At 36.2% G+C, this 144179-nt stretch overlaps 1 protein-coding gene across 9 annotated transcripts; it reads left to right on the forward strand.

Moving 5' to 3' along the window:
* The first annotated feature begins 46609 nt into the window (after nucleotides 1–46609).
* Nucleotides 46610–112786, forward strand: LOC131053336 (protein SHORT HYPOCOTYL IN WHITE LIGHT 1). Of its 9 annotated transcripts, none has more exons than XM_057987928.2 (4): nucleotides 46610–46997; nucleotides 47669–47860; nucleotides 76550–76615; nucleotides 91764–92326. In XM_057987928.2, the coding sequence occupies exons 1-4, from the start codon at nucleotides 46797–46799 to the stop codon at nucleotides 91926–91928; spliced, it is 624 nt and encodes a 207-aa protein (XP_057843911.1). In that variant the 5' UTR covers nucleotides 46610–46796; the 3' UTR covers nucleotides 91929–92326. The 9 variants fall into 9 exon arrangements, with proteins under 9 accessions (XP_057843911.1, XP_057843913.1, XP_057843908.1 ...); XM_057987930.2 differs by lacking the exon at nucleotides 91764–92326 and adding an exon at nucleotides 88025–88212 and having other exon boundaries at nucleotides 46611–46997; nucleotides 76547–76615; XM_057987925.2 differs by having other exon boundaries at nucleotides 46612–46997; nucleotides 76547–76615.
* Nucleotides 112787–144179: the final 31393 nt, after the last annotated feature.

A 144179-nucleotide genomic window follows, 5' to 3' on the forward strand; every position in this document is an offset into this window, starting at 1 on the left:
TATGGTTTTGAGTTGTCATCATGTCGTAATGGTTGTTACACCCTATCGATCAGGTGTTGTTTGTGTAACCCTGTTGATGTGAACCGTTGTGTGTTTTGTCCCAAATGATCAATCCTGGGTTATTGATTTGTGTATCCTTCGCTTGTATGTTGTCAGGATTAGATATGGCTATCAATTTCGCCATAGGGTTCTCGTAGAGAGACCATACCTGTTAGTATCCTATGAGAGAGTGGCTTTCGAGTGGGGGCCACACCTGAAGTGGTTGGCAGGATAACCCCTCGAAAGTCAGTTAATAAGTGATAATCTAATAATTGATTAGGGGTGGGTAGTTGTAATGCTAATTAAGATATTGCACCCCACACATGGTTGAGTGCTCGTATAGGCTCAAGGTGTAGTGGGAAGGCCTGGAATGGCAAACCTACCACCTTGTCTTCACAAGGGGTTGGTAGGGTCCACATGATGCTTAGATGGAGCCGGGGGTTCGAGAAAGGTTACCAGGATAACCCAGGATGGGGGCCGAGACCTATGGAGGCCTACCTAGGGTAACCATCTTAAGCCATGCGATGACACTCTCTCTTTAGGGTCACTAGTGTTTTGTGAGTCGAGTCACATGAGTATTGTGGATTCATGTTGTATTGTTGTACTTGTCTTGTTTATGCTTGCTTGAGGGTCTCTACTATCTCCTAGCACGGTGGGGTGGTTCCATTTTGGGATCACATGGTCAGGTGGTAGTGCCACTTCCCATCGGATATTCTTGTTCGTACCTTCATGTGAGGATTGGCTTCGCTAGTGTACCTTTGGTTCGTGGTTCGTGCATCAGCTCATGTTTGTGATTATTGTACATTTGAGACCCATGTGGTCATTGTATCAATAAACTATGTAACCTTGGCATTGTAATTTACGTATTTCATTTGTACTAATTGAAAGCCATGTAAATGTTGAATAGTATAATCTTAATTCAGTTGAATGTATGTTATTTCAATTATCTTTATCCTTATGTGTAAATGCTTCATTTCAAGTAAATATATTGTATCACTTTAAATCTTTCTATGTGGAATTCAGTTTATGAATATGATTTAATAAAATGTAATTGAGTTCCCTAATTAGATGGATAATTGGATTAACCTTATGATGTTGTTTTAGTTAAGAAGTAATCTTTGTTGGTAACCCTTTAGGATTTCATTTGTTAGACTTCCACTTGTGTTATTAAACGCGCAATGTGATAATAATGCACTTAATCTTTTTAAGAAAATTATTTCACCCTTTTGTTGCCTAGTAGTGTTGTTTTCATTTAGGGTTCATGGCGGGGCATTACAAGTGGAAGAGAATGGAAGCTCTCATGCACCTCCCCAAACAACTTTATGGAAAGAGTTAGAGTTAGGGTATAATTAGGTATATAATTTAATCAATAGTAAAATCTAATAAATAATAAAAATATAATATTATAATTATAGATATAATAATATTTATAATATTATATTTTAAATAAATCGATTAAATATATATGGTGTTTTTGTATTTGAGAAGTTTTTTTTATGTTTTTATATTTTAATTATAAAAATATATATAATTGTGGAGATATTATATTTAAATTAAATTAAATAATTATTATTAAAATTATATGGCTATAATAATTAAAATTATAAGGCATGCAATATAGTTTCTAAATAAATAACAGGTTGTTTTTTCCCCACAAGAAGTACTAATACTATCGCAATGGAGATGAAAGAACAAGATCTCACTTATCTTTAATATTTAGTTTGTTGTAGCACATGAAATTAATTAATACATGATAATTATTATATATTTATTAAATTCCTAAACCACATTGAACTCAAACCTTAAACCTACACCAAATTGAATTCAAACTTAACCCTAGATACAAAATTCACCCCAAAGCAAAATCAAATTTAACCCTTACCTTAAATAAATGTGAACCTTAACCCTTTAAACCTAATTAAACATTAAAAAAAAATCCCAATCATAAATAACTGAACTCTAACCCTATACCAAATTCACCTCTAACTCTACACTAACTTTAACTCAAATCTTAAACCAAATTGAACCCTAACCATAATAGTAAACCCAATTGAACACTAATACTAAACCAAAAGGAAATCTAACTCTAAACAAATTGAACTCTAATCCTAAACCAAATTAAATCCTAACCTTAACTCTAAAAAAATTAACCCTAACCCTAAACAAATTGAACCCAAATCCTAAACCAAATTCAGTCTTAACTATAAAATAAACCAACTTAAACTCTAACCCTTAACCAAATTGAACCATAACCCTAACCTTGACTGAACCTAAATCTAATCTTAATTAAATATTAAACCAGATCAAGCCATATTCCATACTTTAATAATTTAGAATATATTCTTTAACATTCAAATAAGATAGAAGCTTGCACACATATTTACATATATTATTGTTAAGGTTGAATGTTCTACCTTAAAAAATACAAACATTGTTGAAAACATTCATTTTAATTATATACTCAATTATAGTTGAGGATGGGTTCAGTTAGAGTTAGCATTATAATTATATTTAAATTAAGGTTAGAGTTAAGGTTCAATCATATTAGGGTTATCATTTTATTAAATCTATCCAAATAAATCTTTGAGTTAGGGTTCAATTATGATTATAGTTTAAATATGGTTAGGGTAAGGGTTCAAATAGGGATAATCTTTGAGTTAAGGTTAGAGTTATGATTAAATTAGGTTTAGGGTATAATTAGTATTAGTTAGGGTGTAATTAGGTATATAATTTAAGTTGGTGTTTCCATTACAATAAGGGTGGCTATTAGAAATAGGATTACAGTTAGGGTTCAATTAAATTTAAGAATATTGTTCATTTAGGGTAATGATTAGGACTAGGGTTTAGCTAAGGTTGGGATTAGGGTTCTAGTATAGTTATAGAAGAAATATTTGATTTAGGGATAGGGTTAAAATATGGTTAGTTTAAGATAGGGTTAGGGTTATAATTTGATTAAGGTTAAGGTTAAGGTTAAGGTTAGGTTAGGATTAGAATTTAATTAGCAAGAAACTTTGAGTTAAGGTTAAGAATACAATTCAAATAGGGTTACAGTTAGGTTTCAACAAGGTTTATATTCAAAGAGTGTTCAATTTCAGTTAGGGTTTAATAATAATCGAGGTGGCCAAGGTTTAACTAAATTTAAGAATAGAGTTCAATTAGGGTTAGAGTTCAATTATAGTTACAAAGGAAATATTTGATTCACCATTAGGGTTACAATTTAATTAAAGTTAGGGTTAAGGTTAGGTTAGGATTAGGAATCAAGGGGGATATTAGAGTTGAGGTTGAGGTTTAAGGCTAAATTAGAATTTGAGTTCAATTATTGTTATAGTTAGCTCGAGTTAGCTTGATTTCCATTAGAATAAAGGTTAAATTTAGGTTAGGGTTTAGGTTTAATTAATGTTAGGCTTTAGGTTTACTTAATTTTAGGGTTAGAATTCAATTAGGGATAGAGTTCACTTAAGGTTAATATTTAATTAGGGTTAGGGTTTAATTAGGATTAATATTAGCATAAATTTTAAGGTTAGACTTCAATTTGAATTCATCTAGGCCTTTAATTATGGTTAGAGTTAAACTTAATGTTCAAGTTCTATGATAAATCTTAAGGTTATGGTTAGTCAGAGAGTTAGGGTGTCCATAAGAATAAGGTTTACGTTAAGGTTAGGGTTAGAATGTAATCATGGATAGAATTCAATCAAGGTTACTATTTAATTAGGATTATTATTAGCATTAATGTTAAGGTTAGGCTTCAATTTAAATTCATCTAGGTGTTTAATTATGGTTAGACTTAAACTTAAGGTTCAAGTTCTATGATAAATCATAAGGTTATAGTTAGGGTTAGGGTTTGAATGAGATTAGTATTAAGGTATAATTAAGATTAAGGTTAGGATTAAAATTTAATTAATATTAGGGTTTAATTAGGTTTAGGGTTCAATAGATTTCATGGTTAGTATTTAATCAGGATTAGGGTTTAATTAGGTTTAGGGTTCATGCTTATAATTAGAGTTTAATTAGGATTAGACTTCAATCAAGGTTTAATTAGGGTGATGGGATTTAATTTAAGTTAGGGCTAAATTATGGTTAGGGTAGATAAGGTTTTAGCATCCTAAATTGTACTCCCTTACAATTTTGTCAGCATTTGGGCCCTCACCTTGGCATTCGTATCGTGAGGCATGATGGAGACCTTATTCTACTCACTCTATGTAATTTTTCCACCATTTTTACCTCACACTTCATCCTGCCCTCAAATTTTGGTTCTTGATTAGGCGGGACTTGGGTGTGGTGCCCTAGTCCTCAAGGGATGAGAGCACCTAGCACTCTGGTCCTCCCAATTAGGACCCAATTTTGGGCCCCTTAACAGTCATGAGATTTGAGCAGGAATTCTAGCTCAGTGTCGGCTCATGTCAGAAAATTAAGTTTTTTTTATGGGCGAGTATAAAAGGAGGTCTACACCTCCCATTTTTATATCCATCAATTACATTTGACAATCATTCATTTAAGAAGTCAAGCATTCATGTTCAAGTGAGCAAGCAATCAGTCTTTTTTCAAGCATTCTAGAGTAGCGATAAGGTCAAGATTCAAGCATTGGAGTTGAAATTCATGTTTTATGTTGCTGAAGACTTCATGAAACCCTAATTATATGTAGAGACAAACAAAATTCATAAGGAAGTATAGCATTTGTGTTTCAATCATTATTAAACATCTCCCTCAAAATGAGAACCTTTCCATTACCGCAATTCAATCATATTCCATTTCTATTTCATGGTTAATTCCAAAACCAAGGTTTGACCCAAGGCAACCCCCTATCCCCAACCTATTTCCCCTTCTTTTTGTGTGTAGGAAGTAGGTACGGAGCTGCAATCTTCAAAATTGGCCTTATTTATAGTGATGAAGAGATCCCCCATTGGAGTGCGAAAAGTGTGGAGGACTAGGGCGACCGCCATCACAATCCCAAAAAATCAAGAGCTCCTTCTGGGAATAGATCCAAACATATTTGTGTTCCTCAAATCCAATTTTGTGGCTCGATCATTGACTATAGCTTATTTTTCATGCATTTTTACTTCAATTTCTAGCACACTTACCCTAATTTCAACAATTCAATTCAAAAAGAGGTTTAATATTTCCCTCCCAAAAAGTAAATCCAATAAGAATTCTCATCTCTATCCTTACTGATTTGTAGGTAGATCTATTGGGTTTATGCCTCTTTTAATGTAATTGGTCCCCAAGTAAAAAATAGCAGTTTTCATACATCTAATGGTGGAAACCCTAATTTTTCACCACATTACATTTTGGTGAACCCAACATCTTACACCTTAGTTTTTTATTTATGTTCTCGAATCTGAGTGTTTGTGCATTTCAAATTCAAATTTATATTTACAAGTTTAATTTCATAGAGTGTTAATGTTTGATCCAAGACTCTTGCTTTGAAGAGCTCATCATATAGAGTATCCTCATTCAATAAGATCTCTAGTTGATTTTAGGTGGGATTTTCTTCTACTTTGTCTTCTTCCTCTAGGGGGTTTCTTTGCATGCCTTTTATTTTGATTTCTTTTGTTTCCTTTTCACACTCATTTGAAGGAGTGCTTAAGATACTTCCTATATCAAAGATTATTTTTATGAGGGTGTAGTAGTCACTTTTCTTTTTGTTATTCCTTTGTTGTTTTTGAATTGAGTAGATGCAATCAAAGATGTCCTCACTTGTAGTCTTTTGAATCTGCATAGAGTGGAACTGATATGTTTCTCTAGTTCTTGTTTAGCTAACCCTCATTTCTCCCTCAATTTATCTTTGTTCTTGTTTGTATGCTCCTCAAATTTGTTTTTGGCCATATCATCCATATATTCCCAATAACTGGTGAATTTCTCTATTAGGATTTTTTCGTAATTGAAGTAGAGTTCATGCATATGAATCAAACTCTGCATCATTGATCTGATAAGGTAGCTAAAATTTGATGGATTCAATCAATGTATAATATTTATCCACCAAAAAGACATTGTCTTTCATGAATGTCCTTACTATATCATATGATTTCTATTCTATGTCTTACATTTTTTGTTGTAAGGATTTGAAAAACCCCCAATAGGTTTTTGTAAACGATGTGGCATCTTGGAAGTGCTTCTAATGGTCACTGATTTATGTTGCTAAATGTCTACTATCGTTCCATACTTTTTCTTGTGAAAGATGAAAAATCATTAAGAAAATAAAATGTAAAGAAAATAATTAAAGTTTCATAGAGGAGAGGACCCTCAGCATATTCCAATGGTTGTGATAGTTGTTGATTTAATATCCACACTTGTTGATTTAATGTTCAATTTTTTTTAACAACATTACACCAATACTTTGACTTTAAAGTTATTGTTGTTGATGATGACTAGCCATAATTGAATGAAATGTATCTCTTAGTTGTAAAAAGCAACTAGTCATGTGATGCCACATCAGTTGCAACCCTTTTGCATGACCATTGGTCTCACATATTTTTGGGGGTTTTTTGGACACCTTGGCAAAAAGCTTGTTTATGTGGCATCATCTTTGATGATGTGACCTTGATACCTTAGTTATAAGCAAGACTTTCCAAGTAAGATGTTGCTAAAAATTGAAAATGATTTAAAATTTTCATGTAAGATTTTAAGAAGTGCAAAGTTAGGGTTCTCAACCATTGAATCCTCTCGCTCTCTCTCTCTTCCCCCTCTTCTCTCTATTGCCCTCCCATGCTCCCTCTCTACATATCTCACTTAAACTTTCCATATGTAATTACCTCTAGATCTTCCCTCTCCCTCTCTCTACATATCTCTCCCTCTCATAAAGGAGGGAGAAAAATAGAGGGAAATGGAAGTTAGAGGTAAGTACAGGGGAAATTTTGAGAGTGAGGTCAGTAGAGAGGGAGCATGGAAGGATGGGTGAGAGAGAGAGAGAGGTATGTAGAGAAGTAGAGATAGGGGAAGTATGTAGGGTGAGTGAGAGATGATATAGAGTTAAGTAGAGAGAGAGAGAGAGAGAGAGAGAGAGATGAGAAAATGTTTATGAGGTAGGTAGAGAAGAGAGGGGAGATACAAAATAAGAGTGAGAGATATAGGTTTAGAGCTTGGGGAGAGAAGAAAGAATGAGATAGTTAGATGGGGGAGAGGGAGAATGATAGGAAAATAGATAGGTCTAGAGATCAAGGTAGATAAAGAGAGTGAAATAGAGATAGAGAAAGAATAATACTAGGAGCTTATTGATTATTGGAATTTTAATATCTAATAAATTAGAAGATCTAGACCTTGCAAAGATAGGAAAGTGTGAGATAGAGAGGTGGACAGGAGGAAAAGAAGAGAGATAGGAAAATAGATAAGCATAAAGCTTGGGGAGGCATAGAGTGTGAGATAGAGAGATAACAAGAGAATGATGATAGGAACTTTTTACGCCGAGAGGCGTAACACTACAATGGCACCCACCTAGCTTTTTTATCTATGTAATTTTAATGACAAATAGGGGATAATTTAAAAATAAATTATAGACTAAAATCTAAATTAAAAAGTGTAGTGTCATAAAATTGCAACCCTTGAAATTTTGACCGCTTTTTAGGTCCTCACCTTTGCGACTAAATCTCCTTAATTGATTAGGACCCCTCTCTACACCTTCATTCCGAACTTACTCCTGTATCAACCCACATACCACCTTGTGACCCTATCTGAGCCCCAAAATAGGGCAGGACAGGGGCGTGGTGTCCATATTCCCCTCAGAACAGGGGCGTGGAGCCCTTGTCCTTCCCCTTAAGGTGACCCTAAGATGGGTCTATCCGGCTCTTGAACATAATTTACTCTTCGGAGACTTAAACTCTCCTTTGTTGGCCTTCGATGGGATGCAAATTAATCCTCTTAGGCATGTATAAAAGGAGACATAGTTCCCCTATTTGATACATAGAAGATATACAAAATTTCAAGCGGAAGGTCTTCATTATTGCCATAGAGCATTCAAGTCTTCAAGCATCCATCTAGTTCTCTTATTCATGTGTCTTCTTCGTTCATCCATCGAAGCAACATTACAACATTCATTTGCAAGCATGTGTGTGTGTGTTAGGGTTTTGTCATGTTACATGTCATTTCATGCAACATTTGTGATTACATTCAAGAAGCAAAGCAACCATCATCAATCAATTGCAGATCTACAAGGTATACATTTCCATCATTTACATTTAAGAATTTGCAATTACTTTCTTTCAAGGTTGATTCCTCAACTGGGGTTTGACTAAGGCAAACCCCTATCCACAACCCTTCTTCCCTTCTTTTATGTGTGTCAGTTGCAAGTGCGCAGTTGTAATTGTAGGTTTGGACTCCATTTGCAGAGACGGAAAAACCCTTTTTAGCGTGTGGATTTTTCGAAGGACCAAGTACACTTTCAACCTGGTCCCAATGACTTTTCTCCAAATTTGCAGGGCAGATCCATATCAGTCTAGACATCTCAGATCTAAAGTTACAGGGCAATCCTGAACCGATAGCTCCATATTTCATCCATTTTGTCTCCCTTTTCTACATAGTCAACAAGACAACATATCTATTTACAAAATAGGGCAAATTGCAATCCAATCATTGCAATCCACTTGGTATTCACATCCTTATTTCCTTTGGACTTGGATCTAGTGGATTCGAGCCCCTCTTTTGAATGAAGAGTATCTCCCAAGTGAAAATCATCCTAGTGGTTTCCTTTCTCTCTCCTAGGTGGGGAACCACTAGGGTTCAATTTTCCACTTCACAAAAAGCAACTTTCTAATATTTATATTTATTATGACTAGACAACAGATAATTTACAAATAAGTTAAAGACCATAATCTAAGTTAAAAAGAAACTTTCTATTATTATTATTTATTAAATACAAAAAGAAATATTTTGAAATCTACATTTAAAAGAAACAAATATAAATAAAAAACAACTTTCTATTATTATTATTATTTATTAAATGTAAAAATTATATTTTTATATCTAGATTTAAAAAGCTTCTAATTTAAAAAATTACATTTTTAATGCATGCATGTTATTTGATTGTCTACTTAAAAGGCCATATATATAAATCAAACAGTATTTCTTTAGTAGTGAAAATATTAAAAATAAAAATATATATAAAATGAATTATTTCTCCTAATTACACAAAATTATATCTAAACCCATACTTATACATATATATACACATTTACATATATTTAAAGTTTCATTTATATTAATCGGGGTATCTACACATAGATATATACCAAGATATAGATATATTCAGATATATAATCAAATATATTGATCATCATAGAATTTTTCATTACTAACAATCTTTATTTATATGACAAACATATCAATGTTAATATATATATATATATATATATATATATATATATATATATATATATATATATACTTTATATAGAATTTTTTAATAGTCATTCATATTCACTTAGAAATACAGACTTATATATATATAAATAAATTCTTACATAAATTAATTCATTCCCTCACCCCGAAACCAATAACAATAATTAGTATTCATTTTCATATTTAAAGCCTACACTGCCAAATCCATAGCATACCTATAGTACATTTTACCTTAAACTGGAAATTAATTAAATCTTCATCAAGACTTGAGGAGCAACTTGCCCTTAGGCTTATATGTCCTTCATCTCTCGAATCAGAGGACGATTAGTAACTCAGCAGGCGGTGGCACTCATATCTAAACACAGCAACTCCATAATAATGAACCCCGGATAAGCACTTGATTATCAAAGCATATAGGATCCCCACGTAATCCTGATCATTATGACAAGTCAGGGTTGTGGTGTGTGGTGTACCCGCTTGATCATCTGCCAAAATTAATCATGGCTCCTCAATGGGATTTCCTACAAACGACGCATCATTAAAAGATATGCACTATTTCTTTGCCAATTAGATTTATCCAAAGTGGGTTAGGGCACATGTGTATCTTGAAAGAACAAGCAAACTCAATTCTTTCACATCAATAACCCATTCGGCTATTAACCAAGCTTCAGCTAATTCTTAGATGTCCTGTAATCCATTAGAGAGCTAGAATTAAAGAAAACTAGTGATGGACACTCCGATCAAACTACACAGTACAAAGAGGCAAATGGCTTTTGAAGGGGCTATTACCAGAGATCACCTAAAGCGTATCATGTGACTTCCCCATACCTTAGTGATTGATGTGGTTGAGAGCATCTTGGGCCCGGACTTTCTCACAAACTCCGACAGAACCAGGGAAAACATGGATGTGGCCACCATGTTTCTCACTGTGACGGTTACTTCGTCCAAAAATCCCGAGGATACAAGTGCTCTATGTAAAGAGGTCTTTATTGCCTCTATATTGGGTGATCTGGAACAGGTCTTATTCAACATTGACAACGAATGGACTATCCCTTGGTTGCGGCACTATGACATTCTCATTTGAAACAACAGGCCGGTCCCTAGATTCCCTATCATCTCCACAGATGGTGAGCCTTTCACCAGGGAAAGGCTTGAGACAATCAATAGAAATGTCAACTTTCTGCTCTACTTGTTTCATGTGCGACACCCTCCAATTTCCTCCTGGTTCGAGGACTTCCTCAAGGTTGAAGGCCTAGTTCTGGACGAAGAGAAAGCTTCTTCCTCGCCTTCGGGGTCGGAGTGAGTAGGCTCAGCCCTCGGTGTATGCATGGGACCATTTTGATAGGAAATCAGTGTTATTTGCAGGGGATAATCTTGTCACTAAATATTAGGATTATACTGGTAACTCAAGTAGATTACTATATCTAGTAAAATAGGGTTTTATCTTTAGTTAACAAAGATCGGGGTAAAGATAGTGACTAGTATTGAATCTTAAAGACAAACTTAAGCGACCTACAGGACACTATATTAGTCAGTTTTAACGGTCAATCTTAAAAAGTCTCGAAGATTAAATAGGCATGATGGATTATCTATTTATATAGACATATACTAGCTTTCTGTTTTGGATACCTAGCAATTTGAATATATACTCTAGATTACAAGCATTTGGATGCATGCATTTACTGGTATTTATTCATATTGAGGGTAATTATTTTAGGATGGGTAATATTGGCTTATTTAGAATACTAATCATCGGTTGAGGTACCCTAATGCCATTTGCTAAATTCTTCTATATTTGATACCTGTTTGTCATATCTGAAGACTTTGGATTAAATGTGGTTGACATGCAAAATTTTGGGGCCTGGACAGAGATTATATCCAGCCTTGATTACTCATAGATTTTGTCATCCTCTCTGCTATAAATCTACAAGGAAGGGGAGGAGGAATGACTGAATCTCATTCACCTACTCTTGTTAGTGCAACCTGGATCACATCCTTCACTAAGGACTGCATCCAGGAGCATAAACAAGAGTTGGTAAACTGGAGATTTTTTGTTTTGAGGTGTCATGGGTCGATCATGTTTGGGCTTAAGATAAATGAATCGGGAAACCCAATTTAGTTTAAAGTTTTAAATCTCTATATTCATGGTCTGCGAGGATAGGTTTCACAGGATATTTTATTATGGTTACTTTCGAGCTTTATAGATAAAATCTCATTGAGGATATTTTATGAACTGTATGATACTAACAAATTTGCCAAGTGTTTGAGAAACTAACCATGCAAGCCAAACAGGTATATCTTGGGCAATTAAGGGATACTATATACAACAAAGAACAACTTCAGAACCATGCCACCGGGAGTTGAGGGACAAATGATTATTGAAATTTGTAAATAAGGGCTTGTAAGGGAGGGGTAAAACAAAAATACCCTCCCTCCTGATCACCCTGGCCCGGGGTGTTGTTGTATTAAAATCTAAAACTATTGTATATTGAGATAAGACTAGCTGGACTATGGTCTCGGGCAAGGCCGGAGGTTTTCTCGCCTCCACTCTTTCCTACTGGCACCCGCACGAGTGGAGTAATGTAAAATTTCAAAATAATTAATAAAATTCTTGGCCTCGGCCTCTTACCGAACAAAAAAAAAAAAAGTGACTACAAAATTGCTTACATTGCTTTTTACCTTTGCAAAAAAAAATCCCAAAAAAGCATAAATTAAAAAAGATTGTCAAATTGCTTGCATTGCTTTTTACTCTTCTACACCAAAAAAGAGAAACCATTGCTTTGCATTGGTTTTCTCATTCCTTAAAATATAATTATAATGCTAACTATAACTGAATCCATCCCCAATTATAATTGAGTATATAATTAAAACGATTGCATTTAACAATGTTTGTATAGCAGAATGAATTAAAAAGCAACTTGATATTATTAATATTTATTATGATTAGAAAATGGATAATTTAAAAATAAGTTAAAACTATAACCTAAGTTAAAAAGAAACTTTCTATTATTATTATCTATTAAATACAACAACAAAAAAAATATCTACATTTACAAGAAACAAATCTAAATTAAAAAACAACTTTAATAATATAAAAATTATATTTTTAAATCTAGATTTAAAAAACTATATTTTTAATGCACTCCATGTTATTTGATTGTCTACTAAATAATTCATTAATAGGCCATATATATTTAGTAAAATCACATAGTATTTCTTTAGTAGTGAAAATATTAAAATAAAAAAACATATAAAGTGAATTATTTCTCTTGATTACACAAAATTAAAAGTCTCCTAAAATCTATAGTCTACATTATGGCTTCTAGAGATCTAAAACCATTCTCTTGAACATATCACCAATATATACATAAAATATAAGAAAGATAAAAAAACACGCACCTATTATAATGTGTGCATGTTTTGCTCCCATAAAAGCATGTACCTATTTTTAATCCAAACAAGGACCATGCTTTAATGATGAGTCACTTTGTCTGTTACTAGGAGCTAGGGTTAATGCTTGTAAATTTGTTTTAGATAAATCATTGTCAACATCAACATATTCATATTCATCATTTAAATCATTAGCATCAACATTGTTAGCATGAACATCGTTTCATCCATCCCTTCATCAAGATTTATAAAAATAGGATCTTTAATAGGAATAGAACATGAGCCATCATTTTTCTTAAGCATTTTACATTTTGGAGATTTAGGTTGAACTTCCTGCCTAGGGTTAGGCGAAGGTTGGACTCTCCATCAGCGTTCTCTCACACAATGATTTATTTTAGTCCTAGACAAGAGTTGTGAAGGTTTAGGATCAATAGGCATAGGTTTCTTCTCTACCTTTAAAGGAGGATGCATAGGAGAAGGTCTTTTAGGTTGAAAGATAGGAGATGTTGGGCACTTCCCTTTGTAAGATGTAGGAGGTAGAACCACAGCATATAAAGGAGGAATAGAAGGTGTAGGAAGAAGACTGGGTCCATCATGAGGCAGAGGAATAGGTCTGTCCTTAGGCAGAGGAATGAGTTTATCATGAGGAGGAGGAATGGGTCTAGGGTTTCTAGGCTTACTCAAGGATAGGATCATCTCGTTTTTCCACCTTTGATAAGATTGAAAAATAGCATCACTACGAGGCTTAAGAGGTTCAAATTGTTTGGACCAAAATTAATTAAGATAATTAACATCTCCACGCCTCATCGTGGGCTGGTACACGCTATGATTAATTGTTATGACCTTGTCATTATGAGGGAATTTTAAACATTTATGAACAATAGAAGGAATCATTTTAATGGAAGAGATCCAAGGATGTCTCAACTTCACATGACATTGATCCAATGTAGGGATGATAGCAAAAATGGCATCTAAGCACTTAGTACCAACCTCAACGGGAAGAGTGATAGAACCGATAGCAGGCAAGAGAAACCATCAAAGATCTTAACCACCACATTAGATTTAGTATATGTTACTTGATGTAATTGTAAAGAATAAATATATTCTTCAGTTATCAAATTCACCATACATGTTGGATCAATGGGCACCCCTCGTGAGAGTATGTATTTGATCTTCACAGTGACATATAGTGGGCCATCAAGTGCTTCAATATTCTCACTAGGATCAAAGGTAATGTGTGAGTCCTTAGGAGGTGTAGGTTTGTCAATCAGATTCACCATATTATTAGACTGAAGGCCAACGTCATTAGAAAAAAAAGGCAAGATGCTCATACTCAATGACATTAATGTAGAATGGGAAGGCAAAGGATTGGTAAATATTTGAAGGTTTTGGTTTGGAGGAGCTACGTATTTTTTTCCTATGTCATTCACACCAGCTATAGATATGGTATTGTTATCAATCAAGTCTTGAATCCTACTTCTTAAGGAATAATACTTTTCAGTGTCATGGTCAGGTTGATGATGATATTTGCAAAAGGCTTTGGGATCATGATAAGGTGGAAAAGGTTTGGATATATCAATAGGTTTAATGGGAGGAAGATTCAACACATCTTTTTGTAATAATTGTGTCATAACGTTATGCAAAGATTTAGGAAGAGGAGTAAATTATTTTCTAAAATTATTGGATAAAGGAGGCACACCCATTGTTGTAGTTGCTACTCAAGTGTGTTGGTGTTGTCATTGAACTTGATGAATCCCTTGTTTGGTTTAAAATTTGCAAAAGGTTGTTGAGCACTTTCATTTTTATCATCCAGAGCCATTGAAGGAGATTGTTCAAATTGACTCAATTGAAGCTAGTAGTTATGAATATTGTTCACAACTGCATAAAGGAAGTAAACTCATAAAAGAGAAGCTTATCCCTAATGTCTTTTTTCAAATTAGAAATAAAAATTCTTTGAACATCTTGATCAAGAATAGGATAAGAAATTTGAGAATACAAATGTTTATATCTACCAATAAAATCAGGCACTTTTTCTTTAACATGTTACTTACAATGGATCAAACTAGTCAAAGTAATCATAGGACCAATACTATTGTGAAATTGTTGAATGAAAGCATTAGCCAATTGTTGAAATCGTGTGATAGAATAATGAGGAAAGGAACAATATCATTGCAAGGCTTTATCCATAAATGTTTTTGTAAACAATTTAGCCAAAAGTCTTTGATCACGAGCAAAATCACTACACAAAGTTTGAAATGTTTTCGCATGAGTCAAGGGATCACCTTTTCCATTATAAAGCTTCAACTGAAGGACTTAAACATGTTTAGGAGGGACAACACAAACAATTTTATTAGATAATGGGTTTGCTACATCAAATGTGGCCACATTAAACTTTGATTGGTTTGTGGAAGCTATTTGTTGTTGTAAGGATGAGAAATTTTGGGCAAGGCTATTGATGATTGTTTGGGTGGATGGATCAAAATTGGACATATTAGATTGAGATGGAGGAGCAACATTGTTGTATGAGGGAGAAGCTTGAGAATAAGGAGGTGGAACACTATCAAAGGTAGGTATGGGAGATGATTGGGTAACAAATGGAAGACTTATGGAAGGAGGTATGAAGGAGTTTTGATTAGCAAAGTTTCATCCTTGACTAACATGTGTAGGAATAACATTTTGTGTGGAAGTAGTCATGATTTCAAATGTGAATGTAGGCACACTAAGCATAGAAGTAGTCATAGGAATGGAATGATTAAATTGATGAGGTGCTTGGGTGTAACCAAGGACTTCAACACAACTCTTCATGGACATGATATAAGTGTCAACTATATGAGAAAGGTTCGACAACAAATCAATACCAACTTTAGCATTTTGAACCATCCTTTTTAATCCTTCACTTAATGGGATTGCCTCACTTTTTGGGTATTGTTGACTCATCTATTGTTGAAGATTTTTGTGCAATGAAAAATGTGTGTGCAAATACTAAGGACTAAAAAGAAAAGATAATTAATCAAACAAACACAATACATCATACACCTCAAGATTAGAATGATAAAACCAAAACAAGCATAAAAAAGATAATATAAAATGCAAACCAAATGCCCGCTTCGATTTGATTATTCTGTGATTTGATGTGTGCTCATGACATAGCTTTGAATGCTCGATGTTGGTGCAATGATAAATGGATTGATGGATGAAAATGATGGAGTGTGGGTTGAGTAATGATTTTTGCAGAGTAATGGTATGGTTGAATGAAAATTGGATCATTATTTCGGAATTATGACAATATGATTATGAAAAGTGGATTATTTTGGCATTATGATGAAAAAGTGGATCATTATTTTGGCATTATGATGATATGATAAAAAAAAGTGGATGAAGTGGGTAGAAATAGGAGGGATTAAATAGGAGATGAGAGGAAGGATAGGGGATGAGAGAATGCAACACTTGTCCTCAAGGAAGACAAGTGGCACTCCAAAGGGACCTAGGTGGAAGAAGATTCCACACTTGTACTCAAAAGGACAAGTAGCTCCAAGGAAAAAGACAATTGTCCCAAAAGAGGGATACATGTCTTGGGGAGGAATGACTTGTGTCCCCAAGGACACATGTCTATTTGGGGAATAACCACCCAAATAAAAGGAATATTTTCTCAATTATTAGGAAAATTAGTTGGAATATGCATACATGTGGGAGGAGGGTAGAAGGGATAGGATAAGGTTGGTTAGGGAGGATGGCTAGGATATGGTAGTTAGAACCCTAGGGTAAGGATAAGGGGATGGTTAGACGGGGGTCAAGTTAGTTGGTTAGAATGTAGGAGACATGTGACTAATTTAAATAATTAATTAATTATTTAAATGGGGAGTGCAATTAATTAATTTAGGATTAATTAATTAAGGGGATGGGAATGGGATCGTTAATTAATTAGAAATTAATTAATGGGATAGGATGAAAGGGGGATTAAATAATTAATTATAAATTTAATTAATGGGATAGGATGAAAGGGGGATTAATTAATTCAAAGGGATTGGAAGGGGGAATTAATTAACTAGATTAATTAATTCAAGAGATTGGAAGAGGGGGATTAATTAATTAGATTAATTAATTCAAGGAATTGGAAGAGAAGAATTAATTAATTAAATTAATTAATTCAAGTAATGGGATAATTAATTAAGATATTTAATCAATTAAATGGCTAAGGGAAATAACTTTGATTAAATTGATTAACCAAATTTAGTTGTCTATATTTTGCACCTTTTCATGGTGGCACTAGAATAGCATCGGTGCAAAGATAATAAGATACTTGCGAGGGAAGAAAAAAAAGGGAGCGAGAAAATGCCCCAGGCAGACGAAGGAATGATTAGGGCTGCCCCCTTGAGAGGGTGTATGGGAAAAAGTGCCTAGGCGGCATCTCGAAAGAAACATTGCCCTAGTGGACTGGACAAAAGAAAAGAAGTAGAACAGGAAGGGGAGAAAAATGCAAATGCTATGGATGATATTGATGAAATGATAATGGAACATGAGCACTCGCAAAATAGGACACCCTGTAGTGAGCACTTATTTTGATTTAGCAGTGTATGTGAGTCACCAAGGTATAAGGAACCAGTGTGGAATTTCACAACCAATGCATGGACTAACACAAAAACGGACACATAAGCTAATCTAGCACCACACAAAGTTACAAAAACCCTACAGGCAACAATGATAGAAGAACCACAAGCAGAAGATATGCCTCAATGTAACATGAGATAACAAAGACCTCATGATGGAACAACAAAGGGACACATAAAAAAGACATGCCAAATAAAACTAAAAGCAACAAGATCCCATCCCGAGCCTTGTTATTCCTAGCACACCACAATATAAAGAATCATGGCAACCAAGAGGGAGCAGGACCCAAAGAGCTCAAAAAGATAAATAAAGATAAAAAAGAATCAAAGCTAACATGAGGGCCTCAAATATCTTTTGCCAAAAGGATAATTGATTGGATGAGGATTTGATGATGTCTGAATTGAGGAAGGATACATCCTACGCAAACTAACGATGAGTGTTATTGATGAGAAAATGATATATCTCGAAACAACACTAGGATAAAAGATTGATGATGAGATAGGATGAAAAAAGGTACCTGATACGATCATGATGACAAAGATGCTCAAAGATGATTGTTGAAGAACAAGCTGATAGGATATGATCTCAAAGGACACCACCGATGCAAAGAATGAGACCTAAGGATACATATACAAGTGAACCTAGATGGAGAGACACGACCAACACTATGTACAAGATACTATTTACAATATGTACAAGAGCTATGGATGATGGAGGAAGACCTAAGGATAGGCATGATGTTTCCCCAGTCAAGATGAAAAGCCATGTGAGATTGATGATTGATGAGGTGTTGTTGATGTGGGAACAATATATCCTGAAACAACACAAGGATTGGGAAGGATGCATCCCGATGATGATGATTGGATTATGATCAAGGCTTGCAGTAAGGTTGGGAACAAGACCATGGATGTGATTGGATGATTTGATTGGTGCCTGACCTTGGATAGTGGAGGAAAATTGATAAGATTTGGATTGCATGGGGGTACCCTAGAGCTAGATACCAATGACAAGGGCTATAAGAGGTGATGAAATGATATGAGAGGAGGGATGAAAGGATAGAATATTGGGAGAGGAATCGATCTGGAAATAGAAGCATTATAGATATGGATGGGAGATGAAATGATGGGGGACGAAGGGACAAAGGTAGATGAGGATTGAGAGAGGAACCCATTATGGATCAAGGGATGGAGGAACTAGGAGATATGGATTAGTGGATGGATTAGGTTATGGATGAAGAGATGGAGGAACTGGGAGATAAGGATTGGTGGATGGATCAAGTTATGGATGAAGAGATGGAGAAACTGGGAGATAAGGATTGGTAGATGGATCAAGTTATAGATGAAGAGATGGAGGAACTGGGAGATAAGGATTGGTAGATGGTTCGAGTTACAGATGAAGTGATGGAGGAACTAGGACATAAGAATTAGTGGATGAATTAGGTTATGAATGAAGGGATGGAGGAACCAAGAGATGGGGTCTAGTGGATGGATGAATATGATAAGATGATTGACAGGAGGATAGGAATTTGAGGAAAGTGGATGGAAGACAGGGTGATAGGTGGATGGGGATCACGAAGATAGGTGAAAGGATTACATGGAATGAAGGATGGGTGGATATGAAGGCGAATAGAGGAAAAGTGTGATGGGGAAATGAAGGCCAAGAGGTGTTCAAAGCATGTATACATAGTGGCCTTTTCTTTTTATCAAGATCCCAAGGAGGATATAAGATGAAGTGAACTGGATAGGATATGATGGGTATAGTAGATAGATGGAGATGGAGGACAAAATGGCGAGTTGGCTAGAAGAACTTGCCCCCAAGTGCAGAGAGCAAAAGGATGAGGGGAATTACACATGACGCCTATTTTCCAAGTTTTCATCAGGGTACTTGTCCAAGGCGCCTATTTGCCAAGTTTTTAGCATTAAACAAATTTTTCTTTTTCTTTTTTTTTTCCTTTTTTTCTTTTTCTTATTTTTTCAATTTGTTTGGAATTTTCTGATTTTTTGGAGGAAATTCACAGATGGAGATGGATGAGGAAAAAAGGATTTGGAGGATAGAGGGATGGAGGACTTAGGCATAAAGTTCCATATCAAGATAATAGGAGCCCATTTGGAGTGATCACTAGATGTTGATACAACTTTATTAGGAAGGAGTGACTTATGCAAAGGCTTGGATTAGATGGTTTTGATGGGATTTATGTATGTGGTCTAAGGGATATGGTAGTGGCAAGTGTGTGAATGAAATGAGAGAAAATGAGCATGATGGGGGGATGTTGTCAGGACCAACATTGGCACATGTTGTGGAGGATGTGGGATGAGTGCGGGGAAAATTGATGCAGCATGTGGATATGATGGAGGAATTATGATAGTTAGCTTTGGGACATAGAGACCCAAAATTGACTTAGGAGATGGAGGTAGAGAATGTTTTGCTGATGGACTAGCAACTTTGGATGTCATTAGGGATTTTTCTTTTGGATGCACTGCTTCTTTTTGCTTTTGGATCCACATGGTTTTTGCTTTTTCTTTGGTGGGCCATTTTGGCCATTGAGATTCATTGCATTTTTGTATCAGATTTTGCTCTATTGGAACATGTATTTTTTAGTGGACATGATCATCTTTATATTGATGTGGATGTTTATCTTTGTGTGTTTTTTATTTGGCATCCAAATTTATGCTAGTAGCTTCGGAAGGAGTGTGTGAACATGGAGGAGATGGAGGGAATATGGGTGAAGTGATTGAGGTAGGATGTTGGATGGAATGTGAGGACATGTGCCTTTGTTGATCCTAACTAGGAATTAAAGGAATATTATGTTTATGATGGGTGATGTAGATAGTGGATTTGTGTATGGAGGGACGAGTAGGAAAAGACGAAGGATGGGATTTTGGGATATAATGGCCCAAAATGGTTTTTCATGTGGGGAATGTATGAAGGTGGATTTTGGGATATAGGGACCCAAAATAGATTTAGAGGATGAAGGAGGAATATGGATAGTTTTTTTAGCTTTATATGATGGAGGAGGGGGATGGCGTTGATAAATGATTTGGAGGAATGATGGGGAGATGCAATGGTGTGTTTGGAACTATACTTAGATTTTGTATTAGTTGTACCAACATTTTTGGATGAAGTGCCTTCGGATATGTAACTGAGACCATGAGATCCTGGATGTGCTTTGATATGGATGGGCTCCAAAGTACCTTGCTCATGTAGGCCTAATCCTTTTCCTTTATAATTCATTTTTTTGAGCATTTTATTTAAAGTAGGATACGTGTTCTCTGGGTAACAAGATGTGAGTCCTTTATCACATGGAGGAGAATGGGTGATGTATATGAGATGTTCTTTTGCTGCAAGGAAACTGCCATGGATGAATGTAAGATAACCAAGGGAATAGAGTGATGGTGGTGGGATGGTTTGGATAAGAGGAAGTGGAGGATCAAGAGGTGGAGTACATGGGACAGGAGGATCTTGACTTGGAAGAGGAAATGGTAGGGGATCTTGAGATGGAAGAGATAACATGGTAGGATCTTGATTTGGATTAATAATTCTATGAACATGCTCTGGAACAAGATCTTGGAATGAGGGGATTGGTATGGATGGTGTCACGAGGGGTGAGTGGGTAGAATCTTCAGATTGGATGGAAGGAATGACGAAAGGTTCAATGACTTGGGAGGATGGAATCGATGGAAAGATGAGAAGTTCTTCAATTGGGATAGCTGGAGTGGATGGAAGGGCGAGAGGTTCCTCAGCCGGGAGAGATGGAGTGGATGGAAGAATGAGAGGTTCCTCAGCTGGGGGATATGGAGTGGATGGAAGGATGAGAGGTTATTTAGCTGAGGGATATGGAGAGGATGGAAGGATGGGAGATTCATTTTATTGAGTTTAAATGATGGTAGAAGTAGGTGAGGGGGATTGGGGTTGGATGGTCTCAATGGAGGAGAGTTTTTTTATGGTGTTAGGAGGTGGGAGAGGAATGATAGGTGTGGGAATTGGAAATAAAGTGGGTGGATTGGGATAATATGGGGTGGACAAAGGTGAATTAAGGTAAGATGGTGCAGATGAATATCTTTTGGTGCACAATGGAATGGAAGATGGTGGATTGAGATAGGATGAAGTGGATGGTGGGTTGGGATAGGATGAGGTGGATGAAGGTGGACTAAGGTAGGATGAAGTGGATGGTAATTTGAGATACTATCGAGGAGTGTGACTGGTGCCACTTGCTAATTCATGAATGTTCATCACAATAATGGATGAAGGCAGCACCTGTAGATAACTAAATCGTGGTTGTGAAACAACAGGTTGTGATGCTACTTGAGTTTGATGTTGTGGAGAATTGACAACTTGTGGTATTGATTGGATGGGTGGGGACACAAATGATAATGGCATTGTGTAATTCATGCCCCCAGTCATATCTTGAGTGACAAATGATGGTGGATTAGTATTAGATGAAGGATTGAGTTAGGACGAAAGATTAGAATAGGATGGAGAATTTAGATAAGATTAAAGATAAGATGGAGGATTAAAATTGGATGGAGAATTTAGATAAGATGGAAGATTAGAACTAGATGGAGAAGTGAGATAAGATGGGAGATTAGAACTACATGGAGAAGTGAGATAAGATGGGAGATTAGAACCAAATGGAGAATTTAGATAAGATGAAGGACTATGATTAGGGATTGTGTAATGAATTGATGGATTTGGATTAGGGATGTAAGAGGAAGCCAATGAAGGATGACCAAACCCATCATAATAAGATTACGACATGACTTGGACATCTATCTCATTAGGCTGATCAACCATACCCTTGTCATCATCGACATAGGGTGAGGTAGAAAATAATGAGGGATGACCACACTCATCATAGTAGAATTGAGACATGACTTGGGCATCCGTCTCATAAGGTTGATCCACCATACCCTCATCATCATTGACATAGGGTGAAGTAGAAGAAAATAAAGGAAGACCAAACTCATCATAATAAAATTGAGACATGACAATTAGTAGATGAGATGGAGAGAGATGAAAGATGAGAATGGACGATAGATCAAAGCTCAGAATGAGATGAGGACTAACTTGGAGGAGGTTGGGAAGAGGATGAAGGTTTGATGTTTGATTTTGGAGGTTTGATGTTTGGATTCATGGCCTAGGAAGAAGGCAATGATGATGCAAACTAGGAGACGAGAGGTAATAATGGACGATAGTGACGACACAAGAACTAATATGATGATAACTACAGTGACGACTACCAACCAAGATGATAAAAGTGACCATGCAAGTCGAGACCTTAGCAGATGATAATAACGATGTAAGCTGGAAGTGATGACAACAATGCAACCATGCAAGCAATGAGGATACTAGAAAATGCAAACACAAACTGAGATGGATGACAATGACAACTCAAGCGAAGGAAAATTGGATTGTGGGAATAAGGAAAGCACACTCGACTATGAAGAAAACTCGTTTGGACAAATTTTGGCAGCATTACAAGACAAAAAAGATCAAACCCGTTGAAGGAAGATGCGAATCTGTTGGACAATGGTGCAAACCCTCTAGACCTAGGTACAAACCCGCTATAGTATCAATGACTGAGAGAACCAGAAAAACTGACAACAAACCCGCCAGAGTAAAGAGCGAACCCACGAGTTTTAAAAACAAACCCACAAGAGTTCAAATGACAGTGACTAGGCTATGTATGTCAATCTATCTCAAGATAGAGGCATTCCGGCTATACTAGGAAGTGAACCCACTACAGGACAACAACAACTAGGACTACATGAAATGTGATGTGTTTGATGACTTAGACTGATTTTGGCAAAAGATTGTTGTGACACAAACACATCAAACACACGAATATGATAAAAGCATGATCAATCATGTACTTCATAGGATATTCAAATGATAGTACTTGTTGCATCTCCTAACCATAAAATACCACATCCTATCAGATAAATAGAAGCTTGTCAGTATTGGCTCAACTCCACGACACACACTTCTCAGGCATGTCAAGCTTCAAATTTCTAAAGACCCGAAGATCTCGAGAAATTTTCTCTCTCAAATTGGGGATAATATGAGGGGTGTCTTCGGCATGCATGTATCGCAATACCTAAGTCAACAAGTAGAAGGATTGGGTCCACTATAACAATGGTTCGTAGTACTCCAATCCAACAATGGATTCTCGAAGAAAGCCACTTAATAATTTAATTGAGCTTATCGGAGCAAAGAAAGCCTCCACGTACGACAAATTCACTCAACACTTCAGCCATTTGACTAGATTTTTTATATAGCGGCTCGATAAACACTACTCGAGGTCGCACTGGGAGAGATGTTATCCCCAACATGCCCCTATTTTGAAACACTCCCTTGAGGTGATGAGGCCCCCAAGATGTGATTCGCTAATAAAAATAAAAATGATTGTCGCTAACACTTTTCTCTTGCACCTAGGACCATGAGAGCCATGGGAGAGGATAGTGTGTGCTAGCAGTAGGACCACTCTACATGCACACAAGTGTGCCAATCACGAAAGACATGGGATTCATTTTATTTAATCAAATTGAAGTGTGCCTAATTAACATAAGACACAAATGCAATAATTGAAAACCAACAAAAGGAAATAAAATTATTTCAGTTGAAACCCCTCTTTGGTGGTCCTTCAACAAATTGTTAGCGTTTTAAAAGCATGGAGTCTTCAATTTGCATGATTAGTTGCACAAACGTTAGTGGGATCATCCAACAACATACAAGTTAGTTGATTAGTAGAAAAATAGCATTTTAGAAAATCATGCAAATGATAATGAGTGAACCCGCTACAATAGAGTGCAAACCCGCTATTTCAAGTAGCAAACCTACTATTTTAGGGTGCAAACCCGCTATCTCATGTTGCAAACTTGTTGTTTCATGAAAAAAGCACAACTTGAAAATTTTAAACATACAAAACTATGAATCTCACTAAAAAGGCCTAAATCCAAACCCATTGTTTTAAAATGTTAAATCGTTATTTCATGTTGCAAATCCATTATTTCAAGGAAAAAGCACAACTTGCAAATTTTAAGCATACAGAATTGTGAATTTCACGAAAAAGGCCTAAATAAAAACCCATTGTTTCAGGTTGCATTCCCGCCATTTCATGTTGCAAATCCACTATTTCATGAAAAAGTACAACTTGCAAATTTTAAGCATACAAAATTGTGAATTTCACTAAAAAAAAGGCCTAAATGCAAACCCGATGTTTCAGGTTGTGTTCCTGTTGTTTCATGTTGCAAACCCACTATTTCATGAAAAAAGTACAACTTGCAAATTTTAAGCATACAAAACTATGAATTTCACTAAAAAGGCCTAAATGCAAGCCTGTTGTTTCAGGTTGCGTTCTCACCATTTCACGTTGCAAACCCACTATTTCATGAAAAAAACACAACTTGCAAATTTTAAGCATACAAAATTATGAATTTCACTAAAAAGGGTTAAATGCAAACCCATTGTTTTAAAATACAAACCTGCTATTTCATGTTGCAAACCCGCTATTTCAAGAAAAAAGCACAACTTGCAAATTTTAAGCATACAAAACTGTAAATTTCACTAAAAAAGGCCTAAATGCAAACTCGTTTCAGGTTGTGTTCCCTACTGAACCTACTACTGTGCAGGAATTTGCGAAAAGCATTTACAAAATCCTGAAACTAAATAAAGGAATTTCACCTTCCGTATGAAAATGATAAAAGCGGTCATGCTGGTTCAGGTAGCGTTCTCGTCATTTCGTAAAATGTCGAGATTGACAAAATAGACTTCCGTCGAGGCGTAAATCTGCGAGTAGATTTTTATTTTTTCCTACAAGTGCTCAATATCTATCAAAAAACACACTTAAACAACAAAACCGTTAGAATGACCCGTGAAGTGGGTCCCACCAAGTGTGCTAGAAAATGTGCGATGAAAAATGTGTGTGCAAATAATAAGGACTAAAACTCAAAGCTAATTAATCAAGAAAACATAATACATCATACACCTCAAGATTAGAATGATAAAACCAAAACAAGCATAAAAATGATAACATAAAATGCAAACCAAATGCCCGCTTCAATTTGATTATTCTGCAATTTGATGTGTGCTCATGACATAGCTTTGAATGCTCGATGTTGCTCCATGATGTTTATGCAATGATAAACGGACTGATGGATGAAAATGATGGATTGTGGGTTGAGTAATGAATTCTGCAGAGTAACAGTATAGTTGAATGAAAAGCAGAACATTATGTTGGCATCAATGATGATATGATTATGAAAAGTGGATCATTTTGGCATTATGATGATATGATTATGAAAAAATGGATCATTATTTTGGTATTATGATGATATGATTAAAAAAAAGTGGATGAAGTGGGTAGAAAAAGGAGGGATTAAATAGGAGATGAGAGGAAGGATAGGGGATGAGAGAATGCAACACTTGTCCTCGAGGAGGACAAGTGACACTCCAAAGGGAGCCAAGTGGAAAAAGATTCCACACAAGTAGCTCCAAGGAAAAGGACAAGTGTCCCAAAGGAGGGACACATGTCTTGGGGAGGAATGACATGTGTCCTCAAGGACACATGTCTATTTGGGGAATAACCACCCAAATAAAAGGAATATTTTCCCAATAATTAGGAAAATTAGTTGGAATGTGCACACATGTGGGAGGAGGTTAGAAGGGATAGGATAAGGTTGGTTAGGGAGGATGACTAGGATAGGGTAGCTAGAACCCTAGGGTAAGGATAAGGGGATGGTTAGATGGGGGTTAGGTTAGTTGGTTAGAATGTAGGAGACATGTGACTAATTTAAATAATTGATTAATTATTTAAATGGGGAGAGGGTAATTAATTTAGGATTAAATAATTAAGGGGGTGGGAAAGGGATCATAAATTAATTAGAAATAAATTAATTAATGGGATAGGATGAAAGGGGGATTAAATAATTAAGTAATGGGATAGGATGAGAGGGGGATTGATTAATTAGAAATTAATTAATTCAAAGGGATTGGAAGGGGAGAATTGATTAACTGGATTAATTAATTCAAGAGATCGAAAGAGGATAATTAATTAATTAGATTAATTAATTCAAGGAATTGGAAGAGGAGAATTAATTAATTAGATTAATTAATTCAAGGAATAGGATAATTAATTAAGATAATTAATTAAATGGCTAAGGGAAATAACTTTGATTAAATTGATTAACCAAATTTAGGTGTCTACAATTTTCAAATTCATTGTCAATCTTCTCTAGTTGGTCAACGAAAACCCTAGTTAGTGATTCACCCACATCATGAGAATTAAGGGAAGAATAAGGATAAATGACATCATTTGTTGGATTAGAAGAACCTCTAGCATCCTTGTGAAACAAATTATCCAAATTAGGCTCCATGTCCTCAGTAACTAAATCTTGGGAAGCCTTAATTCTACAACGTTTTCTCATGGGAATATTATAGGTAGGACTAATGGTAGTAAAACTCATGCACAAAGGAGGTAAATTTGAATTTGAATTTAAAAGTTTTGATTAAATAATACATTTTTTTTGTGAAAATGATTGATTAACCAATTAAAAGAGCAATTTGATTTGTGAATTTGAAGCATAAAAATCAAATCTGAAAATTAATTTAAAAACTATGCAACCCACAAGTGAATTTTAGAATTATAAATTAGTGTTTTTGTAAATTCAACCACTGAATTTATGTAATACAATTTGAAATTAGATCTATGATACAAGCGTAATTGAATTTGAATTTGCTTGAAATTACTCAGATCTAAAATAATTAATCCAAATTAGGCAACCCACAAGCTCAATTTGAAATTACTATAATATGGTACATGGTGGCCTCTGGCAAAACACTAAAGAGCCTTATAGACAGATTTCTATCATCAATAGCCACCACATTTTCATGGGAAAAAGAACGAGTTGCATAAGAGGAAGAGCAACTAAAAGAGGCAACAATCACAAATTATCTACTTCACCACCACTACTCAAAAATTAAAAAATGGTCTAGATAAAAGTAAGGGAGATGAGGTCCAAACAATAGGTGGATGAGCTTATGATCACCAAGTAGATTCAAGAATAAATCAAGATGATCATTAAAAAGGCCTACACATAAGTCTGTGGGGAAGAAGCAAAATATCAAGAAGTTCCATCTTCCCCCTTCAAAGAGAAAAATTCTTTTGTAGAGCAATATCCACCATCTCTAGAGAAATTTTCACCATCCACCACCATCTCCCCTATGTTGTCCATCATGACTTTTTGGACAAACAAAAGTGAATCCAACCAGTGGCCACCCCACAACTACTACAACTTTTATTTGAAGGAAATTTACAAATTTGTTATTCCAAAAAATTAAAACTAAAGATGTCTTGAGTACAAGACAATTTTGAAAGGGGGGATGATGTTAGTAGGGATAATGATAGAGTACATGATAGAGAAAAGGAACATACCACAATCCACCATAAGAGTGTTGTAGAGTTCCTCAACAATAAGACACCCTGTAGTTCAGAGACATAAATTGTAAGGGACATGTTGCCTCAGAAGATTATATTTATAGAATAGAAATCAATGTAATAATAGGATAAGGATGACAAGAATAATTACATAAGAGAAATATATACAAGACAATATATGTAAAATGGAATGATAGAAATTTAAAGCATATTATATAAATATATGAGGGATTTACCAGTGTGTGAGGCATAATATTATGGTTATTCTTTAAATTCTATTTATAAGTTACTTTTTCACCTTGTTTGATTATATATTATAGATTAATCTCCATTCCCTCTTCTAGTATTGAGTCTAGGGGATAAATACAATTAACAGAGAATACTTGGAGCATAGAACTTTGGTCTATGATCCCTCATTTTTCTTGCTAACATAGACCGCTATTGACCTTCCAAAGTTCTTCACGGACTTTTTTAAACCAATATCTTGTTAAGACATAGGAGATGCAAACTCATCTTTGGAAACCACTGCTCACAAGTAGGAGGATGAAGTAAAACATCCTCCAACCCTCCTTTTTCCCATCCATCACTATTTTCTCCATGCATACTTGCTTGGTCCCAATTAGCCACTCTAGAAAACTTATTAAGAGCACAAAATAAAGAACATCCCATAGCCTCATGTTCAGGATTAACAATTAACTAGCACGTTATTTATCTAGTTTTCTTTTTGTTTTTGTGCATGCTTTTAAACTAATACTCCACTCCAAAATCAATTTTTTTACACGTTTGACATCTTACATTAGGAATTGTTTTTTTTAATGTGTTCAATAAAATATATTAATGTGTCCAATCCTAAAATGATACAAGGACTGAATACTAAGTAGATTGATTGTGTTTGGAATGTGAGTGACCCTCTTTTGTAAGTTGACTAGTTGAAATAAGACCAAGTGCTAGAAATGAAGACAAATATGAGAAAACAGTGAACTGCAGATTCGGTATTTCATCGTGCACCTGGATCTGAGAAGTTTGAGATTATTTGAAGATGCTCTACGAAATCTGCCAAAAGTTGCAGGGATCGTGTGTTCGAACCAAGTCGCCCTCCTATCGATCTCCGAACTTTCCGCGCATCGAAAAGGGGTTTTTCGTCTCTACAAATAAAGCTTAACTCCAGAAGAATAGTTGTGCACCTGCTTTCTGCACACAGAAGAAAAGGGAAATGTGTTGGGAATAGGGGTTTGCCTTTAGGTCAAGCCCCGGTTTTGGAATTAACCAAGTGGTTGAAATAATGAAATTGAAATGACTGAAAATAGAAATCCTCCTCTTTGAGGGGATGTTAAGTTGATTGAAAATGAAATGCTTATACCTCATTGTGAAGTTTTGCTTGCCTCCTCGTGGATTTATGATTTCATGAATTAGAATTGATGGTCTCCTCTTCAATGCTTGAAATCTTGACTCTATTGTTGCTCCAAAGCTTGAAGGAAGACTGAAAATGCTCAATGGCTCTTGAAAGCTTGATCTCTTGAATGCTTGGATGCTTGATTGGATTTCATGTTGTTGTGGATCATCAAATGAGAGGGGAAATCCCTCTTATATACTTGCCCATAGGATTAATTGACTAATTTTCCGACATGAACCGACATAGAAGGGATTTTCCCACTTCAAATTTGAGATAGGTCAGGGGGAGGAGCCCAAGATAGGTCCCCATTAAGGGGGACCAGGGCACCACGCCCTGGTCCTGCCCTAATTTGGGGTAGGATCAAGGTGTAGGCAGGGTGCATCATTGAGTTGCATGAAGTTTTTGACATGCGTGAGCATAATCAGGTCTCCGATCAAGTCGAGGGCAACAAACACTAAGGCGAAGACCGAAATGCAGTTGAAAATTGCAAGGGGTGCAATTTTAGGACATTACATATACATACATACATACATACATATATATATATATATATATATATATATATATATATACATACATATGTATATATATATTTACACACACACAGATCTATGCATATACATATACACACATGTATACATACATACATGCATGTATGTGTGTGTGTGTGTATATGTAGATGTATATGTATGTGTGTATATATATAGATACATATACATATATACACATAGAGATATACATATACATAAGGTATATACAGTATTAACCAGTACTATATAATCTTGTCATAATAAAGTACGTACTCTGGAATTTGCAAGCTCGTGTAGGCCCCTTACCTTTTATTTAATAATTTCTAAGACTTTTCTATAGACTCGCTATTTACTAATTTATTTACTATCACTTTTTATATCAAACTCTCAATATTTGTCAAAATGACACAATGGCAAGAGACAATGCTGGAATACCCACTGCAAAATATTTTTTATTATGCTTGAAAGATGATACAATGATGATAAGGTATTACAGTATTGACCAGGATCTGATACCAATTTACAAGTAGAACAATAACAATGCAAACTAGAGCCAATATTACATAAAAGCTTGATAATAATAGATAGACTTGATAACCTATACAAGTCAGTTTCTCATCATCCCCAGATTGCATGAAGTGCAAGGGTAGAGGATACTTCCAACTTGCTCCTAAAAGACTCTTCACACTAGACTTTTTGGATACAAGACTTTACAAGACCACATAGGATAAGATGTCCTCCATGAGCTCACAAGGCCTCTATTTATAGTAGTTGGAGGCCAAGGGGTAGATGGATTTTACTAGTAGATGTGAGTGACAAGTTTTGAATTATGAGTAGGTGTGAGTGGTAGATTGAGAAAGTGGTAGATAGTAGTACTAGTAGATGTGAGTGGTAGATAAAAAAAAGTACATTGAAAAGTAGGAGGAACTTTTGGAAGGTAGTGGAAGTGGAGTGATAAGTGGTAGTACGTACTATGGAACCTTGTCATAATAAAGCACATACTCTAGAGTTTGCAAGCTCGTGTAGGCCCCTTACCTTTTATTTAATAATTTCTAAAACTTTTCTATAGACTCACTATTTACTAATTTATTTACTATCACTTTTTATATACCCAAAAAGTGAGAACGGACCACTTAACACCCGTAAGTGGCTATAGGGACCTTTCTTTTTACACAGGTTTTGCATCTTGTTGTCAAAGCTTCACATGGCTGACATCATGGCTTTTTTAGACAGGGTTGCATTCTACTGTCACATCTTAACATGGTTGACTTCATAACATAGACAAACCCTTATGCTAGTTAAGATTAGTTCTAGGTGGTAAAAGATCATCTGGAAGAGGTTCAAAAATATCATCCCAATCTCGTAGCCTTTGATGGAATACATTGACAATTCTAATTTGTTCTTCGCCTCTTATAAAGTCCCATTCTGTGTGAACAACTAGTTTGGCAGGGAATAAGCTTGGCCTTACGTCTTCAATTACAACTTTCGGAAACCATGGATATGTGAGAGGATAGAATTCAATTCTTGGGAGACAATATCCTCCTCCTGGTTCAACTAAATCATCAACCATTCCTTCAAAAATGACATGAAACAAATTTCCATGTACGAGATTAAAGAATTGCCTCATATCAGGTGGAAAGTCTGGATTAAATATATCTGCATAATCTTCAAATTCACTTTGCAAGAAAGTGATATTGTTAATAAGTCCAAACTTACAACATTTAAAGAAATTCATTTTTGTTGGATCGGTCGAACATAAAGATTGAAACCTTGTAATTTGTATATCCATTACACAATGGTTCCTGCAAGTAAAGGCGATTAGAGCATATGACAACCAGAAAGTTTCTAAGAACTTTTCCTCTTCTTTTGAAGAATGAATCCTTTGGTCATGATATTCTCATATGAGTCTTCTAAGATCTCGCAACCATTTATCCAAAATCCATACTTCAACAAATGAAGTGATCATTTGTATTGGAAGTTGTGGAAGTTCTATAATATTACCATCTGATAATTCACATTGGGGTATTGAATCACCAACTTGGATTTGGATGGTTGCAGCTAGTTCTCTAGTTAATTAATCTGCAAGTGGGTTATTTTCCCCTTTGATCCATTCAATATCAAAATCATATCTGATAAATTCAAAATACCATCGAGCAATTCTCCCTTGTGCTATATCTTTATTGGGTTTTTTCTTCATGAGGCTCCTCTTTGCTTGATTGTCTGTTCTAACCATAAAGTGTTCTGGCTTTAGAATTTTTTTGAATTTTTGAATTCCCTTTTTAACAACAAGAATCTATTTCTCATAGATGTGATATCGAGATTATGTATCTGTATATATTCTAGATCGGTATCCACAAATTTCCATCCTTTTATCTAGAAATTCCTGTATCAACATTGTTGGGAAAAATGGTGTCTCAACCTCTATGGTAATGTAGCATCGTAAATTGTATGCACTTGCTAGGGTGGTACAATTTCACACCTAGTTTAGCACCCGCCTTGGCGCATTTTGCATTTTGCATTGCTTTTTCCCTTTAGCACTTAATTAATTAAATTAATTAGGTCTAAGGTCCTATTTCATCATCTTCCACATTATAAAGTTAGGCCCTTTCATTAAAGTGTGCCCCTTTCATTTTATTCTTCCAATACATCATCTAATCAAAAACCCTAATTAGGTCCTATTTTGAACTTGGGGGCTTGATTTCGGGGGTCAAAACATCTCGAAATCACCTGTAACTTCGGGATTCTGTCTAAAATCATCATATCTGACAGCCTTGAAAATTTGGTGAAAAGTTGTCGGGACCATGGCGCCCGGCGTGCACATGGTCTCGGACATTTTTCCCGAAATTTTAGGAGCGCAATCCAATCATAAAATAAAGCTTAACCCCAAGAAATTGGCTAGAGATTCAATCTCTAGGTCGGCCAAAAGTTGAAATTAAGACCTAGGGTTTCATATATAAGAGCTCTCTTTCTTCATTTGAAGGGATGGGAATTTTGGCTTTCAAGGACCTTTTATGCAGCGAAAGAGCAGATCTTTGAAGACTTCAACAACATTCAACATCCTTCTATCAAGCATTTATCAATTTCATTCATCCATTTAGGGCTTGGAAGACATTGAAGAACAATAGGAGATTACCGACTGAAGATTGGCTTGTACTCCTCCCTTGAGGGTTGGGTATGATTTCATGTTGTTTTCATGTCTTTGCATAAGCCTCACTATATCATTTGTATTCATGGTTTAGATCACTTTGCATCTTGATTTAGAGCATTTACATTGTCATTTACAAGCAATTAGGGTTTACTTTCTAGGTTGCTCTAGTTTGCTTTCTTGCATTTTAGGACCTTGCACACACACAAGGTCTGCACACACATTACTTTTACAATACAACTTGGCTATTCGTGGAGGTGGAAATCACCGAAGCGGGGGTTTGACTAAGGCAAAACCCTATATAGCCGCCCACCATACCCTTTTCAGATATAAGTGTAGGTTTCAGGACTCGGACAACGCCGCAAGTTGCAGATCCGAAAGAAGCAGACGGAGACCGAACCATACACCAAATTGCAGAGCAAAAGACTAGGACAGGGGCGTGGGGCGCCCTGGTCCTACCAGGACAGGGGCACTGGGCGCCCTGGTCCTCCTGACAGACAACAGTTTTCAGCATTTTTGACAGCTTTCCAGGTTGCAAAACAACAGTTTCTGGAGCAGTTTCAGGGGTAGAATCAGGACAGTGGCTCCCGCGCCCCCGTCCCGAACATTTTCATTCATATTTTAACACCAGGTACGCATTTACATTCTTGTCTTGTCCTTGTGTTTACAGCTTTCCATTGTTTAAGTTCAATTCTGCAATCTTGGGAGTAGTTCATACTTGCACTTTGGGGTTAGGAGTTGAACTTGCATCATTCTATCTATCATTTGCAACAAAGGAATAGAAATCCTAATAGGTAGCCCGTGGCTCTCTCTTCCACAAAAAGAAGTAGCCAATTGTGTGATACCTCTAGGCTCTTTCGTAGTCCACAAGTGTGTGATTGAAAGTGAGATTAGGGCATGTTTGCTTAGTGTCACTTTTTCCCCCACACAGGTAAGTTTTTATTTGAGCATGAAATGGTGCAAAATTCTTGCTGAAGCTTATAGTTGGCTAGATATGCATTTTGGTTAAGTTACGTTGCAAGATCACAGCTAGTTTTGAAGATATTAAAGTTTTTCATTTTGGAGGGGTCCAATGAAAGGTTTAAATTTTATTTTGATTTGGAGGGGTCTCAAGTTATGGCCTCCAGAAGTTTGTACTCCTGAAATAGGAAATATAAAATGTATCAGACACATATATGAGCTATAAGAGGGAGGGACACATGTTGGTGTGTGTTTTAACACATCATAGGGCATCTAGAAGGAAGATAAGGTTAGCTACACCTTATTGGGTAGTTTTAGCCTATGGTTTTGTAATATAGTTTGACAATTTCTTGTACTGTATCTCCTATATATAAGGTGCATGAGATAGAGGTTGTGTGTAGAGTTTTATGGTAATTGTATTACCTCTAAGTCTCTGATTAATGGTACTCCTGCAAAGAGCTTTCTCTACAAGAATATTGTAATATGTTATTGATTACTGAATAGTATATTGAGCTACTTTTGGAGTGTGGAGTTTTTCTCCCGAAAGGGTTTTCCCAATGTAAATCATCGTGTTATGGTATGCATGTTATTGTGTCTATTTCTATTAAATTTATGTAACTATTGTAACAATTTGTAAAAGTTTGTGCATTATCCTCCTCTTAAGGTTAGTGTAGGGATTTTTTCTTCTACTTAACTTCCTTACAAACACAACAAACCATGTTGTGTCAGAAGCATCAATATATAAAATTAGTGGATTACCAGGGGCTAGAATTTGAAGACTGGGTAGGCTTTGACATTTATTCTCGATTTGTTGTACTATTTTTGTAGTTTGAGGATCCCATCTAGAAGATGATTCCTTGAGTTGATCATGAACCTTTTGCTTGTCTTTTTCCAAATCTTTATAAAATGGTGCCACATAATTCAAACACCCAAGAAATCTTTGATTTTTTTTAATCTATCAATACATCTGGAAATTCTTGGATTCTTTTGAGCAGATGGGGCTGGAGTTTTATCTTTCCCAAATCTATTTTTGTCTAACCAATCACCATTTTCTTTGTTGATAGGAAAATTCCTTTTTTTTTATGGCTATATACAATTTCTTCAAATGCTTGATATGGCCAAAAACATTGTTAGAAAAAACAATTATATCATCAATATAGACAACAGAAAAATCTTTCAAATTCTTGAGAGCCTGATCCATTCTTCTTTGAAAATATATTGGTGTAGTACACAAACCAAATGGCATAACATTCCATTCAAATAAGCCTTGTTGTACTGAGAATGTTGTTTTATACCTATCCTCTTCTTTAACCTTGATTTTCCATAATCCTGATTTGCAATCGAACTTTGAAAAAATCAGTTTATTTGCTACTATTCTAATGAAATCTAAGATGATGGTATGAGATAATTGAATGGAAATATAATGGCATTAAGAGATTTATAGTTTATGCAAAATCTCTTTTTACCTCTTTCTTGTTCAACTCTATTATTTACTAAAAATGTAGGACATGCAAATGGACTTTTACTTTCTCTTATAAAATTTCCTTCTAGCAACTCATTCAAATGTTCATCCATTTCTTTGACTTCAATGGGGCTTAGTAAATATGCAAATTCATGGGGTATAATGGACATGAATTTTGGTCTTATCTTAACTTCACATTCTTCTTGTTCTACAGACCAAAATTCTAGAGGATTCATGCTACAACAGTCTTTATCAAATCTTTCTCTAATTTGACCTAATTATTTTTCATTCTTATCTTCTAAAACCTCTTTTGCCCATTCTTTTGTATATTTTTTTCCTAATCCTTCCAATCTATAAGTGACTACCTTCAAAATTGGAATTTTAACTTCTTCATCTTTATGATATAAATAAATTTGTATTCTTCTAAGAATGAAAGGTTCATATTTGACCAGGAACAAATATCCTAGAAAAATACCACTATCCATATCATTGAATTTTACAAAATCTGTAATAAATTCTTTACCATGAATTTTGATATGAACATCTTTTGCATACCTGCTCCATTTCAATTTTTCTTCTGTGATAGAGTGTCACTTTGGTAATTATGGTTTCGACTTCCAATTTTTTTGGGGGATTGCTTTTGTTTTGGGAAAAGATCATGTTGATCCTGAGTCAATGAATGCATCAAATTCAATGGGCTTGTATCCCTCGAAACATAAATTTTTTTTAATATATATATATATATATATATATATATATATTATTTGCTAATAGCGTGACATCAGAAGATTTTTCTTTTTCCTGTTCTTCAGGTTCAATGTAGGTTTTATTTATTTCAATCTTGAATAAAACATATTTATTTCAGCCTTGAATAAAAGATCTCTGATTTCTCCCATGGATTGATTTAGTGTTCTTATTTGTTTTTTTGGTTCCTTAACCATCCTGGTTAATTCTTCCACATCATTTCTTATCACATATAGTTTTTTGAGGAAAACAATTTGGTCACTATCCTAGGTTAATGCCATTCTCTTCTTTGGGTCGAATTCTATTTCTGAATCTGATTCTTCATGTCCTTCAGATCTCTTGGTACTATTCTTTGGCTTATTCTGGCATTCTCGTTGCCATGGTGGAATCTTGTAAGCAACCATTTTCTTTCCATATGTTGATAATTCCTCATTTATATGTTTCATTTCTTCTTTGAGATCATTTAATTTCTTTAAATGTCTTCTTCATGTAGATCTTCTTTCTTCTCTAGATTCATTTTCTCTATAGGGATCTCTACTTTTTTCTGTATCATACCTCTTCGGAGTTTCACTCAATTTTTCTCTTAGGAGGCTAACCACATAATCTTGCTTTTCTTCATCAAAAGGGATTTCTTTAGAATATACCAATTTTTGTTTTCCTTGTTCTTTTACCATATTATAAGTTTTTAATCTAATAGGAAGGAGTTCAAAATAATCATCTTCCTCAAGAAATCCCTAATATCTTGGAATGACACCCTACTCTATGTTTTGTTGTTGAAATGCTACATATACTTTAGCTACTACACTCATTTTCCTTTTGCAATCTGTTGCATAATGAGGCTCGTTACGAATGAAACACTTGACCTATTTTGGAGCCCTTTTAGAGGCAATTTTCTTCCTCAATATATATGGTGGGGGTCTAAACCTTTCCTTTTAAACTATTTTCTTTTGATTGGAGAAACTCTGAACCTTCTTCGGTGGCAAGGAAAATATTTCATTGCATCGGTATAGTGTGAGTCAGGAGCAAAATAAGATTTCTTCTTAGGTTTTTTGCGGGCTCATTTATTTTTAAATTCTTTGACTAAAGCAAATCCTTGAAATCCTTATTTGGGGGTTTACTATAGAATTCCTTAAGATTACATGTAGAATTAAACTCATTATCATTCTGGCTAATTCCTTTTAAGAGATAATTTTTTTGGAGCTTATTTGCTATAACATTTTTGAGCTCAGCAAATGTGCAATTTTGGACTTGAAAACCCTTCTTGTTCATCACATAATCTTCTACCCAGCTTCCTAGCTGACAAGGCAAAGAGTTTAGATAATGTCTTTTGGATAACTCATTATTTTGTAGGTGAGCTTGAAACAAATACTTTTCAAAAACCAAATTATATCTATGTACCAAGCTTAAATTTCTTAAGTTTAAAGTATATAAAATTCTTGTAGCTTGCCTAGCCTTATTTTTAGTGGCTATACAATATTCATCTATCATTTTAAATTTTAATAATGTAAATCCGACAGTCATTATGTCTTGTTTTCCAAGATTTAAATCTTTAACAAGAGCTTCCTCAAAATATTCAGTTTGATCAACTACATCATTTGTAGGACCTTCGTCTGACACACCTTCCCACCAATCTCTTAATTTCCCTAAGAATAGTCTGGCCGCATATGCTACTTTTTGTGATTTTTTCCAAGATGTTCTAGTATTAAAGAAATTTTCTAAAGAATAACACCATACAACAATTGCATCTTAAGGGTCAATCATTTCATCAACATTTAAGATATACCCATTTGTAGCTTGTGTCCTTAATTGCTCAGGGTGAGTATTCTGGGTGAGAGGATTGAGCGAACTATTTTCTCCCATGCTTTCATCAAAACCATCGTCAATTTTGGTGAATTGTTCTCATTCTTCTTCTTCTTCTAATGGGAGTTCTATGATTGATTCTTTTGCTGATGCTAGATTTGAAGTATCTTCATCAACAATGTCCATTTCTACTATTGTTTCTTGAATAGATTCTATTTCAGAATCTTTATCTTGTTCAACGTACACATGTTCACTATTTTGCTCAATTATCCCATTTTCTTGTAACCAATCTATTTCTACCACATCACTAGTATGTTCCTTTGTGCTTTGAGATCTAGGAACCTTTTTAGGTTCATCATCATCAGAAAGCCCTTTTATTCTCTGTATGATAACTTTTCTTGTAGGTTTCGTTTGAGGTTTCTTTTTATCTTCTTCTTTAGAACTATCATATTTGGCTTGGGTTACTCTAATCTTTTTGACATAAGCTCTAATCTTATCTAGCTTTTTAGAGACTAAATCAACTAGTGCTTTATTTTTTTATATATCTTGTTCAGTTCTTTGCTGGTTATAGGTTATTGAAGAAAAATTTGTATACATAGTATTTATTTGAACATGGTTGCTTTCAAGGATTTGTGAATTCCTAGAGACATCGAGAGCTATATCATCAATATTTTCTTGAGCTGATATATTTGATTGAGCAAGACAATTTCTTTGAGCCTCAAAGTTTTTTTGTGGTTGACCAATCTTTGTATGCAACCTAGACTCATATCTACCCCAAAGTTTGGAGTCCTCATTAATTATGGTGAATGACTCAGGGGTTGGCCATCTACCTGCTTCATAGCTATAAATCTCTTCTTTGTTCTCTTTAATATTTATTTGAAATCTTGTTCTCCTCTCTTATTGTGCTCTTCGGAGAGATTCCCTAATCATGGTTGCTCTTTCTGGCATCTTACTTATCTTAATCCCTTTTCCCTTATTGTCTTCCTCAAGTTCCTCTTTCTCTTTTGGGGTCAATGCAAGCTTTAGACTTGCTTGCCTTGCCAAAGCATCCATGAGCTTAGGATTACTACTTAGGTTAGAGAGTGTTTCCATAGAAGATCTAGAAGGATAAGGATTTAAAGATTTTCTAGACGATAGTTGTCGTTTGAGGGGATATTCTATACATGAGGTAGATGCTTCTTCAAGATTATAATTAATATATGGTTTTTTTATGGAACTTGGAATATTACCCAATTTTCTAGCCTCAGAATGACTTCTTCTAAGAATAATTTTACAAGAATCACTATTTACTGGTTGTTCAAGAATGAACACCATTGGATCTGTAACAAGGTTTACCATGGATAGCTTTCTTCTCTATACCCTGGGAGTTAAAGACAACACATGATGAGGAGGTGTTTCTAAATCTTGAAATCTTGGCCCTATATTATCTTGAATAAGCTTTTCTATAATAGGGAAACCAATATGAAAACCTTCAAAATCAATGTGTCTACCATAATCTAACAACTTATTATTGCCTTCCAGGTAAGACACTCCTAATGGGAAATTTGATGGAGGGAAAATGGTATTTAGTAAATGATATATGCATCTTCCTCCAATAGTGGTATAAATTGATTCAGGCTGTAAATCTATACCTTTGACTTCAAGTAGCAAATAAAAGACAGAGAAAATATATTTATCATCAAGAGAAATGGTAAAATTTGGTCTAACAACCAATTTCCCATCACCTCTTTTGAGATCTAAGACTCCTCTAAATTGTGAAACTACTGCTTGGTCCCAAATTTGACATCTTGTGTCTATCAGAGAAGCAAAATATTCAGCACCAATGTCATAATTAAATTATGGATGAACAATAATACCCATGTAAGAAAAGTGCAAATGAGAGTATCCCTTTTCTTTCCACCTTTTATCATCTTTGGGATCAATAAAGGGTAAATAAACTGGATGAATGCCTTGATCTTGGACTTGCAAGTTTAACTCAATATGTCTCACAGAAGTCATTAGCCTAGCTTTTATCCCTTTTTCAGGATAAAGATCAGTAATTTGGACCTTGGGAAATTTAAAGTTTCCTTTTTCATCTACTATAACATCCTTTTCTTCAATGATATCAAGCAAGGGTGCAATTCCAGACATGTCAGTATTTAAACTCTTACAACTTTCCATCTCTTAAAATATAAGAAAGTTTTTAGATCTTACTCAGAATTTTGGTCCTCATTCATTGCTACAATTTCTCGGCTTACAACTGCCCTGCACAACGTTTCCCTGGCTTCAACAATGGGTCTTACTTTTGTGGGGTCCATAGCTATTTGCAAGACTTACCCTCAACCTAGAGCCAATATATATACATGTATTATTAACTAGGATCTTGCTTTTTACACAAGTTTTGCATCCTATTGTCAGAGCTTCACATGGCTGACATCATGGCTTTTTTAGACAAGGTTGCATCCTGTTGTCAAATCTTAACATGGTTGACTTCATGGCACATACAAACCCTTGTGCTAGTTAAGATTAGTTCCAGGTGGTAAAAGATCATCTGGAAGAGGTTCAAAAATATCATCCCAATCTTATAGTCTTTGATGGAATACATGGACGATTCTGATTTAGCTTACTTTGTTGTACTGAATGGGTTAAATAAGGGTAGATGCCAAATCTTTTTATAAGGGTATCTTTGCCCTATTTTTGGGTAATTGGATTTATTTTTTTCATTGATTGGTCTTGTCTCTCCTCTTTCATATACTTGTATCCACTTCTTTAGCTTGTTATTTATTCATGTTATTATAAGCTCTCATAGCACTATTTTGCTTCTTAAACATTTGCATTTTTTTTTGGGTGAGAACTAAGTTTATCCTGTTATTTTGATTTCATGTCATTACTAGAAGAATTTTATTTGATCTAGTTCTTGCATTAGATTTTGGGTAGCTTTAATTTATTTCCTTATTTAACAAATATTAGGCTTGAAATTGAATGTTGTGTATGTAATTTGAATAGTATATAGAAATGCATGCTAAATTGATAAGATTTACTATACATCACAAAATTTAAAAAGTTTTTCAAGATTACATCAAGAAGCCTATGAGGAAGATTTTTTATATGTGCAACAACATAAAAAAAGCAGCACATATAAAAAATGTCTACTCAATTAAGAATAATTACAAACACATGTTATATTTTTAATGATTATATACATTACCTTCAATAGAATCATATTATATCCCTTTACCCATGTTAATAGTAAATATGAGTTCCCATGGTAGTGTTCAAATAACGTAATTAGGAATTTAGTTCATAAAAAAGGCACATAGAAAGTATTTCTCACTTGAGATGTTAATAAAAGTTTAGTGTACAGTTTAATTGTTGTCTTCATCATGTTCATGATGCCTTGATGCTAAATTACCAATTTCAATGTCTTGAAATAGTATTATACCAATTCATAAAATTATAACCTTGAATTCAATTCCTCTTTTTTCAAAATGCTTATATGTAGCTTAACTAAGTAGAAAATACTATTAATATGATCTTCCATAAAGTATGGTCACAATATAAATGTATTTTATGATATTAAAATACATGTTTTGTTATTTATTTGAATGTCTTGATCAACCTTTATGTATACACAACACATTGTCAATTTATAAAAATTATTGAATTTTGCAACACAAGCACCTATAAGATCAACAAAAAATGAAGAACACCTTCCACAAACAAGAGAAACAAAAGAAAGATATATTCCTTGAAAGCAAATTTTACATAACAAATTTATGATGCATAATGATGTGCTTGTATAGAGAGCACATAGATTCCCTAAGTTAAATTTAGGACAACTAAAGCGACATCATTAGGAGCTAAAAAAAGGTCAACTCCAACTAAAATAGGAGCACAACAAGTGAACTTAAGCAAAAAAACATAACTAACTAGTAGTCAAATGCTCTAATACTCTCCCTCTTCCCCCCTCCGCCCCCCCTTTAGTGAAACTTAGGGAGAAGTAAAAAACCTCAAAATGCATGAATGCAACATGGGTCTTGACAACTAAAAGCTTGATCAAGTAACCAAGTACAAAAAGGTCTCTTTAAGCAGAGAAAAGGAGAAAAACTACATGGGAAAAAGCCCCTCTCCAAAAGTGAGAGATACAATGCATGGAAAAACATGAAATGCTACCTCATAAAGTGACACAGTCAAGATAGGGAGATACAATCAAGGGCAACCCAACCTTGCAGCCTAACAAATAAACCATGCAAGATATGCTGGTAACTGGTAACAAGATGCTAGAAACAACAAAAAGAACAACCAATAACAACACATAATACATAATCGGTAAGCAGTATGAACAATTCTTATTACAGTCTGAAGAATTACATATGCCACATGTTGGACTACATCCCAAGATTACAAATCAACTCTTACTACTTAGATCTATTATACACAGATCATCCTCTCAACAATTCATCATCCGGTAGCAACTTCTACTATTCTGCACTGATCTGGACCTCAACCATCCCTATTTCAGTCTCCCGGGACCAGAATCTCTCCAGAATCAATATACAAATCTAAGATCCGCAAATCTTCTACTCGACGAATAGGTCTCTGGTAACAGTCTGCACTGATCCGTACTTTAGCTATCCCGACTTTCGTCTCCCCAAATCATAATCTCTCCCAAAAAACTACATCTTCGCTCGATCTGGAACTCTGTCTTCCATCTGCCAACTTTCGTCTCTTAAATGATTCACAAACCACCCTTTATACCATCCACAAATAATAATAACTCGATCAAGTCGACCCAAAGACCAACCAGTTCATGAAACATGCAACGGTAACATGTCGGCTCAAATCATTAAGAATAACTTCCAAAGCATGAAACGATGCACAAACCTCCAAAAATATCGACGAAGGCCCTAAAAAACATCTCCAACAATCTGAAAGTCACGAAAATCAATCGCAACCCAATCCAGCTTCACTCAACACACTACTAGACTAAACGGTAAGAGCATATCAATCGGGCCAATACTGAAATCCATATCTCACCGGAAACAAAGACAAATGCTATGAAAATCGAACACAATAAAGATCGCGAACACAAGGGAATAAACCCAAAACCACAATGCTAAACTCTCAAACAAGAAGAAATGCCACGCTCTCAAGCAACTCCACTGAAAACTGCCTCAACCGGTAAGAACTAAACCGGTGCTCCTGCATCAGACTCTCGGGGTTAAATGAAAAGTGAGTCCCATCACTTGATCTGGATTAGTGGTCTACCTACAAACCTTGCTCTACCTCATGTTAGACGATTTGAACAAGTCCACAAATTGCCTCAACTTTCTCGCCAACCAACCGATGTACAATCAACACTTTGTCCAACAATAGGTTCACAAACCAGCTCTGATACCACTTGACATAGTAAAGGTAGGGAGATCCAATGAAGGACAACCCAACCTTGCAGCCTAACACACAAACCATGCAAGATATACCGATAATCGGTAACAAGATGCCAGAAACAACAAAAAGAACAACCATTAACAACACATAATACATAACCAGTAAGCAGTATGAAAAATTCTTATTACAGTCTGAAGAATTACATATGCCACATGCTGGACCGCAGCCCAGGATTAAAAATCAACTCTTACTACTTAGATCTATGATTTGTAGATCATCCTCTCAACAATTCATCATTCGGTAACAACTTCCACTATTCTGCACTGATCCAGATCTCAACCATCCCGACTTCAGTCTCCCCAGACTAGAATCTCTCCGGAATCAATATACAAATCTAAGATCCACAGATCTTCTACTCAACGAATAGGTCTTCGGTAATAGTCTGCACTGATCCAGACTTCAGCCATCCTGACTTCTGTCTCCTCGAATCAGAATCTCTTTGGAAACTACATCTTCGCTCGATCTCAAACTCTGTCTTTCATTCGCTAGCTTCCGTCTCTCAAATGATTCACAAACCACCCTTTATACCATCTAAAAATAATAATAACTCGATCAAGCCGACCCAAAGACCAACCAGCTCATGAAACGTGCAACGGTAACATGTCAGCTCAAATCATTAAGAACAACTTCCAAAGCATGAAATGATGCGCGCACCTTTGGAAATATTGGCCAAGGCCCTAAACAACATCTCCAATGATTCACAAGTCACAGAAATCAACCGCAACCCGATCCAACTTCGCTCAACACATTACTAGACTAATCGGTAAGAACATATCAATCGGGCCAATACTAGAATCCATATCTCACCGGAAACAAAGCCAAATGCTATGAAACTCAAACATGATAAAGATCACGAACACAAGGGAATAAACCCAAAACCACAATGCTAAACTCTTAAACAAGAAGAAATGCCACGCTCTCAAGCAACTCCACTGAAAACTGCCTCAACCGATAAGAACTAGACCGGTGCTCCTGCATCATAAAGACCCCCCAACGACAACTTCCTTCACCCCAAGCATTGACCACAACTGAAGATAACATGGGGATACCAATGACTTAGCGAAGATGTCAACAACCTGCACCTATGTAGGTATGTAATCCATGGTGAGAAGACCATCTTGAGTCAAATGCCGAATGAAGTGCATGTGGATCTCAATGTGATTAGTTCGTTGATGCTCCATTGGGTTGTAAGAAATATGAATGGCACTTTGATTGTCACACCAAAAATTAGTGGGACCATTAGGAGGAAAACCAAACTCTATCAACAACTGAAAAAGCCATAGAATGTCTTGACCAACAAGAACAATTGCTTGATACTCAACTTTAGTAGATGATAATGTAATAGCCTATTGCTTCTTGCAAGACCATGCAATAGGGTTGGAACTAAGACAAAAAACAAAGCCAAAAGTAGACTTTTGATTATCAACATCACCAGCCCAATTTGAGTCAATGAAGCCAACAATCCTAGAGTCTTTTAATGTATAATGAATGCCAGAGTATATTGTGCCTTGAATATATCTCAAGATACATTTAGTAGCCTTTCAATGACTCTAATGTGGATCTTGAGAGAAACGAGAGACTAGACCAACCACAAAGAAAATATTATGACGAGTGTGTGTCAGGTACAAAAGACTACCAAGCAACTGCTCGTACAATGTAGCATCAACTAAAGGAGTAGAACAATTGGAAGACAACACAACATCTGACTAAAATGGTGTGGGGGTAGGTTTGCAATTAGCCATGCCAAATGTATGAAGCATATCAAGAGCATACTTTTGCTGACAAATGAAAATCCCATTTGAAGACTAAATAACTTGAAGACCAAGGAAGTAATGTAGAAGATCAAGATCTATCATGTCGAACTGCTCGATAAATGCTCGTTAAACACTTTGAATCATGGAAGAAGAATTGCTAGTGATAATCAAATCATACACATACAAGACCAATATCAAAGGATCTCCCTCTTGTCTTTGAGTATAAACTATGGGATCAAAATGGCAATGTGAAAAATTGATAGATAACAAAAATGTGTCCATCTGCTCATACCAAGCCTAAGGGGCCTATTTGAGACCATGCAATGAACACCAAAGCCTACAAATGAGTGAAGAGTCTTGCACAAATCCATGTGGTTGCTTCATATAAATTTTCTCATGAAGATCACCATGCAAGAAAAGTTCATATAATATACTGACTATCCTTGTGAAGCTACACGAGAAAGTACAAGGTGAATAGAATCCATCTTAGCAATGGGAGCAAAGGTCTCATAATAATCAATACCCTCAAATTGTGAAAATCCCTTAGCAACAAGACAAGCATTGTACTTATAATCAATGGAACAATCTACAACATACTTGGTACAATACACCCACTTGCACCACACCAAATTTCTTCCCTTGGGAAGAGGAACTAGATCCCAAGTGTGATTCTTCATCGGTGAAGAATACACCTCTGCCATAGCTATATCCCAATCATGGATACTTGATATATCTGAAAACTTCTAAGGATTGGGAGAAATAGCTTGACTCACAATAGAAACCACAAAACATTGCGAACAAGTGTGATGAGAACTTGAAGGACATTTGACTAATCTCCAACTGCATCAACAATATTGCAGACCCTCTTAGGAAGTGGTGGTGGAGGTGGCAGGGGCTCAATTGGAACAACTTCCTCATCCTCAAAAGACAAAGTATCCTTAAGAGATGAAGGAGTAGGAAGTGACAGAGTAGCTGGTAACATGGATAGTCCATCAAAGGATAACGCTCATCAAACTAGACATCTTGCTGAAACAAGAGCTCTCTAGAAATATGATCAAACAACTCGTATGCCTTAGAATCCTCATAGTAACCAACAAAGATCAGAGGTTGGCTCTTCCTTGCCAAATCTAAACATTCAAATACATTTAATAAATGATTCAATGCATCAAACAATATCTCTTATCTATTTTTTACATTATGCACATTATTTGATATATTGAATCAATTATAAAATACATTAGAGTTTCTTTTTAATACAATTACTATTTATTGTGTGCAATATTGAAGCCATCTATTCTCAAAAACATAAAATCTGCAAATCACTATAGATTTTTACTGGTTTGATCCTCTTAATTTAATTATGTTATGCAAATTTGTATTTTTGATCAGATGTCCTTTTGTATGGAACAGCTACCGCTGTGCAATATATACTTAAAAAATTAACTTAATCACATTTATAAATATTTTAATCTAAATATACTATTTTCTATTTAAAATAAAATAAAATAAAATTTTAATTTAGAAGTGGGTTTCCCAAATAACTGATTTTGAGCACTATCCTCCCTTTTCTAAGTTACGTACTTCTTATTCTCTGAATAGAAGTCTGAGCGGCAAGTAATTCCCAACTTTAAAAAACCCCAAAAAAAGCACCATGTCAGCTAAAGAAATGTCGTACGTGGCAAGGAAATCTATATTATTCTACACATCAAATTGTTCTCTGCTGTTTAAGCCACTCAAATCTGTCAAACATTCATCTCTGTAAAACAACTGTACAAGGAAAAGGAAATGTCCGTGTTTTTAATGAGGCCGATGCCATTAACTTGGCAAAGGTTGAAGCCCATCACAGAAGTTTCTTCTAATTGGCGGACAAATGATTTTTGCGCACCGCCATTTGATTATTCTACCTGCAAAACTCCGCTTACATTGTCTTACCCGCGTTTAGGGTTTCATCCTCAGGCAATCTGGAAAGTTCCAAATTATCGTGGAGTAAGTTTTCTGTATTTTCTTTAAACATGTCGTTTTTTTGTCTTTTGTCTTTGGGGTTACAAGCTTGGAGATTAGTTCATTGTAAAGCCCAATTTCTTGGTATATCTGGAACCTGTGAAAGAAATAGCTGATCACACAAACTTGGTAAGACATATATTCATGATGGTTGATGGTCTTCCCCTTGGTTCGAAGAAACAGTCCATGCCACTTGATCTTGATGATCACATTCCTAAGATATCAATTCTGCATTGGGCTAGAGTGTAAATTGTTGAACTTAAGGCTACATTCCTAAGATTTTACTACCACGCTTGTATTCCCCATTAAACATAGGTGTACATTCCTAATATTTGATACCTTCGTCGTGGTGGAATTCTCCTTACTAAACTTATGGTCGCATTGCTGAGGTTTTAATTCCTAATTTATAACTTTTAATTCTTAAAATTAGAATTTGCTTAAAAATTCATATATAATACATATATTTATTATTTTTGAAATGGGATGTGGAAAAATATTCTGCCTTTAATGTTCTTCCCAATGTGAATTTAAAAGATGATTGTGTAACTCAGATGCTAGGAATGAGAAACAATTATCAATGTTATTTTAGGATTTTGGGACTACAACACTCAAGACTTGGAGGTGATTGTTTGTATAATTTCCTTTCAAATAAGCAGGGAAGAGACATTTTTGGTGAGAGAAAAGCAGGCGCCTCTGGGTATGAAGAGGATTATGATTCTGATACAGAGGATGAAGATAGGAGCCTTGATTTGTTTGTCAGATTTGTTCACACTATATTCAAAAAGGTATCTAGGAGAGCAAGAAAAGCAGCCAAATCAATATTGCCACCTACAATATCACCACAATTGGTTTGTATCTAACTTTTAAAACTTCTGCAGGATTGGTCTTTGCATAAGTCGTGGCACTGTAGAGGGCCTTGTGTCTAGTAGTTGAAATGGAAGGATTTGATTTTTGAGTCTATCATGTTATTTCTTGTCAAGTGTCCTTACTCAATTTAAGAGATGATGCTACATACAAATTCCACTTATCTCAGGACTATATGGAAGAATATCTCAACTCTTGGTTTGCTACTGTTATAATTTCTTTTTTATATATGCAAGCACACATGGGATGATTATGGACTGAAACTTATAACCATATTTTATGCCAGCATTAGCAGAACCACACAGTAATCCAATCAAATAATGGCTATAGTGCAGGGAATTTTTTAGGAAACATAAAAATTTGGAAAAAAAATCTAAACAGTTTTCATTTTCTGTAAGATCTTTTATGTTTTATGTAACGAATACTCAAAGAAAAATAAATTAAGAGGCAAATCGGCATTCTTATTGGTGACTATTTTTCGAAACATTTGAAAAACAGGCGATTCCAAACACTAGCCCCTAACATATTTTCTATTGTAGTGACTATTCTTGCACCCAAGAAGCATCCTTGCTAATAAAATTAAATGTTTGGTTAACCCCAAATTTAGAGAGAGTATGTCCAAATATTACTTGATCTAGTGTTGGGATCATTAATGCCATTGGCCTAGGTTTCTCCAAGAACCAAATGCAACCAAAGCAAGAGTGATTGCTTTCTTAATTATTAAATCTCATCCCTATCTTAAGTACTTTGGAACAAGTTAACAATTCTGTACAACAAGTGGGATGATATGGTGATGCCTTATAATATCAGTGCGAAGAATTTTTTTAATACCCGGTGATTATGTTGTAATGCTAAATAACATTGCATAAAACACACAATAATGAAAACTTAAAAATGTGGAAACATACATAGATAATTACACCTTAAAATCTATTTTTCATTCCTTAAAAAAAACTCACAAGGCAACCTCCACAATTGTTGTTAACTCACAGCTGCATGGAAATTCACTATACTCAGTATATTACAATTTCTTGATTTTGCTCCTATCTTTATACTAATTTAGCTACGAATCTTGTCTTCCAAAAGAATCATCTTTACTTACAAAAGCATCTTTATCACTTATAAGGATGAGATGGAAGACAAGTCTAAATCATTGAAGAATAATTACACATTACACTTATTTAGCTAAATAAAAGACTTTTAGTTTAATTGCTAAAGTGAAATACAAGATAGACTAAGTGAAGCTGCTTGAACTTGTTAAAGTAGAACCAGAAACGTAAGACACAGAAATCTGAAACAATAAACTTTCACAAGAACAAGATACACAAGAATTTATCCTGGGAAAACCCTCCACCTGAGGGTGAAAACCCAGCCACACCAAAAATCAAACTTTTATTGAAGGCACAAATTTGAATACAAAGCTCTCAAGCTTAATCAAGCAAGGATCTAAACATGATTGTTTGCACTTAACAATCAACAAAATAAGTCAATAACATCTCAGGAAAACTGATGGTTTCTACCATACAGCTAGCACATAAGCTCTCTGCAATATGAAATACTCTTACATCAATCATATATGAAGAGAAGATACAGAAGCGCAGATGAAGATCCAAAGCTTCTCACACGGATGATCTCATAAGCAAATATATATATCTCGACTCCCTTATTAATATCTTGCACACACCCGACAACCTGCTAATGCTACGATATAAAAGAACAAGGCTCGAAGATATCTCTTGACGGAGGAAGACGGAAAGCTGAAGCGCCATAAGCTATCGGCAGTTACAAAGTGAGCCTTTATATAAACCGGTTTTCAAAAGAGCCACATAGGCGATGAAACAATTTGAACCTCTCAACAGATGAAATAAGAGGAGGAAAGAAACCGCTACCAGCACACACGAGGCTCCCACGAAGCTGCAAGTCATACACACAGGTCGGTGACGGTTATCAAGGAAGCAGTTACCCTTCCAGCTATGAAGAAACCCAAAGAATCAAACGCAAAACTCAAAATTGTCGAACAATATAGATTCACAACCATCGCAGGAATAATGAAGTCTCCTGCAGGTACGAATATTAACAGAACTTTCTAACACATTCACACTAAAAATATGTAGAAGTTCCTATCCTAGCTAAAAATTCAACTCCCCCTCTTAGTGAGGAGGAATTCTACACCAATCTATTAGCTACCTGTTGATCTAGGCTCTATGATGCTGCTCATCAATGCTATGTATTTAGAAAACTTTTTCAGATGCTTACTCTCCTTGAATGTGCTCCTAGGAGTCTCAACATGCTCCTGAGCATCCTTCAATTTCTGTGTGAATCATTGAGTTCTTTGGATAGAACTGGAAGGGGTTGAAGTTTCTCCCTTCTCAATTAAAGATTGTTGTCTTGAACTGAAAGCTACTAGCGTCTTCAGAGACCCAGACTGAATCTTCAGAATTTCCTACTCTTCATCCTTTGTCACTAGAAAGATCCCATGAATCTTCTTGTATGCAAAATCTTCCTCAAACTTTACATCCATATTGACTACTACTTTCCTCTGCTCCGGAACAAAAACTTTGCAAGCCTTTGAAGTCTCACTATAATTTACAAATAAAGTTTAAACTCTTCCTGTTGGAAGCTTCCAATTTGATCCTTTCCTCTATAGGTATATGGATATAAATTGGGTAACCAAAGATGTGGAAATGATTCTCACCTCTGGGTTCACAACATTGAATGCCTCTTTTGGTGTCTTGTCCTCCAAAATCCTGTGAGAGCACTTGTTCTTGATATAGACTGTTGTAAGACAAGCATTTGGCCAAAGAAACATTAGTGAGTCCAGGTCATGAATCATGGCCTTAGCAGCTCCTATTATGGCTTGATTTTTCTGCTTTGCAACCCCATTCCGCTGTGGGTTGTACGGAATTGTCAATTCCCTCTTTATCCTTGCTTTCTTGCAAAAACTGTCAAACTCCTTGGACGTATACTCTCATCCATTGTCTGTTCTCAAGACCTTGGTCGTCTTGTCTATTTGAATTTCAAGTAGAGTTTTAAACTCTTGAAACCTATTAAATACCTTAGCCTTGGTCTTTGAAAATCAGATCCATATCTTAAGGAAACATAATACATGCTTCCCACAATTGATCCTACTGACATCAGTCCACACATATTTGAATGCACAAGTCTAGAATTTCTTTAGACCTATGCTCGTTGCTTGGGAAAGCAACCGTGAAATGCTTGCCAAGCATGCATCCTCTACATACTCTCAGTTGTTCAATACTAAAATTTTGAAGTCCTATGACAATCTCCCTTAGAATAGGCCACTTTGTGGTGCAAATGCCCCATCTTGTGCCATAACTCACACAAATTGTCACTGTTGTAAACTATAGCTTGAATTGGCTCACCCTGTAACTTGTATGGATTTCCTTCTCTAACACATATTACCTGTCCAATATCTAACTTGATCCCTTCAGACTGATAAGAACTCACTGATTCTTGGATTCTACAACATAGCTCTTATCCACCAGCATGGAAATTTATAAAGTAAATTTCTCTTGAAACTGGGAACAAACAATTTATCATCAAACTCCAAAAAGTTACCTGATTGCAGCTGAAAGGGGATTGTACCAACTCCTATGATTGGATCCTTGGCATCATTACCAAGCTCTACTTGAACTCTAGAGTTATGTACTTTTAAGTTGGTAAGATATTTCTTGGCCGATGTCATATGCCTAGAAACCCCATTGTCAATATACCAAGCATTCATCGGAAATGTGCTGGCAGAAAGACAAAATACCTTTGAGAAATCTTTCTTAAATTTAGCAGCAAATTCATTCACTTGAATACCTATATAGGCTGCCACTTCCTCCTATTGTTACTTCCCTTGGTTGTTCTTCTTGTTTGGACACTTGTAATGTCCCCTTTTCTTCAAGTGATAATTAATTAAATGTTAAATAGTCCTTAAGTCCTATGGGATTATTTAAATTTAATTAATTAGCAACTGGACATACTTTATTTTGTAAAGTGACTTTATAATAATGTCAGTGACAAATTATAAAGTCAAGTCACTTTTGAGAGGAAAAGTAAATTAAAAGAGAAATAAAATAAAGTATTACTTTCGAAAAGGAAAAGTATTCAACCTTTTCCTATCACCGTTCCTCCTCATCTTAACCACCTTCTCTCTTAAGCCCAAGAGCAGATGCTTCACCCCTCTTGGCTCCATATGACAGGTGTTAGGCATCCACTATGGAGTGGCGTACTTGAGAGAGAGTCCCTCTTTACAATGAACCATTTATTATATTTATTCAATCCATCACATTATGATAATCAATTACATCTGACATAATTATCATTTTATATTACATTTCAACAGTGCTGTGTATCGGATTATCATCAAAGTTTCCTGTTAGTGTTACTTTGTATCAGCATTTACCACTTATTGTCATTATTTCATTATAATCAGTTTGTTATTCCTTATATTATAAGAATTTATAGTATTACCGTAATTTGTGTAACCTGAATCTGATTGTATTATGTATTCCTGAGATTATGTGCAGATATATATATTTATATGTTATGTCTGGCAGTACTGTTATTTTAATGCTGTTGGAATAAATAGTTAAATTTACCTTCCCAACTTAATATGATATTAACTGTCATTGACTTGATTAAGAAAATCTTAATTTATATCCATTGATGCACAGATCTGAAGTTGATTATGTATATCATACTGGCTGATATATTCCCTAATGCTAACTCAGAAAATTCATGCTTATACGTACCCGACACTGGACTTACCCCTGTCTTTATCCCTGCTGGCAGACATTACCATTCTTTGCTTGCATATTCCTCAAATTGGTATGGGGGGGAGGTATTTATCCTACCCCCATCATGGTGGAAAGCCACGATTATTCTATTCAGTAGTGCCCCTCTTTGAAGAGTCGCTACCCTCTTATCTGACGGGTCCCTCCATGAACCGATGTGGAGGCCCATCCTTTTCAAACCACCGGTTAAGAAAGGTTATCGGGTCTTTAGGGAAATTGGTCAACAAGTATAATAAATGTTTTAATATCATTCAGCATTGTTAATGCAAATAATATAATGTCTATTATTAATATATATATTATTACACCATTTTAATAAAATGTACATTGTTAATATAATAATATTGTTCAATATATAAAAATGTAAACTAATGTACATTGTTAATATAAAATGTAAATTGATAATATGATATCATTTTTTAACATCAATGTATATAATATAATTTCAATATGATCTTAACATATTTTATGGCAAAAATTATATTGATTATTTCTACTATAAATGGAGGGACATGACACCAAGGTTACTAGGTTGTACATGGAGGGTGAGGCAAGAAATAAAGGAATGCCAATAGAGACTATGCAACCTAGTATGGCATTGCTTGTCCAAATTATAGATGTTGAGATTGAAAATGGAGAGGTATTTGTAGCTAGTGTACGATGTTTGTTATTATGTTTCAATAATATTGGCTATCCAACTATGTAATATATTTTTTGTATTAAATGTTTGTCGGCTTCGGGTAGTTATAAGCATTAGTTGGTTGATGGTTTTGTTCCTCTTGGCAATCGTCGGGGCTTTTAAATAGATTGTGTATCATCAAGAAAAGTAGTAGGATCTAGTTGAATAAATTCCGATCCCTGGCTGACCATCTTTGGTCTTCTTCTGTAATAATTTCATGTGTGAATAAAGATATATTTTACTCCTGTATTTGGTATGCATTGTCATTTCTATTATTAATTTATGTATTTATTTTATCACATAGAGTAATAAACATTTGGCATTGTTATCTTAAAAGAAATCAGGTAAGATTTGAGTGATTTGTGCCCTTAGATCCCAATAAAGGTGAGAAAAAGCCAAAAGGTGGGCAAGACCAAGAGATTAGGCAATCTTTAAGGATCATCAAGCAAAGGGAATGAAGGAGAAGTTTATGAGAAACAATTAAGGAAAATACAGCTGTATGATTCTTCCCAAGTCGGAGCCCTTCTTGTGAACGTAGTCAAGTTGAAAAGTCAAGATAACCTTCTCTAGACGAGAGAAGTTGGGAGACAATGTCACGTTCTTTCATAGAAATGTACGAGAGTAGCCTTCAGGGCATTGAAAGGTTTTCAATTGAAGGAGGAGTTGATCCAGGGGTGTATAAAAGAAAATTTGAAGGCAAAACAAGTGTAGGAAAGGCTGAAGTTGAGGGAAGAGTTTAGGATTCCTACGTGACCAAGAGTGTGAGAGAAGCACCTAAATGTCCGAATCAAAACTCCCTAGCAAGCAAAATTTTAGGTGCTAGGTTTTCATCAAAATAAAATCATGGTAAGCCCTACTGTGAAAACCAAAAGTTGCCAAGTTTGCAGGCAATGGATTGTAGGATCTCGTTAGGCACTGTAAGACTTGTGAAACAATTTGGAGAGAAAATGGGCAAGATGATAAAGCAATCTAGCTATGATATTTTCCAGCCATCTTGCAAGGTGTAATGATTGATTGGTATATAGAAGTTGACCAAGCCTTTATAAATAAATAGGAGAGATCAAAGAAGGCCTTCAAAGAAGAGTTTAAATTGCTCTGTGATGATATTGAAGTAGAAGCATAAATGTACAATACAAGACAAGGTAAGCACAAAAATGGATGAGCTTATAATTGTAGACTTATAGAATTGTTGGTAAAATTGGAAAGAGAACCGACTGATGGTCTATAAAAGTAGTGGTTCATTGAAGGTTTACTTCCGTCATTAAGAAAAAAATGAAGGTAGTGTTGATGCGGGAAATGTACACGCTAATCTCTCTTGTCAACACAGATAGAATACTGAGATAATCCCATTCTCTCTTGCGTAAGGAAGTTTATAGTGCTACTAAGGATGATCACAAGAAAACAACCTCGAGGTTTATAATGTCAGGTCTCGAGTGCTTAGGATACCTCAACGGTAATGTGTTTTGCTGGTAAACATGAGGGGACTTACAAATATTGCAATTAGCTGGTCTGCATCTGTTGATGCTTTGATTCTCAGACTGGGAAAATAAAAGCAAAAGGAATAGGGTTTAGGAATCCTATGGACAATAACAGTTACAGTTAGTGCTGCGGGTAGACAAATTTCACATAAACTAGTTCTTGTTTAGCCAGAGATATGCTCACAACTCCATCGGAATAGTGCAAGCTCCAAGGGATAAAAGGATTTTCAGACTATGGATATTCATTCGAACACCCAATTCTGGTGCAGCCTGAAATAAACACCCATAGTTGAACTAAGAACAATATTGGGTTCAGACTAACCATACATGGAGACCTACAATCTGCAAGCCCCCAATGGTATGAACCTGAAATCAAATCGGATACCTTCACACTTCACCATTAAAATCATTAAACACTAACTAGCTAAATTGATGAAAAGAAACCATGCAAACAAAAGAAAACAAAATGACAAACACCATACTTCAATGTTTATTTATTTGTTTCAATTGCCATTACAACAATTTGTGTCTAGCAGTCCTATTCTACTTCTACTTCTAATCTGTTAACTTCACAAAAAAAAAAACTCTTAACTATCTAACCCTTTACAAAGAGAGGGGCATTGGCCTTTTATAGATTTTACATTTTGGATCAATGGCCAGGATTGAGACCATCTAGTGGCTCATATCTGCCTTCTAGAAGCCTGACAGCTTTAGCCCATGTCTAGTAATTCTCATAACTTCCCAGCTGTCCCTTTTCAACCACTTCTTTAGCTACGTGCAACTATTCTCAATCTGCAAATAACTAACCTATGTCCCCCTTGTTTTGAATTACATTAATGGGGCCCACAAGTAGTCATTTTTACAAAAAGCAATTCTGTTTTACAAACAAGTTCAATTTTTGCTATTTCCAGCTATGTATTTCTTCTGATTCTGGATATTTCTATAGCATTCTGAGTGTTTTGTTGTCTTTCAACTTGTTGCCAGTGGTGGTATCTCCTCCTGTCTCCCCACGGGTGGTTTTGCCTCCCTGATCCTCACATGACGCCAATCATCCTGCATAGACAAGCAATTGAAGGATCAATCACTCGTTCATTGAATTGATTTTTTTAAATGTTTGCCTTTTGATATCATACTAAGGGCGAGAAAATAAAAACGGACAACGTTTTATTTCTTCAGGCTTGATTTCTTTGATTTGGTCATTTGAAACAAACGAACCTTACTAATAAAGACCTATAGCATATGTGGTGCTTTCTTTGGCTTGCATAGGAGCGATGATTAAACAAGAACAACCTTGCTCTCTTTTCATATCAAAACACTGATCTTCCTTGAGGACTCCGTTTGCGTTTTAGGGATTTAGGTGGACTTCTCGAGGTTTGGCTCAGTGTTTGAAGGCATAAAAAAATGCTGTGAATTTTGGTCTTGCAAGGCCACTTCTTATTTTGATGCCTAAGACTTATTTCATGCCTTTCACTTGCTAGAGGCTTTTCGGTATTTTTCTTGGCATATGTAAGGTGTGATAAAAAAAATGCTTTGGCTTTTAAGTCATTCAAACCCTCATTTTAAACAAACTCCCTTTCTCGTCATTTTCATTGACACTATGGCAATATTTTTGGTGCATGACTGAGGTGATTTTTAAAAAAGAAGTCTTGGCTCTATAGAAGGCATGTGATCTTTATTTCATGCGCTTGAACTTAAATCCCGACTCTTTTCGGCATATTCGTCGGTCTTTGAAGGGCGGTTTTATTCTAAAACGATGGTAAAACCTTCGATTCATGAAAGATTTCATCATATTGCAATGTATAACTGCGCCTTAGCCATTGCGAGATGATCTTTGGTGTTTATTTTGGTATTTTAGGAGGCTTGCGGTGACTGAAAGTGATTTCTTTTTGCTTTGCGTGCTTTAAGCAGCTTGAACTACATTTTGATCTGGCAAATGTTTATGAACCAAGCCCTTTCGGCATATTTCACGGGGTTAGCAAGACAAACAAAAACCTAGACAAAACCCTATTTTGCATGCCTACAAAAAAAAACGTGACTTAAATTGGATTACTTGCCTCCTCTATTTCGGTATATTTTTCGGCGATGTGAGGCACGATGGGGAAAGCGCTTTGAAAGGCGATGTTAAAAAAAATGCTTTGGCTTTCATGTAGGCATATGAACTTTATTCTAAACGCCCAAACTCAGGTTTTGGTATTTTGTTCGGCCTTTTGGCAAGAGGGAAGGCAAAAACCAAAAGCTCTTCGTTTTGAAGAATTCAAACTTCATTTGCCTCAACCCACTAATACTAAACACGGCTTTTGCTCGGGTTTCTTTTCGGCGATGACTCTCCACTATGCTTTCCCACGCCAACATGTTAGAGGGAAGGGAGGGGGTTCCTGTCTTTGAGATGGGGGTGATGTGCATAGCACAACAGGTAGTACCACCCTTGTCCTATTTGAAGCCTACAATTGGGCGATGGACATAGAAAGTGAAGATAAAATGTCCTCACATAGTAAAAGGAAAACAAAGATAGAAGGTCGGATGACAACAATGATAGTGAATCAAGAACAATGCAAATACTTTGGAGGGACATGCTCCTAATGATGAAAGAATTGAAGGTGGAGAAAGAAATCAACAAAGAAACTAACAAACTATGGTGTACTGAATGCAAAATTGAGGGGCACACAAAAGGTAATTGCCCTAGAAAGATGTTTTGTGAGATTTGTCAAGTTATGGGTCATTCAATAAAGGAGTGTCCATACAATTTGAAGGCTAGAAGTACACAAGAACTCTTTATGTAGGGAGAGCAATCCACTCTTTCAAAGACACAATGCATCTCTAGAGAGTTATTGAAATTAAAGAGGAGATCGAAGGAAAATACAATATGACCCCAAAGGATGTCCAATTCATGACTTCGGAGAAGAATGGATGGAGAGTCAAAGTTTAATGAAACCAAAAGACGAAAGAACTTTGGAGTTAGTCATGTTTGGAGGATGAAACAAGTTCTCTCCGTGACCTATTTCATTGGCAAATGGAGGATTATGAGGTATTTCCATTAAATTGTAATTTTCTTGAAGCTACAACTCTTAGTGAAGAGCAACTAATGAAAGAATGCAAAGTTATGCATAGTATATCTTAGATTACCAAGAGCAAAATATTTAATGTCGAGTGTGCAAATATTGGTCAAGTCAAATCAATTTCACAAAAAAATTATAGAAAAAGAAAAGAAAATTAGAAAATAAAGAAACAGTGGAAAAGAAGAGGTGAAGATATTGTTCGGCAAGTGAAGGAGAAAATAATAAAATGCTTGATTAAATAATTACATAAAAAGCCTGATTACATAGCTTGACTATACTAAATGGTTAGATTATGTTGTATGACCAAGCTACAAAGCGCAATGGGCTCCTAAATCTCTTTACATCGTACAATGACATTTGGTTTCTCTCAAATATAAAGTACGACATCATTCCAATGTACGACTCCACCCTCTTTCCATCACTCTTCAAGTTGATACAACAAAGGTATATCGTATGACAATTTCAAGGAGTAAAGATTGATATCATATTGCAGGTTTTTTACAAGGTACGACAACACCATCTTCATACCATATGACATCTTGTTCAAATTGTACACCTTACTATCCCACTCGGCATACCGTACAACAACATTCTATTCACATTGTATGAAATATAGGGAAGGCTCACATTGTATGTCCTAAACACCACTTATCATTTAGGGCAACTTGGATGATACTGTACAACATCATTCTCATGGTGTAAGGCATTAGGCATTTTATTTCACCGTACAACCAACATTTCTTCTCATTTTACGACGATGTCATTACTATATTGTATGACCTAGTTACATCATCTAGCTTGGTCAAAGTGTACAATGTTGGGTATCCCTTTTACGACATCATTTCCTCATTGTACGATGGTTTGGTTGCATTGTCATACAAACACAATTCGCCATCACATGTCAATCAACCATTGTACAACAACGTTCTTCCTTGGTTGACATCATATGTCAGTTAAACACTCCAAATTCTCTACTTTTTGGCTTTGTCAGCACTATTTTTTCCCTTGACTCGATTGGGGGGCGTTTCCCCTTGACCCCCATCAAATTCATTTGATTTGCCAAGTACTCTCATGGTTTGAGTTTGCACAGTACACTTCCAAGTCTGTCTACAAGTCTTCATCTACAATATCATTATCAATCTTTCCTAATATAACTTTATGTTTACTTTTTGTCTAGAAGACGACTTTTCTTCTGGGGCGGATGATGTAGTTAGTGTACAATGTTTGTTATTATGTTTTGATTATATTAGTTTTTTGATTGTATTAATTGTTTGTCAGCTTCAAGCAGTTGTAAGAATCCATTGGTTGACAGTTGTGTTTGTCTTGGCAATTGTCGGGTCTTTTAAATAGATTGTGTATCGTCAAGGAAAGTAGTATGATCTAGTCAGAGCCACTTTGATCCTTGGCTGACCATCTCTAGTCTTCCTTTGTAATAATTTTATGTGCGAATAAAGATATATTTTCTCTTGTATTTGGTATGCATTGTCATCTCTATTATTAATTCGTGTATTTTATTAGATAGAGCAGTAAACATAATCTACCAAGGGAAAGAAAAGTGCTATTGGTGTTGTAGGGATGTGTAATATGCAATTAGGGGAAACGTTCGAGTCTTCTATTGCTAAATTTTTCTTTGGGCATGCCATGCCATTTCATGCAGAATGTTTTTCTTCTTTTAAACAAATGTTCAAAGATACAATTATTATCAGTTCCTTATTTGCTCCGTTAGAAAACATAAGCTATGAACTGCCCTCCTTGATAAAGAGTATTCTAAGGTGAGTTTAGTGATGAAAGATATGAGACAAACTCTAGATAAAGGATGGTTGCTCTATCATCATGGATCGGTGGACTAATCTAAGACATAGGCTACTCATCAATATCATTGTCGAATGTTCTGGTGGCTCTTATTTTTTAGGGCTATCGATTGTTCAAGGAAGAGGAAGGATGCAAATTTGCAATTTCAAAACTTGAAGGATGCCATAGAATAGGTTGGGCTCTCTAATCTTGTACAAGTGGTGCCTAATTTAACTTGTGTATGAAAGTTGGCTTGATGGTGGATGGTGTTTACAAATACATTTTTTGGACCCCATGTGTTCATATGTTGAACAATGCATTGAAAGACATTGGGAAGGCAAATTGAATGAAGGGGTTGGTTGCATAAACGAGAGACATGCAGACGTTCATTTGCAATCATTACATCTCATTTGCTTTGTTGAAGATTTTTTCAAGGAAATAATTTCTTAACCGTGTGGATACTAGACGTGTTAGCTATTTTATTTTCTTAGAGAGGATGCTTGAGGGTAAGAGACTCTATACTTAATGATGGTTAATTTAGAGAGGAGTAGATGGTTAGAGGCGAGCATGGTTGAAATAAAAAGTGTGAAACAAAAAATCCTTGATGATTGGTGGTCCACAGTGAAGTGAGAAATCATTGATTTTATTATTATATTGTTAAATTGTCAATTATATGATTGTTTCTAACTTGTAGATTTTTTGCATTCTTTGTAATATCATTCACTCTATGTGTGCCATTTGAGTCTTAAATCTTTTTTGAAATATTAATATTTGTAACTTTTTTGCAGTCTTGCAGATATGTTTGCTTCTTCATCTAACTTGTTGTGTGGGTCATAACAGATGGTGATATAGATTCTCTTAGTGTTGGAGAGATATATGACATTTAACAACATGCTTGGGTAGATGAAGCAAGCAATTCATTATAGGGATCCCAATTGGGGATTTTATGAGGAATATATTAGGTCTACTGTGACATGGTAGTATAAAACTATGAATGCCTCGCTTTTATATGGTAGCCTATGCTATAAATCCCACATGGTATGTAGCAAGGCTTGGGGGAGTACCTTCATATCATGGTGAAGAGTTGAAAGATGGGTTCATAAAAGCCCTTTGAAAAATGTATAGTGATAATGAGTCTACTTTATTTCACACATAGTGGCTATTCTGTGTCAATCTCCATGGTTCAACATTCAACAAACCAAAGACAAGGACGGATAGAGCTACATTGGCTCAAACCAACCCTATTTGATGGTGATATATGTGGCATGGAAAGGATTCACCAAAGGTGATACTTGCCACTCCCCTCCTTTCATAGGTTCGTAATTCCTTTTCTGCAAAGAGGAGTTGGTCTACTTACAACTTAATCTAGTTAGTTGAGGAATAGGCTCACCTCTTAACATGTGGAGACATTGGTAGCCATGCATAGTGCCTCGTGGGTTTAGGATCAATAGAGTCCTAAGTATTGCCAAACTCCAACCACATGTTGGGATGTTGATCCTAAAGATGTCATACAAGTTGAGGAGGCATAGGGGGGATTGGTTGGCGTCCCATTGGAAGAGGGAGCTCCTTGTATTGGCAGTGACTTAGATTTAAATTCTGATTTTGATGTAGTGCTTATTAGTAGATGCTGATTAGGGGTAGCAGCAAATTTTCTCTGTTTTGTTCTTTGTAGTTGAAACTTGCAGCCTTTAGGCATTTTGTTGTAATTTTTATATAACATACATGCACATTGACAATGAAAGCAATTAAATTTTGTTAATTTGTTTGTCGACTCAAGTGAAATCTCAACTCAACTCTAATGTTATGTATTAAGGTTCTCTAATGTATATGACGAATGCCTTATCAATGTTATAATATTAGTATTGGAAATTTTCTATATTATAAAAAAAATTCATATTTATTTTAATAGCCATCCTTGAAAAATTGGCCTGCCAAAAAATTCATCTTAGAAATGCATCCCCTTGTACACTGCCATCCCCATTCTAAAAATTTGGTGTAACATAGAATATAGCTTGTAATGATATTGCTAGGAGTTCCCATATTCAGATTTGTTGCATTTATGAAATACAAAATTTGCAATACTGGTTATAATATAACATGTAATGATACTGTTGGGATTCCCTTGTCGCCAGTTTTTCTTCACTGGTAAGTACCTTCCTCATTGTGTATTTATCATCACTTTAATCTGCATATATCCTCTCTTCAGCAGATTTTTCAAGATCCTTTTGCAGAAACTGATATTTAAAAATAGGAGGGGATTTTCCCCATTTTTAGCCATCTGGTTGCTGGTTTTCCATCATCAGCTAGATTCTAAATGAAAAAATTGCTTGAGTCACATTGGCTAGCTAGAGGAAGATATCTGTCTTTTGAAAATACATAAAGATTTAATAATTTATGGACTTTGATTTGACCACACATTTTCCCACATGTGAATACAAATTATCTTTTTTGTATGCTTTTCTCTAATAGAAACTCAGTAGTCATTCAGAGATTGCTCTTTGACGCCTATTTTTTTAATAGAAGTTATAGGCAAAATTGGAAATTCTTTAGTTTTGAAGCTTGCTATGAACCATTCTTATAAAGTGTTTTAGGAAAGGAAAGGGTCTTTTATAGTCCACGATGCCAGCAATCTGTATATGGGTCTACAGATGGGCTAGAGCAATATGGGACTACCTCATACTCCTTGCGGGAGGTACCTAACTGCACTACAAATGGAGTGTACATACCTTACTCCCTTGTGGGATTTGAACTTATGAACTCTCTTTTGTTTTGGTAAAATATTGAATGAATTAAAATGAAATGATCAAACGATCATTTAAAGAATACAAAGACAATGTTTCCATAATGAAACAAACGTCCAAAATAGAAACAAGCTAATTACATTAAATTACATTATTGACCTTTAATAAGAAATAATAAAGATATTATTCTAATACCCTCCCTTAATGGTCAATTTGTCAACTACACCAATGTATGTCTTCAACACAAGCCAACACTGACTTGTGCCAGTGATCATCATAACATATCGGTCACCAGTGTATGTCTTCAACACAAGCCAACACTGACTTCTGTACTAGTGATCATCAATAACATCATATTAACTATTCTCCCATATCCGTTATCCTTCTCTATCGGTAACATGCAATACCGGTGTCAGTTAGATCTGTTGTCAGTTAGATCTCTGTGTTGGCATGCAGTATAATTGTTACAAAGCCCTAGTTGAAGGAGGGTTTAACAAAATAATGCATTGTTTGAGTTGTTTGATGTAATAATGATTTGTATGCCATCAAAATGCATGGTGAGGGGCCATAATCAAGCCAAGAATGTATGTTTTGGATTGGGTTTGAATCATGTGTACTCACCAAGGCCTAAAAGCAATATGCCTAGGATGAAATGTGTCAAGTTAAGTTAGAATAAGTCCTTCCTCTGCATCATTGGAGAAAGCAGTAGAACAAAACTCCCCCCATTGTCGGACCTAAGAGTGACTATGAGACAACTAGACTCTTTCTCTACTAAGGCCTTCAACTTCTGAAATACAGTAAACACTTCTGAAATTATCTACAAAAAGCAAGAAATACCTGGAACTAGTAATAGAAGGTGTATTCATTGGTCCACATACATCAACGTGAACCAATTGTAGTACCTTGGAGGCTCGCCATGAGTCACCATCCTTGAATGGTGTCCTACGCTGCTTCACAACCTGACAAGCTCCGCAAACTCTTTGATTTTGAGTTTGAATCTCAAGTAAGCCACAAACTAATTTTTCCCGAACAAGCTGAGCAAGATAATGAATGTTTAGGTGGTCGTACCACTGATGCCAGAGACTGCTAATAGAAGATGATTGAGCTGCAAAGGCATGCTCTAGAGAATCACCCATATCCACAAGTCTGTATAAACCAGGATCCTCGATGCCAACAGCCATAGTAGTGCAAGTCGCACGATCAACAATCGAACACTTGTGTGAACTGAATACCACATCAAGCTGAGGAGAGTGCAACATAATCTAGCTCATGGAGAGAAGGTTCAGTTCCATGCCAGGAACGTGTTGATGTGTATTTTGTACACGACCAAACACAGAATAAAATACCCAGAGGTATCTTATCCTCTCTTGAGTAAAGTCTCCGAATGCTGAAGATATCGCAAAAAGGATCAATCAGAAGGACTTCAAGGTTTTGCTTTGTAGGATCTCTACTCGCGGATAAGCACCAGTGGTCGTTGTGTTTGTTGTTTCTTCAAGGGGCCTTACGTACTTTCAAAGAAAGCTTGTCCGTGTTACTATCTTTCCAAATGAGGAAACAGGATTTTCCTAATACTAACAGATTTTCAAAAAAGATCAAAAGATAAGGGTTTCAAGGAAGAGATACTTAAACTAATCCTAAGAATGACTTGATGAAGACTGGTCTTGATAAGATTCTACCAATTTCAGTATTGCCAAAGGATTACAACTCCACTGGAATTGGTGCGATCTTCTAAGGGTATTCAATAATTTTCAAATCACCAAGGAGATAGATACTATCAGGGAGATACGTACCAATACTTCCAATGATAATTGAACTCTTAATCAATTTCAATGTTTCCAGTTGACCACACAAGGCGTTCTTACAATCAGTAAGAAGCTAGTGGTTTAGAATGTGAGTCTTATCAAAGATCAGGCACAACATTCGTCTTTCAAACTTAAAATCTAATGATATTTCTACTAAGAGTGATTCAAGAAGATAAACAACCATGAAGATAGCCACAAGGATTGCAACAAAACACCATAACTTCAATATTTCATTGATCTCATAGCCAAATAAACAACAATTGTTCAACTTTCTCTCTTCACTACTCAAATTTGCTATTAACAAAATTAAACTTATTTCTTTCCAACTTTCTAACTTTTTTTTTCTCTCTGTCTCTAACTCTTTAAAATGAAATGAGTGAGGGCTTATATAGCATCCTCAAATACAGTGAATGGCCCGGATCAAAAGAAGATCAACGACTGAGATTTTGACACCTAAACCCTAATTAGGGTTTGTTACAAAAAAGTCCCCATTTAGATAAACATTATTAATCCATAGCCAATAAAAATTGGCACAAATAACGAGGAGACATAGACCAATAGGAATTAAGCCGCCACATCATCTTATAACAACTTTTCTTCTAGAACTTTGTTCCCTTTCCTGTGCTCTTTTCTAGCATATTCAATGAATCTGGACACAATTCCCTCAATCTCAGCAATGGGAATCTCAGGAAGATTCTTCATTCGTTCTTCCAAGTGAAGGACTTGATCAAAAGCAGTGAGAAGAGTCGTCTCCCACCCAGGCTCAAGTTCTTTGGTCTTCTCAATCAGGAACATAGTAGCATACATTTGATCTCGTTGCCTCTCTGTGACGATGTTCTCTCCTTACAAAAGATGACCTTGATTTTGTCCTCCAACTCCTGGATGTCCACATCTGTCTTGATCTCAATCCGCTTGTCAAGGATGGTATACAACACCTCAAACACCTTGTCTTGAATTGGATGGATGATGCCTTCAACTTGGCTGCATCTGGTGTTGACGTCTTCAAAAAGGACTTCTTTCATCTGGAGCAAAGCTGACCACTGCAGGAGGCTATGGGTTCCTCCATCCATTATATTTTCTTGCGTTAGAATCCGTCTTGGTGTTCCTCTTATCGCTTGTAAGACTGGGATGATAACATCTCTAGTGTGAGTGAATGCAGCCACAATTATCATTAGATTATGGATAATCTCAAGGACCTGGATAGCTCGATGAACTGTCTTCATCATTCTTGTTGCAAATTCAACGACTACCTTGTGAGATTCATCAATCCAAGAACTCATGAGTTGAACTAGGCTCTTCACCCTTTCTGCCTCACTTATTGATTCAAGAGGAAGTGCATGTAAAGGAGATATTGCTGGATCCTGTCGTCTCAAAGGCTGGTTAAGATGGCTAAAATAATTCCTCCAAGCACTGACCTCCTTTTCAAGCTTCTTATTCTTTTCCACTTCCTCTTTGAGTTTGTCTTTGAGTGTTTTCAGTGAATCAGTTGCTTCTTCCATAGCCTACTTGGTGGTAAGTGGACCAAGATCAAATGTTTCTAGATCATATTCTTCTGCTAGAATCTCATCCTCATATTTGTCCACCACTGGTGTAGCTATCTGCACTTTTCTGGATCCTGTCTCATCTCTAATTACCTTTGACATCTTTGTGGCCTTCTTCTTCTCTATTACTTCATGAGAATTTCCTATAAGGCTTTCCAAGTCAAATACATGTTCTTCCTCTTCAACCACAACTACCCTTGTCAGCCTCTCTTTTAGCCAATCCGGAATGGGAGATCTTGTTTCCCTCACTTGTATTTCTTTGGGTAGAGGTCTATCTTCCCAGAAAGGAGATGTTGCTTCATCATCATTCTTTTCTTCTTGTTGCTCATTAGCACCAACTTGGGGAGATTGACTTGATGAATGCTGAGGCGTCTGTCCTTTTCCTTGTTTATCATTTTGTACCATGGATTCCATAGACTCATCAATTTCATATACTATCTGCCTCTGATCTTCTCCTTGACTTGCTTCCTTTTCATGCCTAGAAGATGTGCTTGGTGGGCGATCAGGATTTATTTTCTGCTTCTTCTTGGAAGGTTCTCTCTTCTCAGGTCCTTCTTTCCTCTTCGAGCCTTTGGAATGAGAAGTATTCTCACTCACACTTGCCTCTCCTTCTTCTGGCCTCTACATCATCTTGGACATTCATCCAAAAGTCCTCCACTTGAGACTCATGCTTGTACTTCTTCCCGACTGTTTCTTCTATATGACCATGAGGATCAAAATTCAGGATCAAAATTCTCTCTCGAGGCAAAGGATGTGAATGAGTATAGAGATAATTCCTTCTCTGCATCTTCCGCGGCTTGAGTATTAGGACACACTTCAACTAAGTTCCCTAGTATGATGGGCACGGAAATTCCATTTCCATGCTTGTGTCTTGATGCCTTCGCATAAGCTACCAACTGTCTAGTCACCTCAAGTAGTACTATCCTGTCTGTAGGATATCTTGGCAACATGTAGGGAGGTGAAGGACACCCATGAACTCTGATGTATGTGAATTTTGGAAACTGAATGAACCATGCACCATGCTTCTTCACAAGCTCTTGTGCGTCCAGAGACAGTCGATTGTGAATCCCACCTTGCAATATCCTGGTAATATTCATCGTGAAGGTGTCATTGACTAACTTGTAGTCACTTCTAGGCGGATGATGCAGTTGAACATAAGAATCACAAACTCTTATTTCTCTGGGTCCTCTTCCAACAACTCCTCTGTGAGGTAGTCCTGCATACTCAAAACCTCTGATCAAGGCATATACAACATATGAACTCATGTGAAATGACTTGGTAGGCCTTAGTCTTCTCAACTGCACATCCAGGCTGTTGCTAATGATTCTAGCCCAATTGAGCATTCCCTTTCCTTGGACAATTAGTTGTTTGAAGAAGAACATCCATTTGTCAAAGAAGAAAGCTTGAGAGGCACTCGTGACCCGATTGAGTAAGGTTATCAAATCCTTGAACTCTTCTTGGAAGTCAATTCTGTGCGGTGTATTGGGAGTCTTGTTCAGGCGAGGTCTGCTCTTGAGTAGCCAATTCTTGTTGATGAAGTTCAGGCAGGAATCAGGATCATCCTCATAGATAGACCTAGCTCCTTCTAGACTTTTGTAGATCATGTCTCTATGTTCCGGGAGATGAAAAATCTCACTTATAGCTTCCTCTGAAAGATAGGCTAAGATAGTTCCATCCTCGGCCACGATTGTCCTTGAGTGTGAATCATAGTGCCGGGCACACTCAATCATCAACTCATGACACTTGATTGCGGGAGGGAAACTTGCAGCTTTGATGATGCCACTCTCAATTATCTTCTTTGCAACAGGTGACGGCTTGCCGATGTAGGGTGCTTCCCGAAACTTCTTCATATTGAAGTTTCCTAGGTTGGTGTCTCCGATATTGCTCCACTTGGACACGATCCTGGTCTCCAATTCGTCATTCCTCTGATCCTCCTTGATGAGAGCCTGTCGAGTAGTGGATCCTCCGGCCTTGGGGGTCGTCATTTGACACCTACACAAAAGCTTAAAGTTAGGATTTGAGCATAATATCTTCATTATAGGAGATTTGAGACCTTTCAAGGAAATAACTAACTATTAATTTGAAAATAATGATAAATCTAAGAATTATGGATTTTCAAATTAAATAAAAATCAGATTGTACAAGACTTAGATTTTCAAAATGATTACTATGGAAAATCAAACTAAATCTTGAATAAAAAACTTCAAAAATCTGATTCTTCATACCTCTTCCTTGAATTTTAGCTATCAACCTTGAAAAATTAAAGAAGGAATATGATGAATTTGCTGGGCAAGGATGTTTGATCTGAATTTCTGGTCTTCCTTTGGATGAATTATGCTTCAATCAGCCTTCAAAAGAATTTCGCCTTCTACTAGCCTTCAAATACTTGGCAAATTCTGGAAATTAACCTCCAATCTAGCAAGAAATTCGCCTCCAACTTAGCTAGAATTCGCTTCTCTAGATCTGCTCTTCAAGTTCGCATGAGAACAATGAGTGAATGATTTGAATTTGTCATAATACACCTCCCTTATATAGGGCGCTCACCTTGATTCTCCTTGAGGCCGACTTGACAAATAGGAAATAAAATGAAATAAAACCCCTCTTAAAGGATGGCCGACTTGGCAAATAAAGGGAAAATAATGAGTATTGAGCGCTCAATCATAATTTTTTATTTTTAAAATTAATTCCAAAGCTTCAAGGTGAATTTTTTTTCATTTATTTCAAGGCTTAGAAATTAATTAAATAAATTATAAATGCCTTAATTCATGTGAACTTGTTTCAGCCTCCCAAATGTCTTGTAATAGGCTAATTTAGTGAAAAATTATGGGCTAGCTTAGGAATGCCAAAGCTTGATTAAGGCTTGACGAATTTTTTATTCTCCTTAGGCATTAAAAATATCCAAAGTGATGTAGGTCTAAATCCTTTCAAGGCTTATTTGGACCCCTTTTCTAGGCTTGTTCACTTCATGAATCAAAATCTTTACAACCTAGATTTTCAATCTCCCATGTCCTTGTCTTCACAATTTTGCAACTTGCCCTTGACTCAATCTAACAAAGATGAAAAATAGGTGTTTTTGAGGATTTTGCCCTGGACCCTTTGGAAGGGTCAGGAGCGATTTTCTCTTTTTAGGTCAAAATTCATCTTTGCTTGATCATTAACCTTCTCCAAGGCAATCTCCAAGGTCTATTCATCTCAACCATTGAGTTGGCTCAACAGGATTTTGAAGGAAACACTGCTTTTTAGGAATTTCGCTCTGGACCCTTTGGAAGGGTCAGGAGCGAAATTCATCTCTCAGGTCAATTTTCTAATCTCCTTCACTTCAATTCATCAAAATTCGCTCAGTTTGAACCCACTTCTCAACTTACTAGCATTGGTTTGATCTTCACAAGGCAAAAAAGGTTAATTTTGCTCAATAACCTAGCCAGGGACAGGACCTATCCAGAATTTCGCTCTGGACCCTTTGGAAGGGTCAAGAGCGAAATTCTCTCTTGAGCTTAAAATTCTCATTTTTTGAAGGTCCAAATTTCTCTAAGGCATTCTAAATAGCTTCTTTCACTGTAATCCAGGCCTAGTCTTACTCAAATCTTGAAGAAAAAGGTGACTTTAGTGGTTTTCGCTCTGGACCCTTTGGAAGGGTCAGGAGCGAATTTCTTTGCTTGTAGCCCATTTTTCATCATTCCAACTTCAATCCACCTCACAAGGCTAGGAAATAGTTTTCTTCTTTCACCCAATCCAAGTTTGATTTGTTTTTGCAAGGCAAAATAGGAGATTTTAGGATTTTCGCCCTGAACCCTTTAGAAGGGTCAGGAGCAAATTTCCTCCTTTAGCCTAAAATCATCACTTTTGGAAACCAATATCAACTCAAAGGTAGTCTCAAGGGCATTTCTTACCTTAGTCTAGTCTTGTCTTAGCATAAATTTGAAAGGAATAAATAGGTTTTAGGATTTTCGCTCTGGACCCTTTGGAAGGGTCAGGAGCAAAAATCTTGTTTTAGGGCTATTTTGCCATCCTTTCAACTTCAAATCACCTCCAAGGCATATAACATCTTGTCTCTCTCTCCTTTCCAGGGTATCAAAACCAAAATCTTGTCTTGAATTGCAAGGAAAAAGGGGAATTTTAGAAATTTCGCTCTAGACCCTTTGGAAGGGTCAGGAGCGAAATTTTCATTAGGCTTCAAAATTTGCATTCTTGGCAACCGAAATCCATTATAAGGCAATCCAAATGCCTTCTCACACCCTTGTCCAAGCTTGGTTTTGCTCAAAATTTGGAAAAAAAGATGTTTTTAAGGATTTTCGCTCTGGACCCTTTGGAAGGGTCATGAGCGAAAATCACTTCTAGGCTCAATTCCTTCATCTTTCATGGTCTCTAGCAACTTAAAGTCACTCTTAAGGGCAACTTCCTTTTGATTTTGCCTTATCCCACACTTGACCTAGCAAAAACATAATAGCAAAAAGAAGTTTTGAGAAAATTCGCTCTGGACCCTTTGGAAGGGTCAGGAGCGAAATTTTCATTTTTGACCCAAAATCATCATTTTTTAAACTTGAAACTTCTTTGCAAGGTAAGATTTCATCCTTCATTACCCTAGGAATAAGATTCCATGTCCAAGAAAGGTCAAAAGATAGGTTTATAAGGAATTTCGCCCTGGACCCTTTGGAAGGGTCAGGAGTGAAATTTCCTTTCCTAGCTAGAATCCTTCATTTTCACAACTTCTAAACATCCCCAAGGATTTCAACATGTTCATTCTTCTTTTCATCATGTCTTGGACGCCAAAACTAGGCCAAATAAGGCAAGAAATGTCTCTTAGAGAGATTTTCGCTCTGGACCCTTTGGAAGGGTCAGGAGCGAAAATCACTTCTTGGGCTAAATCCTTCATTTCTCCTTTTCAAAACGACCTCAAGAGGCAAAAGCAAGTCATTTTTCTTCCATCCATGCCATAACAAATCAAAAACTTGACTTCCTTTATTGCAAAAGTAAGAGCTTTTAGGAATTTCGCTCTGGACCCTTTGGAAGGGTCAGGAGCGAAATTTCCTTTTTGGTCCAAAATCTTTCATTTTCAACACTTTCAAACCTGTCCAAGGCAATAAGAATGTCCAAGCTTCCTTCCAAGATACCCTGCAAATCAAAAATTAGCCAAACTTAGGATGAAATGAGCTTTAGGAAGATTTTCGCTCTGGACCCTTTGGAAGGGTCAGGAGCAAAAATCTCATTCCAGGCTAGATTGCTCATTTTTCAAGCTTCAAACCATCTCACAGGGCAAAATTAGATCATTCTCCACATTAGGAACAAGGTTTGTAACCCATTCAAGGCAAGAAACAAGGTTTATGATGAATTTCGCTCTGGACCCTTTGGAAAATCTCATTCCAGGCTAGATTGCTCATTTTTCAAGCTTCAAACCATCTCACAGGGCAAAATTAGATCATTCTCCACATTAGGAACAAGGTTTGTAACCCATTCAAGGCAAGAAACAAGGTTTATGATGAATTTCGCTCTGGACCCTTTGGAAGGGTCAGGAGCGAAATTCTCCTTTAGGTCGAAATCTTGTCCTTAAAAAATCCACTAACTCCATCTCAAGGCAAGATCAAATCAATTCACCCTCAAACATGCCCTAGAAAGCAACACTTAGCCAAAACTGAGAAGAAAAGGTGGTCTAGAAGGATTTTCGCTTTGGACCCTTTGGAAGGGTCAGGAGCGAAAATCAAGATTTTAGCTTGATTCTTGACCTTTTGAACTCTAATCCTCCTTGATAGGCGAACACAAACCTTTCTTCACGCATCCCCATCAAGATCCTGTCTTTAGCCAAGTAAAAATGAGAGCTTTCAAGAATTTCGCTCTGGACTCTTTGGAAGGGTCAGGAGCGAAATTCATCCTCTTGACTAGTTCCTCACCTTGGTTCATTTCATTCTCCATCAAATTTGCTCAAATCAACTCCCTTGCTTCACAATCAAGACAAATCTCCATCCAATTTGGTCTAGGTAAGGTCGAACTGGGTTTTTTAGGGCCAAAGGAAGGCAGGAAAGGGAGATTTCGCTTTGGACCCTTTGGAAGGGTCAGGAGTGAAAATCTCCTCCTAGACTAGCTTTCATCATTCAAAGCTTAAAAACTCTCATTCAAGGCAAAAATGTATCAACTTTCTCAATTATGCCTTAGAAGTCAACAATCTTGGTCATATTCTTCCAAAACTCTTTCAATCATCATCAGGTGCATTCGCTCATCAGTTTCTGAAATAACCACTCCGATCTCCCTCTGATCACTGACTTTGCTCAATCGACTCAGACCTGGAAGCAAACAGGACTCTAACAAGAAGACCATCAAACTGGACCTACCCTGACCTTAGACCTATTCACCCTGCTCTTCAATCTCACCATCCTGATTCTCCTGAAAGGAAATACTTCATTAAGGCAAACTTAAGGTTCCAGGTAGATGACTAACGACCTCCCAAAACTAGGCTAGACTCAACTTGAAAGAAACCCTAAAACGAGCCTTCAGAGATTAACCCTAAACTAGCCAGCCCAGGCAACCACTCACTCACTCAAAACCAAGCAAGCAGAGAGAAAAAAACTAACTAAGGGAAAGCAAAACCCTAAGAAAAAGAGGGGGTCCCCATTCTGATGGGGTGATGTGTGAAATGGTCACAACAGAATGTAGTATACATTGAGGAAAATGAGATTCCTCCCACTAGATTGTATCTGAACGTTGCCCTTGCCGACAATAGGATACTCTTCGCCTCCTCCAAAAATGATTGAATCAGTGAAAGGTGAGAAGTCTATGAACCAATCATGTCGATGAGGGAAGTGTTGAGATGCATCAAAGTCTATGTACCAAGCAGAAGATTTCACATGATTTGCAGGTCTTTTCGCCATGAAAGCGTAAAATGTAGATTCTTTCTACACTGAGTACTTTGTGACATTGGCCTTAGGCTAAGACCCTCCCTTCTTCTGCTGTTCAAAAGCCAAACGATTCCGACAGTCCTTTATCAAGTGACCATACTTGTGGCAGCAATTACACTGAACTTTCTTCTTCTTCGAGCTAACCTGAGATTGATTGAGACCCTCCCTTCTTCTGTTGTTCGGAAGCCAAACGATTCTGACAGTCTTCTATCAAGTGACCATACTTGTGGCAGCAATTACACTGAACTTTCTTCTTCTTCGAGCTAACCTGAGATTGACTGGGGCTTTTTTGCTGAGAGGATTGAGATTTGCCTTTATCCTTGTGAAAGGATTTGGCTGCGAAGGCTTGTTCTATGGAGGACGAAGTGGCACTGCTACCAAATTGTTGTTTCCATCGATCTTGCTACAAAAGTTTGGTGCACAACTTTGGAAACTTCAAGTCTACATTAGTTGAAGTAATGTTGAGCGTTTCTATAAAGTGCTCATAGGATTTAGGTAGACTCTTCAAGGTAACGACTACCATATCTTCTTCTTCCATTTTCCAACCAATTGCTTCTAGCTGATCTCAAATGTCCTTAATCTTCGTCAGATGTTCTTGTAAGGACATACGCTCATCCATCATGATAGAAAATAGCTGTTTTATAAGAAAGAACCCATGGCTCTTGTCTGATGTTTCATGGAGATCCTTTAAAATAGTCCAGATCTCTACAGCTATCTTGCCGGATGGCACTTGATGCAGCTGATCATTAGTAACCGAAAGTCTCTTATCCTGATCTTGTCTAGCTATGGTAGGATGAGTCTCTTTACCTATAATGAGATCATCTAGGCGACGATATTCAAAGATCGTCATCATCTATTGCTTCCATGTGTTGTAATTTTTGTCGTTAAATCGCTGACTGCCTTCCAACATTATGTTGTTCAAAGATGCCATCTTGCACGCTTTCCAAGTCAAAAAACGAGATTCACTGAAGAGGCAAAAAGCTAATTTCTAAAGAGGACAAAACCCAAGGCACAGATCCCAATGCATAAACGGAGGCAGATTCATGCACAAACTTCGAGACTGAAAGAAGTACGATGGCACAAATCTCGAGGTATGGATTTTGATTGACCCAGAAAATTCTGACAAAGACCCAGAAAAATATGGGAAAAACCCACAAAGAATCTAGTCTTAAAAAAAATTGGCTGAAAAATTAGAGGATTTTCTGCAAAACCCTAGCTACAAAAATCAGAACCCTAGGTTGAAATGCAGAACTCCAAAAATGGGTCAAAAATCCTAGTCGTCGGGGATGGAGCTGTCGCAGATTCAAGGGAAAAAATCCTGTCACCGTCTTACCCAGATTGCACAAATTGAAGACAGAAAACGCGAAATGAAATTGCATGAAAACACAGATTGTAGAATATTGCGATGCCAAAACATGTGCAAACGATCCAAAACGTGAGCAGAAAATCGTTACAAATACACATGCAAAAGATCCCAATGCGAACAGAGCCATCACCCAATTTGCAGACGCGTTGTGGCCAAAACACGAGTAAGAAGAAAAAAAATGCGACGGTGAAACTCACGATTTGCTAACGAAGTCAAGGTGCATCGTGTGCCAAGGGCACAACACGTCGTAGCAAAATAAATTGTGACACGAATAGAACAAGGGGAAAAACAAGGTCATGCAATTGCAGATATGAGAAAGCTCACCAAACAGCCATGGGTGAAGGTCCCTTAGGAAGACAGACAAATTTTGAAAACAATTCCACTAAAAATTTCGACGAAAAGTTTTAGAATTTTTTTTTTCAAAAATGTATTCCTGCTCTGATACCATGTTTTGGCAAAATTAAAAATATTGAATGAATTGAAATGAAATGATCAAACACCATTTAAAGAATACAAAGACAATGTTTCCATAATGAAACAAACGTCCAAAATAGAAACAAGCTAATTACATTAAATTACATTATTGACCATTAATATGAAATAATAAAGATATTATTCTTATATCGTTCAAGAGCACAAGTTCGCCACCACTCACAATTTGCCCTTCCTATGGCTGTTGCACTGAACTTAATGCAATTACATAGGTAATACTCCTCTGTAAGATGGCCAAAAGAGTGTAACTTTGGCTAGTATGCTTGCATATGGATTTTAGTAAACCTACAGCGTTTTGTATGCAAGATGATCTACACCAAAACAATCAAGAGATAGATGTCCTTTGTCATTTATCAACATCCTACCCTAAGTAATTGGGCCATTAATTGTGGACTCCATTCAATTTCATCAGATCTGACCTCATGTTCTAAAATATCGTGTTGTGTTGACAGATCTAATGGGGGCTTTTTGATATGGTCTTCATCTTGTTAACTACAAAGTAATCTTTCTGATATCTGATAACTATATAGCTTGATCCGTTTCAAAAGTTTAGGTACCTTCTCTTTTGTAATAAATCTTGACAAGCTCAAGCCTGAAGGTAGTTTCTTATTTGCTCCCTAAAATGGCCTCTAAAACATGAGAAGTATGTAGTGGCAACAAAATGTTAGATCCATTGATTATCCATGCAGGCATCATGGTATCTGTTAATAAATTTATAATCTGAAAAGATGCAAAATTGAAATAAAAACTTACAAGAAGATAGCTCTCATGATGATTTCTAACATTTTTAACATGACGAGATATATATATCCTCTTGCTGGGTGTCCTTCAGCTTAGATGCCATGACAAATGGGTACCTCTCTTGTTGAATTTACCTAGGACTTGCACCTGGCTTTGACTAAATTGGATGTGGTAACCTACCTATATTAAGATTCAACATTTGTGCAGTTGAAGCATGTAACATGTCTCCTAGGGATTTGAACACAGGTCTACAATATGAAAATTTCAGGATCGATACAGCTTGTAATGATGTTACTGGAATTCTTAAGTTATCTAATAGTCCTTCAGTGATCACTACCCTCAATTTTTCTTGACTCTGCCTTTAATCGGTGTATATTCTCTCTACTGGCACACTTCTCTTGAAGATTTATTCTGCATAAACTCATATTTGTTAATTGGAGGGGATATTCCCCCTCTATAGCTGTGCAAGGGTCTCATCCTAACTATGAGATGAGAGTTCGACTCAACTATCTCTTATTGTAATCAAGGTTTTCACTTGTTTACTTTTTCATCTTTGATGATTAGATAAAATCATGAATGCCAATCATTATTAAGAAAATGGTTCTTAATTGGCATGTTATGAGTACACTCAAGCAGTATGTTGACCCTGAAATCCCTATCCATCCATTGGAACAAAAGCAACCTTTTCCCTAAGCAATGCATAGATTTGTATAAGATGATTCAAATTAAAGACTACAAGAAGTCAGCATCTTTCAAGATCTCTTCAATGGACCAGAAGACCTACATGGGGAATTTTTTTTGAACCAAGTTCTAATTGCCTTTAGTTAAACTTTTTTATGGATGTTTTGGCTGTAGATAGTACATTTCCCTTTTAGAGAATTTACTAGACTATGGCACCATTTTGTATAGTAACTATCAAAATGCTCAACAAGCAGCATCCTTTAACATCGTGCAAGATTAGCTCATGAGAATGGGCACATCTCTTGATCGACCAGTTTTCCACACATGGTACTGTGATCTTCTTTAAGCCATAATATGGTGATACAATTATTTATGTTGTATTTGGTGGGTTTTATTTGGACATATCTTGGAAACGCTTTGCATGTTTGCTTGATATATTTAACTGGGTAGTAATTTCATTTTTTCCTTTTGGTTATTCATAAGAGATTGATATGGTTATATTCTTTGTTTTCCATACATATTGCCATATTAGTGCATAATGGCATTTCAACTAAACTATATAACAAGTTCCTTTTGATCTTTTTGTTAAAGGTTGTTTCTTTTGTTCTGCTAGCAGGTGGGATTTTCTGTAAATGGTGTACTAATTTTGGCTTCGCTCTGGATTCTTAAGGCATTTCTTCAGGTTAGTGCTCAAGCTTTATAGCTAAACACTGAAACTGAAGTCTATTCTACTGTATTATGTTTAGTTATAGTTGCTTGGCTGAGTGTATGACGATGATTACTAAAATGTCTGTGCAAATGAAAGTGGATTGTGCCATTTTGCTCTTTTAGGTTGGCTTCCAGTTAGGAAGGATCTCTGTGATTATATAATTTTGAAAATAGTGGGCTGAGCTTGTAAAGTAAATATTTCCTGCATATCTGGAAGGGCCTTGAGGCTAGGAATTTGCCTTGATTTTATTTAAATGTGTCCAGGTTGAGAGTTGATTGCATGTATATTCCAAGTAAATCTGTCCAAGTTGTGAATTGGTTATAAGTAGTTATTATATTGTAACCCTCATAAGCCATGACTTGATTGATCTTAATCCGGATCAGTTTATACAAAAATGAGATTATTACCAAGAGTTAATAGTCAATAGTAGTCAAGCCTCTACTAAAACTCTTAATGATTTAAAAAAAAATGCGAAGTCATCTGACATATAAAAATGGGTTTGGGATCTAGATAATGGCAGTGTGAAACCAAGGCAATTTGACTGAATTGTGGGGCATCCCTTGCACACCCTTACACATTCTGATGCATGATACAGACCAGATTTAATATATTTTGGTGAAGAAGACAAAATAGTTATTATATTATCTTGGTTGGGTTGTGAAGGATAGATTTCAAATGAGGCAGTGGAGTGTGTGATGGAACAGAGGACTGCTGATTTTATTTGATCTTCACTTATGTTGGGTCTGTCTGCTTCACCTACTGAGAAGTGAGAAGAAGATGCACGCTCCAAAGTCAAGGAAGAAGCTTATCAACAGTAGACTAAGATGTATTAGCACATCATGGAGTATATACTGTGAGCGCATTGAAAGAGTCTTCCATACTCTCTGTCTTATCAAATTTAAAATGAAACTGTTAAAGACATAGCTACTTCCTCAGGTATGCATATGTTAGTGGCAACCATTCATTCAATATGATCCGTTTCTCTACTAAGCTATTTTACGTCTCCATATCATTACATTGGTGCTTTCCCAAGAGATAATTCCTTTCCAATGCTGAAGCTGCAAACTAACAAATGTGAACCATGGATTTTGATATCTACAGATTAGTGTATGGATTTCCTGCTTTACAAGGATTACATTATTCAAGGAAGAAATAAGAAAACATGCCCTGTAGAATTGGAAAAACTAAAAGAATGGAAGATGTAATATTGGCTTGGAATTCAAGGATTCAACTTTCAAGGGTATTTAATTGTAGTTTTTTCAACATATTCAAGGTATAAATATTGGCTCTGCCCTAAGAATTCTGGAGATGGAGTTTACTTTCTTTTTAAGAATCTTTGTTTTGTCATGATCTTAAGAGGCGTTTATAATATAAATTAATAGTGAAGGTTTCTTATTTTACTTGGGAACAACCATTTGTGCATGAAAGATGTGCTATTATATTATATTAAATAATAACAATATCACTAATAATAATCAATGAATTTATAGTTCGATTGCGTTTAAAGTTGTGCATTTTTTCCCCTTTATTTTATATTTAATTTCCTTCTTTTATATATATATATATATATTAGATTTTTCTTCATTTATTTAGTTATCCTCTCACTTTGTCAAGTGTATTTGCTTGCTTAATTTAATTATTTGTTTTGTTCTTTAGAATTTATTTATCCTTATTATTTATTGGAATTTATTTCTTCTTGTTTATTCATTTATATATATCCTTTCATTTATTTTCTTTCTTTTCTATATATATATATATATATATTTATTCTTGTGCTTTATTGCATCTAGAATACTTCCGTACATAAGTGTATTTTCTCATTCCTATGTTGTTTTGAATCTGTTTATAATATTTATTTGTCTATTATCTTTGTTATATTATTTGTGTCTTCCATCTGACCCCATTTGCTGTGTTGCCTCCATGTCCTCCTCACTTTTAAGCTATCCTGGTCTGCCATGTACTCATTTTTATTCTGATGGCACTCAATCATCCTGATGATGGATCACAGAGTGTGATCCAAAACATTGATGCAAAAAATAACACACAATCTAATCCATAGGCAGTTGTTCCAATTTCATGTATTGTGGAAAATTGGGTCTTTAATGGATTCCCCAGTGTTAGCGATATTGCCAAGATGATATGATGGTCTTTCATCTTGATTAAAATATCATTTTTTCTGTTGCTGGAACTTTTCCCAAGGCTGGTTTTGAAAGTTTTCAGCTCTTTAGCATTTCTTCAATTTGCTTTAAATAACTTTCAAAATTTCTCTGGATATGAAGATGACATACATTTGATTTACAATTTACATTGCATTTAATTTGCAAATTTCATAATAATCCTTTACATCTGCACATACAATATTCTGTTAATTTTATGCATCTACCAAAGAACTGACAAGATATGCTTATTAGAATCTTATCTTTATAGCCTTTAGTTAGTGCAACTGCATAATGCCAGCTAACTAGAATGAGCAGTCCCATAGAGGGCGTCAGCATGGGTGACTATGGTCCGTAAGCATGTCAGTATTATAACAGGCAGTTATCTGGTTCTGAAAACTGTGATATAAATTTGGCTATGCAAAAATAATTGCCCCAAAACTCATGTATTCGTTACCTGCTTAATTTCATCCCTTATCTGGTTGGTTAAGACACTTAGACTACCTGTGTCTCCATGGGGAAATAACCTTGGCTGGAGGATGCTGATAGAGTCAGTGTTAATTGTATCCTTTGGTGGAACATTCAGTTTTATACCTTTGTTTAGCTCTCCTCTGAAGCAGATTTTTGTCCTTACAACCCCTGTTAATTTAATCTTACGAACAACTTAATCTGCTAATAAACCAGGTTCTGGGTGAACATGTTTCTTTTCTTGTATTAGAATAATATTAAGATATAATATGGTTTTTGGGGATCTAATTGAAACATACTTACAAAAACCAGCTGAGATACATTTTATTTATCTGATTCATTTAAACCATTATAAAGTTTTTTTTTTTTGATAATTTATGGAGGGATCTATTGGTATCTTCACCCATAAGAAAATGAGCTAAATGTGTATGATGAAGCAGAAAGGTCATAAATCCCAACAAACAAATTAAATGGAGAAGAAAGGTCAGAAGGCCAACACAAAAACAAATTCCCAAGAGAACAAACAACATCCACCAATAGACAAGGGGGCTAAGCCAACTCGCTTTTCTTGTGAGGCTAGAGAACTATCTAGCTGAAGGCTTTTTTCCTTGACGCTGATTTCCTACTAGTCACAGGCACCCAGTCATCCATAGAATCCAAATTTGCACTAAGAGTCAAAGAGGCCAAATGAGAAATAGGGGGAATCCCATCCAGCATGGTATGAGGGGAGCCTACATTGGGTGGCAAAGGGGATGGCTGAATCTGCTGCATGTCTTGAGGAGAGAATACTGGACCAGGCACTCTCCAGAAGAGGAATCCTTGGGACAAACAATATCCCAGAACAAGGGGGAGATCAAGGAGGAGAGGCCTTATTCAAAACAGGTGCTGTAGAGGGCCGAGGGTACTGATCAGCCAGAACCAACAGATGGTGACACTTGGCCCCTTTCCACCAGGAGGTAGTGACATTGCCTTTATCTTTCTCTTGTGAGCAAATCTTGGCCAAATGCCCATGCATGGAACAAAAATGACATCTAAAGGCAAACCACTCATAATCCAGGGTTTACTTCCAAATAATTCCCCCACCTTTAACCAAAGTTGCCAAATTGGAATTGGGTATGGGCATGTGGGTTGGTTATGCTATGCTATTATCGCAATCTGTTTGGGGCTGAGTGCAATCTGGTTGTCTGTACAAAAAATATAAAAATCACGAATATATAAATATTTGCAGCCTACAAATAGGAGTTGAGTATGTAATACAACATATCATACATATGCTAACCAAAACAACCATAAGTACTACAAATACTGTAATACAACATATACTGATTCAATATCAATGTAAATAAGCAATAATTTAATAAATATTTTAAATAAAGATACATTTATTCACTTATTTAAATCAAACGAAATAAATAAAAAATAAAAGGAAAAGATAAATTTGGAAAAAAAGACAAAAGTGAAGAAATTTAAGCGAACATTACAAATGAGAAAATATAAAATATATTATATATTGTCGATTCTAATATTTGGCAAGTATCAGAAAAAGCAAACTAAGAGAGGTATATCAGTTTTTGGGTATGACAAAGATTAAACAGGAGATACTAAAATTTAAAGTGTATCCATTTTTATATATTTTGTTTTCTTTCGATGGTTCTCTGTTTACTGCAACTCATTTTCTGAATGCAGAAAATGCATCTTGTTTTCTGTTGGCTGTGACTCGTTAAACACACATTGAAACTGTTACCATCGTTTAGGGTTTCGGGCACATGTTTTATAGTTTAAAAGTCAGATGAAATGCGTCAACCTCAAATCACAGGCATGTGCATTGACTATTTCAAACGATTTCAACCTTTAAAAAATGTACCCTGCCCAATTCTGCAGGCATTTCGTACCCAAATCCAATTTTAAAATGAATTGTATCCAGGTATGCAGGTTTTTTCTGTTGATTTGGTAACATAGTTTTCTAGTGGACCAACTGAAATGTTCATCTCAACATGAACCCTTGTCTAAGTAGGAGGAGAGCAGGAAATTGTCTCAACTTCAAGTGTTATCAATACAAAAGTGCTTAAAGAGTTACCAATAGCAGTCAAAACTCTGGGTTTGCAAAAACTAAAGTGTAAGGTTGGGCAGACAAACCCTACTGGAGTGAGAAAAGATTTCATCAGGAGAGAAATCATGGTACCACAGCTTCAAGGATTTACCTCAAGATTGAGACTCCGTTTACAGGAGAAGCTGCCTATCCTACTTGTCCTTGCAAACCACTGTAAAAAAGCTCTGGTTGTAAAACTAAATCATCTCTGAAAAGTGGTTTCCACACCTTGCAAACCCAGGCATTAAAATCAGCCAAACTTGGCCAAAGGTTCTGAAACCTGCAGATTAAATGAAGCTCAGAATAGTGGTCCATCTCTTCAATCACCCCGGGGCCCAGCTCCAACATTGGAATGATATCAGATTTGAGCCAGTTAGGAGGGGGATTCCATCCTACAACCCTGCATTTCACCTTCTGAAGCAACTTCATCCTGTTGCAAGTTGTGCGCCCTTGGTCTCCTTGTGCTGTGCATCGCAACGCTCGGGTTTGTTATAATGTGCCCACTTTGAATAGAATTTAATATTAAATAATAATAATAAAATTAAAATGTTAAAAATAAAAATAAAAATATAAAAGAAGACATAAAATGAAAAGTTGTGACTCCCTCAAACATGAGATATAAAAGGGAGAAGAGAACCTCATTTGAGGGGGGATAATTTGGAAATCAGAAGTGCAGATCTGATTGTGAGAGGTTGTGCCCCTTTCAAAGGGCAGAAATAATGAAGAGTTGCACTCTTTCAAAGGGTGCTAATGGTGAAAGGGCGCGTCTCTTGCCAAAAGGCATACATGATGAAGAGTTGTGACCTCTCCATCACATTGAGAGATATAAAGGAAAGGAATCGAAAGCCTTCAGTGAGAGCACCATCGATCAGATCAGATCAGAACTGTTATTAAGTTATAGGCAGTAACATCCTTGTTCTTGGTGGTATGCCTGGGGATTATGGAAAAGAAAAGAAGAAGCATACACAGCAGAGGCTATCGAATCATAGGATAAATATAAATAACAACCTTCAGATAAAGGAGAAGCATCTTCAATAATCAGCGAACTGAAGGGATCAAGAACAATGGAACACCAAGACATAAATATACAACAGACTGCTACATTAGGCAAACTGTGAGAAATTAGAAATATAAAGGACCAGCCAGCATTACAACCATATCATCAGTTAATGCAGATCTGGTATGATCTTCCCTTTTCACGACTTTATAGCATAATAGAGTATAATTGCAGATCGAATGTCTATAAAGATTATATAATACCTTGTGGCCAATTACATTGGGTGTATCATTCTTGGTAATAAACAATGCAATAAGAATTTATTTATAATTACATAATTATGAATGATATACATAATTCTTATTATATTTGGCATAAGGAACAATCAATGATGGAAAATTATATATATTGAGCAAACTACCATGACAGTAATATAAGGAAGTACAAGGAGGGAGAACAGTGATGAGGTCCTCCTCTAGGTAGACCACCTCATGGTAGTTGACCGATGGTCCCGTGAGGCCAAGGGGGTGTAGACAGAGTCCACTGCTCTTGGACCTAGAGGGGAAGGACGTTTAGGACACCCTATTGTATCTTTCCGAACACTATCATGGTTGATTATTGAATTAAGGGAATTCTAACCACAAGAGAATGATAAGGATGGAAGTGATGAAGGGGAACGGTGATAGGATACCTCACTAGGTAGACCACCTCATGGTAGTTGACCGATGGTCCCATGAGGCCAAGCGGGCTCTGGCTTTCACCCTGCTCTTGGGCCTAGGGTAGAGGGTCTCTTGGACACCTTATTGTTCCTCCTTACTCCCACTTTTTAATGGTTGATTTTCGATAAGGAATTGGACAAAAACTATGGTTAAGTTAATGTTCCTAACCCTAAGTTTAGAGAATTTATGCTTAATTGTCTTTCTTAGAAGATTCATGTTGCAAATTATATACATTTCAATGGTTTCCTAACCTATTGCAAGATCTCAATCGGGAATGCTTCCTGTTCCATTTATTGTTTTACATGGAAATGGTGATTTAGGGCAAAAATTAAGGTTTTTCCTAAAAAGGGACATTACATTTGTGACATGGCTTAATCGCCTCCTATGGATTCTCTAAGTCTAGTGGTTGTATCGGGTATTAACAAGTCGATTTTTTGGTGCAACCACAACCGTACTTCTAACAAGTAGTCTCAAAGCCTGGGTCACAGATTCAAACCCCCTTGCTTGCGTGGGGGGGGGGGGATTGTTGCAAGGTGTGCGCCCTTGTGCAGTGCAGCGCTTGGGTTTGTGACATGGGTTAACCGCCTCCTGTGGATTCTATAAGTTTAGTGGTTGTATCAGGGATTAACTCGTCGATCTTTTGGTGCAATGACAACCGTACTTCTAACACATCCTTCAAAGGCACAGTCACGGGATGTAGAGATCCCAAAGGACTAGGGCCACACCCAGCAGCAAAAAACCCTAACCAAAGCAGCCAATCCATTTGTAACAGCACAACTAGAAGAGGGAGAGAGTGATTAGAACCTGCAACAACATTTGTAGTTAGACCTTAATGACTAGCAACAAACACATTGTTCCCAAGCTAAGCTGCTGAATCGTGGGATTTTTTGGGTAATTTTGGGTTCGAAACGTACTGGAATTGGGTTCTGAAATGAATCTCTTGTGGGTAGGTCAGGGGTTCATGTTTTTAGATGCCGAAATGTTCCCAAAATGTTTAGTGATTCTAGTTTGATCTTTTTGATATTGGAAACTGAATTTAAATTAGTATGTTATGTTTCAAAGTTTGAAATTTGTAGTGGTTTTGTTTAGCACGCATGCGCGTGCACACACACACACACTGATATATATATATATCTATCTATCTATCTATCTATATATCTATATATATATATATATATCTATATATATATACATATATATATATATATATATATATATATATATATATATATACGTACGTACTTATGTATGTGTTTTATTTTTGTATGAACGTACAAAAAATGTACCCAACCCCCCAAAAAATTTCTGACGTACTGGCATTTTGTACCCATGATCCTGTACCCATTCCCGTACCTGATTCAACAACTTAGTGAATCCCAAGCAAAGAAGAGAAATCCACAGTTGACATTGTGCAAACCTGCTTAAAACAAACTCAACTTGATGATCAACCAATGTGACGAAGCAAACTATCCTAATCACAAAAATGAAAATTGATTGATCCAATCATTATTCGAAGAGGGGGAAACACTTTTTGAAGGGAACATAAATCAATTCCCAAAGTTAGAACTACTAATAACCGAGCTTAAGAAGAATTCCCATTCTCACCATATGAAGAATAACAAGTTCTTCAATCTCCCAATCCAACACTACCAATCTTATCTTTGCTGAGAAAGGAAGATGTGATATACCTTCATTGCCTAATCTGTCTGCCATCTTATTTCATCCTCTACAGCAGTGAGAAAGAACTATATTTTAAAAAATGACCCCTAATTTATAAATGCCAGTACAATACTTTTGATCTTCTACCTCCATTTCATTCAATACAAAATTATGTATGTAGGATTTTTTAGATCCTATATCATAGGGAACAAAATCTATAAATATATGAGTTGTTTTAACAACTCATAATACAATCCCAACCAATTGCTTACAAACCTAAAATAGCTACGTGACTTATTATTATAACTCACTTTTATTCTAACATACTACATGCTATTATTCTAATTGACCACACTAATAACGTTAAGCTTTTTCTCAACAACTTAATATTTATTACACTTATGATACTAATTTTAACACCTATGTGAACACTAATCTCTAACACACCCCCTTAGTGTGAACATGGGGAGAAAGAACATCACACAAGTTGGAAATAGAATCGTATGCCTATGCATACTTTTAGGTCTGCATACTGCTATCTGGATCTTGCTGCACATGATCACCTACATACGAGAACTTATCCCGCTTTCACTTCCAGTAAACTCATCACCGGCTGACCATACTTCCAAGAAGTCCGTCAGTTAGAGGATCTTTGTAGTCAGCTGCTCTCCTATACAACTGTTTACAATATCGATGATGTCCACATTCTCCTTTTTTTTCAACTTGAACACTTTCAATTGTAGTATGCCAAATTCTTTTGGCTCATGATCTTGATTCAAAGGAAAGGTACCTCTCATCAACCTTTCATGGTTTTCACACAGGTTTACCACAAACCTAGACACGAACAGGAACACCCTCATCGATTCACCTCATATGGTTTTTTGGATCACTACTAACCTTTTCAAGATCCATGAACTGCATTACACTGGAGTGTTTGTTGACAACAATATTTTTTCTCCAAGAGGAAGTACTCACACAAAAATAGAAATTAAAGGAAATGCCACTAATAGCTAAAGTGACCTCATCATTAGTGGCTGATGAGAGGCGCTATTGTTCTCCTTCCTCCAGTTGATTTTTTACGTGCTAAGCAAATTTGGCTTTTGAGGCTAGCAAATTTGGCTGTTGAGGCTCATTTCACAGTTGTGAGGAAAGAATATATCCTCCCCCCCTTGATGTGAACTTCTTACAAGAAGTGTCGGGTACCACTGATCATGCACTCCAATTACAACTGAGATAGTTTTTATTTTTTGACACTTAGAATTTTTGACATACATTCTTTTGATGACACAACAATTAACGACTCATACATTGAAGAGAAAAAATAGACCCTATTCTAAGAATAATGATACAACTTGACTTTGAGTTGCATACAATACTTTCATACTAGTACACTAAAAACCAATACTTGAAAACACTTTAAAACTAAAGTAAATAATACATTTTCCCCATAGAACTTGATGCTCATTCTAAACCAAAAGTAAAAAATAAATCAATGATATGACAGAAAAACAAAACAGCATGGTTATGTTCGATACTTGTCTGGTCTGTGACAATACTCTAGGACCTCATGAGTGAGACTCCACAGACTCAGCTTCCTCTGCGCTTCTACAATTCCAAGCCTTGCACGACCTTACTAGAAATATTAGTCAGAATGGACTCCCAATGCAACCACTGTCCAACCTACAGATTTGGGCACTCAGATTCTACAGCTTTGCAACAAATGTTGTATATGAATATACCAATTTTCAGCATCATCTGAGTCTCCAGCAACAATATGACTCAAAATGGAGTCATTTCGCTGTCAGGAAAGCATTAGTTTGCTCAAGCAACCGGAATAATTCTCTCACACTCCAATGCAATGTCTTATGCCCGTGACACTTGTCCGCAGCAATTAAGATAATCATTGCCATAGAAGACCCTCACAGAATGGGTGATGTAATAAAGAATGACCAATAAAGAATGTCTCCAGAATTTCTTGAGTGAAACGAAACCCTATGATGTGTCCTTCTGCAATCATTTTCTAGTCTCCTCGAATCGGCTTGACTTAAACCACAAATTATCAAAACCTCAGTGTTGGTGAAGTGCCATCATCAGGAACCTTCCATTGGCACTCACATGCACATTATACTAGACCAGATCTTCAAATCGCTGCCTTCAGGCTATACGCTCTACATTCTCCTTCACCGCAAAACTATCACAAACACAGATACTTTAATGGCTTTGATACCATATAGGAAAATATGTAGAAAGTTAGAGAAGCCAAATAGTTTTATGCACTGAATAATAATGCTTCTACCTCCATTTCATTCAATACAAAGTTTGTATGTATATGATTTTTTAGATCCTATATTATAGAGAACAACATCTATAAATATATGAGTTGTTTTAACAACTCATAATACAATCCCAACCAATTGCTTACAAACCTAAAATAGCTACGTGAGTTATTATTATAACTCACTTTTATTCAAACATACTACACACTATTATTCTAATTGACCACACTAATAATATTAAGTTGTTTCTCAACAACTTAATATTTATTACACTTATGATACTAATTTTAACACCTATGTGAACACTAATCTCTAACACTTCCAATCCTTCAAAGCACTGTTAATGCAATTGTGCAACTGTTGATAACAATTTGAGAATCCCTCTCAACTTGAAGAGAACCACGTTGAATCAAAACTACCCACTTCATACCTTTGAGCACGGCAAGTGCTTCAATTTCATTGTTATACTTACATCTAACAAAGAAAGGATCAAGGGGAGATCTTGAGGCAACCCTTGCACCAACAAGGCTAGGATTGCCAAGCCATGCACCATCAAATTAATTTTGACAAAACCTTCCTTGGGTGGAACCCATTTAGCCTTGTTTCTCTTATCCGAACTGATGATCCTATTAATAGGGGATTGGATCTATAATTTTAAATTTATTTTATATATTTAATAATATATGTGTAAATTATAACATCCTTAAATTTACTATGATATATTTATATTTTAATATATTTAAAATATTTCATTAGTTTTTCTAATTATAGTAATTTACTATTTTTAAATTTAATATCTTTAAAATATCTACATTAAATTTTAATTTTTAAATATATTTAACCATAATATAATATAATTAAATTTACATTAACTATAGTTATAACATATTTATCTTTTAATATTTTCAGATTCAATATATTCTTAAATATTTAATTTAGATTTTTACTTATCTACTTATTTTGTAATTTGTAATTTAAAATTTAAATTATATTAATTAAAATTATTATTTTTGATCAGATGTGCATGGAAAAGGATATGGTATTGGACATGAATATGGTGCGTTTTGAAGATCCCCTAATATAGATATGACTAGATGCAACAATTATTAAATTTGGGCAAAATATTGAGCAAATCTTTATTGATCGTCAACAATAATACATACTAGAGATAATTGATTAAAAGAGAGAATTGACCGACCACCCAAAACTACGTATGCTATTGATAGTAATAATAAAGTTAATCATTATTGTTAATATTATTACAATGATGTAATATTTTATTTTTATTTATTCTAACAATTACTCCCTCATTACATTATTTTCTTAAAGAGTACAAGTCAAGAAGTTTGGATATTTATCCAACTCAATTGCTGCAAGTAATTGGTAAACATATCAAGATGTTGCTCCCGAGTTAAACAATGGTGGAGTTGACTATTCTGTTGTTGCACATGCTCATGGATGTGGTGGCATTGAAGCTCAATATGTTTAGCACGCTCATGAAAAAACGTTTGATGAATGGGCTTCAATGCTCTGAATTGTCACAAAATAGAATTATATGTTCTTTCTCAGGCACATCCATTCTTGTCAAGGTGTGACATAACCACATCGCTTTGCAAATAGCTCCACTAGCAGCATGATATTCTACTTTTATTGAAGAGCAAGCAACAATTGTTTCAAATTTTACTACCCTGTGGATCATGAAAAGGAAATGAAGTAGACCTTCTATCATCTAAAGAAAAATGTTCATTTAACTTAAATTCCATGCCATACTCTGTTGTACCCCAAATGTACCTCAAAACTTGCTTTGCTGCTTTCCAGTGTAAAACCTTGAGTTCTTGTATTAACCTTGAAAGATAACTGATATTTGGCTTAGTGTAGGTCAAATAAATGGCATTCACAATTAGTTAAGAGTTGCATTCACCTAAGGTGATGGATCATGTTTGGAAAGTTGCTTAATGGTCCATAGTGAGGTAATAAATTTATTTTTCTTACAATTTTAACTTTAATATCTAATTGTCATCTGATAAAATTTAACATTCAATTGTACCCATAATTTTTAAAGCTTTTGTTTTTAAAGTTTTAACATGTAATTAGTTTTTCGAATGTTGTTTCAAAGTATATTTGCTCTATCATTTCACCTGTTATGGGTATAATTAGGCATGCCAATGCAAACTCTACTAGCCTTGGAGAGGTATGAGACATTTTGAAAAAATGCTTCATCAAATGAAGCAAGCAATCTACAGTAGGGAGCTTGAATTACATTTCTCTGACGAGCTTCTCAGGCCTATTGTTACAGAGGTGGAAAATAATGAACACCTCACTTTATATGGCTGCCTATGTTCTTAACCCTAAGTTTTATGCACCTAGACTTGGCAGACTTTCTCTTGATGATGATGATGATGATGTAAAGGAGGGATTTATGAAGGTCCTTTAGAAGATGTACAACGTTGAGAATGCATGCAGACTTGACGAGCAATGGATTCAATTTGTTATCTTTGGGATCCAATACACATCAAACTAGAGGCTAGGGTTATTTGTTCAAAAAGACCCTATTAGATGGTGGACATATCATAGTAAGATACAATGGAGTTGAAGCAGATTACAATTCACCTACTCTCACAAGTTGCTAGTTCTTCCATTGTAGAAAGAAATTGGTCCACCTACCATTTTATCTACTCGATCAAGAGGTGTAGTCTCTAAACAAATGAAAATACTAGTTGCTATTCATAGTGCCTTGAAACTTTGGAATTGAATTAATTGATAAACTCTAGCCACATGTTGGGATTCCATTGAATGACTCTCAACTTGATGATACGACGCATCTCAGAGTTAAGAGGGCCTTTTGGTAGCCTAGATGAGCCTTTATTTTGAAATCGAACAATGAAATCAGAAATTTCTATTTTTATTGCTGCTATATTTGAAACAATGAACATGTTACAGTCAATATTGGAGGAAATCAGAATTATTTTTTTGATCTTTGATGTTATAGATAGATATCTCTTAACTAAATTGTGATGCCATGTATACCTAGACTTGTAAAAACTTGAATTCATCTATCTATCTATCTATCTATCTATCTATCTATCCTCAACCATCTGCCAAAAATGGCCTCTTGGATTGCTGTCCCCATTAAATGCCCCCTTGGATTAGTCTCCCAAATGCATCCAACTGTTCCTTGCCATCCCCACACCTAAGACTTAGTGAAAAATAGAAAGCAACAAATTGTTATCTGGAAGGTTGGGAATTGTTGTTTATATGTAATATTATATTATATTTATATATTGCCATCTCACCACTGCCCCAAAACTGCTCCCTGAACTGCTGTCCCCCCAAATGCCTCCCCCATACTGCTGTGTCCAATATGCATACCACCATCCCTTGCTGTCCTTGTTTGTGAAACATTGTGGAATGTAGAAAGAAACAAATTGTTGTCTGGAAGGTTGGAAGATCTTGCTTATATTCCCATTAATTTACAATTGTGTGAACAAAGCAACAAAAAACTTTACATCTTGTTCACATCCCCAACACATTTCAAAGAAACTGAAGCAGACGATCCAACTGTTGGTGATGAATTTGGTGATGCTTTTGATGATGTTGATATTGAGTCAACTCAACCACATGATTTTGATGAATTGGATCTTTTTTGACGCTTGAGAGTCTTGACTTGTGATTGTCTCTTGTGAGAGTCTTGAATTGTGATCGTCTCTTGTGGACAAAAATCGTGATTTCATATACTTTCTATGTTTTAACTTTGATCAGCTTATAGTTAAGATTTTTAAGTTTGGACATTTTATGTAGTATCCACATCTATTTAGTAATAATTTACTATTCTGACATAGTTGTGAATTTATTTCTTACGTTGAAAATATAATGATACAAAAATGCAGACTTATATGCTTCAATCATAATCATGACTTGTTTTGGTTGACAAATTTAATCTGAATTTTTTCTTGCCAAACTTGAATGTGAACACAAACCTTGTGACATAGGTAGGATGTCTATGTTGTTTTGTTTATTTCAGCTTGTGTTTGTATAACATATACTTTTTTAAGTCATCACTTTCCATGGGCAACATGCCAGCTTCCATGAGAAGGATAGGGTAATGTGAATCGCTTTCAATGTCAAATTTATGGACAATGAATTGTTCTTGGATTTGTTCAATTTTGTTCTTAGTTTTCTGAAAAATGCTTCCACCCCATACTTCACAACAGTGAGGATCATAGTGTTATAACACCAGATAATAGTGCTTTCTTTTTATTCCAATGCCAAAGTTAAGCATCTCTACAGTGGTTTTCCAGAGCATAACAGACCTTTGAACCTGTGATAATTCTTTTTTCAATGCTAAGGTCTCAGTGTAGTTTTATGTCTTATGATTAAGATCAATACTGAGGTATTAATAATTTTGAACTCTCTCAAGAGTATGATTGTTGAACGAAATACGTAAATTTTACTTTTTGGATTTAATGATTATAATTTTGGTTTTATATTTACATGTGTGTATATGTGATAAATTTTGGTGATTTAGGCGTGCAGCTTTTGTGAATTATTTCAATTGGTTTCTTGTGAAATGATTGGGAGAATGCAGTTATGCCTTTTCTGTATTTCTTTACAGTCTAACTAGAGGCAGTCTTAATTTAACATGTTTGTGAATGATATAACACATATATTTAGATTTTTCTGGCATGAACATTCAATTATAGAAAAATGTTTTAATAAAAAAATTGCCGTTCATTTTGATGTTCATTCATTTGATATAGAAAATTTCCCAGGTGGTGTGCACGCTTGGAAGTGTGGTGTTTGTTTCAATTTTACTTCTGCGGGGAATTTGGTCTGCAGCAACGTACATCAAAATAAATGGAAATAGAAGTTTACGTGGTCCAGATGATGATAATTCATGGAGTGGGGCACAACCTGTAACTTAATTATTACAGGATGCTTTCCAGCCTTGCATGAAAAGCATCTCTCTTTCTCTTGATTTTTGAATACCAACAGGTATAACAAATTTATTGGTTTGCTGCTTCTGAGCAACGGAAGAATTGCAAACAGGTAGAGAGCAACTGGCATATCTTAATACAATTTTAGATGGCATGATTGCTATTGTTCCATCTATTTTGTCAAAGGAAAGAATGGGAAAAGTAAACAGAGACGAAGGAACATTAATAATGGAAAGAAGATAGCAGATGATACCTCTGCTTCACAACCCCCTATTTATGGGGAAGTATCGGCAGGGTGTACCACTGTTTGTAATAATGAATGCTCGATTTTCATTTCTTACTTTCCCAGAAGGCATCTGAAATAAAGAAATATTTAAGGCTGGCAATTTGTTGATTGGGCACAGTTTACTGTTAGGGAGAATAATACAAGTATATGCTTCACAATTTCTACTTCGTAACACAAGCAGGTTTTTTAATTACTGTTGAGTACAAACATACTAACGTAAGTAATCATTTGTCATGTTTGTACTCACTAGTGATTATGGCATTCTGAAAGGCCTGCTAATTTATGGAATTCACATGCATGTGGCAAGAACTGTGGCTTGTATAACATCTTTTTAGCTCTTCATTAGGTCTTGATCTTGTTTCTTTTTCTACTTAAGAGATTTCTTGACACATTATCCACATACGCGCAGGTGAAAAAAATAACTTTGGAAGTATTATCATGATGAATAAATATGCATGTATTTGCAATCCTAGCTATCACAGCTATGGTATCCAACAAGATGGAACTCAAGTCTACTTGTGTTTTTTAAATAAAGCGTGCTAAACTTTACACAGATTTGGCTTTATAAGGCACTGTTCCACATTTTTGCATGTTAATGTGGATAGATATGGTCACTGCTGTTAGGATTATTGCACCTTACATGTTTGGAGATGTTTATCCATGTATGCCTGATGAATGCTACATTTTTTTTTAACTATTTTGATTCGTGTATTGTGCAGAGTTGTAGGACACCTTGCAGCTTTATTCGACTTATTAAGAATTAAACTACCCAATATGCTCTTGTATGATACCTTGCTATAACGAAGACGTAGATATTAATGTTTTGTAGCTTCGGTCAGATTATGCTAACTGATGAAATCAAATACTTAATTGGCCTATCGGCCTTAAGCATTTGACATCTATCCTCCACAAGACATAATCGGATTATTTGCTTTATGTGCTTATTAAGATTACTTGCTTTATGTGCTTATTAAGATTACTTGCTTTAATTGTTAATCTATGAAACATGATTATGAATTAATCATATGTATGTATTTAATAATGTATATCTATATATTGTTAAATACATACACATAATTAAATTGATTATTGTAATCACATAAATCTATCCATTTTAATTAAATAAATATTTCGTATTTATTTGATTAAAAATCCACTAGCCACCAATTAATTAAATTAATATTTAATTAATTCATCCCCAAACATTCTTCTATTAATTAAATAAATTACTCAATTTATTTTAATTAATTCATTAAAATCCAATTACAATCAATTAATTAAATAAAATCTATTTATTTAATTAAATCCCCCTATTCCTCTTTTAAATAAATTAAATAAAACATTTATTTAAATCATTATCCCCCCCCACTTGCATTTTCTTACAAATGCAACTTGCATATTTATTGAAATAAATGAATTTTTATTTTAATAAAATCCTATTTTCCCTCAACCACCAAATCCACTTGCAAAAATCTAATCCCCTTCTAGATTCTTCTAACCCCTTCCTAATTAGCCTAATCCATCCCCTAAATATTGTCACATTCCTAAGCAAAATGGAGTCACTTCTCAAAGCCTCAAAGTCTTTGATAACCATTAAAGGCTTCAAGTCTTCAACCACTAAATGACTCAAAGTCTTTGATAACCATTGAAGGCTTCCAACTTTCAACCACTTAATTCCCAAAGTCTCCAATAACCATTAATGGTTAATTCAACCCTTCCACATGGTTAAAACATTTGTTTTGACTCAACCTCTACTCAACTCAAGGGTCTCATCAAACATTTAATGCTTTGACCATGATTATCTCTTAATCATTTGCACAAAGGTTTATCCTTGCATTAACTCCTAATCCAGTGGGTAATCCTAATTTAGGCTTGACCCTTACCTTCTAGATAACCATGAGGTCTCCTCAGACATTTAATGTCTCCAACCTCTTCTCTCAACCCAATCTTATGTTGACACTTGTCACCATTTCATTGGTGCAAATTGTGCACATGGATCCCCAACTTTCAAGCTTGACCCTTGATTAAACCTTTCAATCCTGGCTATCCATTGCTCCATTTTTCCTATAAATAGAGCCCATTCCTTCATAATCCAGATCCTGAAAACTTGTATGCATTTAGGCTATAGACATTTTTAGAGAGCATTTAGCATAAGCAATCTAACATCTTATCTTTTTGGTTGAAATACATCATTTTAGCATTAGTATTAGCTTTTTATTTCACATTTAGAGCTATACTACAATCTCAATCCTCCATAAGCATCCATAGTGCTGAGAGCTACACTATTTTGGAACTTGGAGAGGAGAGGAACAAGGGAGAAGGAACTAGGAGTATGTTAGGAGGTATTTGGAGATGCCTCATCATGTTTGCTTTTATAGTTAAATATGCTTGCATGCTTTTAGTCTCTCTTTTGGTATGCCTTTTTAGATTAGTTTTCGATTGACTAACACTAATGTTTTGTGTGTTTTGTGTTATTTGATCTTAGACTAACCTTGTGCCATTTAGGAGGGCATCATTTGGTGAACCCGACGTGAATCCAAGCACCTAAAAAATAATTTTTTTTAACCCAACTAACATGTTTGAATGTTGAACTTGACACACAGGTCGCGCTTTGGCGCTTTTGTCGCGTTTTAGCGCTATTGCTTTTTTGTCTTTTAACGCTTTTGTTTTTACAATAGCGCTATTGTCAAAGAATTAGCGCTTTTGTCAGTATTTTGGCGCTTTTGTTCATTAATTAGCGCTTTTGTATTTATATTAGCCATTTGACCTTAGGGATAAAAAGTGTTTGAAGTGTGTTCGTTTTACAGACCTAGTGCAAATTGAGCCGACTTCAGGCTTTGGAAATACACCTTAAAATAAATCTAAAGGAAGGGTCAAAAACAAGTCCAAGGATTGGGTTGATCTAGACCCATACTCATTTGTGCCTTTGAGGCTACAATTTTGTGTTTGTGTGCTTGCTTTGTTTTCTTGTCAAAGAAAAATCAGAAAATCAATCCCAAAAACAAAGTATTTATCCAACATTTGTCAACACAACCAAAAATACCAAAAACAAAGTGCAAACAACACAGAGTCACAACTTTTATGACCATTCTTCACATCTTGCGAAAGAAGAAGTGTCATCAGAATATCAACTTGAAAAGGAGACCATTGAGCTCAAAGGCTTTAATCAAAAGGAGGAAATTCTTCTATATCAATCGACAAATCTTTGTCTCCCATAGAGTCTTTCTACATCGCATGCGTCTATACCTTCAAGGTAAAACAAACGAGTTTGATTCAGAATCATTGAACAACAGAGCTTTTATGCAATATAGAGCTCTGAGTTATCACAAAAATCAAGGAGGAAAGATTAATCCCAATTTCTTCCCAAACATCTGTATCACCTACAACACAGCTCGAGAAGTGCCACCAACGCCTGAAAGGGAAGAAGAAGAGTTTGTCCCATTTGTGACACAAAGTTTTTATTGAAAGTTGAAAAACAAAAACATCCAGTATCTTATTCATACATCATCACTTCATCATCAATCCATCCCAAAACTCTCAAAACATTAAGAGGTTCTTGTCCCAAGATTCCTTTTTAGATATTGCTTGAAATCAAACACATCACATCACTTTTTAGATTGTTTCTACATCTAGGATAAGCTCATCCTAAGAGACACATCTACGCAGGTTAAAACTAGTTCATGAGTGAATCCTCTCATTACTAGGTAGTTAAATCTGTAACACATCTCAGATTTCTCTACACCTTATCACATCCAATCTTATCAAACAAGCAAGCAATTCAAAGAAGGAATTTTGGTTACATCTACCTTAGAGTGCTAGAGATCTACATACAACACAATTCACCAACCATCAATCTTTCATTTCATCACCAACTCATCATCATCTTCAATCAACTTCAAACAAAAACTTGTAAACAAAATGGCTCAAACTCGATCACGATCAAGGCAACGAGAAATAGAAATTGAGGAAGAAGAGGACAACCTCAATGAATTTCAAGAAGCACTTGGAGGAAATGTGAATGACGAAAACCCAAGTACTCCCACTCCTTCAACAATCGAAAGGGTTCAACATAACCCTCATTTTAAGAGATTATTTGATGAAATACTAAGGAGCAATGCGGATGCTCACTTCTTAAAACTCGCTCAAGAAGGAGCCAAACTCCCCTCAGACTTTGATCTTGCCCAATTAAGACAAGCATCAGAAAGACAAAGTCGCCATGAGGAGGAAAGGCGTAGAGATCCCATCAGATATAACATCCCTCGAGGTAACCCACCACCTCCTCCAAATGAAATGGAGATGTTCCGACAACAAGTCGAGAATCTCGCCCAACAACTTCATAGTGGTGTTAAGACCAATCAATTTTCACTTAACGACATCTGTCCCTATCCGTTTGATAGGAATCTTTATATGCCACCCTTTCCACGCGGGTTCGAAACACCAAAATTCGAAAAATATAGAGGAAAGGGAGATCCCCGTGATCATGTCCGAGAATTTCATTCTGCTTGCCTTGAAGTGGCATATGAAGACACATATCTAATGCGCCTTTTTCCCCAAAGCTTGGGAGGAACAACTACATCATGGTTTTCCTGACTATCAGGTGGCATTAGAACATTTGAGGAACTCATCCAGAAGTTCCTATCTCATTACTCTTATAACATTGAACGCGACATCACCATGGCTGATCTATGTAACACCAAACAAAAACCAGGTGAATTATTCTCAGTATTCCTGCAACGATGGCGCCAAATGTCTAGCAGACGTTCTCTTCAGTTACCTGAACGAGAACTAGTGGAAATTTTCATTTCCAACTTAAACGAAGAAATGGAATTTCACTTGGATGTCAAAGACACAGACTCTTTTAACGATATGATCACTAAAGGTATAAAATGTGAAAGGGCACTCATCAAGAAAGGACTCATCAAAATCTTTAATGAACCAAAAGATGGTCCTCGCCTGCGCTTCAATAGTGATAAACCGAACTTCTGGAACAAGAATAAGAATATCGTCAACGATGGGGTTGTAGATGCTCGAACTATCCAAAATGCACAACTTGTGGTTCGGTTTGTAGGACAAAATCCTCCACCTCAGAATAACACAAATGTTCCTTCCAATCAAGGTCGCATCACGTCTCATGATGAGCCAAGACCTCGTCCACAAAAACAAAAACGCGCATATACTCCCTTAGGGGAACCCATTGAAACAGTGTTGCGACAACTCCTCTCTCAAAATTTGGTCACTCTACCTAAGCTATCAAACTATGAGCCTCAGGTCAAACCGGCATGGTGGAGAGATACTGAACATTGTGAATTCCATCAAGGAAAAGGACACAAGACAAGTAATTGTCACCGATTGAAAGATCTCATTCAGGATCTTATTGATCGAGGAGAAATTGAAATTGAAGGACATGACCCAAAAAAAACCAATAATGATCATCTGATGTTCAAAATTCCACTTCCATCACAAGATCAAAGGGATCCTTCCACTTCCAGACGAGGCACTGATACCACTGATTATACGCAGGCTGCGTATAACTACACTGTAAATCACCTGTATGATGCTAGTGAACAAATTGCAACTATCACCTTCAAAAATCCCACCTCAAATTGCAATGTTGTTACACGTCGTGGCAAGGTCACCATAAAGGCAGCTCCACAAGGCACCACCTCCATCCCAAAGCAGTACAATCTTGTGGAACAATTAGACAAAACCCCTGCACTTATATCCATTTTGGAGCTTTTGCGTCTGTCACCCTCTCATAAAACTATCTTGGATCAAGCACTCCAAGAAGCGTCAGTCCCCGCAAATCTAAATACGGACCAATTTCAAGCCATGGTTGGAAATCTAAAGTCATCACCTTGTCTCACTTTTTCCGAAAGTGACAACTCTTCTTTCCAACAACCTCATAATGCTTTGCTACACATTGAAGGCTTTATCAACCAACACAGGATCAAGCGAGTCTTGATAGATAATGGAGCAGGCCTAAACATCTGTACACTACAGTTGGTCACAGCATTGGGATATGCAATAGAATCAGTGGATCCTCGCAAGAAGATCACCATCAAGGCCTATGATGATGCAGAGCGTTCATCCAAAGGAGCTGTGGTACTACCAATCCGAGTGGGCCCTGTGGTAAAGCACATCATTTGTCAGGTTCTGGACCTTCCGCTGCCATATAATCTATTATTAGGGAGACCTTGGATACATGCCATGCAAGCCGTTCCATCTACCTACCATCAATGTATCAAGTTCCCACATAATGGTGCAGAGATCACAATCCTGGGCGATGCAAATCCCTTTGCATTTTGCCATAATATCAGCCATCAACCAGAGATTACTGTTCCTAATAATAGGGAAGCCATTTCCTCCACATCATATGTAAATCCCGCCTCTCTTGCCAGTTCAAACACTCCTATACCCAAGCAAGAAAAGCTTAAAATGAAAGTCGCAGAGGAAGGTCCTGGAGAATACAACTTGAGTCAGCTCTTTTGTGTGGGACAAATGCCCACTTCTAGAACACATGGTAAACCACAGCAGTTACTCCAGCAACCACTAATCACGCCTGCATGTGCCTTAACGCCTTTCATCCTTGGAAAGAGTCAAGAGGAAGAGACACAAGATGAGGACCTAGCGGACTGGATCTATAAAGATCCCATCACCACTGATAAACCGCGAGTTACACTTCCTACAGAACAGTATGGCAAAGGCCTCCTCATTATGCAAAGAATGGGATATGATGGTCAGAGTGCTTTGGGATACTGCAAACAAGGACGACATGAACCTTTGCTACCAGAATTCAAGCCCAAAGGTAATACAGGCCTAGGCTTTGAAAAAAAGATCCTTCCTAAACTCAAATTCAAAGGAAAACCCAGCAAACCATTTTGCCCACCTACTGCAAAGAGGACACCTTTCATAATCAAAGCACCATCAAGCACTATCCCCACTGCCCCATCGAGGCTCACAACCCCACCGCAACCGTCGTCAATATCATTCATCCCACCAAACGAACCAGTAATCCCATCAGCAACACCATTTGTAGCAACAACTGTATGGAAACCTACAGCAACATCTATGGCACCAGCCATTCCAACAGAAGCCACTAAATCAACACTGCCGATACTTCCAGTGACAAATCCTTTAATCCCCATCACGGTTCCTGCAGCACCGATCACCACAAAGGTACATAAACCAATCACGCCTGCAGTATTCAACTCCAGCGACATCCCAGTATGGTATAACAATCGGATGCTGGAAAGTGATTCAGAGACCGACTCACATGAGTGGGAATTTGATTCTGCACAGCTTAACACTTCAGATGAGGAAGACACATCACCACCTCCGCCACACAAAGACATTCCTGTTTACGGAGAAGCACAGATAAAGACCACTTGGGTACCTGAGCTGGAAACATCTTTCACAGACCCTACGTCTCATCCTACGCCTGATTCTGACAGGGAAAGTACCATCAACGACCTTCACCATAACATCTTAACCCTCACTGATACCTCTAACGAACTTAACCTAGTCGATGAAGTAATGCCCATTATCCACCCTGAACTCATCGAATGGAACCAACCAAATCCCCCATGTCTTGACCTCTTCCAAAACGATGAGGCTATCATTGACTTTTTGGAATTAAGGGATAATCTACCAAGCGGGGATCACAAAGCTGGATTCGCCATTCAACTTAATAGCGCAGCATACTTCGGGGCGGATGCCAAACCCTTCAGCTGCAAAAATATAACATTAAAACATGGATCTTCCAGTGAAAACCACACTGTGGCACTGTTTGATCCGACAACAGTAAAAAGAAAGAGCGTATCCAACGGTGAAAACCTCTCTGAGGTGCCTGAGGATGAAGGGTTTGACATTCTCCCTGCTAGTACACAACAGGAACGATCAACGATTCTTATCGAGGAAACCAAAGAATACAATGTGGGGACTCCTGAAAACCCTCATATCATACATCTGGCATCTCTTCTCACTCCAGAGGAACAACCTCAATTCATAGAGTTCTTCCAGCAGTGTCAGATCAACTTTGCATGGTCATATGCAGACATGCCTGGGCTTGATCCTGATTTAGTCATGCATCACCTCACCATAGCAGAAGGAGCCAAACCTGTCAAGCAGAAGCTTCGTAAGATGCATCCTCAGATTGCAGTGCTAGTCAAAATAGAACTCAAGAAACTCCTAGATGTTGGTTTCATTAGGCCAATTGATTATGCAGAATGGATCTCCAACATTGTGCCTGTCGGCAAACCAAAAGGGGGCATCCGCATTTGTACTGACTTCAGAGATCTGAATAAGGCATGTCCTAAGGATGACTTTCCCCTACCAAATATCGACATCATAGTGGATCTAACAGCAGGACATGCGATGCTTTCACTCATGGATGGCTTTTCAGGATACAATCAAATAAAAATCGCACCAGAGGACCAACATAAGACAGCCTTCACATGTCCATGGGGCACATACTGCTGGAATGTAATGCCTTTTGGTCTAAAGAATGCAAGAGCGACCTATCAAAGAGCAATGACCACCATCTTCCATGACATGATGCATACTATGATGGAAGATTATGTGGATGACTTACTAGCAAAATCACTCACTAGAGATGGGCATCTCCACATCTTAGATCAAATCTTTGATAGACTGGAACAATACCATGTTCGACTCAACCCAAAGAAATGTGTCTTCGGAGTGACCTCCGGGAAGCTTCTAGGATACATTGTCTCAAGCAAAGGCATTGAGGTCGATCCAGCAAAGGTTAAAGCAATCATGGACATGCCACCTCCAAGGAATATCAGTCAGCTAAGAACACTACAAGGACGGCTTCAATCCATCCGCAGATTCATTGCACAATTGGCTGATAAGTGTCACCCATTCACACACCTGTTACACAAGAACATCCGCTTTCAGTGGGATGACAAATGCCAACAAGCATTTCAGGTGCTTAAAGACTATCTCATTAATCCACCATTGCTGATGCCACCAGATCCAAGTAGACCGTTGTTACTTTATATCTCAGCAACAAGTACAGCATTGGGTGTATTATTGGCACAACATAATGCAGAAGGCAAAGAGTGTGCTGTATACTACATCTCTCGCACACTGGTTGGCTATGAACTCAATTACACACCTATTGAGCGAGCTTGCCTAGCAGTGATCTTAGCAGCCACTAAATTGCGGCACTATCTGTTGACACACAAGGTACAACTCATCGCAAAGATTGATCCACTCAAGTACTTACTTAGCAAAGCAGCATTGACAGGTCGCTTGGCCAAATGGGTAATGATTCTAAGTGAATTTGACATCGAGTATGTGGACCGTAAAGCTATCAAAGGTCAGGTTATTGCAGATCAGTTGGCCGATGCACCACTCATAGGCAATCATCCCCTCATTTCCAATTTTCCAGATGAAGAGATATTCATGATCACAGAAGTACAACCATGGAAACTATATTTTGATGGTTCATACACTAGGCACAGCTCAGGGGCAGGCATTTTGTTTATCACACCTCAAGGTGACAGCATCCCGAAGTCTTACAGGCTCACATTTCCATGCACAAACAACATAGCAGAGTATGAGGCCTTGATCACAGGACTCAGGTTAGTCGTACAATGGAAATTACAAGAACTACAAGTATATGGCGATTCCCAACTAGTCATTCGACAAGCAACAGATGAATATCAGATCAAAGATGATAAACTCATGCCATATAAGCAAATGGTGGACACTCTAAAGACATCATTTACTACTATCACTTTTGAGCAGATACCAAGAGATCAGAATCGAGCTGCTGACGCCATGGCTACCATCGCATCTCTACTAGATCTTCCACAGAATTCAACACGCTACGAGTTCTTGGTAGAACAGCTTTGGATCCCCGCTTATGATATCCCCGAATCCGAAATGATATGTCGCCTTGTTGGTTTCGAATCCCCATGGTACGGTGAGTTCTACACCTATCTCCGCGATCATACCCTTCCTCCCAACCAATCAAATAACCAACGAAAAACCTTCATTCGCCAAACTGCTCGATATACCATTATTGCCGAAACCCTATACCGACGTAGTCTTGATGGTACTCTCCTTCGATGTCTGGAACAGGATGAGGTAACAAAGGTTTTGGAAGAGGTACATGAAGGAATTTGCGGGACTCACTCAAGTGGTCCATCACTAGCCAAGAAGATCATGCGAGCTGGATACTATTGGCCATCTATGGAAAAGGATTCCTACTACTTTGTCAGGAAATGCAAGAAATGTCAAGTTCACGGTGACCTGATACATGCACCAGCACAGGAACTGCAACCAATCACAACACCATGGCCTTTTTGTCAATGGGGCCTTGACCTTGTGGGTAAGATTCATCCATCTTCATCCAATGGCCATAAATTCATTATTACCGCTACCGAATATTTCACAAAGTGGATCGAAGCTGTTCCACTTACCCAAGTCACCGGCAAGCAGATCGCCTCATTCATCCTCAACTACATCATCTGCCGGTATGGTGTACCCATGTCCATCATCACAGATAACGGTCTTCCTTTCAAAAATCAGGATGTCCGTGAGCTTTGTGAGAAATTTCATATCCAACATCGCTTTTCCACCCCCTATTACCCACAAGGCAATGGTCAGGCTGAAGCATCCAATAAAAACATATTGAGAATCCTAAAGAAGACAGTCAATGATGCCGGTCGTGATTGGCATGTTCAATTGAATCCAGCATTATGGGCATATCGAACTAGCATTCGAACCCCTACAAGTGCAACTCCTTATTCATTGGTCTATGGTGCAGAAGCTATCTTACCTATTGAGGTTGAGATACCATCATTACGAGTTTCCTTGCATAATCTCATCGATGATGAAGCATACAAAGTCTCACGTCTTCAGGACTTAGAGTTACTTGATGAGAAGCGACAAGCTGCATACAATCACCTCAAAGCCTATCAGCAGCGCATGAGTAGAAGCTACAATCACCGAGTTAGATCTCATACATTTGAGGTAGGTGATCTTGTTCTTCGAGAGAATCCTCGCAACCAACCAAACAGAGAACATCAAGGCAAGTTTGAATCAAACTGGCTAGGCCAATATGTTGTCACTGCTGTGTTCGGGTCCGGGGCATATCAGTTGGCTACATCAGATGGAGAACCACTCGCAGATCCAATCAATAGCATGCACCTCAAACGGTTTTATACCTAAGGTGTACAGAGCATCAGGCTCCCTTACATATCAGAAAAATACCAAAAACATTCAGAAAATGTCCTGAAGAAAATACAAAAACATTCAAAAAAGTAAAGAAAAATCATGCATCCAAACGGTGAACAAACACTCCGGTGGCACCTTGGGTAAGTACGATGGTGAAAACCTGGCAAATAGGCGCCACTCGTAAAGGCAATGGCTCCAGTATCTTTCAGGCTCGTTGCGATCACATTCATGCACACATACATCCATCCATCCCAACCATGGCTTGTTATTTGATCTGTAATCCAAGAAAGTACTTCATGCGTCTGGCATCCCACTTTTTCATAAATCATGTCCAACTTGGGGGCAATGCCCTTACAATCTAGATGATGGAAGTGGATTCTACATTACTGGTGATTCATTGGCAAAAACATTCAAAAATGTCTCGCAAAATACCAAAAACATTAAAAAACAATACAAAATCCAAAAACATCAGAAAACATCAAAAATCACACAAAAACATGGCAACACCTTGTACATATTCATTCAAGCAGATACAAAATAAACATTGACAACTACTCACACACTGACCATTTACCAATCAAACCAACACAATCAACATCAACAAATCCAAAACTGTCTTTAAAACAAGGATGCATCCTTCCTTACCAAAACAAAGACAAGATGACATTTCTTTGACAAGAAAATTCTGTTAGGCTATCAAATACTTGGTTGATTTATGAGTACAATCGTTTGTTTATCTGTATTGGAATCTTTTAGCATTGTTTTGTATCGTTTGCGCATTATTTCCGATGAAGTTCTGGGGCATGTACTAATGGTGTCTACGTGGGAAGTTCACTAAGCTATGTGATCATAGACAAAAATGCAGTCATAGATCACTACGGCTTGCTGACTACAGCGTATATCTCGACCATATGGACATGAACCATTACCAAGGATCCTTATTCTTTATTCTTTATGTATATATACTGTTTGGTTGCAGGTACAATGCTCATTCTTTGGTTCCTCTTCCTCCAAATTGGATAAAGGTTTTATTTTTTTAGTACGGTATGAACTTGTCTCAGGATCTGATTAGCCTAAGATCAAGGAGGACGATCCAAGTCATGCACGAAAGGAGATAATCCTTGTCTGTTCCGCAAACAATACTTTGGTCGACTTGACCCTTATATCAAGTCGTTTGTATTAACTTGCTATATTAAAATCCATGAAAGAAATACTCAGGTCATCTTGAATCATTGTGTCAAGATGCTTGTATTCTCTTCCAACATTTTAAAGCTCAATGATGAAAATAGAGCACTATGGATCGTCATTTCACCTCATCTGTTTCTATCTTGCATTCTGTTGCATCTCACCCATCCATTCATTCATTCATATGTAGGCTTTTACATGAATGACTAATAAAAGCTGGTCTTGAATACAAATCACGACCAAGTACTCTGATACATCATTAATGCATCATGCAAAGTCTTAAAAACCTTGCATTCCTCATGGTCATATCATCATTGCATTTAGGTGCATCTTGCATTGCGACCATTCATGTCATTTTTAAACTTAAACATTGCATATAGTTCATTATTGACATTAGTTTTCATTATCAAAATCATTTTCATCATTGCATCAATCATAAATAATTAGATTTATTCATGGGATCAAATTGTCTTTGGTTGTTTTAAATCATTTACTAAGCATTTCATCCAGTATAAATTATCTATTATAATTTTATTAAAAACTTTTCATCATTTATCATTTGCATTCATTTCTTTATAGTTAAAAGATGCATTCATTCATTACTAAGTATCTTATTATGCTCATTTTAGGATTCATTTCACATCACATTCATTATCCTCTTTTTAATTGTATTAAGGTACAGTTATTACAAATATTAGTTATAGTATCATCCCACTTTCATATTTAATGCATTTTAGATGCATAAGACCATTTGTTTACAAAACATTGGTTCATACCATCTCATATATCCATTTTACGTATGCATTCATTTAAAACACATTATCATATAAACATTTGTACTTTACATTTGTTTATCCATCTGCGTTCATTTAGGCATCATCATATAAACATTTGTACTTTACATTTTGTTTCTCCATATTGCATTCATCTAAACACATCTAGATGCATATTCATACATAACATCATTCATTCAAACATCGTCACATAAATCATCTCATCATTACATTGCAATAGGAAACATCAAAAATCCTGTTCATGCATCAAGCATAAGCATATATCATCATCATGGCATTCCATACATAGAGCATTACATCACAAATCAAATACATCATATATATATAAACCTGCATTCATATGTCAGTATACAACGTCATAAATCATCATAAAAACATGCATAAAAAGAAACAGATCATCAATGCATACATATACACATATACATCTAAGCAATAAATCATCATCATGCATAAACATCCATACATCATCACATGCATAATCATCACAATATGGGATCCCCTCATATATATCATCTCATATATCAGAGTACAATGAAGTCTACAAAAATCGGCTACCAAGAGCCATCCAAGATACAGTCCAAAAATAGACAATGATACAATACATGTATGCAAAAATGCTCTCTCAAATGCCACTCTGGCCAGATGCTGTACCACCACCACCCCTACCTACTCCACCACTGGTACCTGCACCACCTGATCCATCTCTGCGTGGAGGCCTCATCGAACCCCCACTCCCTCCTGCATCTCCTGATCTATCCTGCCTCCAAGGACCCATCACTCCCCCACTGCTCTGCATCCTCTGTGATCGCTCGGATCTCATCTGCCGCATCTGGGTATAACTGAGAGCTCGCTGACTGAGTGGCACCACCTGCTCATATAAACCTCGCCAGTACTCTATCTCAGCCTGTGCTCGCCCAAACTGCCTCATAATCTCCCCTGTAGGACCCTGTGCTCCTACTCCCGCTCGGACTCTCTCCTGCAGCTCCGCCAATCTCTCCACCGCAGTATCTCTCTCTCGCAGCACCACTGTCAGCTCTGACTCACGTGCAAATAGCTGCACATCCCTAGCTGCTATCTCCTCCTCTAATCTCTCCACCCGGGTCTGCAAATAACCTATCATATGCTCCCGCAGATCCCCAGTAGCTCCCTCCCCCATGTCCATGGCTGCCGCACCTGTATCACCCCCTCCACTAGGTCCGTCCCCTGCACCACCCTTCCCTGCACCTGTATCCATCGGGATCTCTCTCTCCATCCCCCTTCCACTCAGCTGCACTCCTCCCTGCATCAAAGGTCCCTGTGATATCTGAAGAGGTAGTCCACCTCTCCCTCTCCGCTGCCTCGGCATCCCCAAACCTCCTCCACCTCCTCCACCTCCTCCACCCCCACCTCCTCCTCCTCCTTCTCCACCCCCACCTCCTCCTCCATCTCCTCCTCCTCCTCGGCCTCCTGCTCTCCGTCCCCATCTCCGTCCTCTCTCATCCTCAAAAGATGGGATCGGCTCTGCTGGGTCTGATATCCGTAGGATCGGGTGCGCCGCCCGATACTGTGTATACTCTACTGTCACACCTGCATCCACGACCCTCGGTCGTAAGTCCCATGGCCTCGCCTGCAGTGTCCGAAACTCTGCCAGTGCCTGATCATACGGTAGCATTGGACCCCATGCATACCGCTCCCGAATCACTCGTGCATACTCCCCTGATCCGCTAGGCAGTCCTTGCTGCCGTCCGAACTGCCTCATCACTCGTCCCGACACCTGTCTCTCCACATGATAAGAGGTCCTCCCAATGAGGAATCGGGTCATGAAGCAATACGGTAGTGCCTCCGCATCATCCTCCCATGGCTCACACTCCAAGTATGGCCGCCAGATCACTGCATCCAGGTCATCCAATGCCTGCCGCCACCACTCTAACTTCCCCAAGTGGGGCTGACTCATCATGCCACTGTACATAAACATGTATGGCTGGTCCACGGCTCGGAATCTGAGACTCACTGGTCGAGTCACTGGTAAGTGCTCCCATGCCCACACATGCAGCAGCGTCATGCCCACTGCAAGAGAACCTCTCCCCCGGTACACTACCTCGTGTAGCTCCTGATACATGTGCGCTAACACGCACGGCCCCCATGCAAATCGGGTCCCCTCAGTCATCATCATCTTTATCACCTGTCCCCATCCCACCGCCAATCCATGTGACCGCCTGTCTGGACACAGAAGTCCTCCCACGATCCCTGACAACACTGCTGGAAGGGGATCATATAGTGTCGCTATATTCTCCCATGCGATTGAGCCATCATCAATGTATACATCCTCCTCAAAAATCCTCTGACAAGACACCGTCCCCCAGGATCTATCATATGTCACCAGCTCCCCCCGAATCGAAATCCGAAGGATACACCACACGTCCTCTAAGGTCACCGTCATCTCCCCCTGGGCTAGATGAAACGTGCACGTCTCACTGTGCCATCGCTCTGCCAAGGCTGTGATCAGACCATGATTCATCCGAATCACGGGCATGTGCATCACCTCGTACAGGCCAGTAGCTGCAATACAGTCTATCTCTATCTGTGTCAACCGATCTCGCAATCCCTGTGTCGCAGGGTGGCGCTCGCGTAACTGCAACACGCGCAGATCCTCCTGCACATCGACATTCATCACAATCACCATCAGTTGTTTTGTTATCAAACTTTCTTAAGTTTAAACCTAGACTATCATCAGATACTTTGATCAAGTATCTTCGGGTCTTAACAGGTAAGCAATCATGGCCACCTAGACTTCAATAGGCATTTATTCTAACAAATGACCTAAGTCTCATCGGGCTGCTATGGTTCAAAACAACTCCCACTTCACCTCGCCATCCATCAATCGTTAGGCATCAGGAGATTTATTTTGTCCGACATTGGGGCATCTCGTTATCCTAAGGCAAAAGCGCTATTTTATCTACAATAGCGCTAGTTCTACACAATAGCGCTACAACAACAGCAATAGCACTCAAAAAGCTCTACAATAGCGCTACAAAAACAAAAGCGCTCAATCTGCTATACAATAGCGCTATTACACATCAATAGCGCTCAATTAACCCTACCATAGCGCTACTTTGTCAAGTGCGCTAAAACTTGCCTACATTAGTGCTAATGCATACAAAAGCGCTCAAACCAGACCACAATAGTGCTATTGCGGCACAAAAGCGCTAATTCATGGCGCAAAAGCGCTAAAACCATAGTTCCAGCGCTCTTGCTCCGACTTGACTTAGACTCAGCTAAAAACCTATCAAAAATGCATGAAAAGTAAGTTTTCGAATTTGCGTACCGCTGGTCCGTAGTCCTCTGGGCGCTCGAACCGTCGGACTCGCTCGAATCTATGCTCGGTGATCGGAATCAGCATAGTCGCTCCTCCTTGCTCCTCCAAATGTCACTATCAGAGCTCTCATTTTCAACTGGTTGCAGTCACAAATGATCCTGTTTTCACCCCTTTCACCCCATTTATGCCCTTCGACGTCATCGTAACTTCGCCCCGCTCATCGCCGTGGTCCCCGTGAACTTCCCGAGCCCCCCATTTCTCCATGTTTCCCCCGTTTTCTTCTATTTTTCCTCAGTATGCCTAACTTCTTCTCTTCTACCACCCTGCTAATTTTCATTCTTTTTCGAGAGATAGCCCGATTTTTCGAAATTTTTCGGCCCATCTCTCGAGGGGGCATACCACCCATTAAATTTACATTTTATGGGGCATTTCTTCACACCGGTTTTTCTTTCTTTGAAACGATGCGATAAACTGCACCGTCTCAAAGAGGGGCAAATGTAATCACATAAATCTGTCCATTTTAATTAAATGAATATTTCGTATTTATTTGATTAAAAATCCACTAGCCACCAATTAATTCATCCCCAAACATTCTTCTATTAATTAAATAAATTACTCAATTTATTTTAATTAATTCATTAAAATCCAATTACAATCAATTAATTAAATAAAATCTATTTATTTAATTAAATCCCCCTATTCCTCTTTTAAATAAATTAAATAAAACATTTATTTAAATCATTATCCCCCCCCACTTGCATTTTCCTACAAATGCAACTTGCATATTTATTGAAATAAATGAATTTTTATTTTAATAAAATCTTATTTTCCCTCACCCACCAAATCCACTTGCAAAAATCTAATCCCCTTCTAGATTCTTCTAACCCCTTCCTAATTAGCCTAATCCATCCCCTAAATATTGTCACATTCCTAAGCAAAATGGAGTCACTTCTCAAAGCCTCAAAGTCTTTGATAACCATTAAAGGCTTCAAGTCTTCAACCACTAAATGACTCAAAGTCTTTGATAACCATTGAAGGCTTCCAACTTTCAACCACTTAATCCCCAAAGTCTCCAATAACCATTAATGGTTAATTCAACCCTCCCACATGGTTAAAACATTTGTTTTGACTCAACCTCTACTCAACCCAAGGGTCTCATCAAGCATTTAATGCTTTGACCATGATTATCTCTTAATCATTTGCACAAAGGTTTATCCTTGCATTAACTCCTAATCCAGTGGGTAATCCTAATTTAGGCTTGACCTTTACCTTCTAGATAACCATGAGGTCTCCTCAGGCATTTAATGCCTCCAATCTCTTCTCTCAACCCAATCTTATGTTGACACTTGTCACCATTTTATTGATGCAAATTGTGCACATGGATCCCCAACTTTCAAGCTTGACCCTTGATTAAACCTTTCAATCCTGGCCATCCATTGCTCCATTTTTCCTATAAATAGAGCCCATTCATTCATAATCCAGATCCTGAAAACTTGTATGCATTTAGGCTATAGACATTTTTAGAGAGCATTTAGCATAAGCAATCTAACATCTTATCTTTTTGGTTGAAATACATCATTTTAGCATTAGTATTAGCTTTTTATTTCACATTTAGAGCTATACTACAATCTCAATCCTCCATAAGCATCCATAGTGCTGAGAGCTACACTATTTTGGAACTTGGAGAGGAGAGGAACAAGGGAGAAGAAGCTAAGGCCATGCTAAGAGGCACTTGGAGATGTCTCATGATCTTTGTTTTACTTATTAGATATATTAGCATGTCTCTTAGTCTCTCTTTTGGTATGCCTTTTTAGATTAGCTTTCGATTGACTAACACTAATGTTTTGTGTGTTTTTGTGTTCTTTGATCTTAGACTAACCTTGTGCCATTTAGGAGGGCATCAATTATATTAATTATATTTTAATCATGTGTAAATCGATATTGAGTATTGATCAGATTATATATTTAAAGTAGATCATAATTGATAAAGTGTATCAATGATAAAGCAAATCAAAATCGATAATAATTATCGATTAACCAATATATATCGCTATTGTGAATAGGCATATTTAGTGACAGCCGAAACTATGAGACATGCACCATGTAGAGACATGTCTCTACGTAAGCATGCCTCCTCTTTATATATATAGAGGTGGTCGATCGGTACTTGTGGACATACAGAAAACATTAAGTGTTGATACAAGCATCTACAACCACTTTCACTACAGCGATATACATACTGGTAATTCGATAAGCATTATATCAATTACTTCGTTGTTCTAAATAGCTCATACAAAGAGATCGATATTGATATAAATCGATCATTGTGAACAGCAGTTCATATTGAAAGTAAATCAATGTTCTTAGAGATTGCTAATACAGTAAATAAGAATGGGAGATTATATTCTAAGATTAAAATTTCAAATACCCTATATTCAAATCCAATAAATCTTCAACAGTAGACACTAACACCAAAATATGATGAATGCTATTATGCTATGCTTGTGGCCCCATTGGTGACATATGTGATTGCACTAAAAACTACTTTTGTTTCCTCTTTATAGTAGCTAGTACATGAGAATTTAAATCTATCAATTGTTGCCATATTAATAAGGGCACTAAGATTATGTCCCAACAAAATAATTTACAAGGCCGCGTAAACTATATCTTGAATTTTTAAGTACAGAATTTTGATCATAACATCAAGACTAAGGGTGAGATTTCATGGGGGCTTCAGGATCTATTTTCATGGAGCAGGAGGTTCTATGAAACAAAAAAAAATTATGCTACGGGATTAATTTGAATCTTTTACTTAAAAATAGCAGCCCCTACCTTTTAGGATGACAGATTTGAGCTGGGTGAAATTGGAGTAGGACTAGAAATTGTCTCATCAGCTTAAGAATTTTTTTGCCACTTGTCAATCATTTGAAATTCTAGATTCTCATCAGGAAAAAATTGGAGAGAAAATGATGTTTATTCAATAATTTTAATCACAGTATTATTAATGAGACCACCAACTTCCTTAATTTCAAAGCTCAAATTGTTCAAGTTGAACTGCACTACTAAATTCATGAGTGCACCAAGTGAGATTTTTAGGAAGCTCCCCACTCTGTGACCGCAACCTAAGAGGACAATTCATCACTTGGCAAGATTCATGGCTTTTGTACTAAAAAGGAGCATTGTCATTTGGTTATGGTAGTTACCAAAGGAGTAAAAGCCATCTCTATCTGGAGACCAAACTTGTATCTAGTAGGTCCAATCCAGTCAATCTGTAGGAACTGGGAACTTAAGTATTTCCTAGATTCTTGATGTCAAAGGTAAAAGATGATTACTCATGTTGACAGGTGAAGGGGTGGGTGTGGTGTTGGTTGCAGGGATGGGAGTTCATGAGTTTGAAGCTTAGTGAATCGGTTCAAATGACGATCTGGGATGATACTTCAACAATGGCTTGGGTCCCCAACTTTTTTCTCTAGAGGCTGGAAAGTTGTTGCGAAGAGGTGTTTGGAACATTGGTGATTGCAATATGCAACGAATGAATGTCAGTGCAAAACACTTCAAAACAGACCAAACGGTTACCCTCTTTTTTCTACTTCTTCATTATATCAATCCACCAAATTGCGCTGCAAGTATAAAAGAGATGTATTGCAAAATAATAAAATTGTTGAAGTGTTGTTGTTCTGTGATGTTCATTAAATGCAACGAAGCCTAATTCTATGGTAGAAGACTTGCAAAAAGTGACGGTAGGAGTTTGGTTAAGTGTTTCATTGAAATCTAGGATAATCCATTCAAAGACTAATCATAATTACGCACATTGATTTGCAGGGTATGAGATACCATTTGATGAGGTCGGTTTATATAAGATTTTCCATTAAGTTTTGTAAAAGCTTGGAGATAGAGACACTGTTTTTAGATCATTTTATGCAATATAATCTCTAAGTCTGATCCACTTTGAAAAATGATGTATTTTTCTTACTTTTTATTTCATAAATCATGTGAGAACCATGATTTGAATACTACGGGAATATTTTAGTGCTTTTCAGATTTGGTATTACAGAAGAGGAAGTGATCGCGGCATATTCTTGTTTCTAGTAATGGAAATCAGAAGTGCAATTCACAAGGAAATTTGATTGTTGTTTTGTGTGGGGGAATCTGACTTTATATTAATTGAATTCCAAAAGATCATCGACCTAAATGATCTTTTAGAAATTTCTGAAGAACTTCTTGTAGAAGTGCGAAGATGGTAACTCTCTTTTAAACCATTACTCATATTAATGTATAGAGAAAGAACATCTATAAATTAAAATCATATATCAATATCCATCAATAAGGCTGTTGGGATTTCAGTAATGGCATAGTGTGATGGTAATAATTTTGGTTTTGTGATACTTGTCATCAAGGTTTAAATTTTTATTAGCATGTTACTCCTATTAGAATGTTATTGCTAAATATTCATGTTGGAGATGAGATCACTCATATGTGAGTTCATAGTTCTTGTTAATAGTGTTCTCCCAATTTTCTTTTGTTGAAGTTTGTTGGGATGTGATTTTATTTGGAATGTGAGAATTTATTGAAGTCCTCATAAAGAATGATATATTGAGTACCTTAAGATAGGCTCCTCCAACAAATATTACCCTTTTTAAAAATTTTTTTTAATCCGAAAGTAGTTTGTGCTTATATTGTCTCCACTATTGAGCTTAATTATATTCCATTAATTCAATATAAGAGTTTTGGCTATAACTGGCATTATGACTTGTATCATTTGGTTGAGACTTGCAAAAATATCGTGCTGCCCTTGTGTGGTCTATCCATGTTTAATCGTCTCTTTGTTTCTCTTGTGGCTAGTATCTACTTTGTTTTTATTTTTGCATTTGTGTAGTGTATTCTCCTTTTGCCCTTTGAGAAATATTTTGAGTTCATTTTTTTTTGATCTTCAAGTGGTAAATTTCTTTATTGCCATTAAACAATAGAGTTGTATCAGCTCAAAACAAGTCTTTTTAGATCCACTGTGAAATTTAGCATAATAGAAATGTTGTTAGTTTGACAATTTCTCTATGTTGTTTCATTGGTCAACAAGTATTAGTTGGTGTTGAGGCGAGCCTTAATTGCTTTTTAAAACACTAAAAAATAAAGAGAATGACATGGTGTACACATGGTGTTGTTTCGTATATTCTAAACATTGTTAGTCTTGTAGGGTTTTCTTGTTGTGCCATTGGTTGTTTAATACCAACTTGGAAGTGATGGGCTCAAAATATTAGTTTTGTGAGAAAGTGGAATTGTAGATCATTTCTTAAAGATCAAAGACTTGTGCACAACTGTATTTTATTGCGCCATTGGTTGAGAGTTTACATATCATGATTGGACATCTTTATTATGAAAATATTCAACATCATCCAACATGGGTTTCTTAGAGATTGGACAACTAGCCTTACAATTCCTCTTTCCAAGAGTGGTGATGTTAACAATCTATCCAATTACAAGACCTAAACAAAATTAGCAAATAGAACTAGTAAATGGGAAGAAGAAAAAAATAAACGTGCAAAAGGGCAAGTTTGTTTTAGTCCTAAACTTTCCACAGTTGATCATAATATTACTTTGAGGCTCATCATTAAAAAGGTTTGGGAGAAAAAGGAAGAAGCCTTTTGTTGCTTTGTTAATTTCAAAAAGTCTTTTGACACAGTCCTTAGGTATAAGCTTTGGCACACAATTGAAGAACTTGGGATTCTTTTGCATCTCAAAGTGGCTGTCTATAGGCTCTTTGAGGAGGTTAGAGTCAAAATCAAAACCTCAATTGACATATCAAAGAGTTTTAGGAGTGATAGGGATCAAGCAAGGGTGCCCTCTATCCCCCACCCTCTTTCACTTATATATTGACAATTTGGAAGAGTGGTTAAATTTGCAAGATGGTGATAGTATCTGCTTAGGTCAGTTTGTGATTAGGCTTCTTCTTTATGTAGATGATCACATTCTGATTGCTAAATTGCCTTTTAGTCTACAAGAGCGCTTATATGTCCTTGAGTAATTTTGCAAAGTGGTGGGTACACAAGTCAATATTAGAAAGACGAAAGTCATGGTTTTCTCTAATATAAAAAAAACAAAACCAGCATAAGTTTTACTTTGAAGGTATATCCTTGAAGAAGTTATAGATTACAAATATCTTAGGATTGAGTTGGGAATGTTATAGAAAGAAGAGAACTTGGGGACGTTGGAAAGCATTTTATGCTCTTCAAAATAGATGTAGAGGGTAGAGTTGTGGGATTGAAAAACTATCCAAACACTTCTTGGGCTTTTAGTGCTTCTAGTTGTACTTTATGGATCCGAATTATGGGCCAACCATACTTTAGATTCACAATGGAAGCAAATTGAGAAAATTCAAGAATGTTTGATGATTGATCACAAGCAAGTTTAAAATTAAAAGCACAGTTCCTTATGATATCACGTTGAGTGAAACTAGGGCTGCTTCTATGGAAGTAATTGCTATGATGCATCTCTTAAGTTATCTGAAAAGAATTGAAGGCAGATGGCGTACTGTTGTTTTTAGTGACATTGTGCAAAAGAAAGAAGACTTGGATGTGACAAAACAACGTATCGTTGAGTAAATGGAATATATACTTGAATATGTGCCCCACGACTAGTAAGGAGATAAAGGCACTTGTTATGAATAAGTTCCACAAGCGTATTTGGGGTAAAGGGATAGGGAAAAGAAGAATTATTATATCAATGAGTTCAATCCCACTTTTGACTATAATCAAAGAACATACATGGGCTAATATTTCATGGAGAGCTAAAATTCTTATTGCTCAATTAAGAACTAACTCTCATCAACTCCGTTGTGAAATTGGGTATTGGAAAAGGCCTAAAGAAGTTTGGGAAGAAAGAGAGTGTATTTTTTGTAGTTTTGGTAATTGCTTTTTAAAGCACTAAAAAATAAAGAGAACGACATGGTGCACACATGGTGTTGTTTCGTATATTCTAAACATTGTTAGTCTTGTACGGTTTTCTTCTTCTTCCTCTTCCTCTTGCTCTTTCTCTTCCTCTTCCTCTTCCTCCACAAGTCATTCCAAGTGCCGGTGAACGATATAATCTGCCGGTGAACCAAATACCGGTGACTGTGCATAAGTCTCTGACTTGCCGGTGAACATAACCAAAATCTCTGAGTGCTGATAAGTGTTGACAAGAGATGACAGGTGTTGACATCAATGATAAAACCATATCAACATATCCAAAATACCAACAATCTCCCCCTTTGGCATTGATGGCAACACAAGATGGAAAACCCATCAAAGTGCCAAAACAGAAATGCCAAAAACCAAAAACCAACAATCTCCCAAAGAGATCATTAACCAGAAATGAAAATACAGATACAGAGAGTAATCAGTCTCTCTAACAATCTCTCCCCAAAGTAACAATCTCTCCCCCAAGGGATAATGTGTTTTTCCATATCAATCTCTCCCCCTTTGACATCAAATGCCAAAGCATTACACAAACCAGATTAAATACAAAATACCAACTTATTCAATATACCAACTACTTCCCCTGAGAACTAGCTCTCCTCATCAAAGCCAAAATAAAAGATTTCTCTGTTAATACTGTCGGTTGATGACAAACATCAACTGTCTAAGTCTCTACCGGGGTAGGACTCCAAGTTGCTCTCTGAGATATTCAAAAGTCTCCTTAGGCAAAGGCTTTGTAAAAATATCTGCAATCTGCTCTTTAGTATTCACATAAACCAATTTCACTTCTTTTGCTTCAACACTCTCCTTTAGAAAATTGAATTTGATAGAAACGTGTAGAAAATTGAATTTGATAGAAACGTGTTTAGTTTTAGAGTGAAATACCAGGTTCTTTGATATACCAATTGTTGCCATATTATCACAGTAAATAGTTATAGGTTCCTTGCATTTTACCTTTATGTCCTTCAACATTTGTTTGATCCATAATACCTGTGTACAATTAGTTGCTGCTGCAACATATTCTGATTCTGCTGTTGATAGACTTGTACAACTCTGTTTTTTGCTCAACCATGAAATTAGTCTGCTACCAAGAAAAAATGCTCCGTCAGTGGTTCTTTTTCTGTCATCCACATCTCCTACCCAATTAGCATCTATGTATGCACATAAGTCAAAATTTTCATCTCTAGGATACCATAAACCAAGATTTGTAGTGCTTTGTAGGTGCTGGAAAATCCTTTTCACCGTTGATTCATGATTTTCTTTAGGATTACTCTGAAATCTTGAAACAATACATACTGCATTCATAATATCAGGTCTTGTTTGTGTCAAATACAGTAAACCTCCTATCATAGACTTGTATCTAGTTGGATTAACAGATGTTGATTCATCCTTCAAATATAATTTATCAGTTGTAGTCATAGGTGTGCTTACCGGTTTACAGTTTTCCATGCCAAATTTATTTAGTAATTCCTTCAAGTACTTAGATTGACATAGGAATATACCTTTATCAATTTGTGAAATATGCAATCCTAAAAAGAATTTTATCTCTCCAATCATAGACATTTCAAACTCTTGTTGCATTTTGTTAGAAAAGTCTTTACACAAACCATCTTCTTCTCCAAAGATTATATCATCAACAAAAACTTCAATAACCAAGATGTCATCATTAGTCACTTTGTAGTATAGATTGCTGTCAGCATTACCTTTAGTGTATCCAAGCTTCAAAAGATATTTGTCCAATCTAGCATACCAAGCTCTAGGAGCTTGTTTCAATCCATATAAAACTTTCCTTAACCTGCAGACCATGTCTTTGTTATCTGTCAAAGAAAATCCATCAGGTTTTTCAATATAAACTTCTTCTTCAAGATCTCCGTTCAGAAATGCACATTTAACATCCATTTGATATACTTTGTAGTTCTTGTGTGTTGCAAAAGCCAATAAAAGTCTTACTGTCTCAATTCTAGTTACCGGTGCAAAGGTTTCATTGTAATCAATTCCTTCTTTCTGTGAATATCCTTACACACTAATCTTGCTTTGTTTCTGATTACCTTACCATCTTCATTAAGTTTATTTATGAAAACCCATTTAGTTCCAATTACATTTTTGTCTTTAGGTCAGAGAACTAATGACCAAGTGTTATTTCTTTCAATTTGTTCCAATTCATCTTCCATAGCTTTAATCCAATATTTATCTTCACATGCCTCATTAATTGATGTAGGTTCAATTTGAGAAATAAGACACCTCTTCATTTGAAATTTATTTCCAATTATCTGATCTTCAGAATGATTCAGTCTTACATACCGAGGTGTTTTTGCTTGCTGTTGTTCTTCAGTGACTGTTGAATCTCCAGATGATGTCGGTGTAACTGGATCACCATTCTGTACTGGTGTATTCACAGTAGGTTCATTTGTGATTATCTCTATTGCCGGTTCAGAGTCTGTGTACCTTGAATTTCCTCTAAACTGTTCATCAATCTTCACATTTGCACTCTCAACAATTTTCTGCAATTTCTTGTTAAAACATCTATATGCTTTGCTCTTAGATGAATAACCAAGAAATATTCCTTCATCACTTCTAGGATCAAATTTGCCAATATACTCATCTCTTCTAATATAACATTTACTTCCAAATATTCTGAAATATTTAAGAGTAGGATTATTACCAAACCATAGTTCATGTGGGGTCTTACCGGTTTCACCTCTGATGTGAACTCTGTTGAATGTATAAACAGCTGTATTGACCGCTTCTCTCCAGTATATATGAGGTAGATTTTCTTCTGATATCATACTTCTGGCTGCATCCAAGATAGTTCTATTTTTCCTTTCCACAACTCCATTCTGCTGGGGTGTCCGGAGTGCTGATAATTGTCTTTTGATCCCATTCACTTCACAAAATGTATTAAATTCCTTAGATGTGAATTCACCTCTTTGATCTGATCTCAAACATTTGATTTTCTTGCCGGTTTCATTTTCTACCATCACCTTGACTAGTTTGAATTTTCCAAATGCTTCAAATTTCTCCTTGAGAAAAGTAACCCAACACATACTAGAATAGTCATCAATGATTAGCATAAAATACCTATCTCCTTGTATACTTCTAGTTCTTGTTGGACCACATAAATCAGTATGAATTAAATCAAGAACATTGTTAGACTTTTCTGGAATACTCTTAAAAGTTGCTCTAACTTGCTTTCCAAATTGACATTCCTTACATACCGGATTGTGAGGTTTAACAATCTTAGGTAAACCTCTTACCGCCTTAGTAGTACTGATTTTCACAATGCAATCAAAATTTACATGACAAAGTCTCTTATGCCATAACCAACTTTCATCAATATGTACAATCAAACATGCTTTCTCATTGTTGTTCAAATGAAAGATATTACCTCTAGTCTAATTACCGGTTGCAATTTCCAAACCAGTTCTGTTTAAGATTTTGCATTTACCATTCTTGAATTGTAACTAAAATATTTTCTCAACTAATTGACCAACACTCAAAAGATTATGCTTCAAACCTTCAACATAGTAAACATTATCAGTATTGTACTTACCATCAAAAGGTATAGTGCCTTTTCCTTTGATCAAACAAGCTTTATCATCTCCAAATCTTACTAGACCTCCATTGTATTCTTGAAAGGTTAAGAATTTACTCTTATCACCAGTCATGTGATGTGAACATCTTGAATCAATAATCCATTCATCCTTATCTTCAACTTTAGCTGCCAGGGCATGCTCTACCGGTTGAACAATAGGTGTGTTTGATCTTCTGTTATAGCAACAAAAGCCCATCCATTGTCTTCCGGATCTTCATCAGAATCATCAGTAACTCCTTCATCAGAATCATCAGTAACTCCTTCATCAACATAATAACAAGATTTGTCTCTATTCTTCTTAAACTTGTATTTCTGATAGTCAGGGTTAGGCTTATATGTTCTTTTAGCTTCTTCTCTTAATCTTGCATGTCTATCAGGACACCTAGAAGCCATATGACCAATCTTATTACAGTTAAAATATTTAAAGGGTGCTTTACCTTCATACTTACTTCCAATTGGACCTTTAGACATTTTCCTTGCAAATAGTGCTTCGAGTTCTTCATTTTCTCTCCTACTTTCTTCAAGTTCTCTTGCATAGAAGACTTTCCAATCAGATTTATCAGATGATAATGATGATGTTGCAGTTGATGATGATGCCTTGAAAGCTAGATTTGTCTTCATATTAGTAACAAAACCAAATTCTTCAAGCTCAAAAGCTAAAAGTTTTCCAACCAAAGTGTCTCTAGATACTGATGCATTAGGCATTGTTCTCAATTCATTTATAGCAGTAACTTTCATTTTATATGCCGGTGGCAAAGCTCATAAAACTTTAGAAACAATCTCATTTTCACTTAAGGTTCCTCCACAACATTGTATACCCAAAACAATTTCATTTACTCTTTCCATAAAAGCATAAATTCTTTCTTCTTCTTCCATTTTCAGACTTTCATACCTGACCCAGAAGCATTCAAGTTTTGCAATTTTGACTGTGGAATCTACTTCATTCAATGTTTCTAGTTTGTCCCAAATAGCTTTAGCAGTAGATCTGTCTGACAATCCCATGACTTGTTGATCTGATAATGCGCTCAAAAGTGCTTCTCTTGCTTTGCAATCATTTTCCTCATCTTTAGCCAAGTTAGGTGGATTAGGTTGACCTTGAGTAGGAGCAGTATAGCCATTCTTTGTAACATCCCATATGTCCTTTTCAATGCAATTCAAATGTGTCTCCATCTTGATCTTCCATATGCCATAGTTAGTTCCATTAAGTTTCGGATTGTCCTTCCTGAAATAGTTAGAAGACATTGGATCTCCTCAAGCTATTAAACTTCTGCAAAAAGAGGACTTGCTTTGATACCAATTGTTAGGTCTCGGAGACAACTAAGAGGGGGGGAGGGGGGATGAATCAGTTGTCTAATAAACTCAATTAAAATTAACTTAACCAAAACTTAATGCTTAAGACCGGTAAACCAAACTTTCTGTCGGGAGACAATTTTATCAGTTAATTGCAGTATCGGTAAAGATTAATGCATGAAACAAAAAGACAACAACATCCATAACACATAACACAAATATTTGTACGTGGAAACCCTGTAAGGGGAAAAACCACGGTGGGAAGCCTCACCCACAAAAAATTACTACTGTAGATAGTATGTGTGTACACTATGGATTCTGCACATGCAAAAAGGCCAATTGCCTAGAGCTCACTTCTCAATTACAAAATGAGAGTCACACTGACTACAATTGGATGGTTAAATTCAATGATAATGTATTGCATAAAATAGCATCTTCATATGTTGGATTCAGTACCAGTTTAGTTCTGATTGCCTTCACAAAAACCTTCTTTCAACCTTCAAATGATGTCTACGTGTATAGCTCTGCTTATTTTTGCATATACCTTATTACAATTCCTTTTCTCAATCGCATATCAATCTCACAAATGGGATCTTACATTTATACCATAAGACCAATTGAATAGGTCGACTCACTAAAAGATATTACAATAAAATAAATTACAAATAAATCAATATCCGATACATGATGTCGGCTCAAATGCATTTACAATAGTAATAAATCATCTCCATAACATGCAGTGCTGATTTGGAAAAGATATGCCTGCCGGTGCATATCCTGAACCTATTTGTCGGTAACAACAAATATGCAAACCTGAATAAACAATTAACCAAATCGCCAAAACCAAGTGATCGAATAATGTCTTTGACATAACCAAGTAGTCTCCAAGTCATTCCAAGTGCCGGTGAACCAAATACCAGTGACTGTGCATAAGTCTCTGACTTGCCGGTGAACATAACCAAAATCTCCAAGCGCTGATAAGTGTTGACAAGTGATGACATGTGTTGACATCAATGACAAAACCATATCAATATATCCAAAATACCAACAATGAGAACCTCCCAATACAAGATATTGGAGATCCTAATCTACAAGTTGAAAGACTAAAGTCCTAGGGGTATGTTCCAAAGCCCCAAATAGTTGGGCCACATAATGTGGTTGAGCTATTGGAGAAACCATCAATCAATATCTCATTTTGGGATGTATTATCCAAATCCCCAAATAGTTGGGATGCTCAATGTGGTGGAACAACTAAAGAAAACACTAGCCAATACCTCATTCTAAGATGTGTTTCCTAACTTTGAGTAGAAGCCTTTACTCTAGGAAGCTTTGAAAAAGAGAAAATCCAATCCTAATTGTTCAAACCTATACTAAAACTAGAGGAAATGCAATGGAATTTCAAAAGTAAGCATATACTCAACATTCTATTGCTCTCCTCAATGATGGCATATAGGTAAGTAAGAACAAGATAATGTCATTTTACTTAACAATACTAATTGGTAAAAAATGTTGCACAATTTCATAATTGACTCTAGTGCAAGCACCATCTTTATGTCTAAGAAAATAGTGGATTCCTTAGACATGAAATATATGAACCCATGGAAAAAGTGTTACATTTTGCAAGAAGTAAGAATCGAGTTAGGATCTGATGTCAATTGTAGATCAAACAATAAGGATCAAGCCAGGATTTGATGTCAATCATAGATCACACAATTCCAACCAACAGATGATCAAAGATCAAAATAATAAAATGGAGAGAAATTTTGAAATAGAGAAAATAAAGACAATGCAAGAGGATTTTGAGATTACTATTGTTACTCTCATTGAATGAGCTATCGAACTAGTGAAGGTGAGAGGAGAGTGCTACATATATAACAAAATATGGGCATATACATCCAAGAGATGCATTAACTCCAACAACCCATAAAAGATGGGAGGTTTTTTACCTATTTGGTGAATACTAGACCATGTTGCATAACTTCCTCAAGTGAAGATATAGTAGTTGTTATGAGAGGTGGCACAAAAAGCCAAAAGAGGGTGTGTAACTCAACTACCCATGTAACTTGGGAGAGAGTGACACATGTAGTTGATGTATTCCATCACATGTCCTTATATTGATCATGCTTACCAGAACCCATGCAAGCTTAAATAATAAATTAAATAACCTACTCTAACAAAAGGGAGTCATGCAATTGGAAATGAAAATGGTTCAAATAATGGGATTTGTTAAAGAGCTTCGTATTACTTTGTATGCATTTCAAATATCACAATACCTCAAGAAGTGGTAATAATTGATATTCCCACCAATCTTCAAGTTATGTATATTTAAAGATTTTACTGCCAAAATTAGTGGATATCTCTCCCTTGATTGGTCCCATCTTATCCTTAGAACCAAGTATGGCTCAAAGATGATGACCTCGTTAGAATCACTTCAAAAATAACATATTATTCATGAGATAATGACGACTTTTGAGTTAGCCCATATCATGATCACAACATATGACATATATTATAAAGAGATAATTGATCATGAATCTATGCTAACCCGATTGACAAAGAAGAGACATTTCTTTGAGAAATAATGCAGTCAAACCCTTATGTGAATTTTGGTTCTATTAATCTAGGCACGCATGGAACGGATTTATAATAACAAGAAAGTTATTTATTCAACTTAAACATTTTATTTATGAAGGCAAGTGAAACTATTGCCCATACTTAACAGTTGTGAAAGTTGTACTTTGATGGTGCAAAGTCTACAAATAGCTCAGGAGTAGACAAATGTCTTGTTTCAACAAAATGGAAGAGTTTTAAAAACATATTGTTGTCAATTTAGGTACCAATGGTGAAGCAAACTACGAATCTCTAGTGCATGCGATTCTTTTGATGGAGAAGCTTAAAGTGAAACAATTATAGATATTTAGAGATTCAAAACTGGTAATCAGGTTAAGAAAATGGTTGTTGCCAAAAATAAAAATGAGGTTATACTATCATCGAGTATGGGACTTATTGGAGGGGATTAAAGCCCTTAATAGTTTAGTGATCCCAAGACTTTAAAATATAAAATTAGATAAAATGGATCAACTTGGATCACAATTTGATCTCATAAGTGATCTTTTAAATAGATATGAAGTTAAATTGATCATAAGACATACAATTCTTGAAAACTGATTTTTTTTTTTTTTTTTTAAATTTTTTTTTATATCTTGATGATGCAAAGACAAATAAATTGAAAATTTTAACAACACTTTCTTCATAATTTTAGTGTAGGAAGTGTTTCCATGTACCTTGTTTCTTTTCATTTGGTATTAGAGATTGATCGTCTTAGATTTTGTCTTGGGTAGAGGGGTTGTTTCAAAGAAGTGTGAAAAATGGAGAGTTTGTGTTGATTATAGACAACTTATTATAGCAACTTATATGGATCATTTTCCCTTACTATTTATCAACCAATGTCTTTATAATTTAGATGAAAAAACTTCACTTTAATGGATTCAATAGTTACACCCAAATGCAAGTAGTTCTAAATGATCAATATAAAAATATGTTTACGTACTCATGGGAAACCTTTTCTTATAGAGTTATTCCCCTTAGGCTATACAACATTCCAACTACATTCCAATGAGTTATCCCCACTATCTTTGTGAAGTTGGGGAATGATTACATGAAAGTGTACATGGATGAATATACCTTCTATTGTAGCACTTTCAATGAAGACTTCCAAAACTTGGATAAAGTTGTAAAATGATGTGAATAATAATAGCTCTTTGAGCCATGAAAAATGTCCTATTATAGTTAATCGAGAAAATGTTTTAGGCCATTATCTTTCAATTGAAGGTGGATCTTGAAAATATATGGATCATTAATCAATAGAAGCCTCCAAAAAGTCAATTTGATGTAAGGAAATTTTTGGGGCATGTTGGGCACTTAGAATATTCATATATATCTTTATCAAAATAATAGCCTCAATGTTTTCCCTCATTTTAAAAGATGTCAAATTCCCTTAGACTAGCCAAGAAACTATGGTCTCGGAGGGGGTTTAATTGTTGTAACTGGCATGGAGTTCAAGGAAGTCAATACTCTTCCCATGTGATCCTATTGCGCTTCTCCAATAAGTATTTTTATCCCTTCAAACCTCTTTATCCAAATTTGTTCCAATTAAAGTATTTGAGGCATTTGGACCTAAGCTGGATTTATTTCATTGCATTCTATCAATAGGACTTTTTGGTCTCCAAAAGCTAAGGTAATTGGATCTCAATCAAAATAGATTTGAAAGAGAAATTCCTATGAAAGTTGGTTCTTGTAATCCATTTTTAAAAATTGTATGTAGAAAATACACAACATTTGGTTATGTCTTTGGAGAAATTTCTAGTTCCATTTGTGAGCTTGAAGCAGTGCTTGAAGGGAAGAAACCTATTGATGATGAATGCTTCTAAGATATAACAACTAGTTGGAACTGTTGATGATAAATCTTGAAAAATCTTTTGAGATGGCCTTGAGCCATGATTATTGTGTATTTTAACAACTTGCTGGAACTTTTCTTTTATTCATGATTTTCTGTTGATGTAATTTTTTTTGTTTTGTTTCAGATTCTTATTTCAATATATAAAAATAATAATGTTAGAGGGTTAAAGTATATAATTATGTCACACTTTTAGTCAAGTATTAACACAAGTGAATTTAAGCATTTTGTGTAAACATATGATCTAACTAAATTCCTAGCTAAGCTAGATATGGGCCATAATATTTTCAACTTGAAGTGTCCACTAAATGCATATTTTACACCATTTTAGGGCCACTTTACTAAAAGACTAAAATTATTTGAAAAACATGATGTTTTGACAATTTCTATTCTTATAAATTACATTTAAAAAAATAGAAAAGCCTTTTGTTGGTCTATGTGTAGTTTAAAAAACATAAGTTATTAATAGTTTAATTATTATTATTATTTTTTATTTTTACTAAAAATAGTCCATCAACATCAAAATATAAGGTGATTATCTTGTCAAGAAAAATACTTTAATTTATTTAAATTTTTAAGAGCAAATATTTCTATGTCAAATGATATAATTTTTATTTTATTCAGAATAAATAGTCAATACAAAAGGTGACATCTCATGAAAACAATTGTGTTTTTCATGCACCTAAATTTTAAGATTTATTTAAATATATTTATTAAAATGAGGAAAAATAAATCCATGCACAAAAAACAACTTATAAAATACACAATTTTTTTTTAAGAAAACAAAAAAATTTATCATATAAAGAGATGTCCCATTTAACTTCATTTTCAACATTTTATCAACAACTAAATTATAGTATCTATTTTGTTAAAAAATATATGCAATTTTTAATTTTTTTTTAATAAAATTATAAACATACAATAAATTTTAAAAGTACTCATTTCATTAGTTTATATCTTTTCAAAATTTAAAACATATGCCACTTTTTTAGTGATTCAAGCTAAAAGGTTACATTAGTGTTGGTCATTTCCTTTATAAAAGTGTGACACTACTTTGTACCTTTTTCACTAAGTTAGTTTGGATAAATTAAAAAAATTATCTATTGCAATTTTGAGGGATCCCAATTGGACACTACTATTTTATATCTATTGGATGCCTTGAATAATGCTATAGGTATGGTGTTAGGCCAAAGGAATATGTGAGAGGGGTGTTGGCAGGGAAACATGCCATTGAGATAGATTTAGAGAAGTTGCCACATCTCACTGCAAGAAGTCCCTAGAATATGAGATTTAGAGTATACATGTAATCTAGGGATACCATTTAAGGGCCACATACCATATTGTAAATATTACTATATTAGAAGATCCATTCACTAGTAATAAGGTGGATAAGTGTGAATATACAATAGTGAGATAATGTTGGATATATGAATATAAGGATTTATACAAGGATATGCAATGAATACCAATTGAATATAATGAATACATTTTTTTTTTAGTTTTGATTTATTTGTAGTGTGGTGGAATGGGGTTCACTAGTCTAAACATGCAAACTGTGAATCAAACCCATTCACACTAACATACATTGGGGAAATAACCAATTGGTCCAATAACAAACCCTTGAGAGAGCTAGGTACAATGATTAAATACTTCCTTTGTTGTTCTTTACTATGGATTGATAAGATAGAATGATGACATGCAAGAACTAGGTCTAATGATGCAAAAGTGGTAGTAACCAACACAAATGATAAGCTACAAAACAAATATGTAGACACTGAGAACATATCTGGAAATAGGAATTAGAAAAGAACTTGTATAGCCATTTCTAATTGATTATTCTACAACCCTTCATCAACCCACCTTAGTGCTTAAGAATTGTAGACTCTCAAATCCTTATCTACCATTTTCTTGTCTCGTTCATGATTTTTTCTTGTTATTTTGATGTATTTTACATAGACCCTTTATGAGTGCAAGCCTATTTACACCACCTTTTGAAGTTCAAGGCATAGCCATAACATGACCAATTTGAATACTTCATAGATAAAGTTTCCAACTCCCATAATAATCCTTGCTAATACCTAAAACCTCATTTTGAGTGACTGCAAACCTTCTTTCTAAAACCTTTCTCCCACCTTGCTTGTCTAGTTGTGTTTCTATGAACCCTTTACCATAATGCTGAAAATTTTAATGGCTAGATAGTGTAATATTTATTTCATTTCATAATGAGTATTATAAATCTATTTTTATAATATTTTCAATGTGGATCCATATTTGAAATCCAACAAGGCAACTGACTAGCCTTTAACCTTATTTTTGTAGGGTTCTCATTCATAAAAAAATATTTGAAGCTTATTTTAGAAATTTTGTAAAGTATTAGAGAAGTAGTATATGTGAAACAGGCTTTAAATTTCCCCTCTAGAAGTTATAGATCTTTCTAGACAAGGTTGCCTCAAGTGAACAAGGCTACCTTGTTGGTTTTCAAAAGCAAACAAGACTACCTTGTGGGTTGTTTATTCATTTTGAGGCCTATATTAGTAGTTTTCTAGTCCTAATTGATACCATATGTCCATAACATCTCCATAAACCAATCCATGCTTAGAAATAAAACAACAACAAGTGAAATTGATCCAATTTGATCATTTTATTTAATATTGTGTCAATAATCAAGACTTCTAGGTTTTCAATTTCCATGTCTACATTATAGATCAATACCTAAAAACTCTAGGGATGCATTCTTATCATTGATCCCTAGTAGTTGTAGATCTTCATTATTCCATCTAGTTGAAACCTTTCCAACTCTTCAATTCCCATGCATTTTTTAATAGGTCCATGGAAGTTTATTTTTAATTATATGTTTTTTGATTGTCATTTATAGGTGAGAATTATGAGAAGCTAAGACCGATTATTGTGGGACTCCTTAACTAGTGTAAAATATCATACATTCATAGAGCATTTGAACCTTCACCAACACCTTTAATTATGTCTAGAGAAATTTTGTTAGTATGAATCCCTACAAAAACAAGTGCATCATCATCTCCACCCCAATAATATATTATATAGATGAATACTACAAATGTGCTTTTCCAAACCATGTACGAATACTATAGGTAAACACAATGCACAAAGTATATGTCACAAGTTGTGATGCCGAAGTCATAATGGGTCAACATTTCCACTAAGAAATTTAATTTTTATTGTAAATATGTTATTCAGGTTGTTGATGTGATCTCATTGGTTTGAAAGTAGTTCAGTTGTGTGTAGATGGTGTAAATTTTACATATGTTGTCCGCATGTATGGGAAATACTTGAAGATGTTCTTGATGACAAATATTGATGGTATGTTATACTTCCAGAGGATTGGTGACTTTCTGCTTGGTGCATAAACTGTATAATTGCTTGCGGTGACTATTCCAGTGAACTTCATCTTTCTCTAATGGTTTTTGGTTGTACGAGGCATGTATCAGATGGATGTGTGGATTAGAGGGGAATGGTTATGGAAGATCGATCTCTTCATATTTAATTTTTTAGATCAATAGATGTTCTACTGCAATAAGTTAATTGTGTTTGTGTTCAGGGATAATGCAGTTACATGATGTTACCGGGGAATGCGTTGCATTCCTCAACTTGATAGTTCTAAGAAAGGTGTTGTGAATCATTGATTTATGTTCCATGGAACTTTATGTTTCTTTTGAGATACTTTGCAAGTCTTATCTTTAGTCCATATAAAAAGTTTGGGTGAAATGGATTGGTATGAGGAAACTACTTTAACTTGAGAAGCTGACTTGCGTGTTTTTTATCCGAGCAGTCATGTGTGATGAGTGTAGAATATTTTTGGAGATATTTGGAAGGTGTTCCAACATGGTGTGAATCTTTAATCGTCTCTTTTTCCTTTCACATGTTTTTATTGATTGTTTTGGGGTCGACAGTGCATATACACGATACATATTTTATAGGCCAACCTAATAGAGGGTATTGAAGATCCAATTGATATAGAAATGGTGCAGTCACCGGTTAGGAGGGACCTCAAAGAGATCAATCCAAACCGGTCAACAAGAGTAAACACAACAAAAACATAAGGATATGATGGAGGAAATGCAGAACTGAAAGAATTACATCACGAAAAACTGTTTACCATCAACCAGTAACAACCGGGTTACAAAAAATGGCTCACTGGCCTGCTAAAACATGCTTAATTATAGAACATGTCACAATCGAGACCTTAAATCTTAAGATCTATCTTCTATGTTCTCTATCTTAATTGATTTAGATTCTAATGCTCAATTACAATGATTTATATGATCCAAGGGGATCTAGTTGGCCCAAAAGGGATCAAATGCCCAAGAACAAGACCTAACATGTAAAAACAACAAGGTTGGCCTCCGCCAAAGAGATTCCTTCGGAAAATACAAAGGATGAAGTGTGGCTCAAAGGGAAGGTTGACCACACGCCAAGGAACATCAAAATCAATGCTCAGGGCTCCACAAGCTATAGAAGGGATTCAATAGATTTTGGTAGATCACTAATGCAAATAGGTTTAGGCAATCGGTACCAGAAAAATGCCTCAGAAACCGGTAGTGATAACTTGTTGGAAAATGATCCAAATGCTCTGCACTTTGGGAATAAGGTAGATGATCAAGTCCTCAAGCAAAATCCAACTCACCGAGATCCGGTGAGCCAATGCCAGAAAATGTAGAATGAAATGCTGAAACTGCAAAACAGTAAGCAAAACAAAAAGGAAATATTTTTGGTTGATGCAAGATTGCCAAGAACTCAGGATGCTGCTGCATCAATAAAGGACAAAATAATTGAGTAAATCATGCATTATGTGAGTCTAAGGTTATGTGTGGGATGCAAAGATAATGTGAAGTAATACAGAGGTATAGATATAGTACAATGTAGTAATGAAGGCTAGATAAGATGAGTATCAAACTATGAACTATTACTTGCATATTGGTAGATGCAATTCTTGCTGGCATATGTGCAAAGTATGATGACATGATGATATTGTATGTTGTCATTGATGTCAATATGCTGAAGAGTGAACCAGTATATTGAAGTAAGCAACTTGCAAGAGAACCGGTATGATGTTGTGAACTGGTATATGTGAAAAAGTGAAGTGGTATGTCTGTCCAAGTGAACCAGTATATGGAATGTTTTGTATCAAGGTTTCATATGGTATGACTACCAGTTGGTAGTCTTAGCTTTAGGGTTTCCGGTTGAAGTGTTCTATGCCTGTGTGATTCAACCGATGACATCGTGTGATGAGTTAGCATTGTAATGAAGAACAGATTGTGTTGCCACGTCAGCCTTGTGCGCGTGAAGGATCTTGCATGAAGGAGATTGATCCTATCTACATTGAGAATGTGCGAAGTCTCTATAAACGGTGGAGAACGCGTGATGGGTTATCAGCCTCCAAGAAGCGGTGAAGAATGAACGATGGAGAACGTCTTGAGATCTGTTCAAGACTGTTGTAATCAATGCAATATGTTCAACGGTTAGGATTGAACCGACTGAATTGCTTAACCTAAATGTTTAGGGTTTAGGGTTTATGCTACCGACCTATCTTTCCTATAAGGTCGATGTTGTTTTTCATGTTGAGGTTGTTGGCAAATTTTGTGTGTGTATCTAAGTGCAGAGATATGTGATTCTTGCTAGACCAAATAAGAGAATAGATACCTACAGAGTGTGATTGCAAAAGGAAGGAACTAAAGTGGATCTGCATTGGTATTGAAGTGCTGTTACCAGATCATTGTAATACCTATTGACCTCTAACCACTTCAACAGTTGGAAAATCCCTTAACAGGGTAGCTTTAACCAGCTTGCTGTAAATCCTTTAACAGGGTGACTCAAAATCATTGAGTTCTTAAAATCATCTAACAAGGTAACCTTTAACAGGGTTTAACCCTTAACCAGGTATTTTAGCCATCCCTTAACCGGGTGATCCCTAGCAGGATCAATTCCTAACAAAACCTATTGTAAAGTCTTTAACCAGACTAGGATCCTAATAGAGCGGACTTCAAAAGGTTTCAAAGAACAGCTTGTGGGTATTCATCCCCACCGTGGTTTTTCCCAGTTGGGTTTCCACTTGAAAATACGTGTGTTATGTGTGATGCTTTTCATGTGATGCTTTGTTATTCTCTGTCAAGTGGTAAAGCATGTTGAACCAGTAAGTCTTTACATGTCTGTTGATGTATTACTAGTGTATGCATATGAGTGAAGTGGATATAAGATATTAGATTGTGTGGAAAGCTAAGAGTTACCGGTTTATGTCTTTCACTTTCTTACTGTGTTTAACCGGTAGTAATTTGGTTTAGACCGGTGTTATTGCTTGCCAGTCAAGTGTAGTGTTTTCAGTCAAACCGGTTGAAGGAAAGTGTTTTTCTCAGTACTGATTCACCCCCCCTCTCAGTACCAGTTTGGTACTAATTGTTCATCATTGATTCATCAATTGGTATCAAAGAATCCTCCAGGTCCTCTGTGTTGTAAGCTTAACCGCTTGAGGTAAAGATCCTACTCTAATGATGAAGAGGGAAGGTCCAAAGTTCAACAGAGACAACTTTAAAATATGGAAGGACAGAATGAAGATATACATCAGAAGCATGGGTTCTCAACACTGGAGCTATGTTGAGAATGCTTATGTTATCCCTACCAGTACTCTCACCGATGATGAAAAGAGAGAGATTCAGGAGAATGGGCAAGTCATGGAAGCCCTAATCAACAGTTTATTTGACATTGAGTTTATTGATGTTCAGGATAAAGAGAACCCCAAAGAAGTATGGGATGCCCTTGAGAATATCTATGGCGGTGATGAGCATGTGAAACAAGCTAAGGAAGAAATCCTTAGGGGAAAGTTTGAAGACATGTGGATGGTTGAAGGAGAGACCATTCAACAATATGGAATAAGAATCAAAACTGTTGTTGGAGATATCAAGAGTGTAGGTGGTAAAATGGAAGATTCCACTGTTGTTAGCAAAGTTTTGAGATCCTTATTACCGGTCTATGCAATAAGGGTTGCTGCTATTCAGGAGTTGAGGTCTGTAGACAAGACAAAGGTATCCCTGGACTCCATCATTGCAAAGTTAATAGCTTATGAGCTAAATAATTATGATGGCAGTATTCAGAAGACTGAATCAACCTTTAGAGCATCTACTGCACTATCTAGAAAAGGCAAAGAAGCTAGTACTAGTGGTGAACCAAGACAAAGTAGAGAAATGGACGATGAGGAGATCCTGATGGAATTTGAAGCTCTTCTTTCCAAGAGACTTCCTAAGGGAACCGGTAAATATAGAGGTAAGCTTCCTTTGAAATGCTTTTCTTGTAACCAGATAGGACACATTGTTGTAAACTGCACTAATGGTGACAACAAGGACAAACCAGAGAGGTTCAAGAAGTTCAAAGGAGGAAACCGAAGAAACTATTTTGTAGCAGTTGATGAAGGTGTCACTGATGAGGAATCAGAAGATGAAGAAAGTGAAGATATTTTGTTTGTAGAAGTCAAGGAAGATGTGTCAGACAAGAAGGCTCTTGTCTCCCGCTTTAATAATTCCAATGAGTGGATTATTGACAGTGGTTGTTCTCACCATATGACTGGTGACCGGAGTAAGTTTCTATCTCTGGAAGAGTATGATGGTGGTGTGGTTCATTTTGGTAATGATGCACCATGTATGGTAAAAGGTAGAGGGTCCATCTCTCTGAATGGAAGAAGCAATGCTGACAATGTGTATTGGGTAGAAGGTCTTAGACACAACCTTTTGAGTGTTGCTCAACTGAATGATAATGGACTCACTCTAGAATTCAGAAATGGAGTGTGCAAAATCAAAGGAAAGAATGGTGAACTGATGGCTACCGGTATGCAGACCAAAGGTAACCTATTTCAGCTAAATGCTAATGTCAGTACATGTCTAATGGCTAAGTTTGAAGATAGCTGGATATGGCATAAAAGACTCTGCCATGTAAACTTTGATAATATTGTGAAGGCTAGTAAGATCTAGGCAGTTAGAGGATTGCCTACGCTGAGAAAACCGGAGAATCCTTTGTGCAGAGAGTGTCAATTGGGGAAAATGTCTTTCTCAACCTTCAAAGGCAAACCTTTCACTACAAACAATTTACTTGATCTTGTGCATACTGATTTGTGTGGTCCTATGAAAACTAGGAGTGTGCAGGGAGATAGGTATTTTATGATTCTTACTGATGATTGCTCAAGAATGATGTGGGTCACATTCTTGAAGGACAAGTCTGAAGCCTTTGGAAAGTTCAAAGCCTTTAGAGCACTGGTACAAAGAGAAAGCGGTAAGAGGATTAAGTGCCTGAGAACTGATCAAGGAGGAGAATTCACTTCCAGTGAACTCAAAAAGTACTGTGAAGAGAACGACATCAAGAGGCAACTGTCTACCCCCCAGACTTCACAGCAGAATGGCCTAGCAAAGAGGAACAACCAGACTGCGATTGAAGCAGCTAGAACTATGTTGATCCAAGGGAAGGTTGCTCACACCTTTTGGAGAGAAGCGGTGAGCACTTTTGTCTACACAATGAACCAGGTACTCATCAAAAAGGGTAAGGATAAAACACTTTATGAGTATTGGACCAGTAAGAAACTAGTGGTAAGCTACTTCAGAGTGTTTGGTAGTAAATGCTATATCAAGAGGAGTGAACATCAGAGCAAGTTTGATGCTAAATTTGATGAGGGAATATTCCTAGGGTATTCCACAAAGAGCAAAGCTCTCAAATGTTTCAACAATAGGACTCAGAGAATTGTTGAAAGCATCAATGTTAGAATTGATGAAACCTCTGAGAAATCTGAGGAAATCGGCAGTGAGCAAGTAGGAGATGAACCGATAGTAACCTTCTGGGAACTGGTTGCAAAACAGCCTAGCACCAGTAACAGTGCTCTTACACCGGTAGATGCTGATGCTGTTGAAGATGAGGATGAATAAGAAAAGCAAGAGGAAACAACCAAGATCATTCCTAGGTATGTAAAGCTGAATCATGATCCAAATCAGATCATAGGAGACAAGGATGCGAGAATTCTTACAAGAAGAAAAGTCAAAGAAAACTCTTGCATGATCTCTGAATTCGAGCCTAAAACATTCAGAGAGGCACATAAAGATGAAGACTGGATCAAGGCAATGGAAGAGGAACTTGACCAAATAGAAAAGAATGGTACATGGTCTTTGGTACCTAGACCGGAGCATAAAAATGTCATTGGCACCAAATGGGTTTTTAGAAATAAGCTGAATGAAGATGGCTCAGTGGTTAGAAACAAAGCCAAATTGGTGTGTAAAAGATATGCCCAAGAAGAAGGAGAAGACTATGGAGAAACCTTTGCTCCAGTAGCCAGATTGGAAGGAGTTCGTATGCTTCTTGCATATGCAGCATTCAAGGGATTCAAAGTATATCAAATGGATGTAAAATCTGCATTCCTGAATGGAATACTATAAGAGGAGGTATATATAGAGCAACCAGATGGGTTTTCCCTATCAGAAGACAGTGAAATGGTGTGTAGGCTACATAAGGCCTTGTATGGACTAAAGTAGGCATGGTATGAACGCTTGCACTCCCATCTTGTGAAGATTGGATTTGAGAGAACAAGTGAGGATAGTAATATCTACCTGAAGTTAGAAGGAGATCAGATTCTAATCTGTGAGGTATTTGTTGATGACATAATTTATGGAGGAGATGACAAGATGAGTCATGACTTTGCAGATGGAATGAAAAAAGAATTTGAGATGTCACTTATAGGGGAGATTAAGTTCTTCATTGGACTACAGATTCAACAAATGAAAGATGGAATCTTTATCACTCAGTCCAAATATGTCAAAGAGGTGTTGAAGACCTTTGGCATGGAAGACAACAAACCGGTTGGTACACCGATGGTGACCAGTTGTAAATTATCAAAAGAGGATGACTCAGGGTTGGTAAATGAGAAGGAATATCGATCAATGATTGGTAAATTGCACTATGTAGTACATAGCAGACCGAACATTACACATGTAGTGGGCATTACTGCACGGTTCCAGAAAATCCCAAGAGAATCCCACTTGGTAGCAGTCAAGCAGATTTTGAGATATCTGAAGGGAACTATTGACTATGGATTATGGTATCCCAACAGTAATGATTTCAACCTGAAAGTGTTTACAGATGCTGACTAGGCTGGTAATGTGGACGAACGGAAGAGCACAACCGGTGGTGCATTCTTTCTTGGTGGTTGACTAGTCTCATGGATGAGTAAGAAGCAGAGTTGTATCTCTCAATCTACAATAGAAGCGGAGTATGTTGCAACATTTATGAACTGCACCCAAACAATTTGGATGAAGCATGTATTAAATGGCTTGAAAGTTCTTGTATCTGAACCAGTAAGTATATTTTGTGATAACACAAGTGCGATTAACATCTCCAAGAATCCAATTTTACATTCTAGAACCAAGCACTTTGAGCTTAAGTATCATTTCTTAAGGGAAAAGGTTCAGAACAAAGAAGCTGTACTGGAACATGTTTCCAGTAAGGAGCAGTTAGCAGACATATTCACCAAGCCTCTACCGAAGGCTACCTTTACCTATTTGAGAGGTGAATTAGGGGTGCTTCCCCTTCAAGAGGTGAACTAAAGGTGCGTACTCCACATCAGTCAGGACTTACATTGATATATCTTTTTCAGGATTGGTGTGTTGAAGGATGCTACTCCTTAGGGGGAGCAACATAGTAGAACATAGATATATGCCTCCACTTTGGCATTGTTGTCAAAGGGGGAGAAGATGTGAAGTGGAGAAGATATCTGCAGTGTTGGGGGAGAAGATGTGAAGCAGAGAGATATCTTTGTATATTGCTTTTGTATATTGCCATCAATGCCAAAGGGGGAGATTGTTGGCATATGTGCAGAGTATGATGACATGATGATATTGTATGTTGTCATTGATATCAATATGTTGAAGAGTGAACCGGTATATTGAAGTAAGCAACTTGCAAGAGAACCGGTATGATGTTGTGAACTGGTATATGTGAAAAAGTGAAGCGATATGTCTGTCCAAGTGAACTGGTATGTTGGAATGTGAACCGGTATATGGAATGTTTTGTATCAAGGTTTCATATGGTATGACTACCGGTTGGTAGTCTTAGCTTTAGGGTTTTCGGTTGAAGTGTTCTATGCTTGTGTGATTCAACCGATGGCATCGTGTGATGAGTTAGCATTGTAATGAAGAACAGATTGTGTTGCCACGTCAGCCTTGTGCGCGTGAAGGATCTTGCATGAAGGAGATTGATCCTATCTACCTCGGGAATGTGCGAAGTCTCTGTAAATGGTGGAGAATGCGTGATGGGTTATCAGCCTCCAAGAAACGGTGAAGAACAAACGATGGAGAACATCTTGAGATCTGTTCAAGACTGTTGTAATCAATGCAATATGTTCAACGGTTAAGATTGAACCGACTCAATTGCTTAACCTAAATGTTTAGGGTTTAGGGTTTATGCTACCGACCTAACTTTCCTATAAGGTCGATGTTGTTTTTCATGTTGAGGTTGTTGGCAAATGTTGTGTGTGTATCTAAGTGTAGAGATACGTGATTCTTGCCAGACCAGATAAGAGAATAGATACCTACAGAGTGTGTTTGCAGAAGGAAGGAACTAAAGTAGATCTGCATTGGTATTGAAGTGCTGTTACCAGATCATTGTAATACCTATTGACCTCTAACCACTTCAACAGTTGAAAAATCCCTTAACAAGGTAGCTTTAACTAGCTTGCTGTAAATCCTTTAACAGGGTGACTCAAAATCATTGAGTTCTTAAAATCCTCTAACAAGGTAACCTTTAACAGGGTTTAACCCTTAACCAAGTATTTTAACCATCCCTTAACCGGGTGATCCCTAGCAGAATCGGTTCTTAACAGAACCTATTGTAAAGTCTTTAACCGGACTAGGCTCCTAATAGAGCGGACTTCAAAAGGTTTCAAAGAACAACTTGTGGGTATTCATCCCCACCGTGGTTTTTCCCAGTTGGGTTTCCATGTGAAAAGTACGTGTGTTATGTGTGATGCTTTTCATGTGATGCTTTGTTATTCTTTGTCAAGCGGTAAAGCATTTTGAACCAGCAAGTCTTTACATATCTGTTGATGTATTACTAGTGTATGCATATGAGTGAAGTGGAAATAAGATGTTAGATTGTGTGGAAAGCTAAGAGTTACTGGTTTATTCCTTTCACATTCTTACTGTGTTTAACCTGTAGTAATCTAGTTTAGATCGGTGTTATTGCTTGCCAGTCAAGTGCAGTGTTTTCAGTCAAACTGGTTGAAGGAAAGTGTTTTTATTAGTACTGATTCACCCCCCCCTCTCAGTACCAGTTTGGTACTAAATGTTCATCTTTGATTCATCAATTCTCTTGCAGTTCAATCTCTTGATTTTATTGTATCTAGATAAATGTTTTGTATCTTTCCCTGAAGAAGTAATCTTCAACTATGGAAGTCTTTTTTATCTTTCGCTAAGGTTATGAACCTTAGCCTGCAAGTCTAGAGCAATGAGCTACTTGGCCTATGGCCTTAGAATTTGTAAGAAGTTTAATAAATATTGTGAGTTTTATTCTCACTGTGATTTTTCCTAGTTTGGGTTTTCCACATAAAAATCCTAATGTTCCTGTGTGGTTGTAATTTTTGTTTTAGTTATTTACTTGCACAAATGTGTATTGAATGTTATACATAAGACTTACTGGAATGAATGATTTAATCTAATAAAGTTTTAGTATATGCTGATTCACCCCCCCTCTCAACATCTGGTACTGTTCAACAATTGGTATCAGAGCTTGGTTCCTAAAGAGACAGTTTAACCACTGAGGTAGATCTAGGATTTGAGCACTATGTTTCAATGTGAGAATTCAGATGCTATGGATAAACATGATTGGGAAGTTAAGGGCGTTGTTGATATGGAAGGATAATTGATATATGCTCTAGAAGATTTGGATGAAATTAGGTTTGAGTGTAGAAAGGTTGAAGACAAGATTGCCTCTATTAGAAACTACTTGATGAAGGAAGGTTATGAATGACCTTGAAACAAAGCTGAACGACAAAACTCAAGATTGTACTAGACTTGAAGAGGAAGTGCAAAAACTATAAAAGGAACTGAAAGATGCAAAGGAACAAATTGACAAAGGTCAGAAGCCTAAAGGTGGGAGTGAAGTGCTTGATGCGATGCTAAGTGCTCAAAAGCAAAATAAGAATAAAGATGAACTTGGTTTTGAAAAGGGTGAAAATTATAAAGACAAAGGAAAGGAAAAGGTCAAAGATGAATTGATAGGCACTAATACAGATCAACATGATTTCATTCCAGTTTAAAAATACAAGAAGAATGACAAAAGGTTTTCTCTTGCTCCATCTAGATACTCTTTTAATGGCAGCTATTATTCATGTAATAAATTTGGAATTGTAAAGTATGAAAATGGAATCAGGTAGGAAATAAGACCAAGATCCACTTTCATACCAATGTTGGAATACAAAATTACCTAGGGGAGTGATCGTACTTGACTAACTTGTGAAAAAGACTCAAGTAATACTTCTAGGGTTCTATTCCTTCACTACTATGGAGTGAATGAACTATGGAGACATGTTGAAGTGATGCAAAACTATGCCTAAGGTATGAAGAACGTAAACACTTAAGCTATTGTAAATGACTGACAGATAATAAAAAATGTTATAACAGACATAAAATTGAGCAAGAAATCTGACTATGCACCAGAGTGAAATCTAATGCTAATTTCGTAGGACCAGGGTGCTAGAACGACTTGGTCTTTTGAGTATGAGTTGGTGTCAGAAAATATGGAACTTGTAGAATCCACCATTGAAAAATGGTACATAATCTTGAGAAATAGAGTGCCCCAATGCCTTGGTCCTAGGATAAGGGAGCCCCAGGGACTTGCTCCCTAAAAACTAGGTCCAAATTTTGGGGACAAGTTTGTACTGGGCTCTTGATGTTGTCCAAGGTATTCTAGCTCTGTCGGGTACTTGTAGCTACACACAAGATGAAACAAAGGGGGTTATGGATAGGGGTTTGCCTTAGGTCAAACCTTGGGTTTGGAATTAATCCTAATTGAAATAGTAATTGAACTTAAATTGAATTGGAAATCTTGTCTTTTTAGGTCAAAGAATTATAATTCTTGAATGTAGATGATTATACCTTCAATAGGCGATGCAGTGTTCTTAGGATAATTCTTCCATGTGTTGATGCAATAACATGATAAATCACGTAAAATCCATCATGAAATCATATATGAAACATAAATGGAAGATGCCTTGATGTAATTTGTTGCTCCTTGAATCAAATATGCTCTTAAGGAAGAAGAATTTCCCTTGAATTGGATGATAATGTTAGCATAAGATGTAATGTTTAAAATGAATTGAGAGAGATGCCTTATATAGGGATTTCATAATTAAAATCACCTTTAGGCTGACTTAGATTTATGATTTATTCACTTGGAGAGGAATTTGAATTAGATATGATTGTTGAATTATCTTGTCAAAATTCAAGGAAAAAAGTGTGGGACCATGGTGGTAGGTCATCCTAGTCGCAACAACTTTTTTTTGACTTTCGAGGAATGCAAAATAATGGGGTTCCAATGCTGATTCCAACTTGGTGGCTCAAACCATAATGTATAGATACGTAGAATGTGTCTTGGAAGTTTAAATTAGGGTAGGATTAAGGATAAATCAAGATGTTGAAGAAATAAAGGATAAGCCTAGATTTAAAGGCCCAAGTAAAGAGTGTGATGATGTAATAAAATGGAATAAGACCCTTAATATTAATTTAAATATTAATTAATTACAATAAAGGTCCTATAATGCATAGAGGAAAGGGAAATACTAAAATAAGTTCTAGGAGAGTGTGAAATTGGACACACTAATAAAGGTGTACAATTTATGATGCTACATTTATCCCCCACTTTAGCTGAGTATGATCTTGTAGGTGAGAAAATTTGATTTGAAATCTTATGAGAGAAGATTCAGATAGATCAATCACCCAACAATGAAGTACCTACAGGAAAACAATACATGCAAAGAAAAACAAACAATGTGCACACACATGCATTTAACAATAGTTTGTCTCCATTGCACTCCTATCTAACAATGCCTTGTGTTTGAAATGGATGCTCTCAGAAGCACTACACAAGATGCTATGACTGAATGAAGATTTGAAGAATGATTTGAAGAGCTATAAAAGATGAATGCAAGATATGCAAGAATGATTAAGAAAAGAAAGAATGTGAGAAAGAGAGATGAAAAATGCAAGATGAGATATGCAGAATGTTGATTAGCTTGTCAGGCTTAAAAATGAGGAGGAGCAAGGTATAAATAGATTTCCCCATGGGTGGATCCAATATCAGAGTGAATGTGGGATAAAATATTAGCTTGGAGTTGTTTGTCCCACATGCATTAAGTGAATGTAATTGATAGAGGTGAAATAAGATAAATAGGGGATGAAATAGATGTGAGAGAGATTTAGGAAATTGATTAAAAAAATGGATTTAGGGAAGAATAATATTATTAATGGATTATATAATTGTATGGAATCAATGGAATAATGAATATGTTATTGATTTAATGGAATAATGATATGGATACAAATATTAATATAATGAATAAAATAATGGAGAATAATGGGATAATGGGAAATGAATATCATTAATGGATCCACTTGATGATGTTGGAAAAATTAAGATTAATTAAGAGGACATTTTAATGGAAATTTTTATGTGTCTACAGATCTTACAACCATACTCTTGGTAAACTAGAAATGAAAAGGTAGACCATTTGAGAGCAAGACAAACCAAGAATAGGATAATGTTGAGGAATGTTCAAGCCCCCAACCATAGGATCCTATCAATCCATGCAAGTAACCTTGAAATATAAACAAAAGAAAACAACGTTAGTACTAAAACACAAAGTTCCAAGGCAACCAGTTGAATAGACCCCGTTAATCAAAATGTCTCAACTACTAAGATCATTCTCGACATGTTATTGCAAGAGCACAAGTGGAATTATAGAAAAAACAAAGACGTACAACAATTGAACCACTATCAAACACTACCAAAGTGTGTTATGCTATGGGTTCATGGGAGATGGAGAAGAAACATAAATTACATAGGCTAGCAAAGTTTGTTATGCTAGGTGATCCATGGAGGAAGGAAGAGTCACAATAGTCTATCAAGCTATGCTATGCTAGTTCTAGTCACCCTGAAAATACAAAACAAGGAGGGTCAAAAGGTCTAGCAAGTTGTGTTATGCTAGTCAACTCATCCTACTATATATGTCATCCAATTTGAAAAATGAAGCACCACATTTAAGAATTTTGTCTAGTTTCGAGCATGCAACAACCCGTATAAGACACAAGATAGAAAATGCTAGTTTTGGGAATGCAACAACTTGTCTAAGACAAATGATGCATAAAAATAAGGATGAAGCATGAGGATGCAACAATCCCATGTTGATAATTGATAGTTGAAATGCAACTAGGAGGTTGCATATATGCCCCCCTTAAGATGTCAACATAGTCCTATGTTGATGTCTTAAGGTAGATAGAAACAAAGATACCCACCTTCAAAATCAAGGAGACATCCTTAAGCAACATTGCATGCATTACAAGCTGGGAAGAAAGAGGCCTAATTAGGCTTCGTTTCTTTAAGCAAGGAAGAGATAATTGTAAAAGAGATATCTTGTGACAAATGTAAAGAGATCCTTTTGAGGGATGCATGATTGACACATGAGGAAGATATATTTGCATAAAGATAACTACCTCGAAGAGTAGAGGAGACCCTTAATAAAGATGACATCTTGGAAAGGAGAAGAGAACTAAGAATACACACCTTCTCCAATGCTTTAGGACAAAGTTGATTCTTAGTGAAGGATTGCACACTTCCACTAAGGAGAGATTATTCATAAAAGGCAAGCCATTTCAAGGAAGAATAGGTCCTAAATAAGGAACACACGTGCATTCACATGAAGGATAATTATATGCAAGAAACGACATCAAATTATGAAAAAATGCATTTCAACAAAGGAAAAGTGAATCCTCAGAAAGAAAGAATGATTGAAAGGCTATTCTTGCCTTCCAAATGTGGAGACAAGAATAACAATTCTATTATGATGCTACCTAAGTATGATTGCACCTAAAATTGTACTAGCATGAATGTCAACAAGCCCCCAATAAATAAGCTAGCAATGTCACATAGTGAGGAGCAACATAATATGAAATTAAAATATTATTTGCAAGGAATACAATGAGAATACAACTTATTGCTCATCAAGTACTTGAATGATACCAGTTACAATATGTTGTTGAATTTTATTTTCTAAATCATGACATTTATTAGTGGAATGGCCATGTATTTGATGATATTTACAAAAAGAAGGATTGTGTTGATTTTTCATATGACTCTTTCTTTGATTTTTTAAAGGGATAGTAATAAAGTTGGCTTTAAGAAGCTCATACAAAATACTCTCTTGTTGTGATGATAAGTTATAAGAAGACATAGATGTATTAGACAATGGGGGAGGGGATGTCGACAAAGGAGGAATTTGGATTCCTAAACCTTATTTGGAAAAGTGTGATGTAGATTTTTCATGACCATCAAAAAATTGTTGTACACATCCTAAACTAGTCCATTGTATCCATGTGTAGAATCAAATAAATGTGTTGAAATGTCTAGAGGAGAGGGTCTTAGTGTCAAAGTCTAAAGAGCCACTATTCCTTACTAAGGAAGAATCGTTGATAGGAGATAGTGTTGTTGAAGGAATCATAGTATTAAAGGTGGAAATGCATCCCACTTCATCATGAATGAAATTATAAGGATTAGGATCAACCTTTATCATGTGAAGTTCATTGTTATATATGAATTTTATTGTGTGATGAAGAATAGAAGGGACTAATTTCATAACATGAATCCACAATCTACCTAGAAGAAGGTAACAATTAAGATGGTTGGGCATGACATGAATAGGAGTAGGTAATATCGCAGGTCCTTCTTTGATAGGTAATATGACTATGCCAAATGACTCTCTAGGAATACTATCAAGGCCACAAACACAAAGAGGATTGAGTTAAATAGAATAATAATCCTGATTTATCTTATCTAATAAGTCAACACCACAAATTTTAAGTGCTAACCCATTATCAATTAAAGTACCTCTTATTTTTTGTTCATAAATGTGAGGAGTAATCGTAAGGGGATCATCTCTATTTTTGACCTCTATAGAAGTTAATTCATCTTGTGAGATGTAATATCTTTTGTAAGGATTATTGAATCAACTTATATTATGATGGTAAAGTTTGAATCAAATCCGAAAGAGAGATCTTAGCTAAGATATCATGAAATTTCTCAATAAGATTAGGTTCCTTACAACATGTTTCTTAGGAGTACGAGGGAAATGAAGGGAAATGAGAACAACATTGGAATCTTGCTTGTTGTTTCTAAAGTTAGGTACTTCAATACCACATTTTTTTCTAGTTGTCTTTCCATAGAACCTCTTTCACATGTGTATTTTACAACTTTTAAGATGTTAGGAGGTCTCTTTGGTTTAGTAGTATCAATCATAGATTAATTTTGAGGTTGATGAAATCTAGGCTTGCCATAACTAGAAACATGAATAGTTTGACTTGATTAAGCTCTTTGTTCTCCAAGGATTCCTCTTTAGGAGGGAGAACATCAAGGAAGCTGCTAATAATTTCATCTTCTTGCTCCAAGGTATCTTTATGGGTAGGACAAACTTGGGGAGAAGGATTAGCAATGTCCATCAACACTTCTTCTCTAGGAGAGTTATCATGTATGGAAGGTAAAGTACCATTAAAGAAGGTGTTTATGATATCATCCTCTTGCACTAGATGATCCTCATGGGGGAGGCACATTTTAGGAGAAAGATAAACATCATTTTTCAAATCTTCATCCTTAGGAGGGAGGTCTTTGAAAGACGTGTTCATAATCTCTTCTTGCACAAATGTGACCTCATTGGTAGGAACAAATTTGGGGGAGGATAAATAATATCTATGGATGAAATGAATGGCTAAATTGGCATTATATGCATAAAAAGGGAACATCATGAATATCTTGAATAAAACTCGAAATTGAACTAGCAAAAGAAGATAGCAACTCCATGATAAAAAAAGATACTCATAAGACATAAATGATGAAACCAAATAAATGTTAATGTATGTAATGAAATTAT

The sequence above is a fragment of the Cryptomeria japonica genome, chromosome 3 (assembly GCF_030272615.1).
Source record: "Cryptomeria japonica chromosome 3, Sugi_1.0, whole genome shotgun sequence".
Classification (NCBI taxonomy): domain Eukaryota; kingdom Viridiplantae; phylum Streptophyta; class Pinopsida; order Cupressales; family Cupressaceae; genus Cryptomeria; species Cryptomeria japonica.

Bases quoted from the DNA above. Each gene is read 5' to 3' on its own strand.
- LOC131053336 (XM_057987925.2), top strand. From the start codon at position 46,797: ATGTCCGTGTTTTTAATGAGGCCGATGCCATTAACTTGGCAAAGGTTG. The intron at 47,861-76,546 runs GTTTGTATCTAA...TTGTTCTGCTAG, and splicing joins CTACAATATCACCACAATTG to CAGGTGGGATTTTCTGTAAA. The intron at 76,616-91,763 runs GTTAGTGCTCAA...CATTTGATATAG, and splicing joins TTCTTAAGGCATTTCTTCAG to AAAATTTCCCAGGTGGTGTG.